Genomic DNA, 115,829 nt, shown 5'->3' with positions numbered 1-115,829 from the left:
AATATCCACATTGTATCAATCAAACAATCTATCTAGCCTGCCAAAAATGCAGTGGAATGTACAAAATCACTAATTTGGTAAACAAGGCATCTGTCAATCAATCTATTCATCTTGCTTGCCAAAAATGCCCTGGAATGTACAAAATCACTAATTTGCCATATTTTGCCTGCCAAAAATGCTCAGGAAATCTCTTGCCTACCAAAAATGCTCTGGAACAACAAAGCCTATCGAATGGTAAACAAGGCAACATACAGTATCTACATACAATGTATCAATCAATCTATCTATCTTGCCTGCCAAAAATGCAGTGGAATATACAAAATCACTAATTTGGTGAACAAGGCATCTCTGTCAATCAATCTATCTATCCTGCCTGCCAAAAATGCCCTAGAATACACAAAGCCACATCTTCATGAAAATGTGCCTTGGCTTTGTTGTCTATACCCTTGATGTCATAACCATGTAAACCTTGCTATGCAACTATAGACCATATTGAATATGATGTCACCATTCTCTTACCAACAGGTGGTAAAAAATGCCCGGGTGTTCAGGCCTTGACCTTAGCTCTTGAAGGAGCACAGCAATTTTCCTATGGTTTGGGGAAATTTAATTTTTGTGCATAAGCAGCTCTATACAAAATTTGGCCCTGGTGTGGGATCTGAGGACATGATCATATACAATTAAGTTATTGTACAAAACAATTTCATCAGACAGATATTGAGGGCCAACCAAGAGTTGTAAGCAACAGAAGTTTCAGGGGTGAGAGTCATTGACAGGAAAAGAGTCTAAAACTAGGATTCAAATTTTAGAAAGGTTATGTTGAAATGTTGGCATCTCCACCTTTTAGTACATGTTACTCCTTGGGTTTATACTTCACACAGCTTAAAGCAACAGTGTCCTAAGCATCAGAGAAAATAGATCAAAGAGTAGGATCTCTCTATCGTGGAAAAAATAACAGCTGATTTTTCTTCCCAAGACTGACTATTGACCTCTTGCAGGCACGTCACACGCGGCGACTGTGCCACGCTCACCATTTTGGTGGTCAATAGGTTTACGTGTAAACGCTCAGCGCCTTAAATGCGCACTTCACTGAATATCACACAGATGACGTTGCCCACCAATATGGCGCATCCAAAATTATTTGATGATGACGTCAGGTGAATTGGGTCAATAAAACGTCTGAATTCAGATAAAAGTCTGAAATTTCTCCTCCCTGCAATATAATGCTCGGAACAACAGAGTTTTAATTTCCAAACACTTCATTTTGTTCGCGCCTGTCTTAAAATAGCTTTGTCATCAAATACATAATTTGGTTCTAATTTTATACAGCCCTCAAGTAAATCAATACATTCAGAATAAGAGTTAATCAAACGTTGGCATATCTCAAGTATACATACAAATTTCAGCTCAAAATAAAATATGTACAAAATAGAAATATAATCAATTTCAGTATTACATTTTTTCAGAATATCAACAGCTTCAGACAATTATCACACAAGATCATGTTCTTTTACAGAGAGAAGTCTCAATTTGTACACATTAAATACGATTTAACTTAATTAAGCAAGAAAGGACGGGGGTACCAGACACACCTACAGTAACTGTATGGTTTTCTGGCTGGAAGCCTATTTTTTCTAAGCAAAAGTTGTTTCTGCTAAGCAAGTTTTTGGACCCAGGTTGGAAAGAACATTTTGTTGCAGTTATTCCTCCATGGCTTCTACAGCATCATTCAACACCTCATGAATGTGATTAAAGTTCCAGATGTTATCGGCTCCCCATGCCTGCCACACCAGGAGCTGGTAATGACAAGGGGTGTCTGACTTGTCTGCATTGCAGGCCGGCTGTATCTCCTGACAACCTACTACATACTCCTCCCCCGCCCTCAACAACTGTTTCACCGGCCCACTCTGCTCTCCCAACTCATCAGAAGGCCCCAGCTGAGCGAGTAACTCCCCAAAGTCGTACCTGCCGCAGTTTGCGGAATCTACAAAGGTGACTAGGGTGTCGCCAGTGTTCATCCCAACCCACAGTGTATCTTTGACCGTTAACAGTGACTGAACTTGTGGAAAAACAACGCCAGAGGTGTGCCTCTCCGAACCGTCCGATGATGGCCGTCGGATATCCGTTGGTGGATGCAGGAATGATCTGGAGCTGAGAGTGGATGCACCAGACAGGGTGGCTGCATGTTGTCCGCCAAAGTGTGAATTCCGAAATGAAATATCATCGCCCTCGTCGTCTTCAGGGGGACTCTCACCCTTGCTTTCTTGCAGAGTCTCGTTCACCTCCAAGGATATTCTTCCCGGGGACACCACTACCTCCTCCTCTTCTTTTTCCTGTGCGGCTTTGCTGTCCTCGGACCATACCAAACAATCGCCGCATTGCAGGGCGACTTTACCGCATTGTAAGACTTGTACAAGTTGGCGGCCCGCCATGCTGTACTGTAACACTCTGGAGGATTGCTCTGTGATGCAGAAAAGATTATCTTGGTGATGAGCTAGACCCAAGATGCCAAGCTGAGCTCGAGCTGTCACGGTGATGGACTGCTTCTCAAGCAGCATCTCCTAAGCCATTTGGTGGGGAGGAACAGAGAGAGAAAAGATTGTGTTAACTGGAAAATAATGTTTTCTGATGTATACTAATGACTTTCATGTTGAAATTTGCAGCCGAAGTTGAAAAGTTCACTACATGAGTCACATATGACTTTCCTCATTTTAACCATAGAATCGTTATAATAATACTTTCTAGCAAATAAAAGTGTTACGTGAGTAACAATACAACTGTAATAATACTATAACTATAATAATTTGTTTTCATTAATAAAACTTCTTATCGACAAGGGTGCATTCGAATTATGATAAAATTACATGGTTTTAAAATAGTGAAAATGACAAATCTAATGCAAAACAAGGGAATTACATTTTACATAATGAACATTACACAAATAAAATAGAAGACATGACAGTTATGTACAGGCCAAATGTAAAAAAATACAAAAATGGAAAATATAGTAAAAAACTTCCCCCCAAAAAGTACAAACCAGTTTCAATTGGAAGATAAACAAACCGTAGGCACAATAAAAAGAAATTCAAAGTACGAAGTATGAAGTTTGTATATACTCAGCGCTTTGAGTACCTTGTTTGGTAGGTACCTGCGCTATTTTTAAAAGACTTCGATATTATTATTATTATAATTTACCCTTGCTTGAAACGGTAAACAGCTTTATGAATTAGAAATTCTGCTAAGGGATGCTCTGTAAGCACAAAACTGTTGCTTACATGCTTTATGAAACTGACCTTTGTGCAGAGGATGCGCAGCCGATTGCCGCACGCTATCCAAACCTCCTCCCGCTCAGGTACCAGCTCCAGGACGTTGCACTGCCTTTTCTCCATCGTCAAGACCTTTGACCTACACCACATCATCCCCGGTCCGTTGTCGCTGCTCCCCGCCGACGACGACAACAATGTGTGGTTGAAGACGATCACATGACCATCGGCCAGACCCGCAAACAGACGCCCATGAATGTCCTGGGAGAGAATGGATTGTGAGTTGATCATAACAGAGAAAAAAGTGGTTTTTTTTCAATTTAAAACAGTTTTACTCTGAACGAATTTTGACAGATGGTGCTGTTTCAGAATGAACAAAATATATAAAAACTTAACCATATGCCTGGAACAGTGCACAAAAACCATCAGTTTGAGATTTTTTGAGAATTTTTTAAGTTTTTAGTTTTTGGTCCAAAATCAAAACAAACTCTGTGTTTCAGATTTTGGGTAAAAAAATGTTGGGTGATTTTATGGTTTCAAATGATACAGAGGGGACTACTAAAGACATGGGTGAATTAAGCACAAAAATGAGATTTATTGACAATTTTGTAAGTTTTAGTTTTTGGTCCAAAATCTAAAAATAAATCTGTAATGCCAGCATCACATAATTTTCAGATTGTGGGTCAAAAAATGTTTGGTGATTTATGGTTTCAAATGAAGACATTTTACCAGTGTAGAAGTGCTAAATAAGCAAAAGTTAGAGATTCATTGAGAATTTTGTAAGTTTGAGTTTTTTGTCCAAAGTCAAATTTTTTAAGCCAAAGTTTGAGATTTACATTAAAATGTGTAAATTGGAGTTGTTTGGAGTTGTTTGATAACAATACCTTATTGTTGACTGGTTGATAGCGGAGACACAGCACCTCAGAATCAACGCGGAAATCTTTCTGATGGCCGATGAGTTGAGGACCAACCGCAGGAAGCTCATACAGCTGGATACAGTTATCCTATTTCAGAGTAAAACAAACTATGTCAAAAAGTCAAATTTCATCTACAATTGACCCCTTGCACGCACATCACAAGCGGCGACTGTGCCATGCTCACCATTTTGGTGGGCAATAAGTTTACGTATAATTGTTGCGTCACCTAAAATGCGCACTTCACTGAATAACACACAGTGACATTGCCCACCAGTATGGCACATCCAATGTTATTCTGTTGATGATGTCAGGTGAATTGGGTCAATACCTGTGGTTGCTTTTGACAGATTCCCTGAACTGACCCAATTCACCTGAAGTCATGATCAAAATATTGACTTTTACCCGGATGTGTGTGAGCACTGTATACTTGGTACTTACCCAAGCTACGTGGAAAAAAAAATCACAGCATATATTATTTGTAACCGGGCTTTATGGGTAGCTATTTTAGATTGTGTAGGAAGGGAGAGATAAGAGAAGCCATTTTACCTTCGTTCCAACAAGTTCCGAGTGTCCAACTTGTACCATACAATTTGCCTGAGACCCATTGAGTTGTTTTTGTAAGAGTTCCCCATCGGAGTAGTACTTGATATGAATTTTTGCTTTTTGACAATTTGCACCGTCACCAGTCCAGAGCCACAGACGACTTGAGTTCTGTCAGAGTCAAAGAAAAAGTGGGATTTGTTAAAAGGTTTGGGTACTTTTTGTAACACATTCTCACATTTAAACTTACACGGTTTGAAGACAATGATTGTAGAAAGCTTCTCTTAAAATATTACTTGATGAGGTGCTGTAGTTTTTGAGAAATGAGTAAAACAATATCACAAAAAATAATGTTCTTCTCTGTTTTATCATTTCAAAAAAACAGATATGGTATCTGTTCTCAAATACTACAGCACCTCAGCAAGTAATGTTTTTAAGAGAAGCTTTCTATCATCATTTTCTTCAAATTGTATAAATTTAATGAACATGTTAACGTGTTTTGTGTCCTAACAAAAGCACCCAAACCCTTGAAATCTGATGAAGAAACAACTGACCAATATAAAAATAATTAATAAACCACAAGGGGAACTGATGCGGTAATTTTTTTTTACAACGATTTGTGAGATTGAACAAAGACAAATTTACTAGAGCGGGATTTGAAGCGCTTTAATCTGGAGTCCGTTGGTTCAAATTCCGCTCTAGTCAATATTTCTTCGTTCAACCCCAAATAAAAAATAGAAATTACATACTATTTATCGATATGTTTTGCCCCCATTCCATACAGTGTACACAAGTGCATAACAATCATAAGATAAAAAAGGGTGAGTGATAACAGGGTGAAAACGGGGAAATTACAATCCACAATAAGAACACAAATAAATTAGTAAAAAGACAGGAAATACCAAAATCCATACAAAAATGGTTAGACAAGACCATTACAGAACTCCCAGTACAAAAAAATATTCTTAAATTTACAATAATATTACAAAACAACTGGTAAAAAAGCATTAACACTAAGACAATAAAAGTATGTTCATAGGAGAGAAATAGCAATAGCAAAACACAAACATCAAACATTTTTAAAAGTCTTCAGCGAAAACACATCAGTGTAAAAAGAAATTTTAAATCAAAAGCCTGACGACAAAAAGGGTGCATGAACATGACTAGAACAATACCATCTTAAAAGAAACTAACATGAAAAAGTATTTTTTAAAGTACACACAAAATATTGAAACCATGCTTGAACCGAAAGATTGATAACTCACTTCAAATCACAAAATCCCGTCCTAAAAAGGAATGTTTGAAAAATATGATTTAAACAAACTTTGTCAGTGCAATTATTGAAATACAACTTGAAAAGGTGAGTTTTTGACGTCACAAATTTGCAACAAATAGTTTGCAACAGTTGACCCATGTTCAACTTCTACGAAAGCATTTTCGGATTCTGAACTGGGCTAAACTGGTCCTCCTTTTCAGTAGTTTATTTCTTTTGTTTTCCCAATGTTCCCTCTTCCTTCTGTTGATTTGTTTCTGTTTTCGTCTTTTCATGCGCTTTGAGCACCTTATTAGGTGGATACATGCGCAATATAAATTGTCATTATTATTATTAATAATATTATTATTATTATTATTTCATTTTATCACAGCATGCAAAAGAAAGATCTCATTTTCCTTTGTGCCGGTAACTCCTCGAGCCGGGCTACGTCCCGTAGCCTTAGATCTCAAGGGTCTTTCTCAGGATCCTCGCTGTTCCCAAAAGCGCTGCCTTCTGTAACAGATCTACCCTCACATTTGTCCCTATTTCATCTAGATGTTTCCCCAGTGCTTAGGGAATGGTGCCAAGTGCTCCAACCACCACGGGGACTACTTTTACCTTTACCTGCCAAATCTTACGAAGTTCCCTGGCCAGGTCCTGGTACTTCTCGTTCTTTTCAATCTCCTTCGAAGCTACCCTTATATCACCTGGCACAGCTAAACGCAAACCCTATCCACCATAATCTCAAACTGGCTTATGGCCATCCTTACCTCGTTTAGTTGACCGTTACCCGTCTGTAGGCAAGTTATCTTCCCTGCAGTGTGCAACGGTATCACGTTATACAGACAGACGAACGATGCGTTCCTGAGCACGGTAGCAATATCATGTCCGCTAGGTCTCGCCAGTGGTTTGTCGTTCCAGCATCTTTGCATCAGTCCCTCCAGGGCCGGGAACATGGGGACCATGGTGTAGTCCCGATACACAAAGGCAGGTTTGATGCCAGTGTCCACGGCGCCGCGGACCTCGATGGCTGATTTGAGGTTCTCGTAGGGCCAGGTACCAGTGATGAGATGGTAGAGGAGCATGCTGAATGAGAACCAATCCACCTGGGCATGGGAACAGGCAGATTTTATATTAAAAAAATATATAAAAACAACATCCATCAGTGTTTGAAAGACTGAACTTATTTGCAACACAGTTTTGGCAAGTCCTGGGGCCAATTTCATAGAACTGCTTTTATAAGCACAAAAAATCAACTTAGCACAGCAAAAGTGTGCTTATTAGAATCAGATTACGAGTCAAAATACCACAACCTATTAACCATTTGTGCCCGTTATCCTTCTCATTTCTGCTAAGCACAAACTTGTTAAGCTGAAGCAGTCACTATGAAATTGGACCCTGGGCCATGAACCTCGGCTAGGGCTCCATCTCCAGCTTGGGTTCCATCATCAATTTTGGAGCAGTGTACATTTTGTACAATGTTTCCAGGAGCAAACTAAGCTCAGAGCCAGAGGAGCCGAGCCACAGTTTTAGAAAAAGACCCCGAACTGGTACCTTTAAATAAATAAATGGCCGACATGAAAGAGAAAAACATGCACCAGCCTCACCGAAAAACACATGGGGTAAACAACGCACAGAAATATACAGCATTGCTACTTCGCAAGCCCCTGGAAGTACATGTACTGACTAATCAATAGAACATGTACCTTCTCTGTGAATGTTTTACCACGTAGAATCTCTGGTGCACAGAAGCCCATGGGACCAGCCATCCCCCTGGCGCCCTGCAGGTCCAAATGCCGAGCTATCCCATAATCTGTAAGTTTAATGTTAACAGAAGCATCCGCAGAAAGTGAATACAGCAACACGTTATCCGTCTTTAAGTCCGAGTAGATGATCTTCTTCCTGTGTAAGTACAAGACACCATGCGCCACCTGAAGAGCGATCTTGTACGTCAGGGTACGGTCTAAGATCGTATGGTAAACCTTCTGGTTCAACTCCTCTCTCTGATTCTCCAGCTCCTTCTTTAAGAAGCTTGCCAGGTCACCAAGAGGGGCAAGCTCCATCGCGAAGCAAAGATGTTGGATCGAGATCCCAATGAGGTGGATAATGCACGGGTGTCTTAGCTTGGCCATCATGGCGACTTCGCTGCGGAGATTCGCAAATCCGTTGATGACTAGCTCCGCAGTGAAATCGGCGTTGCTCCCGGCGCGCTGGCTGGAAATTAAAAAGGGCGTGCCGCGACCCGACTCGCAGCTGCTACCAACACTGGACTTCTGACTACCCCCAGACTGCAAGCCCGAGTCTGTGCTCTGCCGGAGGAAGGTCGATCCGATCAACATCTTCACTGCGACGTTCTCTCCGCGGAATTTTGCGCGGAAGACTTCTCCGAAACCACCGCTTCCGAGGCGGCGGCTCTTCTTTGGGTCGAAGTCGAAGAGAGTTTTATCCAGAGCCCTGATGGGGAGGTCCAACAGGAGGAGATCGGGGATGAGTCTCGTCAACGGCAAGCTCACGCCTGGATTTCTTGGACACTCCACCTCTTCGGACCCTCCCACTGTCGCGGCCATGGAAAGCTGACCGACGGAGAAATAATGAATGTTTTCCTCGCATCCTGTAAGCGGCGACCTCTGCAATTTATCCCTTTTGATCTCTGCTGCTGTGCAATCTGGACAAGGAATCAACCTCTGGATGAGATTTTTCCCACTGAATTCATCAACGTCCAATAAACCTGAAAAACAATACGACAAATAATAATAATAATGAGTATTTAAAAGACTTTTTCAAGCCCGTCAGGCCTTTCAAAGTTCATTACAGTGTTATATTACACATTGCTGTATAAACCTCAGATTTAAACTTATCCTCCGGTTCCGGTTTCTTGTAAACAAATACAAATTTTGCCCAACTAACGTTGATATCATAAAACCTATGTAATGGTTGCACAAAATTAGGGCGTGATTGGCAAATTGGGTTTATAAAAAAAGTAAACACCCTCGTCCAAAGTCTAATTTTGTTTCACAGTTAACCTTAACAAACTATTAATTTGTGAGAAAAAAAAATTGAAAATGCCGTTTAAAAAAAAAATGGCAATGAATTGTTTGATTTTTTTTTATGAAGTTTGTTAAAATAGAATTTAAAAAGAAGCTTAACAACAAAATGAACAAAAATATTTAAAATCTACGTAGATTTGATTTCATACAAAACTATAGTCTGCGCTTCAGTTGTTCTCTTGGTTTTTTTTTTTTTTTATATACGAGCGAGCCTTGCACCAGTCTCTACACACATACAACAAAAAACTTACCCGGATACCACTCTTTTATCAGGTTCTCAATGTGGTCCACCATGAAACCCATAGGTTTGAACACGCCTTCCAGACAGTGGATGCGGACGCAGATCCCCGGCTTAGAGTCTTTGAATGTCAGAGGGGTGAGAAAGATCCGACCCGTCTCGTGAAGAACAAAGATTCCTCGTTGCCAGTACATGATGTTTGTTCGACTCAACGTCACACCAACTCTCATACTCTGGTTCATACTGTCATAATAACAAGTATTCATAAGGATTTTTGTTTTCAAGCAGATTATAGTCCCTCAAAGTGCCTTGCAATATTATAATAATAATAATAATATTGAAGTCTTATATAGCGCACGTATCTACCAAACAAGGTACTCAAGGCGCTGAGTATATAAAAACTTTCAGAAAGATGAATTCTGAGACCCAACTATTTAGCACCTTATAAGGGTTTACAAGATGCTACGGCGCATACAGCAGCCACAGCCAGGAACACCAGGGCGAACCCCTTCTATTATCAACAAGTGCACTGGGTTCTTTTACATGCGTTATACAACACATGGGCCCAACGGCTTTGCGTCCCATCCGAAGGACAAAGCAATGGTTAAGTGTCTTGCTTAAGGACACAAGTGTCACGGCTGGGGATTATTATATTCAGTACACCTATTTAATACTAGGTTCCTATACAGCGCTTTATTATCTTTAGGGTGTATCAAAGTGGTCAGTACTTTTCCCTGCAAGGTATTTTTCATTTCATTTCAAGATATTTATTTCCATTCCAACAGAGAATCGTCATGACAATAACAAGGAACAGTAAGAGGATAATTGAAAATGGGGGGCACAGTCAGAAAAGACAAAGCTTGTGGGAGGTATGGCCCGACAAACAAATAATATATCTATATATTTTTTTAAATATGAAACTTATTCCTGTATATAATAATAATAATAATTTTTTTTATATAGCACATTTCACAATAACCGTTTTAATGCGCTTTACAAAAGTGCCCTGGTCATAGGGCCAATAACATCCCTTTTTAAATAGTTCTCAGCTCTATAAAGCACCGTGTAATGGTTAACAAGGTGCTGTGGCGCAATATGCTGCCAATCAAACCAGGAACACTGGGGCAAACCCCTTCTCTGGGTGCACTGGGTTCTTTTACATGCATTACACAACACACGGGACCAACGGCTTTACCTCCCATCCAAAGAAAAGCAACAAGTGTCTTGCTAAAGGACACATGTGTTACGACTGTCAGACCCACATTCTGCTGAGGAGCACTAGAGCTTGAGTAGAATCAGGGAGAGTTGGCAGCTTTGTACAATAAATAGGAACCACCTACCCTGAGTTCCTTTTGGGTGTCCTCCTGGACCTCCCGCCCTTGGTGGCCGCCGGCCCCCCGGTGTCCAGCATCTTGAGAGAGACGTAGACCCTTGAGACCAATCGACTCCAGAATCCCGGTGGGATGTAAGGAAGCTTGTAGACACGCTCCAGGGTCTGGAGAAACTTCTCGTCTTGGAGAGTCGGTGAAAGATCCTGTCCCGGCTGCTCCTTGGGAAGTCTACTCGGGATCAGGAACCTGAACAAGGAGTCAAGGAGATGGGAAGGTATTTATGAATCAAGTATTCATATTTATATCTATCATTTTCCTGCAGGCCTGAAGTCTTTGAATAATTGAGTGAGACATTCCCTCTTTCTCAAAAGCTATGTTACTTCAGAGGGAGCCGTTTATCATAATGTTTTTTACTATCAACAGCTTTCAATTATTCATGACCAAGTAATTGTTTATACATTAGGCAGCATTCAAGGGTATTAACTCTAAGAATAAACTAATTAAAAGTGAACGCGCAGGTACAACCGTGTAATAAATCTCTTTCAAGGGAGTGTTTGCTCTGAAAAGAGCCAGTTTTGGTCTCAACGTTTTGATGTCTCGCTCGATGTCTCGACACTATACTCTGCTTGTCTTCAGGAGAAAAGATAATGGTTCTCTCCTAAAGGGTGTCTTCTGAAAATGAGCAGAGTATACAATGGTATATAGTGTTTGAAACGTCAAGACCAAACCGGCTCTGAACGTACATATTTACTATTATTTATAGTTTATCCTTATTCTTCACACCATGCAAAGCTTCAAACATCAGGGGTGGATTTCACAAAGAGTTAAGCCTAGTCTTATATTGAGTTAGGATGAGTTACTTGTCCTAACTTAGACTAGCCTTAACTTTTTACTATCTCCTAGGACTAGTCCTAAAAGACTAGTCCTCAAATTAGGACTAGTCCTAACTCTTTGTGAAATCGACCCCAAGTACTTACTCTGTGCGACTGATGGGCAGCAGTATCTCCAGCCGTTGCAGCAGCTGCAGATACTCCTCAAACTGGTTCTCACCGAAGCCACTCTCCACACACAGTGCGGCAAGGCTCGTCTTTTGTATACGCCCTTCCCTTACCAGGGCACTCTTCATGTTGGCGACTTTACTGAGTACGATGTACAGCCAGACCGGGTCCAGGAAGTAGAGGCTGTTGAGTCCTTGAAGATGGTCGTTGAAGTGGACGAGGCTACCGCAGGAGCTTAGGAATTCAGCAGCTAGGAGGGAGAGTCAAAGAGATTGAAACAATTTTGTCTAAAAGCTTTAGTCATTACATTGTATTGTATTAATTTCATTTCGAAAACGGAATAACCTCCATACCCTGAAGAAGTGTTTTAAATATAATCGCGATTTAGGGCAGTGGATTTGGCGCAGTGGCATCTTTCCTAAGACCTAGATTGGAATACCACCAGGGGCACTTTGTGGATTGGATTGTTCAGTTAGTATGCGATTGCCTGGGTTTTCCCTGAAATAATTCTCTGAGGGGTTTTCCTCCCGACATCTTCTTTCCTTGTCTTCTCTCTCCATGAGGGTTCTTGGCTAGTGAAGTGATCGATGTCTGGTTAGCTTAGCTTCTTTTTGCGCTTAAGCTACTTTTCGTGGTTAAGCAACACCATGAAACTGGGCACCCTGGACTTGAGTCCTTCGACAAGACTACAAAGTGATGACGGGGTCCTTCCTCGATTTCCTGACCTTTCTGGTAAGCTTAAGCAGGGCTACTTTTTGCACTTCTTGCTACTTTTTTACCCTTAAGCAACTCCATGAAACTGGGCACCCTGAGCTCAAGTCCTACAAGACTACAAAGTGACAGGGTCTGTACCATAGAGTTATATATAAGAACTAGAGGGCGCACTGGTGATGCTTCGTGCACAAACGCGACGGAACCGCAAGGAGACACGCGTGGCCATTCTGTACGCGCATTGAATATGAAACACACATTGGAGTTTGTGTTTATTGAACGCTACGCGATGCTGTCAACTAACAAAATGGCCGCACAAGCACACGCTGTGCGATGCCTGTTTTGTCAACTTAGAAAATGGCCGCCTGCGCGCATGCTGGGGCACGTATATAGGCCAGTGCGCCCTCTAGTTCTTATATATAACTCTATGGTCTGTACCTTCTTCAATATCCTGAGTGCTCTGTATTTTGTTGTTTGGTATCTTCCTGATGTGGTTCGCTAACTCTGCATCCTTCAGTATCGGAGGGAGTCGAGGACTGCATCTTCGGAGTCGCTCACTTTCATTAGCCATGATGTCTTTTAAGATGAAGAAAGTATGAGGAACCTGAAACCAAAGGTAGGGATGACGGTGAAAGGCTGTTCAAAAAAGAAAAACTGGGATGGATATCACAAAGATTTAAAACTAGTCTTATCTTGAGTTAGGACGAGCTACTCGTCCTAACCTAGACTAGCCTTAAGTTTTTACAACTTCTAGAACTTGTCCTAAGTTAGGACTATCTTTGTGAAATCCACCCTTGATTTGTTTTGAAAGCTTGTGAGTGTGAAACCTTGTGAGCGCGAAGCCTGCTTACATAATTTTGGTTTTAAGACCCTAATTTAAATACTATTTGGTCAATATCTTTGTTTGAGGCAGACTACTGCTAGATAGCTCAGTTAGTGGAGCGCCTGCATGTTACAAATAATAATAACAATTTGGTCTTAATATAGCATTTTACATCTCAAAATGCTTTACATTCAGGAAATTACAGGAAAATCAGAAAATTTCCGGAAGTAGTCCGCAGGTCTTTGGTTCAAATCCCGCTCTAGTAATTTTTTCTTCATTCAATCCAAAATCTTTCCAATGAAGTTACAAAGCAGCTCTGTGAGATGTAAGAGATTGAATAATTCGACCCACCATTCTGCCAATGAACGGAACCTTCGTCGACGAGCCGCCGCTCGTCTTCTTCTTGATCCGCATCCCGACTGCACTTTCATAGATGAACTCCCGTAGCTGTCCGATACCCGTACCGTCCGGACTCGTTGCCGTCACCTCAAGGATGCCAGCGATCTCCGGGAAGCCGTCCTGGCGGTTGTACCGTTTGCAGATTTCCGCTCGGAGAGCTTCCAGGTCTTGAGACTTTCTGAGTTTGTCGATGTGTGTTGTCACGACGATGACGATACTAGATGATGCTCTCGACTGTGATTGATAAGATAGCCGATTATTATTCTTTGCACATTTATTTTGAATATTGTCTCTTGAAAAGGCAAAAACCCACACCTAGTAATTGCAGGTCCTGCCGTTGAGTTCACCAAACTCTTCCTAACCTAGGATCGATCTAAGGGTTTAGGACGAGTTAAGTTCCATATCCATAGACGTCGAGCCCATCCTAAGTTAGGACGAGTTACTTGTCCTAACTCAAGATAGGATTTTGTCAATTTTGTCAGCAAAAAATGTGCAAGGTTTTGAACATCCAGAGAAGAAAATAAAATGCAATGTTTTGAGAGTGACGAAGAACTCACCTGAATACTGAGTAACCAGGGGCAGAGCTTCTCCACTCCTTCCAGATCATCCCTGACGTCCCAGACCAATAGGTAAAGCGCCCTCGGGGTCAGGAAACACTGATGGATGATGCAGTTCATCTCGCCTCCTTTCAGATCCCAGGTGGAGAATTCTATTTCCTTCTGTTGATGACTGGGCGTACCCTAAATCCATAAAAAAAGAGTATAAATCCAACAACCGATCATAAAGTGACAAAAAGAAGTATAAACCGGGCTCGACTGGGTAAATTCATTGTTCCTCAAAAAATACGGGCATGCCCAGACTTAGGTTAATAGTGGTGATTTACCCAATATGTATACAGTCTTTTGATGAAATAGTGCCTTATAAATTGTAATTGTTATGTTATGTTACGTTAAAGGCAGTGGACACTATTGGTAATTACTCAAAATAATTATTAGCATAAAACCTTACTTGGTAACAAGTAATGGGGAGAGGTTGGTAGTATAAACTTTGTGAGAAACGGCTCCTTCTGAAGTGGAGTAGTTTTTGAGAAAGGAGTAATTTTCCACGAATTTGATTTCGAGACCTCAAGTTTAGAATTTGAGGTCTTGAAATCAAGCATCTGAAAGCACACAACTTCATGTGACGAGGGTGTTTTTTCTTTCATAGTTATCTCGCAACTCCGACGACCAATCAAGCTCAAATTTTCACAGGTTTGTTATTTTATGCATATGTTGAGATATAGCAAGTGAAAAGACTGGTCTTTGACATTTACCAATAGTGTCCACTGGCTTTAAATTCTCCTGTTGAGTTTAATGAATTCCTCAAACAAACAAAACAAACAAAACACCATGAACAGTGAACAAAATGAAATTTCACAAAATGCAACTGTTTTCCCAAATGCGAAATTAAACATACTGAAGATTTCCTGGTTGTATGATAGTCAGGGGGCATGACGCCTGGCTATAGGATAGTTTAAGGTTGTGTTACTTCTTACTGCAACCCCCACAAAAAAAAGGATAAAAAATGACGAACTAAGGGAGACTGCCAACGTAGGTCTACATAGCTAAGTTGGTGGAGCACTGGCACATTAATTTGGCGATCATATGCTCATCCGTTTCCTATGTCCACCCAAAAGTAAGATATAAACAATACATAAAAAACTCACTATCATGGTTTTAGATTTGAGTCTCTCCCTGAACGAGGATTTATGCTTGACAGGATCATGTAGAGTCCATGAGCCGATGTTTATCCCGCTGTCGTCATCGTTGGATTCTTCCCCGATGAGACACGCCAGTAAAGACGACTTGCCGCATCTCTGGTCAACAAAATAAAAAAAATAAAAAAATAGTTTTCTATTTAATTTTGTGGGGGGTGGGTGAAAAGAAAAAAAAATTGATCTCCTGTTAAAAAAAGGAAAATCACATTCCTATCTCAAGAGTCAACAAACCCAATCTTTAAAAACAGTAAAAAAAATACAAGTTTTTTGTTCACTGTTTTGTTGTTTAGAGCAATTTTTACCACTGAGCTAGAAACCTGTCACAGGTTTGTTTTTTCATGTGGAATGATGTTGGGTTACATAAAGTCAATGTGTGGATACTGCTCCTAGACAACTGCTTGTTTTAATACACTTCGGCGAGAAAAAACATTGTTGTTTTTGGTTTTTTTTATTTTTATATCAGCCTCCAAAAAGTCATTTTTAAGGAACAAAAATAAAGAGGCAGAATCACGATTACATGTACCTCCGGCCCAATCAGCATGAGCTTCATCCCGTAATACGGTCGACACTTCATCAGTCTCTCGTTGAGTTTATTCAAGATGCTCTTGGTCTGAATCCCTTCTTCTTTCATGACTTCCGCTACCGTCTCAGGCTCCTTGATCTCTAGCCCTTTCAATCCCAAGAAGTAAAGGTTCCTTAACTGTGCTAAATCATCGGGGAGTCTCGTTATACCCTTATTCCTGATGAAAAAATGATCAGCATTTTATAACAATGCTCGAAATTGTGCAAAACAAGAATATAATAATGTTCAGTAAAAACTATTCAGAATTAAATCAATTGGACACTTCGGTACAGAAAAAAAAAAGTTCACAGATTTACAAATAACTTACAGGGTTTACAGAAGATAATGGTGAAAGACTTCTCTTGAAATATTATTCCATGAAATGCTTAACTTTTTGAGAAAACATTAAAACAATATCAACTCTCGATATCGAGATTACGGATTTATTTTAAACACATGTCATGACACGGCGAAACGTGCGGAAACAAGGGTGGGTTTTCCCATTATTTTCTCCCGTCTCCGATGACCGATTGAGCCTAAATTTTCACAGGTTTGTTATTTTATATAGAAGTTGTGATACACGAAGTGTGAGCCTTGGACATCACTGTTTACCGAAAGTGCACAATGGCTTTAAGGAGGGGCTCCAACCTCAAATGATGATAACAATAATACTTGTATAGCGCTTTATACACCAGGGGCCAATTTCATAGAGCTGCTTAAGCAAAAAATTTGCTTAAGCACGAAAATAGCTTGCTTGTTTTACACATGTTACTGGCCAAAATTTCATGCCGTATACATTGCTTGTAACTGGTATTTAGCTGTTGTTTACTTAGCATAACAATTGAGTGGAGTCTTGGCCGGTAATCTGATTTTACTAAGCAAGGATTTTTTGCTTAAGCAAAATTTTGTGCTTAAGCAGCTCTATGAAATTGGGCCCAGGGCCCAATTTCATAGAGCTGCTAAGCACAAAAATTTGCTTAGCATGAAATTTCTTTCTTGATAAAAACAAGATTACCAACAAAATGTCCATTTGTTGCATCTTGCTCGTTACTGGTATTCAGCTGTTGTTTGCTTATCCTGAAAATCAAATGGAAATTTGGTTGGTAATCCTGTTTTTATCGAGGCAAAAATTCCATGCAAAGCAAATTGTTGTGCTTAGCAGGGCCCAATTTCATGGCTATGCTTACCGCCGAATTCTGCGCTTACGATCGCGATTCCCCGCTTACGTGCAAGCGCCGAATTTCTGCGCTAGCCTTGTAAGCGTAGAATGCCTAGTAACGTGGAGTACGCACGCGCAGAAGCCAAAATTCGCCACTAACCCGTGAAATACGCTTGCCGTAAGCACAGAATTCCCTGCTTCCGTAAGCGCTGATTCTGTGCTTACGGTAAGCAGAGCCATGAAATTGGGCCCAGCTCTATAAAATTGGGCCCTGTAGATACATGTATGCTGAGCTACATGTACATTTTGAAGTATGAGACTTATCCCTTTACATAGCGCCCTGTTATGGTTAACAAAGTGCTGTGGTGTACCATGCATCCAATCAAACCAGGGTCATTGAAATTTGATGAAAACAAAATCAAAATCCACAAATGAATGTTTTTTCTTAGAAAATTAAAGTTACTTTTTCCAAACAACTGCTTTGGAGATCCCTCTTGCACAACAAACTCCGTTTACTGGGCTAGCTCAAACTAACGCAAAACCAATTTTATGAAATAAAAAACAAACGCCACCAACGGTTTAAAGCTCTGAGCCAACGGTTTGGTGCAACTTACCCGCTCAGATCCAGCTCATGAAGACTGTACAAGTTGCAGACGCTCGGCGGAACGACCTGCAGTTGGTTATCGCTGAGATCAAGGTTGGTCAGGCTGTCCTCGAAGACCTCAGGAAACGAGAGGAGGAGGGCGTGCTCGCTGAAAGAGCCAGCCGAGTAGAAGGTACTCCCCGGGGAACCTGAAGTTAATGCTTCCATGCTGAGCTTCTTCTTGAACAGTGGGAAGCTGGATGGGTTAGGGAATCGAGCATAATAACAAAATAAAAGTCTGTCCCGTGCCAATATAGCCCATTAGACCGGTATTTAAATATCCGATTTCCTTGGCATTACAAAATATATCAATCCCCCTGGACAGGATGCCAGTCCATCGCAGCTTACTCCCCCCCAGCTCTCACCAGTACCCATTTTTACTCCTGGGTGGAGTGAAGCAATTATGATAAAGTGCCTTGATCGATGACACAAGTATCCCATCTGACCAGGCCCGCCGTCGATTTCACAAACTGCTAAGATTAATCTTATCTCGAGTTAAAATCTTAAGGTTTACATGTTACAGTGCAGGGCTGGGACTCGTCCTATGTCTTAAAATTAATCCTAAGTTAGAAAGAGTTTTGTGAAATCGACAACTGGATTTGAACCTGAGAGAACATTTTTTTATAGAAACAACAGACAATACATGTATATCTGAAATATACACAAAATATACATATGAAGGATGTCACACACAATAGCATTTTATACCATTTTAATGTGAGGTCAGAGACTTGTATGTTTTCTTTCCATTTTCATAAGGACTCTATAGGGAAGTGAGTGGTTCAGAAAACTGAATTTGACCTTAAAGTCTTTCTTTGAACATTGGTCGAGGAGGGGGGGAAATAATGGCGGCAACCAACCTTTTTCTCTTCTGACTGATCCCAGGAGATCCCAGATTCTCTACGTGAAGGAGTCGGTTATCGGCCAGGCACAGCTCCTAATGAGGAACGATCAATCAAAATTACTCTCATTATTTATTTCAGTGTAGTATTGTTCACAAGCTTGGTATTAACCCCTTGCGCATGAGGGCCACCCCAGGGAAGAAGGACCAACCCTTTCACACTTGGATGGCTCTACCCCTGATCTACCCCAGCAAATGGGCATACACCAGTGAATAGGCAGCCCTGCTATGGGGTAGGAATAAGCGGTAAAACTCTGGGGTGTACTTGAAACGTACAACCGGAACCCCATGGAATAAGGACCTACATGTAAGCGGGGAGAATGGGCTGAACAAAATCTCGGGGCATCCCCTGGGCTGGATTCCCAGGAGATAAGATGTACAGTGTGAAAACGGGGCTCAATTGAGTTTATATAATGGTCATTATATTGTGTGGCATGGTTGGCTTGTGCGTAAAGCGCTCGCCTCTCACCAAGGTGACCCCGGTTCGGTTCCCGGCCAGGGCTATATGTGAGTTGAGTTGTGCGTTGGTTTTCTGCTGTGCCACAAGGGTTTTCCAGACTATCCGGAAAAATCAAACACTTTCGATCTTGGCTGTGCTCCGTGGTCATAACGGATTGATGTGGCTGGCAGCCAAAGTCGCCCTTGCATGCCTGCTTCTCGAACACGTTGTAACGGCGTCCTTCGCGATTCAGCTCTTAGCTGCGAGTAAGGATGATTAGCACCCCAAATTATTATTATTACTTTCTTGGAGTATGTACCACTCTGTGACCCTACCTTTAAGCTATAGATACTCCATACCGTAGGAGCTGGGAGCTGGGTGATGAGGTTACTAGACAGGTTCAGATCATGCAGGGCGGTCAGTTGACATATTGTCCAGGGGATCTCCGTCAGGTTGTTACTGCTTAGGTTCAGGATGACCAGGGAACGGCTCCAGTGGCCGTGCATGTCTGGTACCTCTTTGATGGAATTCCCCGAGGCGTTGAGCTTGACCTTTGGGGTCAACATGTTTAACAAAATTATCAGGGAATGAAATTGCTGCGGCAGATAAACTTGTAGGGTAACAAATTTTTATCAGAAATGTATTCTATTTTAGTAGATGGTGTCTATAGACAAACCAACAATCATAATACCCCTCTATTATAATGATGATTGTGGGCTCTGATATAGAGCCTTATCAAACCCTAAGGGCATATCTTAGAGCTCATTATTTGTTTTTAAACAGGAAAATCGGGGGGGGGGGGTAATTATGAGACCATTTTACATACATTGTGTAGCACCGAGTGATGGTTTACAAGAACTGTGGTGCATTCAGTAGCCCTTGTGAGAAACATCAGGGCTAACCCCTTCTCTGAACAATAAGTGTGACTCGGTTCTTTTCTGTGCATTACACATAACCCAAAGGTAGATGCAATCATAGTTAAGTGTCTTGCTTACGGACATAAGTGTCTCAAGACCACCACTCGAACCCGCACTCTGTCGAACAGATACACCAGAGCTCGAGTCCAGTGCACTTGCCTGCTCAGCCACAAACACACCTTAACACAATAGAGCACCAAACACCAAAGCAACTGCATTACAACAGCACAGAAGCTCAGCTCATCACATAGACTTGCACAGTCTATTGGCAAATTGACTTGACTTACCAACGGGCAGTCCCATGCTGATGGAAGCTTGGCCAGTCTATTATTGTTGATGCACAGGTTCTTTAAGCTCTTTGCAGCGGTAATGCTTTCGGGTATTTGTAGGATGTGATTCCCCGAAACGTTCAGTGACGTAAGGTTACTGCACTCCCAAACGATTTTCCCTTTTTCTGCAGCAGAAAAACAAGTATTTTAGATTTTTTTAAAGTAAAATTACATGATTTTTAATAATATTATCAATATTATTTCTTTTTCGGCAAAAAAGGACACAGGTTACAAAGATAATACGCTTCCCCCGAAAAAAGGTACCACAAAAATAGGACACCCACGAAAATAGGCGACCAACGAAAAATAGGTTACCCTTGAAAATAGGAGACCCACGAAAATAGAAGTCTTTTTTAATCTGCTTAGCAGATTTTCAGCAATCTGCTCAGCAGATTTCTAAAAATCTGTTGACTCACAAAAATAGGACACCCTTTTAGAGCAAAAAAATGGATTTGACAAGCTAGGGTGGGTATAAACACCTGGGCCCAACTTCATAGCGCTGCTTAACGGTAAGCAAATTTGCGTGCTTACTATAGCAGAAAAAAATGCTTAAGCCTTAGCGTATTTCACAGGTTAGCAGAAAAATTGGGCGGCCATATTGCGTGTTCACTGTGGATTCGCATTGTGACATCATTTATTTTCGTGCGGTATAAGCAGCGGAAGGTTAGCATGCCTTTTCATGTGCTTAGGGTTAGCAGCGCTGTGAAATAGAAATTGCACAGTAAGCACAAAATTTACCGCTAAGCAGCGCTATGAAATTGGGTCCAGGTTTGACCAGCTAGGGTGGGTCTATAATCACCTGGTTTGACCAGCGTAGACGGGAAGCGTTTATGGTTGAGGCTTGTGATGGCATTGTTGGATAAATCCAGGTGCTCCAGGAGTGGTAACATGAACAGCTCAATCACAGGGAAGTGTAGTTTATTGTTGGAAACCTTCAAATACATCAGTCTGGAAATTTACCATCAAAAGAAGATTATTGAAAAGCTGCACCTTTAATCAATCCAGCATTTATATGGAACCGTGTTCCATTGGTCACTGCTCGCATGGCGTTACCTTGCATTGTTATTTTACACGGCTTCAACGATACAAGACAATACAAAAATACTTCCGGATGGCCTATATGAGAAACAAAATAAAAGTTTTTACTTTGGTCCGTAGACCTGACGCCCCACATGTTTGTTGTTGGAAACCTTCAAATACATCAATCTGAAAATTTACCAGCAAAAGCAGGTTATTGAAAAGCTGCACCTTGAACCATTATTGTTATTAATTATTGAACTAAATCAACGATACTTCCAGTTGGGCTTGGAGAAACAAAAGCAAAGTAATAACTGTGGTCCATAGACATGTAGACCCCATATATCTGGTTGTATTAAACAAGAGTAGACAGTCAAGCCACTCCTAGTTTTATGGTCGATATCCAAATTAATAGTCAACTTCTTTAATATGACAAATTATTTACCTTGAGTCTGTCAGTCTCTCCATGCTTTTCGGTTCCGGTAGCTTTGTGATCAGATTATGAGATAAATCAAGTCTCTCTAAATGGCGCAGTCCCCACAGCAGCATCTCCGGAATCGTCTTGATTGAGTTATGGGATAGATTGATTTTGATCAACGTATGCCAGAGGTCTGTCTTGGACGAATCCAGCCAGTTTCTGTCAAATACGTGAAGACACCTGTTGTTCCATTTGGCTACAAGTTCCTTGTTGAAAAGTGGGTAGAAATTTAAAAGTTATTTTATTTTTTTTCCCCGATAAGTTTTGTAAAATAAAGTGCAAGAATTCTACAACAGAGATTTGAAGAAAGTGGTACCGCAAACCTCAACTAAAAATACTCGCAGCATGCAAAGTTTCAAACCCATTCATAAAGCTGCTTAAGCGCTGAGTATGCCTAACAACTTTCTGCTAAGCAAAAAAGAGCAGTATACCAGTCACAGAGGGTACATAGGAAGCAGTATTGTGGCTGGTAAGCATATTTTTGTTGTGCTTAGCTACTATTTGTCCTTAAGCAACAGTATGAAATTGGGCCCAGGTTTATCAACATGCACGCCGGCCACCGCCCTTATTAACTCTTTCCTTTTTTACTAAGACAACTTCAACTTGGCTGTAATAGTCGGGTACCCTTAACAAAATTAAATATTTAGTGTGAAACGGTACTTCCACACAGGGGAAGCAGACATACCTGAAATTCCCCGGTCTCTTCTTCCTCATATTTACACCAAAGTCTCAAAACTTCACTGAATTTCTGGCCTGTTCTGAGGGCAGTCTCACTCCCTATAGTGACCACTTTTTCTTCCACTAGGAACGAAGCAAGCTCATACTGTTCACCTGCAAGAAAAGCCAGAGTGTTTAAAGGCTTAAAGGCAAAGTATACCTTCGATTTTTGGAACCGTTCGCTTGTTTCAATCTTTTACAAAATGAAGATATAGTTTACAATAAAACTACCACGTGAACATATTATTTCAAAGGTTTTTGAGATATTGCTAAAATCCGGAGCAAATGTGTCCTCCGAGGAAGAATAATCCCTTATAGGAGTACACAGTCTGAGAGTAACACTTCACAGATTCAAATTGTTAGGGGCATAAAAACTTGTATTATTTTCCATAGGATCCACATTACTTCGAAGTGAAGTTGTTCTCAAAATGATTATTATTATCGAAAGCTGCTGTAGGCTTCTTACCAACAGTTTTTATTGTCATTAATTAGAAGAATGATAATCTTCCCTTTAAAGGTACTGGACTCGTTTGTTTTTTTCAAAATATATATTATCATACAAACTTACTTGGTAACGAGCAGCGGAGAGCAGTTGGCAGTATAAAACATTGTGAGAAACGACGTAGTAACGTAGTTTTTGGGAAAGAGATAATTTCTCACTAAAATATTTGAATCTGAGAAAGACTTCAGGCCTGAAGTCTTTTCTTAGGCATCTCAAAACACACATATTTGTGCAACAAGGGTGTTTTTTCTTTCATAAATTTCTGTTCAATAAACTTTGATGACCAATTGAGCTCAGTTGTTCACAGATTTTTTATTTTATGTATATGTCAGGATAAACCAAGTTAAAATACTGGTCTTTGACTATTACCAAAAGCTACCAGTGCCTTTAAGATGTACATGGTGTTGTTGTTATTATTATTTACCAACCTTGGCAAGCGGCAATGAAGTGATCGTTCATAGCAACAAAGTCTTCTGGGCATGGCCGTTCACCCTCCCCCTTCATCTCAGCCAGTTTGTCGAGCCATAATTTAGCCATCTCTAGATGTCCCGCACGACAAGCCTTTGCCAACAGGCCTTTCACGGTTTCTTCATCTTCAATCATACCTTTCGGGAAAAAACAAAAATCGATTTTAATTTTACAAGACAAGTGAGCATCAAATTTTATACTGAGTGTATATGAAGTTGGTGGCATGCCGTGGCCGAGGGGTCTATAGGTCGGTGGACTCAAGTTCTGTAATTTACAGAATGTGGGCTCGAATCCTGGTCTAGTCAGTTATGACACTTGTGACCTTGAACAAGGCACTTTATCATGATTGCTTCTCTCCACTCGGGAGTAAAAATGGGTATCGGCAGGAGCAGGGGAGTAAACTATGATGGACTGGCATCATGTTCGGGGGAATAGAAAATATCCTGTCGTTTAGTGCCAATGGAAACGGATATAAACACCAGACTAGTGAGCACACACTCAGGAGTAAGCACTCAGGAGTAACCTCGGGAGTATTCTGCCATGAACTGGCATCCTGTTCAGGAGGAATAGAAATAGTCTCCATCGTTTAAAGTGCCAATGAAAACAGATATAAACACAAACGGATAGAAACACCAGACTAGCGAGCACACACTCAGGAGTAAGCACTCAGGAGTAACCTCGGGAGTATTCTGCCATGAACTGGCATCCTGTTCAGGAGGAATAGAAATAGTCTCCATCGTTTAAAGTGCCAATGAAAACAGATATAAACACAAACGGATAGAAACACCAGACTAGCGAGCACACACTCAGGAGTAAGCACTCAGGAGTAACCTCGGGAGTATTCTGCCATGAACTGGCATCCTGTTCAGGAGGAATAGAAATAGTCTCCATCGTTTAAAGTGCCAATGAAAACAGATATAAACACAAACGGATAGAAACACCAGACTAGCGAGCACACACTCAGGAGTAAGCACTCAGGAGTAACCTCGGGAGTATTCTGCCATGAACTGGCATCCTGTTCAGGAGGAATAGAAATAGTCTCCATCGTTTAAAGTGCCAATGAAAACAGATATAAACACAAACGGATAGAAACACCAGACTAGCGAGCACACACTCAGGAGTAACCTCGGGAGTATTCTGCCATGAACTGGCATCCTGTTCAGGAGGAATAGAAATAGTCTCCATCGTTTAAAGTGCCAATGGAAACAGATATAAACACAAACGGATAGAAACACCAGACTAGCGAGCACACACTCAGGAGTAACCTCGGGAGTATTCTGCCATGAACTGGCATCCTGTTCAGGAGGAATAGAAATAGTCTCCATCGTTTAAAGTGCCAATGAAAACAAATATAAAGACAGGACTGGTGAGCAGGCACTCACCGTGATTCGCAGAACCTCGACAGTAAGCCACAGCTGAAACGTCTCCCATGGTAAACTGGAATCTCAGATTTACCTCCCATTGAGTCAAATACAATAATGACAAAATGTGGCAGTCTGTTCTTTCTTTTATGCCACATTTTGCAAACCAACAGATCAGTTGTGACACAATAACCACAGCAAAGGGATTTTACAAGGCATGTTTTCCAGGACCTGGTGTTGTGTTTTTTGTCCAGGTTGATACAAAATGTATCACGGTAGGTGCTGCCTGTGCAACTTACAAACTGGAAAGTCCCGGTGGATGCAAATGTTAGCCGCCAGCAAAAAAAAAACAAAATAGGGAAATCCTGAGTTGTTCCGGGCATTTCAAAACTTCCGTCATAAGTCTTTCAAAACAAAATCTGCAGACAGACATGTCATCTTCTGATGCGGAGTGGTTAAAAGTTCACCAGATTTCTTATTAATTTTACACGAACAGGTGCCCAAACCAAGAGACTTGTTCCTACAATTTGTTTACGAACCATACTTACTTGGGTCCCACTCCAAAAGCTTGTCCACAATTTCCAGTCTGCCATGAAAAGTTGCGACATCTAGTGCTGTACCTTCCTGCAGTTGCACAATGTAATCACCATAACAGAGAGAGACAAAAAAAACCTTAATTTGAATATGGAACTAATAACTTCCCATTATTTCTTCTAAGAAAACCACTAAAAATGTTTTTGATTAGCACTTCCTTATACAAGGGGATCCTATACGATGTAACAAAATAGTGTTATTTTACAAAAAGCACGGTGAAGTTTCAAAGCCCTTTCATAACCATGCTAGCATCCTGGGAGACTTTCACTTTGGCATAAATACTATTTTATAGACATCCTGGACGTCATGCTTGCAAGTTAACCCTCCCCCAAGACAGTGCCACTGTGTTTCACTGCCCTTATTTGCATTTTTATGCATAACTTTACTAATAATAATTTTTTTTAAACAGGTTTCTGTGTAATCAAACTTCATACCATCGAAAAACAAACTGCCAAAGTTGAATGGCCATGCTAACCCGGTGGTCATGATGTAGTGATTGATTCCACATGTGGTGGTCATCCAGGGCTGTTCCATTGCTTTGTGTACAAAGCTATAGAGTATTAATGCTACTGCATTAGACCATGATTGGACTTTTTGGTGATGTGTTTTGGAAGGAAATTATTTCAATAATATTTTCAGCAAAGCCTGGTAGAGTGTCCATGGCTGTTCATGGCAGTTGTTTACTCCACCGAACCCCTACTAACAAAAATTCTAAAAAAATCAACAAAAGTGCCGAAAAAAGTGCAAAAGAAGTTAAATCCGAGAATATTTCATGTAGCAAATAATATTTATTTGTTTTTTTGTTGTTGCCAACTTATACCTAGACCCTCTGAAGGTGTAGGGCTTGAAAAATATTGGAAATAGCTTGATTTACCCCTAATTAAGATTTCCCTGAGTGCAGTAGAATACAGTGGGTTTCATGCAGCGAGATGAATTTTTTTTTCAAACGCACGGAAGGGTTAAGTTAATTCTTTTCTACACAGTTCTACGAAAATCATGGAGGCCTTGGTGCCCCTTCAAAAATGTCCAATGGACCTTAAGATTTTCCACTGGAAGTGCCCTTTGCAAAACGAAAATGCCCTTGCCCTCTTCGTAGTTGAAATTCCAGACCTGGGTTCTACACCCACTTTCATACCTCTTCAGTGCAGAGCCTTGTATCCACACCAGAACACAGCAGCAAGCAGACGTCACCCACGTTCCCATATTTGCAGGCTGCATGCAAAAAAGGGTGGGTGAAGTCACGCCACAACGAGCCTGACTTCACCTCCCCAAAGCGCTCCTTGTTTGCCTCTGTGAAGGGGAAGAGGTGATTTTTGACGTCATCTGTGAGGCTTTGAAGAAAGGCCGCGACATGGGATGTGGTTTGGGTTTTAATGTTCTCCAGGAGAGCCAGGGAGGCAACTAAAAAGGGAGAGCAACATTATTGAAAATTGTGAAAATTTGAGCTCAATTGGTCGTCGAAGTTGCGAGATAAAATGAATGAAAAAACACCCTTGTCACACGAAGTTGTGTGCTTTCAGATGCTTGATTTCGAGACCTCAAAAGCTGAGGTCTCGAAATAATATTCGTGGAACATTACTTCTTTCTCGAAAACTACGTCACTTCAGAGGGAGCCATTTCTCACAATGTTTTATCCCATAAACCTCTCCCATTACTCATTACCAAGTAAGGTTTTATGCTAATAATTATTTTGAGTAATTACCAATAGTGTCCAGAGCCTTTAATTACCTTCGATTATTTTGGGCGTGATATCGACAGGGTCTGGCTCGCTCATTGTGCTGGTCTCAGGATAATTGAAGTAATGTCAGAGGTCACCACAGCCAGAAGGGATCTGCTGTCACATAATTTCCACTCAAGTAAACCTAGAGAATCAAACAACATTAATCATCAGAACCACTTTGTTTCACACGTTTGCAAGCATCCTAAAAACAATATTGTTCAGTGTCCTTGCAAGGAGTACAAAGTATTTCCCAATTTTTATGAAGTTTCCAAGTTCACGCAGTTTCCAAATTCATATAGTTCCCACCTCCACGCAGCTTCAAAATTCAAGAAGTTTACGATTGTGCACTTAGTAATTAAGATCTTGCCACACAGGACACTTTTTACAGCTTGAAGATAACAAACTGCACTGCATGCACAAGGAAAACTAATTCAGCAGCACAAGAGGCAATCTTCTAGCTGTAACTCACTCAAGAAAATAACACGAAAACTGAGACGAATTTCTGCCTTGAAGACTGCCTGGAACTGGTTGCCTGTAAATTGCCTCAGGTGACATGGCCTCCGGCCGCGAGGGCGGGGCACTGACGGGAAGTAAGACTTTTGACTTGTAACTCTCTAGAAATCTGTATTCCTCTAAAGCTTGGGGATTGTTCTAGCAGCACCTAAGTGTTGGTTTGGAATGATCTTCCATTCCACGATAGAACAGTGAGGGGAAATAATCCGTTAGTAGATGCTCAATTAAATCAGTCAGGGTGGAAAGGAACTAATTGACTGGACACAGAGAGTTTGGAACTAAACGCCCAGTACCCGGAAGTCGCACACCTAAAAACTAACAACTGTTTTAATCCCCTTATACCATTGTAAATGTACATCACTCTTCCAGAGAAGGCCTACTTGGTTATAATTATATGTCATTCATTGATGTTGAAATTTGAAGCCTTGTAGAAAGCGAAGTATACAAAGTGAAACCACGGCCCAGTTTCATGGAGCTGTTTTTAATCAGACAATGCTTTAAAGGAACACGTTGCATTAAATCGGTCGAGTTGGTCACTGAGAAGCGTTTGTAACCGTTTGCATATTAGGTAGAAAGATATTATAAAAGTAGAATACAATGATCCACACAAACATGCCTCGAAATTGCACGGTTTTCCTTTTACATCGTCGACTAACAGGGTCGGCCATTTATGGGAGTCAAAATTTTGACTCCCATAAATGGCCGACCCTGTTAGTTCCCAAAGTAAAAGGAAAACCACGCAATTTCGAGGCTAATTTGTGTGGATCATTGTATTCTACTTTTAAAACATCTTTCCAACCATATGCTTTTTATAATAAACGATTACAAACGCTTTTTGTAGACCAACTCGTCCGATCCAGGGCAACGTGTTCCTTTAAGAAGTTGCTGCTTAGCAGAAATAAGCAGGATACCTGCCACAAATTGCACCTGGACATAGTAGCATATTGGCTGGTTACCTAAATTCTAGTAAGCACAAAATTGTGCTTTGTAACTTTTTGTGCTTAAAGGCACTGGACACTATTTGTAATTACTCAAAATAGTTTTTAGCATAAAAACTTACTTAGTAACAAGCAATGGAGAGCTGTTGATATGGCACAAAATATTGTGAGAAACGGCTCCCTCTGAAGTAGCCCAGTTTTTAAGAAAGAAGTAATTTCTCACTTAAGTGTATTAATCAAATTCGACACCTCAGCTGAGGTCTCGAATTAAAGCATCTGAAAGCACACAACTTGTGCGACAAGGGTGTTTTTTCTTCAATTTTTCTCTCATAACTTCGACGACCAATTGAGTTCAAATTTTCACAGGTTTGTTGTTTTAAAATGCATATGTTGAGACAAACCAAGTGAGAAGACTGGTCTTTGACAATTACCAAACATGTCCAGTGCCCGTGAAATTTGGACCAGGATACTCCCTGGGAGTCCCATCCGATGACAGTTCCCCCCCCCCCCATATCATTACTAATCAGCGGGGGAGTGCGTAAGCTATAGGGCATTGTCTATGGGTATGCTGTATTCAATGTGCCTACTAGTACTAGCACTTCCTTTCAGTGGGGAGGGGGGGGGGGGGGGGCGGGGGGGATATGAAACCTAGACTTTGCTATACAGTTTCATTGGATCACTTGTTGCTTTGGCTATGACATTGTCATACAGCGGGTCAATGATGTACAATGGTAATGCCTAGGAAAGTCAGAAAACTTGCCTCTACATATACAACTCTTGGAACACCCCCTCCCCTAACCTCATTCCCAGGGGTTATCGATCTCACCGCGCAATTTTTTTCCCAGCATGCCTTGCTCGATCATTACCCCTGGAATTGGCAGATTGAAATGTGCTATATGCTAGCACATATTTAAATGAGCCATTGATGAGCGTATATATTCATTATTCACTATTTTCTACAAGCGCCTGCATGTCTTTCGTCTTAAAAGAATGCTTTTGTTTTTTGTTTTAAAAAAACGTGTTTGTGTCATAAAAAACGCGGGCGTGATCAACATACAAATAATCTTAAAAGTACGCGCAGGCACTTGACATCTATCGCATAACCATTTTCCTGAGCCAATCAGCGTTGTTTCCCAACATCCCTCACAGGGGTTAATGACGAGAGGTACCGATACGGCGCGCTGCCCATGGTAGCGAGCTGCCCCCTCCCCCATTACAGTCAATAAAGTCCCAGTTGCGTGCCAAACTGGCTTCCAGACACCTTCCACAAATAAAAGCAGAAATTGCTGCCCCTTTGACATCACATTTGTTCAACTTACTTAGCCTCTGTTGTGTATTCTGTTTGTCTAGTCTGTCTTGTGTTTTCTGTCTTCTGTATAGTATTTTATGTTGTTTGTCTGGTTAAGGTACAAAAGCCTCTGCTTCACCCTAACCTAATTGTTGTCCTACTTTAAAAGCTTCCTATGTGATATATAACTATCTAAATCATTGTAAACTTTCATATCCTAAGATACTAAGTAATACTGTAAACTACTCATAATTTGAATATAATTATAACACTTTGTAAAGTGTGTAAGTGTACATGTAGGCCAGCAATGAAATAAATGTGTGCAAATACAAATACAAATACAACTGAAACATGTTAGATTATACTACAAAAATTACTTACAACAGATGTCGTTATTCCGGTTCGCTTCTTTTGAGTCGAGCAACATATTTACTAAAACTAACTGTACATTAGGCGTGGTTGCAAAGCAAAAGAGGAAGAGGTCAAGTATATTACTCCTATCCCGATCCAAACCTAGTATGATTACATTGTGTGTAAACAGCAGTCAGCCAAAGTCTCCATCATACACACATGATAACAATAATGTTTATTAATGGTTACTAAAACTAACTGTACATTAGGCGTGGTTGCAAAGCAAAAGAGGAAGAGTTTAAGTATACTACTCCTAGCCCGATCCAAACCTAGTATGATTACATTGTGTGTAAATAGCAGACAGCCAAAGTCTCCATCATACACACATGATAATAAATAATGTTTGTTTGGTTTGTGCATGTGTAGGCCTATTCTTGCAACTGGTTAGACATGTTGTTTTGAGAACTTGTCTTGCTAATATACATATTCTACTACCGCGAAGTGTATTCTTTCGGAATTCGATCGGGTGACTTCTCAGTGAGTCAGTGCGAAAAAGAACTGTCCTGCTAATTAACATACAGCTTAAATCTCAAATATGATGATAATAATAATAATAGGCCTAGTACGTGTACATGAAGCTCAACTACAAAAAACTCAGCCGCCTCACAATCAACAACAGAATTTTGAACAAAAAGGAAAGGAAGAATAGAACAAAAAAAGATCACAGGCTGGAAAATAGGTGAGTTTTTGAATGTCTCTGTAGATGCCGCTTCCCTGATAGCGCAAACAACCAGAAGCTTGTTCCAACAAGGGGCAACAACAAAGAATGAGCTGTCTGTTCCCAGTCAACAGGTACTCGTGTCAATTATTTTGAGTCTCCAAGAAATACTCTACTATAGGGTACAAACTGAAGTGATCATAAGATGGGTGCGATGTACAGCTTGTATAAAGTAGTATTACAACAGAAACGCCAGGCCATTTAATATTTTGTGCACTTGTCATTATTACTATTAGATAATTACATATTGTTGTTTAAAGGCAGTGGACACTATTGGTAATTACTCAAAATAATTATTAGCATAAAACCTTACTTGGTAACGAGTAATGGGGAGAGGTTGGTAAGTATAAAACATTGTGAGAAACTTCCTCTGAAGTGGAGTAGTTTTCGAGAAAGAAGTAATTTTCCACGAATTTGATTTCGAGACCTCAAGTTTAGAATTTGAGGTCCCGAAATCAAGCATCTGAAAGCACACAACTTCGTGTGACAAGGGTGTTTTTTTCTTTCAAAGTTATCTCGCAACTCCGACGACCAATCAAGCTCAAATTTTCACAGGTTTTTAATTTTATGCATATGTTGAGATACACCAAGTGAGAAAACTGGTCTTTGACAATTACCAATAGTGTCCACTGGCTTTAACTTCATGCCACTTCACTTTAGTAAATTTAGCAATTTACAATATTCCTTTAACAATTTTATCAAATACAACAACTTGATGTTGATTTTATCACTCTGCTTGATACGAATCTGAAATGTAGGGGTTTTATTTTTTTATTTGTTTTGGGGGGGGACTCATCAGTGAACAAATCGGCCATTAACCACAGTACCACAACTTTTTTTTTTAAGGCAGAAGGAAGTCTCAGTTGATACAAAAACATCAGGACTTTTCCCTAATTTGAAGTCTTTCAGTTTCTGTGACTATAAGATATAAACCCCATTTACTTCAACACAGCAAGATACTGTACTCTCTGAACCTGAAACTACAGATCAGTATCCAAAGTTTATACAGAGTGGTGCTTAAAGGCACTGGACATGCTTGGTAATTGTCAAGACCAGAATCCTCACTTGGTGTATTACCAACAATGCATAAAATAAACAAATCTCTGAAAATGTGGACTCAATTCGGGTAATCAAAGTTGCAAGAGAATAATGAATAAAAAAACAAACACCCTTGTTGCACAAATTTGAGTGCTTTTACCTGAAAAATAAAAGCCTTCAGACCTGAAGTCTTTTAATATTTGATTGAGAAAATACCTCTTTCTCAAACACTGTGTTACTACAGATTCAGAGGAAGCTGTTTCTCATAATGTGATCAACAGCTCTCAATTGCTAATTACCAAGTAAGTTTTTATACTTGAAGCAATTATTTAGAGTAGTTACCAATTAGTACCTTTAATTTGCATACAAGGTAGATTCAAGTCTGGGTAGATACAAGAATTAATACCAACAAAACTCCAATAATAAACCACTAGGGAAACTGCCAGGGTAATACTGTAAATTTTAAATGATTTGCTTTGGGGGGGGGGGGGGTAATACCATTTATTTCTTTTCTTGTTTTCTTCTTTGGTATGCAGGAAATATGCAAACTCAACCAGGGAGTCACAAAGGGTATTGGTTCATTGTCATTACACATGACTTGTGGCACACTCACAAAGAACAGAGCAAGGGCCATGTATGAAGTACAAAGGTCTCTTTTGCAAAGAAGACAATGCAAGTTGTGCAGGGACCGATAAAAATGTGAGAATAGTACATAAACACAGTATAAAGTTACAGTTTGCATAATTTGCTATGGGTGTTTCACACCACTTTATATGTTTGGCTAGACTGCTAGTTGAGTGGCAGTCAACATTAGGCCTATTAAATATAAAAGTACTTCCGACAAGGAATAGCAATAAATTAAAGCCATTAATAATAATAATTATAATAGTACCATTTATATCAGCGCCTTTCCCAAAGGTTACAAAGTACTCAAAGCCTGCGACACTTAACCAAGAAAGTCCCGGTCTCTCTTTGACTAGAACTACAGGCCAAGCAAGACGAGATTTACCGATTGAAAAAGAATGTTTTCAGAGACCTTTTGAACATGGTAACAGAGCTAGAACTTTTGGTTGAGTTTGGAAGGGAATTCCACATCCTAGGGCCACAGACTGAAAATGCTCGGTCTCCTGATTTTCTGGTGGTACGAGAAATATACAAGTTGCCCTGTGAACGTAAGTTGCCCTTCGTAGCCCTGGAAATGTATGCGGGAAAAGTACCGGACATACACTTTCTGACAAACAAAAATCTAAAGTTCACAGATTTACAAATAACTTACAGGGTTTACAGAAGGTAATAGCGAAAAGAATTCCCTTGAAATCTTATTCCATGAAATGCTTTATTACTTAAAAAAAAGAATGTCAGGTGAACATTTCTGCGGATTGAAATAATTAGGTTTAGTCTTCAAGGACTGTACTATCTTGGATTTTCTGGGCTCAATTTGTAATGTAGTGTTTTTAAAATACACAACTTGACATTTTTATTTTTTTTTGGGGGGGGGGATTTTAGAGCTAGTATCTACTTCAAGATTTGGTGATGAATGTCTGTGTCGGGCTATGGCCCCTACTACAACAACTATCTTACAATATTACATTGTATTGAACAGTTTCAGTGCTGTAAAATGAGAGCTTTGAAAAGTGCGTTTTTGTTTCAGGTGGTGAAGAAGAAAAAACAACATTAGAACGAAAAAACAGAGGTGCATCAAGCAAACCATGTAGAAAGTTTAACAATTAAATTATTTTATAAACGCTTTGTAAAATTCCTTGATGCATATCCATGAAGATCAACATGTTTTTGTTTTTAAGTATTTTTTACAATGGTTCTGTATTGGCCAATCATGCTGCTCGTACCCACCAGCTCCGATTATGAACACGGCACTATTTTGTTGTGCTTATTTTTTCATGAAATCTTTTTATTGAGCCCAGAAAATCCACTTCACAATCACTATCAAAAGGTAATTGTGTATTTACATGTAAATATTGCTACAATACAAACTATGGCTATCTGTTTTTGCATAATAGCTCTCCATATTTTTTCATCATCACCTGAACTATTTTTTTATTAAGCAAAAGTTATAATTGTATCGATTTCAACTGTGTAAATCAATAATATACACCATCAAATTTAAAGAGAAACTTGTTGGTTGTTTCTTCTCTAATAATGGCACTGATGTAGTTAAAAATTAAATCATATTAATTCAATGGATTATTGAATGATGCCTCCCAATTAAATTTTGTGCTATTCCATCACAATTTCTACAAAATAATTTCAATAGAAAGTTATTTAATTGCAAATATTTATAAACACAAAAGAGCAATGACAAATTGAAAACAATTATCACATACAAGAATTATAATAATAAAATGTTCTTTTGCGCGTCAACGCAGTGAGAAACTAAAAAGAAGAAAAACTGCAGCTCAAATCAAATGGTTTTTGCACATAAGTTTAAATCACAGTCAAACCAGAGGTATTGCAAAATAATAACCACAAACAGTTCCCTTATTCTACCTCCATGTTCTATTAACATAACAAAACTACATTGCATACACTGGAGGAAGAATAAAACACAGTTTGTTGCGTTTACATTGTCCATAATTTTAACGATAGTTAATTTTGCTAATTAGTATTTTTTTTTTAATGCATTTTTTAAGCTGTACACTAAAAAACTAATATATTATTATAATGGGAATCCTTAAATAAATAGCTTAAATAAATAGCTTAAATAAATGATTTAATAAATATTATTCTAAATTAGTAATTAATGCCACGCTTGCCTTTCATCATTGATGAACACACAAATAATGACAATACGGCTTTCAAACTTCCGGAAAACGACAACAAGTCGGTTGGGGTTGAACAGCTCTGAGCTGGGATTTCCTACCGGGCATTGAAAAGCGGAATTTCCATTACGGTGCCCGCCGGAGTTACCAGGCGTTGGTTTCATCACTCAGCTAGCTCCCCGCTCGCCTCAGAAATGGTGGAACAAATTCAGTTTGATAGAATGACATGCAATGATACATGCTACGAAGTAAAAGGGCCCAAAAGGTGAACTGAGCTAGCTCAGCAGACTTACCTTGTTATAAATTAAGCTTGGTTGTCGGTCTTCATGTTGGCTTACAACTTTGAAATTATTGTATCCGCCCATCGTCTGCGACGATGAATTGAATCGAATTGAATTGAATTGAAAGCGCTACACATCTACTACAACAGCAAGTTTCACTACTAGCTACCACTTGCTCCCCCCAAAATGAATACGAAGTCTGTTGTTTGTTTGAGTCTGACATAAAAATGACATGCTCCACCGACCGCACGAAAAGTTTAATGTTATCGATCGCGCAAGTTCGTCGATTGAGGGCGCTCTACTACACGTGCACAAATTCACAGTTTTAACATCACAGTCGACTCTCGACGACATACGATCAACACTCGGTATTAATTTCTGCGTAGACACAGACAGGGATGGAGCAACCATGGAGCAACTACCGGTAATTAATATATTGAGCAGCAAGAATCAAGAACAAGATGTAATGTAAGTATGTTGAAATAGCGGCGTGGGGCGTTATTTGTATAAAGATAAAATTAAGTGGATTAATGAAATAATATATCAATAGTAATATCCCTTTTTGTAAAAATGAGTGCAAAAGTGGTGGCGCCATACGGAAAGTGGATAACTTTCCGTACGGCGCCACCACTTGTTCACTCATTTTTACAAAAAGGGATATCTCATTGAGGTAAATAAGATACTATATTATTTCATATCGAATGAAAAAGTGGTGGCGCCATACGGAAACTTTTCCATAGCTCCCGTGATTGGAGAGTCGAAGAGTTAGTAGAAGTATACTATTTTAACGGAGAGTGGGTTCAAAATCAAATGTATAGCCCCACTTCTGTGTGTCTCGTAGCCCTGGTGATAGTACGTCAGTCACGTGCCACTCTGTCGCGTTGCATGCAGCGGAGGAGTCCAACCTGGTTTATGTATCCAGGATTCTCGGCATTGGCCACAAAATTTTAGGGCTATGTTCAACCTTTAATCATCATGTTAATCTGTCGTATTTCAATCAGTCAGCATGGTCAGTTGTCGGTCATAAACATACTACAATACAATACAAAGAATACTAAAATACAATGTCTCAAAAGAAGCCGAAAATATCCAGTTAAAATACACCATGATTTTATGAACGAGATTAATATCTCCCAGTGCAAAAGATACACTACAGTATCACTAGTGTCATTAGATCTACTCTTAGAACTATGGTCCAATAGCGGAGTGAACATCATACACCAAACCATGTGTATCTCTAGTTGCGATAACGTAACCCTGGGAGGAGGGTTACGTTATCGCAACTAGTGTACTTCAGTTTAAACAATCGTTTTATACTGTTCATCTTTTTCAAAATTGTTGTTTTATTCAGGAAGGTGTGAGTGTCTACTACAGAATAAGTTTTCACCATCGTACAAAACTTCCAAGACTCTTTGCAAGGAACCTCTAGACGTGACAATTAAATATCATCATTAATCATGACTCGCTGGGCCCGTGGGAATAAAGGGAACAACAAGAGACCCCATGAGGCATCTTCCTGGGATGAACTCAAGGAGAAGACGAACAAAGCAAAGAAACATCCGAGGACTTCAATCAAAGACGAGGATAACCCAGTCAAGCGAAGAAGTAAGAAGAAAAGGAAACAAAGACAGGACGAGGGATTTGTCGAAGATGAACCAAGTACCTCAAAGGGTCACGTGATCTCTGATTCACGCATAGAGGAACGTGATAGCAGACTTAGTTCAAGCTTGAGTGAGAGACTAACAGCGATGGCTGAGAGTACAGACCCGTCTGAGGACGACAAAACAACACTCCGCCAGAAGGACAGGAAGAGAGAGGAGAGGCGGGTGAAGAGGATTAAGAACAAAGCAAATAATATGGTTGGTAATTTTTATTTATTTAAAATCGTAGTTCTTTGTTTGCTGTGTCCAGGGTAAGGCAAAAATTAAAACAAAAACACGCTCAAAGCCATTTGCCCCTTTTGGATACTTGAAAAGTGAAATGGAGTTTAAAGCTGTCGGCAATTTAAATTCTTAATTAGGGCTCTTAATTAATCCCCTTGTGTAATGCCTCCAAAGTTTCAATATGTCAGACTGAATGCCATCAAAAGAAAGAAAAAAATTCAGATAGATTTATTTTTGTTAATTATAGGTGTGTTTCAACTGTCGTGAGGCTGGCCATGGTGTGGCCGACTGCCCTAAGATTCTACTCGACGTGGAGCAGGGCACGGGAATCTGTTTCCGCTGTGGTTCGACTGAGCATGAAGCGCACAAGTGCACTGCCAGAGTTGACCCTGGACAAGGTTAGGCATGAAAATTTGTATCTAAACCCAGACTTTTTGAAGTGTGCCTGGTAAAGGAAAGAAATTGCTGCACCTTTCTCCAAACTTAATAAGTCTGGCTCTTTGATTTACTTTTCTAGCACTTAGGATACTGCTCCCGGAAGCTCCTGGAATTGATAATTCCAGGGGGTTATCAAAATGTGGAAACGCCATTATTTCAATTTACCTCCTAAAATCTGGATCCCAGTTCTCAGACATTTTTTGTCAGCAGTGTCTAAGAAAAAAGAAAGAAAAAAAACTGCAACATTAGCTCTTGGAATATATTCACTAAGAACATTCCTTACTCAAAACCCCCAGTGGCGTAACCAGGGCCAAGGGGCTTGAGGAGCCGAGTAACGGGCAACTGCGAGCTTACCAATAATGACATCTACGATTAAGGCTTGGATTGGGGGAATGCTTAACATTGTCTGTACTAACCCCTTATATTATGTACCCTTGCAGGAGAATTCCCTTTCGCCAAGTGTTACATATGCCAAGAGACTGGGCATTTGTCAAAGAGCTGCCCCGACAATCCACGTGGCCTTTATCCGATGGGCGGAGGATGTAAACGATGTGGTTCGGTGGAGCACAAGAGCCTCAACTGTCCTGACCTCAGGGTGGAAATCGGTATGGACACATTTTTGTTTGTTAAATCAGGGCTCAAATTTTACACTAGCCCACCGGTTCGAGGCCAGTGATTTCCTCGTCTGGCCAGTAAGCTCAAGACAGAAAAAGTCCAGTTCTTTCAATTCATCATCTTCGTTCAACTGTTGACTTTGAGTCTCACAAATATCTGTTAATCCTACTGAGTATCACCCATTAAACAGAAGAGATAAATCTTCTTTTTTTTTAAAGGGGTTTTTAGGTGAGCAAAGCACAAAACACGACGTCCACGGATTTACATTAAACCTACACTGTTTGAAGATAATGGTGGTAGAAAGCTTCCCTTAAAATTTCATTTGCTGAGGTGCTGTAGTTTTTGAGAAATGAGTAAAACAATGTCCCCCAAAAAAAGATCTTTTCAATCTAGCATGTTAAATGTGTTTACCAGTTAACACGTTTTACATTGCTGAAATAATTTTCGTCTCACTGAGACAAAAATTTTTTCTGTGACTTGTTTTACTCATTTCTCAAAAAAAACTACAGCCCCTCAGCAAGTACTATTTTAAGGGAAGCTTTCTACCACCATTATCTTTAAACCATGCAAGTTCAACGTAAATCTGTGGACAGTGTGTTTTGTATTACAGTGAGTACCCAAAGCCTTTTAACTACCCAGGGCCCAATTTCATAGAGCTGCTAAGCACAAAAATTTGCATAGCATGAAATTTCTGCCTCGATAAAAAAAAAAAATTACCAACTAAATTTTCACATGGTTTTCGGGATGAGTAAACATCAGCTGAATACCAGTAACAAGCAATATGCAACAAATGGAAATTTGGTTGGTAAACCTGTTTTTATCAAGGAAGAAATTTCATGCTAATCAAATTTTTGTGCTTAAGCAGCTCTATGAAGTTGGGCTCAGATTTAAAGTTAAATTTAAACCCCCCAAAAAAACTCCTGATTTCTTGTTGTTCTCTTGTACAGACCCAGAAGAGACTACCATCCCAACGCTAGCCAGCACAGCGGGCTGGAGTGCCGATGCAGAGTACGATGATATGATACGTAAGCCGACAGTGCAGAAACCTCCAACCAAGAAAAAGCCAAAATTTGTCAAGTTTTGACCAACTGATTGTGACATTCTACCAGCCAGTTACGGAAAATTACTCATGTCTACTGTTGACAGTCAGGGGAAAAACTCCGTCGGACAATTTTGCTATGAAGTGGGGTTTATAAAGACAAATTTAACAGCAGGATTTAAACGTGCATCCTCTGGATTAAGGTGCAGGTACTCTACCAACTGAACTATGTAGCCCTAATGTTGGTGGTCTCTTTCGATGTTGTCAATACCTTTGTTCTGGGTGACTGTCAGAAGCCATACAACATGAAACTGCTGTATCACACCCAAGTTTACGATACAACCTGTGCCTTTAAAGGGGTTGCAACTTTGTTTTGTTTCAAATATCATGTGATAAACCACAACGGAAACTGGGTACATTTTAATGAATTTAATTTATTTAATCAATTTTGATTAAAATGGTGATGTTTGAGTAGCAAGGATGCTAAAGGAGCTCTACAAAATGATTAGCCCTGTTCGTCGGGCGTACTTAGACCATTCCTTTAACAACCCCAAGCTACTTAAAGACACTGGACAATCTTGGTAATTGTAAAAGACCAGTCTTCTCACCGGGTGTATCTCAACATATGCATCAAATAACAAACCTGTGAACATTTGAGCTCAATTGGTTGTCAAAGTTGCGAGTGAATATTGTATGGAAGTAAAAACACCCTTGTCACACAAGTTGTGTGCTTTCAGATGCTCGAATACAATTCAAATATTTTAATGAAAAAATGCTTCTTTCCTCAAAAAGTATGTTACTTCACAGGGAGCCGGCTCTCACAATGTTTTTTACTATCAACAGCTCTCTATTGCTCATTACCAAGTAAGTTTTTATGCTAACAATTATTTTGAGTAATTACCAATAGTGTCCAGTGCCTTTAAATTGGCCCTTAGGGGTAAATCCAATGCAATACAGCTTGGTTCTTATACCATAGGCCAGACATCGTACCAGCTAGATCAAGACACTTTACAACATTATTATCCGTGCTTATCGGACATACCTGGACCATATCTCTAAAGTTTTCCAACTCTCTGCGAAGCATACAACCTCAAAATACTTGAATTTACCCTGGGGGGCAATTGCAACACAGCACACTGTCTCGTCCCTTTGAGTTCCCCATTTATACACCTGGGTTGAGAGGAGCAACTATGGTTAGGAGCCCTGCTCAAGGACACAAAAGTCATGACGGGGAATCGAACCCACACTCTAATGATTCAGCCATATGCAGTAGACTGCTCTGCCACGATACACCATAAAAGGTGAAATTCCAGGCCTGCAATCAGCATCTTAGACATTACAGGCATGTTGTAATAGGGTTATTTCTTTAACCTTTGAAGACCGTAGCGACCGCAAGCTTCTTGTACCAAAAATGCCCAAAAACTGCAACAAGATTAAGTTGACAACTTCTACTCAACCAACTTCTAAAAGTAATGGTCATGTCCCGAATTGACATTTTCTAATGATTCTTATGTCGACTCTCCACAGTTCTACATTTCTTCATTTCAAAAACAAAATCATAAAGTTTCTTTTCTTGTTTTGTTTTTTTCCTGACAAACCAAACTATATTCACATGTTTACATTTTATTTTATTTTTTTTCCAAGAAAAAACGTTGGTGTTTTTCTTGTGCCAGCTTTAACTTTGCTTCAACTTGGAACCAGTGTAGGAATCAGACTGGGAACCAGTTTTGTTGTGTTACCATGACAATAAAATACTCACCTTTAAAATGAGTAATTCTGATAAACTCTTTCCTCTAGCTGTGATGAGTGCAAGGCTAGAAGCTGACCTCTCCTAAAATAACGAGAGTCTTGGCAGTAGTTAAAACAAGTCAAAGAGCAGTTGTCAAACTTTAAAATTCAAAGGTTGGCTAACTCTGATCCCGTACGTTGCGCTACATCCGCCTTTGGGAAACGATCGCGCACAAACAAACTCCCAGCAACCCGGAACAAAGTATTAAATACAGAAATAAAGGTCACCTGAACATAAATGTAAATAAAACAACCTATTGCCTTTATAGGTCAACGAGGTCGTGCAGCATAATCTTGAGCGATATGAGGCGGGTACAAAGAACAAATTGATACGAACTTAGACTAATAGTTTGAAAATATGATCAGCTGATGCAAAGTGCTTTCCAAACCAAAGAACCCTTGGTATAAATGACTAAAATTAAATAAAACACCAGATAACGTACGTCCCGATATTTAATTTCTAGCTTTGAAGGATAAAACATAATAATTTGGGGGGCTAATCATCCTTACTCCAAGCTAAGAGCTGAACTAAGAAGGACACAGCTACATTGTTGTTCGAGAAGCAGGCATGCAAGGACACCTGTTGGCAGCTAGCAACATCAACCCTTTATGACCATGGAGTGCAGCCACTACCGAAAGTGTTTGATTTTTTCTCGAGGGAGGAAAACTGGATGGTCTGGAAACCCTTGTGGCACATCAGCAGAGAACCAAACCAGGGTCACCTTAGTGAGAGGCAAGCGCTTTCACGCAAGCCAACTTTGCCCCCAAAAACATCCATAAGCAAGTAGTGAAATAATGATAGCAGTCAATTGGAAGGAATAGAGAAAGAGGCAGAAAAACCAGTGCAACCCTTTCTTTCAGCCATAAGTAGGCCAAAACAAGTTCTTTTGCAAGCTTAAGTACATGACACACGGGACCAACAGCTATATGCCCCATGTGAAGGACAAACCAATTACGGTGAAATGGCAAGTTGAGTACCATGGCCTAAAACCCGCACTCTTAGCTAATCAGAAACACCAGAGCTTGAGTCCGCATGTACTATTGCTTGGCAGCAAATTTCACATCACCAAGTTTCTGTTTCAAAGCGAATGATCAGTACCTTGCAGCTTGTCACCAATTTTGCATATTTTTTTCCAGACGAAACGGGACAAGTTTTTTACAATGTTGCCAAGCTATATAAACCTTATCAGTAAGCGTTATTTACACAAAATTATCAACTGCAATTGAGTTTAGTTTCCAAGAACGATATCAATATTTTGTTGGACTTTACCCGGTGTCTAGATGCTTGTTTGTAGCACAACCTACTTGTGAAAAACAAAGAGCTGAGAACAATTCATTTGTTTTTGTAGAAGCCATAAAACTCTGATAAGAAGTCTTAGCCGATCAGGTGATCTTGAGTTTTGTTTGGTCATACAATCTTTCTAAGCCACCCCGTGGAAGATTATACGCAACAGCTTTAACGAACATGGATTTGTGCTGCATTAGGACCAAAAATGGCATAGAGTAACCACCTGACCAAAGAAAACTTGTCCTTCACTGTCTGTCGCAACTCTCTCGATAGACCTTTATAACGGTGTGGTCATCTTGATTTTACTCCATTCCAAACTCAGTGAACCAAACTTAGGCTGGACCAAATAATAGTCTGGTGCCATGTTTGCGTAATGAATGTTAGCATTCATTACTGTTATTCGAAATGGGAAACATGACCAAAATGGTGACAGCGCGATAAAGGTCATTACTTACTGACAATACAAATTCTCTGAGTAGACAACAACTTAAACTTTCAAAATTAACAAAAAATACACTTTTCTATTGATTGGTAAAGTATTTACATTTATTGACATTTTGATAAATGCTTTACAGTACAAAAAACACAGTGAAAATACAAATAAGCTTTTTAATTTACAGGTAGTAGGAGTAAACTTTAAACAACTTCCTTTAGGTCTTCAACTTATCAAATAATGTACAACATTTCTTTTTTGTAATAGATAAGGTACTCTGTTCCATCTGAAAATTGCCTGCAGTCACTTGATCAACCCAGGTCCAAAACCTTCAAAGAATGTAAGCGTCTGCCTTGAAACTGATCACCTTTTACAATCCCTTAGTATCCTTACCAGAAAGATATTACAACAAAAAGATTCAACCTAGAAGAAAAATGTTGATTAGTGGCTTTTTTCATAATTTTATAAAATATACAAACCAGACACTCCGAACCTGATTAATAATTTTAATTACATGGCAACATCACTCTTTAAACCTTTTTTTTTACTGTTTTATAATTTGTCCAGAAGAAAAACAAATTCATAATAACGGGATGGTTCTACCTAGTACCATCTGACTCTATGGTAGTACGTAAAATGGCAGGAAAAATCACAAACATGTCAAATTCTTGGTATCCAACCATTATATGTGACCAGCTCTGTAAAAATGAGTCACATGTAGGCAACTTCATGAATTGAGTTATATGCATGGCTGGAAAGAACACATCAGCAGCAGTAATTTGGTATGTGTCTAAGCTTTGGGGTGTATCACGTTGCTGAGTTACTCCCGTTTGAAATTATTAGCCATGACACAATTTTTTGTGAAAAACGATTTACAAGTAAAATGATATTTTAAACTACCATTTCGTGCAAAAGGATACAAATTAGACATAAGTATGACCACAAAACTGAAGACCTATCATTTTGACCTATCAAAAGAAAACCTATCATTGGCTGAGAGCTACACAGGATTCTAAAGACAAGCGCAATTTTCCATTGGGTTGAACACGGCATTAGCAGTATACACAAGAGGTCTGTTTGCCCATGTCACAGAGCTGTGTATTGAAAGAGGTGTGACAGACAGTGAGGGACCAGTTTTCTTTGGTCACATGGTTGCTCTATGGCAATTTCTGTCCAAATGCAGCACAAACCAATGTGCAGTCTTGCCTGGCATCCCACATGAGGGTTTTTTTGTACCGAAAATGGCTTACAATCGCAAGTTGGATTTCACAAAGAGTTAAGACTAGTCTTGTCTCAAGTTAGGACGAGTTACTCGTTCTAACTTGGGACTAGCCTCAAGCTGTCAATATCTCCTAGGACTAATTCTAAGTAAGGACTAGTCCCAAGTTCTGTGTGAAATCCAGCCCTGATCATTCAACATATTCTAAGTCTGGTCACTTGACTTCTTATAGTTACAGTAAAAATCAATCTGTGTGAAAAGGCACCAGTCTCTTATTGGCACCAGTCTCTTATTGTGAGAGAAATTTTGGTGTGCCATAATTAACACACCCCCTTGTCGATAAAGATAACACAGTTAGGTTTTTTTTAAGCTCCCATGTTGATTTGAGTTGCATAATTTACAAGCAATCTTTTACTTATACTATAAACTTTGCATAAATTATTGATCTTAAAATATACCACATTCAATTATTTCATATTTTACACAATATTATACACACTCAGGAAGAAAATAGATTTACGTATTTTTATAGTGAAAAGAGATAACAGGGCCCCAGTTTCACAGAGCTGCTTAAGCAGAAAATATTGCTTAACAATTTTTTGGTAAGCAGAAATGAGCAGGATACCAGTCACAAATTGTACATGAGGCATAGTATTTTGGCTGGTAACTGTATTCTGGTAAGCATTTGCTGCTTAGCCACTTTTTGTGTTTGAGCAGCTCTATGAAATTGGGCCCAGATTTGTATCTCCAATGCTAAGTACAAGTCTGCTGAGAGAGCCAGTTTACTCTCAACTCCAGCTACATTCTACACTGCTGCAACATCCGGGCACAAATTTATAGAACCACTTAGTAGGAAACTTCTCAAAATCCATTCCAAATATTTTGTTTTCAGCTTTTCAATGTTATAGAGTATAACGCAACAACAAAAATAGGCACAATTTGTTCAGCATTACTGTTCTCCTACTTGCCGAATGCAAACATTGGCATTATGTCTTCAAAACTAAACCAAAAAGAACACTTGATACTTTAATTCATGTAACAAAAATTCTGTTACTGATATATAGCTTGTATAGCATGTTGTGTATTTTTCACAAGTTTTTTTTTCCCAGAATCAACCCTAACTAACGAACTCTGAGAACATTGCAATTACAAAACCGAAAACCTTTTGCAGATAATTTAAAGACAAAATTTAAACAACCTCTTAGTTCTGTTAACATTTTATCGCTATAATATCTGGATTAATCTTTACGGGATTACTTAATGGAAGATATTAAATTTTTTACAAATCTGCCGAATGTACAATGTGGTATAAAAGTAAAAAAAACAAAAGCAGAGACGTTGTATATGAATTTGAATCTTGGGTCAGAGTTCACAAAGAGCAAATAAGGGTGCTCGTCAACTCGAGATTTGAGTCATACATGTGTGGTCAGTTTTTTGTTCACTTAAAACAAGCCCAGTTGAACAAATAGTCAAATCTATTCAAAGATAAACTATTGTCATAATGCACCAAACCTACCATTTATCCTTAAAGGATTTGAGTACCTTTTCAAAATGTCCATAGATTTACATTAAACTTACCGGGTTTGAAGATAATGATAGTGGAAAGCTTCCCTTCAAATTTTACTTACTGAGGTGCTGTAGTTTTTGAGAAATGAGTAAAACAATGTTATGAAAATACGTTTGTAAATGATTAAAATAATTTTCATGACATTGTTTTACTCATTCCCCAAAAACTACAGCACCTCAGCAAGTAATATTTCCAGGGAAGCTTTCTACTTTCATTATCTTCAAACTGTGTAAGTTTAGTGTAAATCTGTGGACATTTTGTTTTTTGTCCTACAAAAGTTACATAGACCAGAGTGCCTGTCAGAAATCAACGACACAGCCTTATGCAATAAACAGATGGATGTATGGCTTTACTTTATCAGAAGGTTGGATTTGTGTTGGCTGTGTTGACCTTGATGCTAAGACATGTAGCAGATTTTGTACACTGGGTATTGTCTGTTTTTCCCCCAGCCCATAAAAGAAGATGTACAAAAAAAACTCATCCCTGGGAACTGACTCCCCCCTTAGATATGTGGAATCACCCATTCTAGGATATCAAGGACAATCAATTTGCAAAGGGCGTTTTAATTGGGAAAATCAATGAAATACATGTACATAACTTGTGAATCTTGTTTGTAGGAGGAGACTGAGCTCAAAAAAGGCTAAAATCCTTGCAAGAAGTTGTAAATTCATGAAAAGAAAACTAGTACAAAGTCTTTTTTGTGTGTGAAAGTACATGAATGTTGTAAACCTTTTGGTCTTCTTATTTGGAAAATATAACTTTCAAATATAATAACAACAAAAATAATATAAGGTCCTGCCTGACTTTTAAAGTGACCCAGTGGCAAGGGTTCATTTCATCACAAAAACAAATTTCCTCCTAAAACTTAATCCATCTGACTATTTCTCCCAGTGATCCACCAAGAAAAGAAGTTAATCTTAAGAGATGTCTGGTGGTCCTATTTTGAGTTTACTCTGAAAAGACCAAGTGGAGATGCACTTCAAAGTGGTGATCAGGACAGACCGTGCAATTGTTGCACGTATTCCAAAACATTGGGACCTTTTTAAAGTGCACGAATTGGTCCCAAAAATTTTCCAATGCAGGTGAGACATGCACGTCCTATAGCACTCCAAACCCTTGAAGTCGATCAGTGGTGTACCTTGCCGTAGTACGCCAATATGATGTGTTTGGTTATGCCTTTCTTGTTTACTCAGTTCAAAAGATTCCAGGAAAAAAAAATTGGTTTCTTTGTTTACAAACTGTAAGCTGATTAAATATATTGATCCATTCTGCAGTTTGCGTTCAAATTTTGGAGCAGCAGCATAAATAAAAAATACCTCATTTTTTAAAAGTTTTTTTTTTTTTTTTTTTTTTTTTTTTTTTTGCGAAATGTTTTTCTAGTTGTAATGCTGACCGGCAGCCTGGGCATTCAAGACGGGGTGTTGTAGATACACGGCACTCCCTCCTGATATGATGGGAAGGTTGTTATTACGATGGTAGTCGATAAGGTGACTTACACTCTCAAACTCCTTATCTTTCGTTCGCACCTGAAAATAGAAGAAACAAAACCATTGATGAGATGAATAAAAAAGTGCATTCTGAATCTTTGCACTGAAGAGTGTCATAGTCGAGCGGTTAAGAGTGAAAATTCAAGTTCTGGTGGTTAAGTCACCGGAGTGTGGGTTTGAATCCCAGTTGTGTGTCCTTGCGCAGATGCTTTACTATAATTGCTTCTGCCCACCCAGTATATAAATGGGTACCTGCGAGGGTAGAGGTTGATAGTGTTTAACAAAAATTTAAAAATCTGAGCACACAGCAGACATGGGTCTGAAATCAGATAAAAGGTCTGACATTTCTCATCCCTGGCAGTAAACACACCGTACCCCCATGGCCTCCCTGAAATTCCAGGCCTGTCACGTCAACTGAAATACTGTCAACGATAACCCCTTTTCAAGGCTCTTTTTTATCTGAAGAATAAAACGAAGCATTCTACACAAGAGACTTACCCTCCCCTGAGGATCAACCAAGAGAAGATGCTTCGGCTGTCCGTTCAACATCCCGCTGAGTACGTACTGGCCGGGCGTCGTCGTGCTCTCCCTCACTAAGAACTCCCCATCCTCCTCCAACAGTGCCTCCCCGATCTTCCTCGTCATCGGTCCATGAAACCACTCCTCATCTCGGATCGTCTTCTTCACCGGAGGCTGGGCTGCTGACGAGGGCGGCGGGACCTTTGAGGGTTGGCCGTTACGCGGAGGCGGGTCTCTGGGGCTGGTTGTGGGATTCGCTCCGGGAGGAGGAGGTGGTTTGTGAGTCGGGGGCGGGGGTACGACTGTCTTGGACTGGAATTGGGGTGGGGGAGGGGGCGTGGCTTGTTGGACGGGCGGGGACACCCTGGCGTTGACTGGAGGAGCGGAGCTGTTTACAAATTGAGAAGGCGGAGAAATGGCTCCTTGGTCTTTCTGTGATGGGGCTACTGGATTGAAGGGTTCTATAAAATAAAATTAAAACAGAAGAAATAGAGGCAATTTGTTAAAGCTTCCTCTGTTAAGCCCTGTTCGTACTTCCTGCAAATGCGAAGAATGCGATATGAATTTTGGCGTTAACAAAGCCGCAACGATTATAAATTCACATCAGTTGACTTGTGCTCAACTCCAGCGAAAGATGTACCCCTAGTTTATTCCCATTAAAGATGAAGTAAATCAAATGACAACAATAAACACCGACCCAACAAAATATGGAACCGTTCTTACCCATATCGAAGGCATCCACCGTGGGAGAAGGGTGTGGCTGACCGTTTTGAGACATGCCCATGTTGAGAGGCTGACTGTGCGCAGGGATGTTGTATATTCCTTCTTGGAAGTCCTTATCCGGTGAAACCAAAGGCATCTTGGGATTGTCGTAGTTGGCCCCATCGAACTTTGGCTCGTCGTAAATTGAGGTGTCAGCTGCAGGGAGAAAGGATTAGGAGTTAAGAGTTTGGAATATTTAATTTTGGCTTTGTTTCCTGCATACATGTAGGTTAAAGCCATTATACACTTAAACTTAAATTACAAAAAGAACATGATCAGATGATTTAATTTGTTTACGTTTTTGAAATGTATAGAACCCTTGCACAATGCAGAACACACCTCTGAACAATGCGTGTCTACCATTTCTGCCTTCTTGGGAGTGAATTCCTTTGTGCACGTTTGACTCCAAAATTGACTCCCAAAGTGGCAGACAGGATGGGCGCGTGAAGGTGCATTGCACATTGTGCGAGGGGTGTCTATAAATGGATCTTTTGTTGAATTTGTTCAACAATTTTTATTTTGTTTAATCTTTTCTTTATTTGCCCACCTTAACAAGCTACGACTGATAGTCATCAAATTAATGATTTCCTAGTTTTGTTTAAATAAGTCTCAATAAATCGCCCTAAACCAACAGAAAACTTAAGACAGCTTTTTTTTTACACGCCCACTGGTTAGAACAAGAAGTTGACTTCAAATAAATTGCTACGATTGTTATGTTTAAAGCTTCAAAGATCAATGTGTTAATATTAAAGATGCAGTGGGACACGTGGGACTACAGTCAGCAAGGGGGGATGCAATCCTGAGACATGACGCGTGAGCCCAATTTCATATCTGCTAAGCCAAAAGGAGCAGGACCAACTGATCAGGACCAGTCACAAATGTTGTATTGAATTTTAATGGGGGACTTTTGAACACTAGGTGGCAGCAGACTTACCATGTAAATTTTCATTGTTTACGTAGTTCTGACATGCGCACATTACCGAGAACAATGGATTTTACCTGGTAAGTCTGCTGCCACCTAGCGTTCCGAAGTCTCCCATTGCATAATGAAAGAAAACGAATAAATTCCAATCAACTGGCAGCGCGCACAAATATTTCTTAGAGCAGATACAGCATTCTTAAGCTTCTCGTTTTTCTTTCTATGGTTCTGTTTGAAAGAGGAAGTAAGATGGCCGCAGTCTAGGTTAAAGGTTAGTACAGGCAAACAGGCACACTAAGTAGTCCATGCACAAGCAATCCTGCGAACTGAAACCATGACATTGTTAGTTCTCAAAAGCCTCGGAGAGTCGTCTGAATTAATAGACCCCTTGCGTAACACGCAGCGCTACTGATACACTGAGGTCACGGCAAGTACATCACATCATCGAATGGTTAAAACATGGAACTGTAGTGTAGCCACAATCGGAGGAGTAAAGAATGTTAAGCTACATGAATGGGGGCCTCATTTACATATCATGCATATATGCAAACGAGTGTCAATGATGAGGCCAATCAGCAAAGAGAAAGATTCCATAAACTGCATTCATATGTCATGCATTTGTAAAACGAGGCCAATCAGGAGACAGGAGAGGGGAAGGGATGGTGTTGAACCTTGCTGGATCTCATGCATATGCAAATGTTGCCAATCGAGTCAAGACACATACGCCTCTCATTCATGCATGACGTCACCATTATCTAACCCGAAAACATGGCCATCGGCGCAGCCATTGCACCTAGGATAGGGTTGCTGGTACTGTTAGGCGTAACGTGAGCCGATGGCCTCCCTTTTGGTTAGAGTGGTAACGTCATGCATGAATATTAAAAGAGGCGTATAGAGACAGAGAGAATGACGACCTTTGTGGGAAGATTTGGTTTTGCTGCTCTTTCGGCTCCGATTCCAAGGTATCCTCAGGTTGTCGTATCCCGCCTCGAGGATCCCTCGCCAATCCTGGCTACTATTACTCTTGTTCCTGGTCAACTCATTGATCTTCTTGTCGCCAATGACGACGACGCTCTGAGGGGGGTTGTCGTACAACAACGGGGTGCAACGTTTGAATTGTTTACTGGGGGACGTTGTTTTTTTTTCGCAGGGTGGCGGCGGTTTGAACGTAAATAATTCCAAGCTGGTTTCTGAGCTGCTACTACTCTGGTGGCTGTGTACCCTGCGGACTACTTAGGGGGGAGGAGGAGGGATGTAGGAGGAGGGGAAGGGGGGAAAGAGAGAAAAGGAACGAAGGGACAAAAGGAGTGGAGGACAGAGAAAGATATATAGAGAAGAATGCGTTTTGGATGGATGCAAGCAATTAATCAAACCAAATATGCTGATTGAGCAGAGAGAGATGTTGTGTGTGATGTCATGAGAGGCTGTCAATTCCAACTGCTGGCTTGTGGGACAGTAACCATTACAGTAGTATAGCTAGGGTCATTGTTTTTTGCCAGTGTAATGCAAATTATCAAGAGAGATACAAGTAACCTGTGAAACATTTTCTGGCACTACCTAAATTGAGGTTTGTGGGTGTCCTTTTTGTGGGTCACCTTCACAAAAATTATGACGGAGACTCGAACCCACACTCTGATCAGAAAACACCAGAGCTTCAGTTTGCCAAACTAATCTGCCACGCCACGCCATGTAGAGAAGAAGTAAATGACTGAAGTAGATCCTGTTCCCAGGTAGTTCTGAACTTTACGTCCCCAGTTCTGACCCCCATCCAGCAACCTTACTAATCACAACAGTTAACGTATGTACCGGGTACATCAAATATTTACACTGGACAACTTCCTTATTGGGTTAAGAGTGTTTAACTTTTGCAAACTACTTTCGTGTTGACTTTGCCATTCCTTAATATGTGAAACTAGCTTTTGTTAGTTCCTGGTATTTCCAATTCTCAGGCCTGATACTTCACAGAAGCAATGAAGGCGATTGCCTCCATGCCCCCTGGTCACTGCCTTGGTGCCCTTGAAATGCCTTAGTAGAAATTTACAATAACCTCATAGGGTGCACTGTTTCCCATATCTTGCCCTTTTCAAAAACGAAGCATACAGGCCTGTATTCTTCTTGTGGACAGTTCTTCCTTGATGACTTCTAAATCAAATCTCCTACTCAAGGACACAAGAGCCATGACTTTGAAATAAAATCTGACTAGTGGTAGAGAGCAGGCCCCCAAATATACGGCTCTGCTTACCGCAGAATTCTGTACTTACGGCACCCTGTGAAGCACATAATCCATCGGCCGCTAGTCAACCACTCAACATTCCACCAACATCAATAAATCAACTATGGTCAAGTCTAGTCGACTCCAACCGAACTTACTCCTAAATTTTATTCACAAAGGATTATGAATGTAAATGGTGACGAGACCCCCCCAAACCATCGACCAATGGCTTCAAATATTAACAGAGACACCCGAATTGAAAAATAAAACCAATCTGTTTCTACTCACGTTGGTTACTGAGGGGGTTGTCCAACGCTGGTGCGTGCGGTGTATCGTCTATATCGAGGAGTTTACCAACAGCTGGCTGTCGCTGATTGTTATTCACAAGATGTTGGTCTCTGCTCTCGAAGAGGGCGCCCTCTCTGTTGTCGTAGACTGGTGGTGCGGTGGGTTTAATCGCCAGCGGCTGGTACGCATGGTCATCCTGAACACCACAAACAAGGAAAATAACATGATTTATATTTTGTCCTTTTGGTAAAATGGTTCAAGATTATGAATTTACCTGAAGAAATAAAATTCTCCAGAGTTTTGAGAATTATTGAAAAAAAGGTATTCAACTGGTGGCAGCGGGATTGACCAATAACGTCATAATCGAGTGATGGCACAAAACAATCAACTAATAAAGCAGCACAATCGCCCGATTAAGCAGATCGACCGATTGAGCCCAACAATGTTATCTTCAATAGGCTATTGCCAGTTAAAACACCCATGAACAAACTTCTATCGGAGTGGTCTGGCTGGCTATTTCAGCTTTACAAAGCAAGTCTGTTAAATTTTAAGTATGGACTGTAGATATGCCTATAGATTTTTTTCCTAGAACTCGGGGAAGACCTTAGTATACGGTGCTTAATACACAATGGTGTAAGGGTAATACAAACTGTATAGTCAAATTAGTTTCAGCAATTTTGTTCAAGTTGATCTTTAACAAATTGTGGGCAGGGTGTGACAAAAGATAAGGGGCTTACCGGTATGTTTTGACAGCCCATGTATTGTCCAGGAGGCGGCGGTGGAGGGTACGACTCTTGGGGTATGTTAGTGAATTTGTGGATGTCGTTGTAATACTCGGGGTCATCGCCCCATGCGGATTCCTCCTCACCAAAAATGGGTTCTGCTAACCTAGACCAACCAAAAGGAAGAGAAGGTTCAAGCATTTGGGCCTCGAAAATAACCCACAGCACCCACGGCGATTGCTGTGGTGTCCTGTGCTTTTGCTGTGGTGCCGGTCGCAAAGTTCCAACACAAACTTACATTTTCCTCAGTCATTTTTCACACTATCGTCTTTTGACCGGTGTCAAAACAGTAACATTTTGAAAATGGACACAAAACAGTGTCACTTTCACGAAATCAGCTTTTTGGGTTACAGGAAAGTGATTACAATAGGACTTAAGTCATGGTTTCAACAAACCTCACCTCCCTCACAAGTGTTTCACAAATCAGGCACATAAGCCTTTTCGCAATTGCAGCTGCGCATGTCCGTTACTGCCGACAACACAATTTGTTTATCTCTCGTGACCTTCAGACAATACCCGCTGGTAATTGTCAAAAGGTCACGGAAGAGAAACAAATTGCATTGTCAGCAGCAGTAACGGACATGCGCAGCTGCAATTGCGAATAGGCTTAATCTATGCGCTGAAGAACATTCCCAAAGCACACGCCTACAATCCTTTACTGCGCATTACTGCTTTGAACGTTTTGAATGTACCATTCTGACAGTCAACGTGCATGGGCTGATCCGCTCCAATAAGAACGTGTCTACCGTTCAGACTTTCAAGACGCTCCCTTACATCCCCCACCCCCCCCACCCCCCCTTTCTCATCCAACCCCTCCCCAACCCAATATTTTGTAGCCCTTTACCTAGAGTGGCTTTTAGCCTTGTTTTGGGCGAACATGCATAACAAAAAAAATTTAAAAATAAAAAAATCTTTGTCCCTACTCACCTATCAGGTGCGCTGACGGCTTGTGGGGGGTTCTTCAGGTAGTCCTTGAAGCGTATCTCAAATGCCTGACCGATGGTGGTAATGGTGTCCTGAGCTAGACCCCCTATGCACTCCAGAATGTGGCAGGCTGGGGGAAAGGAGAATGCAAGGTCACACACATGGTCATTGTTACTTATATTTAACAGTACAGTTCATTGACATCTAGTCAGACCTTGCATTCACAGTTTAGATTTTTGGTGAGGGTAGGGCTGGGGGGGTCAGAGTTAGATGATTGGGGCAGGGACGGAGGTTGGGGTGTGGGCAGGGGGTGCAGGTCACAGAAGTACAGTTTAACAGGGGGTGGAGCTGAGCGATTTGAGTTAGATGATTGGACGAGGGGCGTGGTGAAGGCTAGTGATGTGGGCAGGGGCTGGGGGCAAAGGTTGGGGTATAATTTAACAGGATATTTAAAAGGAATGTTCACAAGTTCTCTTAGTCAGACATGCAACTTTGGGATCCAGGGGTGAGAGTCGTTTCCGACAACAAAACCTGAAACTAGGATCTCAATTTTAGGTGATGACATTTCTACCTTTTGGTAAACCCTTTGTCTTTAGTTTATCACACAAAGCATGAATACAATGTGTGGCTATTATGTCAGCTCTAACTATCATGAATAATACCTTTAAAGGGAAGGTACACGTTTGGTAATTACTCAAAACAAATATTAACTTAAAAACTTGCTTGGTAACGATCATTGGGGAGCTGTTGGTAGTATAAATCATTGTGGTAAACAACTCCCTCTGAAGTAACGTAGTTCTTGAGAAAGACGCAATTTCTCACTAAAAATAATAAAAGACTTCTAGTTCTAAGTCTTTTATTCCTATCTGAAAGCACACAAACTCGTCCAACAAGGGTGTTTTTTCTTTCATCATTTTCTCGCAACTTCGATAACCGATTGAGCCCAAGTTTTCACAGGTTTGTTACTTTATGCATATGTTGAGATACACCAAGCGAGAACACTGGTCTTTGAAGATTACCAAACGTGTACAGTGCCTTTAACCTTACACATTTGATACAAATATAATTTAAACTCAACAAGGATGTTTGAATAAAACCCATCTCACAATTTTTTTTCTCTTTCGTTCATAGTCAGAGGCTAAGGGAAGTCGATGCACAAAATATAAACAAGGAAAGGGTGTTCAGAAATCACGGAATCTTGGGGTCAACTTCAGAGCCCTGCAAAGCTCCCAAATGTGCTAAGCATAGACAAATCTTGCTTAGCAGAAACACATTACCAAAATACTACGTAATATATATTGATAATGGCTGGCTCCCCACAACATTTTTGCTGAGCAGATTTATCTGCTGAGCAGTTTTTTCTGTATGATACTGATCTCTGCTGATTTTTGTTTTGCTATTTCTAGAATGTGACGTAGTATTTACCTCTGCCATTTACGGGATCCTTCCCAACGTAAGCAACATAGTCCGTCGTTTCCTGTGGGTAAATAAGGAAGAACATTTCAACTGAAATCAAATTTGTATAACATGTACACGTTATGTATTTAGGTTTTGAGGCAGTGCATAGTGAGGAATCAATGGTCTTAGTGAAATCAGCCCATGGGCGTTCACCTCAGACAACATTCTGAGTTTTTATCAAAAAAATCAAAATGTCTTCTACTTACTGCATCGCCTCCTGAAGCGAACGATATGCCTTGCATCTGATGGCCGGCAATAATCTACACACACAAAAATTGTTTACAATAAAATTTGTAAGCAATCTCGCCACGGTGCTATACCATGTACATGTAGTAATTGAGAAACCACCTGTGTTTCTTGCTATGCACTGTACGATAACTCATGCGTACATATTGCTTCCTTTAAACAAAATAAAAAAGAGGGGGCCTTTCAGCCAGAGCCGCCCAACCGAAACGCATGTAGGTTCGTTACAACACAAGGACAAGCAGCACATGTGCAATGGAATACTTTATATGTATTAAAGGCAGTGGACACTATTGGTAATTATCAAAGACTAGCCTTCATAGTTGGTGTATCTCAACATATGCATAACATAACGAACCTGTGAAAAGTTGAGCTCAATCGGTCATCAAAGTTGCGAGTTAGTAAAGAATGAAGAAAATACCCTTGTCATACGAGTTGTGTGCGTTTAGATGGTTGATTTCGAGACCTCAAGTTCTAAATCTGAGGTCTCGGAATCAAATTCGTGGAAAATTACTTCTTTCTCGAAAACTATGGCACTTCAGAGGGAGCCGTTTCTCACAATATTTAATACCACCAACCTCTGCCCATTACTTGTTACCAAGTTAGGTTTTATGCTAATAATTATTTTTAGTCGTTACCAATAGTGTCCACTGCCTTTAAAAAAACAAGATTAAAAACCACACAAATATCAAGTATAGGTTTTCTCCGCCAGTTTCACCATTTAAAAACCCGATCGTTCGATTTTGTTTCAATTGAAAATGAATGAATGAGTGATTCAATTTCACCAGTTTAGCATACGTGCGTTCGCGTCCTCATTCCTCGAGTCTGACTTGGAGTCATACAAAATGTGACTAGAGTTGGATAAAATCTACTCCGTTAGTTTAAAAACTACACATCAAGAAACAATACAAAGGTCTAACGCAGCATAATTATACTGTTAAATAGTTGGAAATTTACACAAATTGTACGTATGTACTTCAGTATACTTTTTCAAATTTTTCCAGTATGGGTATTTTTATTTTATTTTTCAGCATGAGTCATGAATTACCTACACTACATCAGAGGAACATTCTACATGAACATGTGCTTTCATGAAAAAAGTGCTGCACAGTATAACTTTATTAACTGAAATCGAAACTAGCCAATTTCATCCCCTTTTTTTGGGGGGGGGGAGTGAAATTTACCTGCCCAGTCTCCATGATTGTGAGGGTGATACTTGATGTTGAGATGGTCAAGTTGACGTTAGCTCCTCCAAACTGGATGTTTGGCGTCTCCCCAAGGATCTTATTGATGCTCTTACTTCCCTGGAATGAAACAACGATTTATTATTGGTTTATAATAAACTAACATTCATAATACCTCAGACAGTTTCTCTACTCCTGTTGGTGGAGAGCGTGCACCCGGGGGGTGTTTAAACCTTTGATGATGACCAGTAAAAAGTGTTGAAACATGGGCGTGACGCGAGAGTTTGCACCTGTGCTTTTAAGACAGTTTCTTTATTCCTATTGGTCGAGAGCAAATACGCGTGACGCACACAGCAATCTCCTTATAAGGAGTCGTTTACCCCGAGGGCCTTACCATTTCATAGCTGGAGGGGTGTTGTGTTGAAAGAAATCATTGAACAATTATAATTGCTGCATTTATTTTCCTTTTTGACCAAAAAGTGTTTCCAAGATGTTTTTTGACCGAAAAGATATTTATGAATGGGAATCAAAGTGTGTTGAAAAGGTTTTCAACTATTGGTTTAAACCTGCCGAGGCCTGGTTCTTGACATTTACCACAACTTCGTCTCGGTAAAATTATCAAGAACGAGGCCTCGTTGGGATTAAACCACCACTAGTTGAAAACCTCTTCACCACACATTGATTCCCTTATTGCCAACCTCAAGCATTTGTAATTTCACTTTGCATGGAACTTCTATTTAGATTTGTTCTCCCAGTTTTAATTCCTGACACTACATGTACATGTAATGTCCACTTCAACACTGAAAAAATCTGTCACTATGGGTTCTTTTTTTACTTTTCTATTTGGTTTTTCTTTTTCCAAATTTGATTCCTGATACTACATAATTATGTAATCTACACTTCATACCGCTCTCCCAAATTCCACTCCCGACACTACATACATGATGTACACTTCTAACATTGAACAAATCTGTCACTATGGGTTATTTTAGCTTTCTATTTTGTCTTTTTTTCTCCCAAATTTGATTCCTGATACTACATACATCCATGTAATGTACACTTCCAACATTGAACAAATCCGTCACCATGGGTTCGTTTTTTTACTTTTCTATATTTTAGTCTTTTTTTCTCCCAAATTTGATTCCTGACACTACATTACATATATGTTAAGTACACTTCCAACATTGAACAAATCCATCACCATTGGATTTATTTTTACAGCAGGATCTTATTACATGTAAGCGAGATAATTGTTATCACCTTCTTCTTCCTGTTGTACCTGAAGCCCGCTGCATCGCAGACTCGAAATATCGCCTCTCTGGGGAAGGAAAGAAAGTGACAGAACATGTTCTGTAAAGGCAGTGTACACTATTGGTAATTGTCGAAGACTAGCCTTCACAGTTGGTGTATCTCAACATAATGCATAAAATAACAAACCTGTGAAAATTTGAGCTCAATTGGTCATCAAACTTGCAAGATAGTAATGAAAGAAAAAAACACCCCTGTCACACGAAGTTGTGTGCATTTAGATGGTTGATTTCGAGACCTCAAGTTCTAAATCTGAGGTCTCGAAATCAAATTTGTAGAAAATTACTTCTTTCTCAAAAACTAAGGCACTTCAGAGGAAGCCGTTTCCCACAATGTTTTATACTATCAACCTCTCCCCATTACTCGTCACCAAGAAAGGTTTGATGCTAATAATTATTTTGAGTAATTACCAATAGTGTCCACTGCCTTTAAATTATGACCCAAGTTTAAAAGCTAATATTAAAGGGAGGGTACAGGAATATAAAAGTTATGATTATTGTCAAGGAAACTGGAACAGTACGTAAAGATAAACTAGCTATACCTATTTTGCTGCCATGTTCTAACTTTGTCATGTCCCCAATGTGCAAAGGTAGTAATCAACTGTTATTTTTCATAAGAACAGAACAAGCCCCGACTATTTTGCCCTCTAGCCTCTTTTTAGGTACAGCACATTGAATTGAGTGGAAATTAAAAAAGAAGGCCTGGAATTACATGTACATGTAGGCCGTGGCTTATGTTGCCCCTGGTCTTGGCCTTGGTGCCCCTTCAAAAAAAAAATTTCAAGGGTTTCCCATAGACTATGAGATTTTCCAATGGAAGTGCCCTTTGCCATGTTTGCAAAGTGAAAATGGCCTTGCCCCTCTCAAAGATGAAATTCTAGACCTGGCATTGCTTTTTGGAGTTAGTTTGTTTACACCATTGGCTTGGTTGAGATCCTCATTTCGAGTTGTATGGATTTTTGTTTGATATTTTACAGCTCCTGGTAAATGGAGTTTATTGATCACAAGTGGTCTCAAAGTACAAAATGGACTAGCAGAAAGATTCAATTTGTAGATAAATTTGTTTCGCTATGATATATAATACATGTAATAATGATACTAAAACTATAGTGCACGTATTTACACTGTACATCCCAATATAAGGTACAGGTACTTAAAGCCATTGGACCCTTTCGGTAAACAGTATTGTCCAAGTCCCACACTTCGTGTATCACAACTTTTATATAAAATTACAAACCTGTGAAAATTTAGGCTCAATCAGTCATCGGAGTCGGGAGAAAATAACGGGAAAACCCACTCTTGTTTCCGCGCGTTTCGCCGTGTCATGACATGTATTTACTATAAATCCGTAATTCTCGCTATCGAGAATTGATATTGTTTTATTGTTTTCTCAAAAAGTAAAGCATTTCATGGAGTAATATTTCAAGTGAAGTCTTTCACCATTACTTTCTGTAAACCCTGTAAATTATTTGTAAATATGTGATTTTTTTTTTTTTTTCTGTACCGAAAGAATGGCTTTAAGGTGCTTGAATTTTTGAATTATTATAGTAGCAATTTGCAGAGCCCCTATCAGGAAGTGAATTCCACAGAGCCCACATTGGAGAAAGCTCAGTATCCTACTTTTTTTGTTTGTCCGATGCTCAAAGAGAAGATTACGTGAGGAAAGATTCGACCTTGGGGCCCCTCTTTAAGCCATCTTAATGTCTGAACTCTGACCTCTACATAAGTGGGATTACATATTTGAGGAGTTAAACAGATTACATCGTCATACACTCTAGTGATGAAGTGGGGGGGGGGGGTGTTCTCACACATGCATGACATGATGTGATACAGGATGATATCAGGCATATCAAAGCTTCTTGAGATTAGAAAAGGGAAGAAAAAAAAACATCTCAGGGAGTGAAACTAATAATTAATATTGGTTTCTTATATTATTGTCTCTGCTTATTGTGTTTGTATTACCGGTATGTCTCTGGGGCTATTAGATGTTAAAGATGGCTGTTCCTGTGGAAGTGTCGTGGCCGAGCGGTTAAGAGCACCGAATTCAAACTCTGGTGTTTCTGATCAGCAGAGTGTGGGTTCGAATCCCCAGCCGTGACACTTGTGTCCTTAAGCAAGACACTTAACCATTGCTTCGTCCTTTGAATGGGACGTTAAGCCGTTGGTCCCATGTGTTGTGTAACGCATGTTAAAGAACCCAGTGCACTTATCGAAAAGAGAAGGGGTTCACCCCGGTGTTCCTGGTTGTGGCTGCTGTATGCGCTGTAGCACCTTGTAAAGGTGCTAAATAATTGGGTCTCAAAATTCATCACTGCTATAACCTATCTTTCTGAAAGTTTGTATAATCTCAGCGACTTGAGTACCTTGTTTGGTAGATACGTGCGCTATATAAGACTTCGATATTATTATTATTATTATTATTCCTCAAAAGCCTTGCAGGTTATTTGAATACCCTCCTCCAATATTGTTACTTTTTGACAGTATCATTATCATTGGTCATGTCTATTCTTTGCCTGAACTGTACTACTATAATATCCTTAATGATATAAATGATTCTGTCTTATGTGAGTTGAAAATAATTGTTTCATTGAATTGAATATAAGTGAGATAAATTGAATTGAATATAGCACTCATTATCGTCACTCTGTGCCCAGGTCGAAATTCAAGTTGAACCTAGTTAAACTGGGTTTAACTGGAACTAGTTGAAACCAGTTGATAAACTAGTTAAACACAGTTAAAACCAGTTGGTTTAATATGGAAAATGGACAGAAACCAACTGGTTTATAATTTCAACCTAGTTGAACACAGTTAAACCTAGTCCAAACCAGTTGGTTAATATGGAAAATGGACGAGTTTGGTCACTTTCCAGTTGAACCAGTTGACCCCAGTTAACTAGGTTCAACTGGAATTTTGACCTGGGTGACACTCAAGGCGCTTCAACACTCAGTATTTTCTTGCAAATTGTTGTGGAGCTACATTTTTGAGATGCACGTATCAGACCAATTGCTTTGCATTAACACAATGTAATGGTTTAGAAGGTGACGTGGCGCAATATGCAGCCAATCAAACCCAAGAAAACGGGGGAAAACCCTTTCTCTTCACAATAAGTGTGCTGGGTTCTTATATGTGCATTACAGTAGTAACTAACAAAAGGGACCAATGGCTGTACATCCCATCTGAAGGCCACATCATTTAAATGGTAATAGTATTTTGATAAAGGGCACAAGTGCCATCATCACGGCTCAAACCCACACTCTGCTGATCAGCATAAACACCAGAGCTTGCATCCAGAGCTCTTAACCGCTCGGCCACGACACAAACATAACATGATTGGCAATTTGCAAGATGCATATCAGAGATAAGTCCAGGAAATTTACAAAGCTCTTGTCTTTCCTGTCCTTGCTAAAAAAAAGGACCAGGCGAGTGACATATCAGAGGGATTCACGCTGGTATCCATTTACTTGCGCAAGTGATAATGTCTATACCAATAAGGGTGTGAATTAAATGCGCAACTTTAAAGCCGAAACACTGAGGGAGTAAAATTTCATTTAGGCTGCGAAGGAAGGAAGTTCTCAACTCTGGGAAATGGAGTCCCTGACCCCTCCTAAAAAGATGGGGGCTCCACCCGAAGGGGGAAATCGTGTATGAATTGAGTAAAATTAAATATGAGTAAAATGTCAAACCATCGGACCGTCACTTTTCTTCTCCTGTTAGTAATTAAGCAATAATGTTACTGACCACAACTTTTTTTAGACCATGAAGTAAGGGACTAGCAAAACAAAATAAAAACCCAGCAGGACAGAACCTACTTTGTTTTTCCTTTAAACTCGTCAAAATGTTTTATTTCTCATTTTAAAAATGTAAAGGCAAATATTTTAGGGGGGTCAAATAAGATTAAGATTAAATTCTGGAAAACGGTAACTATGGTTCAACTTACTTTGTGACTTGACCCCTCATTTCAAATGGAAGTGTCCGCATGGACTGCTTGACCTCTATGCAACCTACATACTGAGATAAAGAAAGACATACAAAGTGTGTCAAATTATACACTGTATAAAAAAAGTGATAAATACACTCAACGCTCTTTCAAATGTCACATATAAATTTGTACTGATGTCCTTATTGTTGATTTTTCTTACACGTATGTAGCCTATTATTAGTAATTAAGCACTACATGTCCAACCGCACAAAGTGTAGAAACTTGAACACTCACAGCCAAACGAAGGAAACCCAAATCCACATGCAAGGCTCCTGTCGGAGGAGGGATTCGAACAGGGGTCCATTAAGGTGAAAAACCCATGGTAAAAAAACACTCAAGCCAACCTAATTCAAAAATCAGAGTCACTAACTGAAACTTTCAGCTCTAAGGATTTTTCTTTGATTAGAATTTTACAAGCCGGCAAATTCTTCAAGGAGTTGCAACCAGTGATTTACAAAAACTTTCTTGTTCTTTTTCTAATGTATATTTTAACTGGGATGGGGAATACGTCTACCCTATAGCAACAGAACAAGCTACATATCTGAATCTTTCCCTTACCCATAAAGATTCAACCATGATTAAATTTTCCCATGATTTTTTTCTTGATACCCGATTTAAAGATTTTCATGACTCTTCCAAAACCACTATTTCACCTGTCTCCTTTCTGTTTTTCCAATGCCTGAAGTTCTTCACATACCAATACTCTGACAGTGACACTGTTTTAAGGGTATCCCACAGTGATCGGTCACAATGGGTCATAAAACTCTGATGAGGTCACGGTCATCTCTATGCCAACTGAACTTGTCAAAATGTAGCCATGGCTAAGAAATAGCACACTGCTATGCTTCATTGAAATGACCAATGCAGTCCGTAGCCAGACACTTTTGTAGTTCATGCATAGAGGAATGGTTCATGTACATGTACTGCGTATTGTGCACATGTGTGCAGGGCTCAAATTTGTTATACTTGACAACAGGCCAGAGGCCAGTAGTTTTGGTGTTCTGGCCAGTGAACTTTTGACCGGACAAGTGACAACACTTAAATTAACACTTGTATGCATTCCATGCAATAGCCAGACACCAGTTACTACATTGTATTGTGTACACGTGTGCAGGGCAATTTGGTTGCTAAACCTGTTTTTATCAAGGGAGAAATTTCATGCTAAGCAAATTTGTGTGCTTAGCAGCTTTATGAAATTTAGCACAGTAGTTTTGGTGGTCTGGCCAGTAAACTTTTGACTGGACGAGTCCAGCGGTCTATTTTTTTGTTTTAATGTGTAACATCTTGAACCAAAAAAATACGTATTCAAATAATAACTTCGAGTACCTTTCAATTCTACTGAGTAAGTTTTGATTTAATCCTTTTTTGAGAATCAGAAAACCACACATATTGGCCTGCTACACTAGTTTGTGCATGGGGTATACCCTGCTGGTGAAAAATCTTCCTCAAGGTAAAACACATCACCAAAGCGATTTCATGACAACTAAGAGAAATTTTATTTCACACACATACTGCACACATTTGCAGGCATGAATGTGTCTGATGAATTTGATCAATGTCATGTGTACATTATAATAATTGTAATCTGTAAACCATGTGTGTGTGGGGGGGGGGCATGAAATACATGTCCGACTGCAACAGTTATTATCGTTAGCAAGGGTTCTACTACTTGATCACTGCCCAAATACCAACATACATGTAGGGCACAGCAGGTCATTGTATTGTAGCTTTTCAAACATTCAACAGACTTACATGTACGACGAGAATTAAAGTAAACAAATTCTTTCTACACAGTTTAAAGCCAGTGGACACTAGTGGTAATATCAATGGGATTCAATGGGATTGGTGTGGAATTTGGGATATATTCAATGGGATCCAATGGGATTCATTGGGATTGGTGTGGAATTTGGGATATATTCAATGGGATCCAATGGGATTCATTGGGATTGGTGTGGAATTTGGGATATATTCAATGGGATCCAATGGGATTCATTGGGATTGGTGTGGAATTTGGGATATATTCAATGGGATCCAATGGGATTCATTGGGATTGGTGTGGAATTTGGGATATATTCAATGGGATCCAATGGGATTCAATGGGATTGGTGTGGAATTTGGGATATATTCAATGGGATCCAATGGGATCCCATCCCATTGAATCCCATCAACTCCCCCCAGAAAAATCCGCCAGTCTGACTCAATCATGACGTTAAAAAAACTATTGAAGACCGAACTGTTCAGAGCCCATTAATTTGTTTATTGTTTATTCTCTTTCTGTTCAGCGCCTTGATCTAGTGTCTAGGATATGTGCGCTTTATAAGAACTTTGTATTATTATTATTATTCAAAATACCAATGGGACTCAATGGGATTCAATGGGAACTAAATTTTGACAAAAATTACACTTGAATAGTTTCAAACACAGTGGCATTTAAGTGAGGTTAGAGACTTGTAAGTTTTTCTGACATTTTCATGGACTCTCTTTATAACCTTTTTTTGAGGTACGGTGGAGACTTTACTTGTAGAAGTGCTTCATTTGGTTTGGGTGCATACAGACAAATTTACCCAAACCTATAAAATGTAGTGTCATAGTAGTGTCCACCATACATGTATCCCAAACTGGCCTACTTGAAACTGAGCGGACCACAAAACTGAAACAGACCTTGGAGCCCCTCTCGAAAATGTACAAGAATGAGACGGCAGAGTGAGAGAGTGCCTTACCTTGACTCCGTAGCACACTCCTCCTTTCTTCACCATCTCCTCTGAGTGGAGCCACCCCTTGTTGGGTTTATTGACAAATGTTCCCGTTCTCGTCCACAGTTCCTCGTTTGGTCTCTGGCCGACCGTATTTGGCCCTTTGTTCTTCTTGAAATGATTCATGACCGCGTTGGTGGTTGTTGTTGCTCCAGCGACGTCCCCCAGCAAAGCGCGATGTATTTACAGCGTCGCTGGCGGGGCAAATCGGAATCGGAATCGTGTCCTGAAAAAGGAAACAAACGTTACAATTTTACAACTGATGTTTAATGTACCTGATGTGGGAAACTTTAGACTTCAACTTGCTTTTGATGCTTGAACTAAAGTAGAGAAGCTTTGGTAATCTCACCAAAAATATAAATAAAAAAAGAAAGCATTCGTTCCAAGAATACAAATTATGATTTCAGAATCGAAAATTAACTCTGAACTTTACCAAACAGTCATACAGAACAGAAGCACTACCGTGTAGCTGTATTCAGTGTTCGCACTAAGCACATCGGACCCTTTTTAATACCGATAACAAAAGGAAGTTGACGAGTACAAAACAACGGTGTCATATAGGGAGAGACAACCCCTCCTAGCGTGTATTTCAGGAAATAATCGGTCTTCCTCAGTGACTCTACACGGACTGGTTTTCAAGGAGCGTACATCCATTTTAACAATTGTTGTAAACCTTGACCTTCTTTTTCCGATTTTCATTCAGTTGATACACCCTTTTTTTTTTTTTTTAACGCCCTGTTTTCATGTAATTTTATGTAAAAGTGATACAATTAGGACACAGTTTTTAAATTTGGACAACCTTCTACCAAATTGTGGCTAATACTTAGCGTTGGTGTACATGTACAGAGTGGTCATAGCAGCTGTCAAATGGAATGAGTGAAACAGCTTCAACAGTTCATTTGTGGGGTTTTTATATTGGATAATAATAATTTGTTTCACAATTTTTGTATAATTTTCTTTAGACCACAGCAAAAACTTTTCCTTTATGTTACAACTAGTTAGGTTGAAAAGTGAATTATTGATCTGCTCAAGGATGACTAGTTGAAAAATTATGAAAGTTTTTTGGCTGGGTTTGGTTTTGTTTTTGATTTTAATTGAAAATTTACTGATAATAATATTACAGTTTGTCTTTAAAAAAGGGGGACAGTGATCATGCTACAGCATGCCTGTGGCTGTATCATGAACTCCAACCCAGTTACTGCATACCGCCAGCACACTCCCAAGCAGTAACTGGGTTAGGGTTTATAAAATTGCCAAGTACAGCCACAGGCCTGTTACAGCATGATCATGATGACAGACCCCTTTTACTTTTGTATTAAATCTGATTTAAGCACAACATTTTCCCATCTGCCAAGCGTCCTAATTGCTCCAATCTTTGAGATAATTCAGAATATTGTTTACCATAAATTTATGATACGTATGCACCTTCACTGCTGTGATACTATCGCCCACATTGACAGAAATAAATAAAGCCAGTAGGCCTACTTTCTTCATTTCGAGGAATTTTTGTAACCATTATTGCTCCATCATGTAGCCAAAGTGAGCAACACGACTATTTATAATCCAAGATTTTACCATTATATCCAAACCTTATATGGAATCCAAAATTACATGAACCTTTTATGCAAGAAGCCTATTTAATGATAAATATCAAAGACTATACCATATTATACCCAAACCATATATGGAAGTCAAAACTACGTGAACCCTTTTTAAACGTAACACTATGAAAACTACAATCTACAACATGTAGGCTATTCACAAAGGCACAATAGAACCCTAGAATTGTAATGACGTCAACCACACTCCAGCTATTCCAGTCATTTCACAAAGGAAACACTAAACCATGTCACAGCACATTGTGTTCAACTCCCGAGGCCACCCGCACCTTGAGTCTGGGACACCTAAATATGGGTTTCAAAACATCCCAAATAATAATCATACAATTTGTATGATTATTATTAGGGCTGCCCTCTAATGAATTAAGTGTTTTTTCTCCTTAAAGGCAGTGGACACTATTGGTAATTACTCTAAATAATTATATTAGCATAAAACTTTACTTGGTATTGAGTAATAGGGAGAGGTTGATGGTATAAAACATTGTGAGAAACGGCTCCCTCTGAAGTGACATAGTTTTCAAGAAAGAAGTATTTTTCCACGAATTTGATTTCGAGACCTCAAGTTTAGAATTTGAGGTCTCGAAATCAACCATCTAAAAGCACACACCTTCGTGTGACTAGGGTGTTTTTCTTTCATTATTATCTCTTAACTTCGACCACCGATTGAGCTCAAATTTTCACAGGTTTGTTATTTTATGTATATGTTGGGATACACCAAGTGAGAAGACTGGTCTTTGACAATTACCAATAGTGTCCACTGTCTTTAACATTTAATATTTATTGTGCTTTGGGTAGGGTGTAGGCCTATAGTATGATTTTGATGCACAGCAGCACTACACAAAATATACAGGCCTGCATGCTTCGTTTTTGAAAGGGCAAAGCCACCAAGGCATGTTTTCCTTGGTAAAGGGCACCCTATATTTATGAGGAAATTGTAAATTTCTTTGGGAGAATTTCAAGGGCACCAAGGTAATGACAAGGGGGCATGGAGGCAATCGCCTTTGTTGCCTCCTTGAAGTATCAGGCGGCTTTGAGGCCTGTACTATTGTTGATCTTTAGGAACCCTAATTTAAAAAAGATTATTTATAAAGGGGAAGGGTCCCTTCACAAAGACAGAAACAGGTATGGTCTTTTGATTAGTGGGTTCCTTCAATGCCCGAATTTGTGTTAGTATTTCAAGTCACTGACTCTACAAAGATGGTCAAGTGCAAACAATAGTTTTTTCTCCTGAACATTTTATATTAATTTAGACCCAGTAACTGTACTCCTTTTTTCGAAGTTTCGGTCATACCGATTATGACAAAATTTCGAAAAAAGGAGTACAGCGCCCCAGCAGTTACTGGGTCTAATATTTATTGTGCTTTGGGGTTTAGGCCTATGTCTTTGATGGGATAACTTTCCATATAGCGCCACCATTCTTTCACTCATTTTTATAAAAAAGGATATCTCATTGAGGTAAATTAGATACTATATTATTATTATTTCATATCGAATGAATAAGTGGTGGCGCCATGCAAAAACTTTTACCTATGATTCGCAGCAGCTGCACTTATATTTATAAATAAAAATATTGTTATTGTTATTGTTATTAATTAGTAGCATCAATCATTCACTTGGAAAAGTTTCCGTATGGCGCCACCACTTTTTCATTTGATATGAAATAATATAGTATCTTATTTACCTCAATGAGATATCCCTTTTTGTAAAAATTAGTGAAAAAGTGGTGGCGCCATACGGAAAGTTATCCATTCACTTTACTAGACTAGAGCAATATCATTTAGATTCTGAGAGAGAAAAAAATATATATAGAATTGAAACACAAACTGTGGTCTTGTGTTTTTATCATGGAGGTACAATTAATCCCCTAGAAACAAAACACACAACATTTTGTATATGGACCATGCACTACATCATCTCAATCTCATCCTCACTACACAAATCAGATTGGTGTAATAATAAAACCAGTATCCCAGTAAAAACGCCGACGTGAAAACGTCAAAAACCGCCCTTCATCAGCCATGTCATAAAATCAATCATATTCCATACTGAAACAACTGAATAATAAAAGCAAATGACTTACCACTCAATGTATGACAGTAGGATATTCACACGACAACATCAAGAACAAATTCCACTCAGAAAATGGAGTACAAGATTTAGAATTAGCAACCAACCGCAATGTCCTCGGTGCATGTGTGTGTGTACTGTGAAAAGTGGTAGTGTAGAACATTCCTGATCCTACCGTGTACATGAGGAGGGCTACGCATGCTATGGCAAACCCATGTACATTTTCACATAGACCAACGCAACGTAAAAAAAAAACAGGAAGTAAGTTCAGCTTTCGGTTATCTCCAACAACGTGTAGTTGGAGTCAATGAACTGACACACAAAGAAACACCCACTATCAAAAAGGGAGACACCCCCCATAAACATTCCCGATGGTTGACCAGTTTTCGCTGAGAAAATAATGTCCAGTAAACGATGAGTCTTGATATTTAAGTCGATAGTGTTACCTTTTCTTTTTTCTAATTGGTGGGGCCAACATAACCCGTGCATTTTACATGATTATTATGTTGTGCATAAGAGAAAACAAACACGTTGCCTTGGATCATTGGATCGGACGAGTTGGTCTATAAAAAGCGTTTGTAACCGTTTTTTATAAAATGCATATGGTTGGAAAGATGTTTTAGAAGTATAATACAATGATCCACACAAGTTTGCCTCGAAATTGCGTGGTTTTCATTTTACTGTGCGAACTAACACGGTCGGCCATTTATGGGAGTCAAATTTTTGACTCCCATAAATGGCCGACCGTGTTAGTCGACGAGGTATAAGGAAAACCGTGCAATTTCGCATGTTTGTGCGGATCATTGTATTCTACTTTTACAACATCTTTCTACCCATATGCATATTATAAAAAAACTGTTACAAACGCTTTTCAAAGACCAACTCGTCCGATCCAAGGCAACGTGTTCCTTTAAAAGAGTTTCGCCGCCGTTATGACGAGATCAAGAATGTGTAAAATTGAAACTTCAAACGAAACACTGTGAAAAGTCATCTCTCGTGCAATAAGCTTTAAGTTGTCATCTTTAAATTATCGACATCATAAATATGCATGGAGACTTATTTTTCAGATTTGATGTATTATTTTGAGGACTGATGGACGCCAATATTTTTTGACGGTAGTTTAATCAAATGCGTGGGTTGATTAGCCAATTTGCCGGCTTTGTTATGTGTGTATTGGAAAAGTAGCCCTAATACTACTAAAACTTCCTAAGAAGTCAGCCACTGCATGCACTGCCATTGGTGACATCACATTGGTTCTTTATCTCAGCTCAGTAGGCAGGGAATACTACTACTAGCTAGTAAAAAAAAACAGTTTCAATAAGCGGGTTTTTTTCACATAAGTTTGTGGATGGAACGAATAAACAGCTTTCCTGTAGGCTTGATTTGTATGTAATAAGTGGTCCCTTGACAACAGAGGGCGTTTGCTATGTCAGATTTTTGGCCGATTTTACCCAACAATTTTGATTTAAAATTCAATAGGTATTTTGATGGGGGGTCGAGAAAGTTACAAGCTGTCATTTGGGCCATTGCTCGAAAAGGTCCTAGCAGTGAAATAAAGTGCTAAAAATTAGTCATCTTTTGTCGGGATCCCGACAATATATCACGTGACCAATTCTTATGTGTTTAATAAAAAACGTTTTAAATTTTTGTCATGGTTCCTGACCATTAAAAGTAAAAGTTAAACTTTTTTTCGTTAGAGCGGGTGATACTCTTTTAAATACCATTCACTCAAAAAAAAAAATATGTTTTAATGTTTTGGGCCAAAAATCTGACATAGCATCTTTAATCCTCCCCCTGACGACGACGAGCGAGGATGGAGCCGGGATTTTATTTTGCGATTCTGGCACCGTCATCAGAAGAGGCGGGTGGATGGAGTGTTTATACAGATCCCCTTGCTCAACGCGCGATGCACTTTTACACACGCGCACGTGTGTCTTGCTTTTTGGGAGTAACAAAAAGTAACTTTATTCCCAAAATGATAATGATTTGAAATGGTAGACGCGCATTGTGCAAGAGGTCTGTCTGTGTTTTTTTTATATCGTATTGGTAAAATAAATTAAATTGTTCAACTTTGTATTAGGTCATTATTGTAAAAAAAAAAATCTATTGGTGCCAAAAAAAAATATAAAATAATATATGAAATTTTGAGAAGAAAGGCAAGCAGAGTTAATAAGCCACAGAAAAGGGACGAAAGTGTCAACGCAATCGGGTCAAAATATGACACAATATTATTCACATCCATAGGCCAAAATTCTTCCCATGAGTTGGTATTTTTTGCTAGGAGCGGCCGCAACACTCCAAAACTCTCAGTCTTTTTATTGACGAGCGAGATTCTGTTATGGACTCGAGCTACCTGGTTCGTACGATCCCGCTGGGACTTAGGTGTTTAGGCCGACCCTGAAAACTTGTTTAAAATGTTTTTTTGTTTTTTTTTAACTCTACAAAATGTTTGTAATTTTTTAACATGAAGGGTTTGAGATAATTTTAAAGTGGGACTTGGGACTTGGATCCCAGGTAAATTCTGAACTAGTAGAAGCACCTGCCTATTGCTGCCACACAAACAATGTGCACGATAAGTTACCTTACAAGTCCAAACGTATTGTGTACGTACAGATTAGCTAATGTGTACGTACATCAATGCAACGTGTACGTGCACCAAAGGTTATCGATAGGAGAGATTTTTTTTCTGTGCAAAAACAAAACCTGGAATAATTTATTGACTTCTCAATGGCTACCATACGTGATGGTGTGCTTGTTCGGCATGTAGTAGCACTTTCATTGACTTTTTAGTGCAAAAATAACGAGAAGCCGATCTTTATGTGTGCTGCTGCAGCATGGTCTGTCTGCTGGATTTGTTGAAAGAATTTTACGCATGCGCTCTAACAATAACACATCTCAAAATGGCGACTGTGCCTTGATGCCGTGTGCTCGTGTGCAACTTAACTAGTTTTTTTCAAACTACAGCAAGTTGCATTCAGGTTTGATCAAATATGCCGGCAAAATCACACCCCCAGTAGCCTTAGGAAATAACAAATGTAGAAACTAGCCTACCAAGAGCTCGTTGGTTGTATAAAATCGCGTCTGAACGTTTGTATTTATAATATTTTGTGGAACGCACGAACACAGCGTGCATGCAGTCAAGTAGTAAAGTGAGCCGGCGCAGGGGAAGTGCCCCCGCGGACGGCAAGATGGCGAGCTTGAACGTGGAGAGTTTGAAACGAAAGTTCCAGGCTCTGAACAACACGCAGGACAGTATTCAAACTTTGTCTCTGTGGATTATCCATCACAAGAATCACTACAGGAATATCATCGAGATGTGGATGGAGCGTGTGAGAGAAGGTAAAAATAAAAATAGATGAAAATATTTGTTTTTGATTTTTTTAATATAAACAAAATAATAATATTATTGGAGGGGGGGATGGTAAATTGGGAAAAATGTCCGTATCCTGTCATCTCTTTAGTCTTTGTCGATTGTTATGAAATAAAATTGTACCTAATGAGATGAGATATTCCTTTTGTTTGGTATAAAAAGATGAGTGAAAAAGTGGTAGGGCCTACTATATGGTATGGTAGCAAGACATGGAAGTCATTCTGTAAAATGTTATTAAAAAAATTTAAAACAGCCTTTTTTGGTGTTTTTGTTTTGTTTTGGGAGCCAAGGTTTACCTCCATGGTTTACCATCACCAAAATACCGTGATCCTATTCGGTATCACTGAAAACATTTTGGAGGGGCTAAATTTCTATTAAAAAAACAACAAACGGACGCGGTCTGGCTCTCACTTTTTATTAAGTTAAGTGGTGGAATTGAGGTCCTACAACAGTCGTGGTTATATAACATCAGACAGACAGATAGACGTGACAGAGCCTAGAGATGAGCTTGGGACAACAAATGGATTGACTTGTTTTCAACATATTAATAAAACTTGCCAAAAATTAGTACTGTTCACGAATCAACGCTAAGAAATCGTCTTTGTCGATACTTGGTGAAAATACCACAACAACACTCTTCGCTTGTACAACAAAGTGGGTTTCTTTGTATCTACCTGCACACCCAGTTGTACATTACTGATATGCTGCTTACAAACAAATATTTTATTTTTATGAGTGAAAAGTAATGGTCCGGAGGCTCCAGTTGAACCATCTTTTCCTAAATCCAGGCCAGATATTTCACTGAGGCAACGTAGGCGATTGCCTCCATGCTCCCTGGTCATGGTCTTGGTGCCCTTAAAATGCTCCAGTAGAAATTTGTAAAATTTCCTCATCCTCCTAGGGTGCTCTTTACCAAGAAGAAAATGCTTTGGTGCCCACACAAAATTGAAACAATTTAAAATGTACATGTCCATATTTTAAATTGTTTCAAACTGATGGTACACAAAATTATTCTTTGTTGTTTTTCTAGGCCTACCTACATAATCCCCAAATCAAGCACTTCCTGCCAAACTTCAACACTGGGTTTATTATTAGGCTCATCAAATAGATGAGCTACAATGTGGGTATGATCATGGAGAAGGAAAATTGTCTTCCTCAGTGAGTTGTATGATGTTGAAAAAGTACACCTGCTTTTAGTGAAAAAGAAAGAAATAGTACCAAAAAACAATCAAAAAGACCCATAATAATAAATTATGTAAACAACAAATGGTGTTAACCTTACATTTCGACCCTAGCTCTATCTTACTCAAAGGCTAAAGAGTAAAATTAGAAGTTGTTGAAACCTACTTTTGTTTGTAGTTATTTTTCATATGAACTAAATGTTGTGTTTTCCTTTCAGTTAAACCGCCCATGTGTCTGACGCTGTTCTACTTAGCTAACGACATCATACAAAACAGTAAGAGAAAAGGGGCGACCGTATTCTTAGACTGCTTTGCTGAGGTGTTGGAAGAAGCTGCGACATTCTGCAGGTAAGGCCGATACGCCATGCAGAAACAGCATGTCTGATACTTCTCCATGCCCCCTTTGTCATTGCCCTGGTGCCCTTAAAATGCTCCAGTGGAAATTTACAATTACAATTACCAAGGAGAAATTTCCTTGGTGCCCTTGCCCTTTAAAAATGAACCATACAGGCCTGAAACAAGGTCAATTGTATTCATTTAGGCAAAGACTAAAAATAGCCCCCTTGCATTGGTCACATTGTCCATTGTTGTATTACTCAAATACTCGATACTATTTTTAGACTTCTCAGTTCTGTAAAGAACTTTCCCGCGGAAGGAATAGAAAACTGGGCAGAAGGAATAGAAAATTGGCTGGGACTGCTACTTTAGGTTATAGGATCGTTATTAATTGCACTACCGCGGAGTGAGTTGTTGAATTGGTCTCAACGTTTCGACTTGCTTGCTCTATCTTGTTATCATCATTGATCATCTTAATTTCTTGCTTTCACAACAGGGAGGAAGCCATCCGGAAGAATGTGCTGAGAATCTTCAAGATCTGGGGAGAAAGGAGCGTCTACTCGGAGGAGTTTTGTGACAAGTTACAGGGTGCAACAGGTAGGAAACTAATCAATTGAATTCAGTTTGTTGAAATTAGTCTATCCTGAACATCTGACGTCTCACTTTGTGGCTTGTGAATTATGCCTGATACCTGCATTGATCACCTGGCGGCATCCTGCCAGTTGTACCTTGGCCTAGCATCCCATTCACACATTACATTTTGTACACTTGATTATACACAAACATTATGCATACGCAGCAGCAGGCGATCAAAAGTACAGCAAACTGCTGGTGTATGTAGCTGACACACAGCGATGCCACAGAGATTCTCTTTTTGTTGCTGAATATATTATTTAGTTATGTACATTTCCATCTTGTTTTTGCTCTTTGTATCGTATAATTTTGCTTTACAACTTTCCATTTGTTAAAGGATTCGGGTACTTTTTCAAAATGTCCACCGATTCACATTAAACTTACAGGGTTTGAAGATAATGATATTTGAAAGCTTCCCTTCAAATATTACTAACTGAGGTTGTGTAGTTTTTGAGAAATGAGTAAAACAAGTCACAAAATAATTTTCGTCTCAGGAAGACGAAAATTATTTTAGCATGTAAAATCCCATTAAGCAGTTATGATATTATACCAAAACCACAGAATAACTGATTAATACGTTTTAACATGCTAAAACTGAGACAAAAATTATTTGTTTTACTCATTTCTCAAAAACTACAGCACCTCAGTAAGTAGAATTTCAAGGGAAGCTTTCTACTATCATAATCTTCAAACGGTGTAAGTTTAATGTAAATTTGTGGACATTGTGTTTTGTGTTAGGAAAAAGTACATAGACCCTTTAAGCTCGGAATATTTAACACAGAGATCATCTTATTTATGTGTGTTTTCATCCTTAGTTGCCAAGAAGCCAACAAAGCCGCCAAAGCCACGACCCGATCCCAAGCTTCTGGCAGAGTTCAATGTAAGTCTTCACCTCAAATATTTTTCTCTTGCTGTTAGTGTTGGCCTTCAGGCCTTGTGTGTCTGTCGACTTGCATAAAAAAGTATATAAAAAAATAACCAAAGTAAGGTACACACATTTGGATTTGGAGTATCGTGGATGATCGATCTAGTGTACTGGACTTAAGTTCTGGTGTTGTCAAGAGTGTGGGTTCGGGTCACAGCCGGTGAACTTGTTTCCCGGAGCAAGACACTTTACCAATATTGCTTCAGCCTTCTGATGGGATATAAAGCTGGTGGTCCCTTTGTCTTTTGTAATGAATGTAAAAGAACCCAATACACTGACCATTACAAGAAGGAGGGGTTTGTCATCAATTAGCACAAGTAATTGAATACCTGTTTATATTCGTTTACATTTAATTTCCACAGCATGAGGAAGTACCAGAAGTCATTGAGCAACTTGCCAGATTCGAGGGAGAGGTTGAACTGAAGTTTAGACAGCTTGGGATGTTTAGCGTGGATGTCGCCAGCACAGAGACCATTATGCAACTTAAAGGTATGTTTATCAACAAAAATATTTTGTTTAGCAATGAAAATGGGGACTTGTTTGTAGTGTCAATGCCAGAACTGCTTGTTATTTACTAAGCCAATTTGATAGTTCTAAGCGTAGGCCCTGCCAAGGACCATACAACAGACGTGTTGTTTATTCAGTAACAGGTTTTCTCAAAACCCTCTTGAGCCTTCAAAGCAGTCACTAAATGGAGTGAGAAATAGGCCACATTGTGTCAAACCTGTAGTTTTGTATTTCTGGTGATGCACAGTCTATGAACCTTCTGAACTGCATTATTTTAGAGAACACTGACCTTTCTGAATGGCCCCTAAGTAAAATATAGTTTTGATAAGAGCTTGTCCTGCAACTTTTGCCGGGGAATGGATGTGTGGATCAGGATGACTTTTCATATTTATTTTCACTATTTCCTGACTGAGATAAGATCCCATCGTAGAAATAGAACCTGGAGAATGCTGAGCTCGACCGCCCTCTGTGTCGTTTATGGACGCGGCGTATCGATACTGTGCAATACGCAAGTATGGCAAAATGATCATTGCTTGACACGCGTGTATGCAGAAAATGAGCATCACGTGACATGCGTGTATGGAAAGATGGCATTGCACATAAACCGTTTGTAGTGTTTTCATTGGTCAATGTGACATCTACTGTATGGCAAAATATTTTACCAAACACACGAAGAAAAAAAAGACGTACGAGCGTCCATAAAAATGGTCTCACAACGAAACCACACTCATAATGACTCTCTCAACGTTGTCCATGTTCTATTTCTATCTATGGCTCCAACCTATCTTTAATGCATTGGTTCTACACTATCCATTCATTGACATTCCTTGACGGTTTTTCTTTAGATCGTGCAGGAGGGAAGCGTTTCTCCCAGCAGTTTGAAGACTCTGCCGTCAAGCTTGAGGGTTACGTCGCCTCCCTCACCAAGGAAGTAGAGCTTCGGCGGAAACTCTTTGACCTCTTACAGAAGAGCGAGATCTTCTACGAGGCCCAGTATGGAGAGGCCAAGATTGTTGCAAACGTAAGTTGCAAACTGTATTTATTTATATAGGATTTGAGGCATTGCATGGTGAGGTATCAATGACTATTGTCTCCTGATGATGACTAGAGCAAGCTAGTCGAAACGTTGAGACCAATTCAAGAACTGACTCCGCGGTAGTGCAGTTAATTAGGATCCTATAAGCTAAAGTAGAAGTCCCAGCCAATTTTCTATACCTTCAGCCCAGGTAGTAGAATAAAGAAAGACAGTTCTCTAAGAACAAACTCAACCTTGCAAGTAGATACACACATGGTGTATTTATATAGCACCTAACATCTTCAGAAGAAAGTCTCTAAGTGCTTCAGAAGAAAGTCTCTAAGCACTGTCTGAAGAAAGTCTCTATGCACTCGGAAGAACGTCTCTAAGCACTCAGAAGAACAAAAGGAAAATTACATATACAATGAATTGAACAGAAGTGTTTTGAGAAGAGTGTTGAAATGTGAGATGGTAGTAGCTTGTTTGGTATGAATAGGGAGAGTGTTCCATAAATGAGGTCAAACAAACTAAAAACTAGGTTCACCACATTTTGTTGGTGCCATTAGTTGGGGGCTGGGTTTATACTGTCAGACTACTACATTTATTTTCCACCAATAGAAAATAGCAAAGTAATCAATGCTTGATTGTCTTTTTATGTTGTCTTTCCAAATCTGAGATTTTCTTTAAAATTTAAGATTTTCTTTAAAATCCAAGATTTTCTTCCCCTTTGAGACTTGACCCCTTTGAGACTTAGACAACTTTTATTTGCAGGCTTACACAAACTTTGGAATGCGAGTGGCAAGCCTTAAGAAGCGTCTCGAGGAACATAAGCTGTTGCTGCCAGATTCGTATAGTCCCATGCCATCACCAACAATGGACGCTCCATCACCAGGTAAGTTATGTTGTCTTGCATCAATGCAACATGTTTGTAATAATAATAATAATAATAATATCGAAGTCTTATATAGGGCCTGTTTCTACCAAACAAGGTACTCGAGGCGCTTAGTATATATATTATACAGAAATATTGGTTATTGAAGTGATGAATTGTGAGACCCAATTAAGTAGCACCTAACAAGGGTTTACAAGGTGCTACGGCGCATACAGCAGCCACAGCCAGGAACATCGGGGCGAACCCCTTTTCGATAAGTGCACTGGGTAATCTTTTACATGCGTTACACAGCACATGGGACCAACGGCTTAACGTCCCATCCAAAGGACGAAGCAATGGTAAAGTGTCTTGCTTCAGGACACCGAGTGTCACGGCTGGGGATTTTAACCCACACTCTGCTGATCAGAAACACCAGAGTTTGAATTTGGTGCTCTTAATTGGTCGGCCACAACACTTCCACAGTGTAGCTTCAATTTGGGAAAGGGTCTTGCCTTCTTGAAAACATGCACTTTGCTTTCTGTTGCAAGGTTGGCCTTAAAGTACGTGCATATGCTAATGGAGTGTTGAACTGGGTGGCCTAGGCCACCGGTCTCAAGCTCTGGTGTTTTCAAGAGTGCGGGTTTATGCAATGCCTAAAATACCATGTAGTAAATGTAATTATGTTAATAATGAAAACTTGATTTTTGCAGGAGCCACTCCACCGAGAGATCCCAATTTAGATACCGTTGAAGTCGAAGACATGGAGCTGTCTGATGAAGGTGAAGACAGGCATCGTGGCACCATCGTAGGTGAGTATTTACATCTGTGCCACTGACATCACGCACAGTTATGTTGTGCTTAGCTACTTTTTTGTGCTTAAGCAGCTCTGTGAAATTGGACCCTGCTTTTAGCCAGCTGTTCTGGGAGTCAAATTGCACGGTTGTTAACTTTGTGGCTGAAGGTGTTCGTGAGGTAAAATAAAAGTTTAAAAATGGCAAATGTGAAAAGCTAAATCAATGAGGGGAAACATTATGGGTAATTTTACTTACATTCTCAATCTGACTTTTGACCTATCCACTCTTTCTCCTACAGCCGCACCATCACTTTCCAGAAGTTCCAGAGCATCTCGTTCAGCAGCCATGAGAAGTAGGAATGCTGCATCGTCGTCTGCCTCGTCTGCACCAGTCATCAGTCACATCAGTACCATTACAGGTAAGAAGCAATGTCAGGAGTGCTTAAAAGCAATGGCCACTATTAGTAATTACTCAAAACAATTGTTAGAATAAAACCTTACTTGGTAACGAGTAATGGGGAGAGGTTGATAGTATTAAACATTGTGAAAAACGGCTCCCTCTGAAGTAATGTAGTTTTTGAGAAAGAAGTAATTTCCACAAAATGTGTTTTTCGAGACCTCACAATGTGATTTTGAGGTCTCAAAATCAAGCATCTGAAAGCACACAACTTCGTGTGACAAGGGAGTTTTTTTCTTTCCCTATTATCTCACAACTTCGACGACCGATTGAGCTCAAATTCTCACAGGTTTGTTATTTTGTGCATATGTTGAAATACACCAAGTGACAAGACTGGACTTTAACATTTACCAATATTGTCCAGTGTCTTTAACCCTTTTCTTATCAAATTGTTTTGCATTGTTTTACCATTCAAAGGGTGAAGCATACATTCTTAAACAACGAGAAACTTTTATTCGAAGGCAATTTTGACAAATTCCATTTTTTTCCCAGCAATGTTGATCACCTCAAATGGAACTACACATACCTTACCAGACCTCGAAATAACCCATGGTACCCCCAGCAATTGTCTCGGTGCCCTGCGCTTTTGCTGTGGTTGCCCTTTGCAAAGTTCCAATGCAAATTAAAATGTTCCTCGTAGAAGTGCCCCTTACCAGAGGAAAATTGGTGTGCCCCATAAAGAACTAAATTCTAAGCATGCCTTATCTTTCTATTCCTCTTTCATTAGGCGATTAAAAACATTTAGATCTTCAACTGAATAAGTTGGAGTGAGTCTGAAACAAATCTGAGGTGCTTCGATTAAGAGTTTAAATTCTACTTTATTTATTTATTTATTTCCAGGCAAATAGAACATACAAAGAATAGGCAATTAAAAAAAAGACTACACAGAGAACAAGCCTGCGGATAACCAAAAAGCGGAAATGATCACTATCTAAAGGCGATCCAGACAATAAAAATAACAAAGGCACAAAAGGGCACATCACATCACAAGCCTTGGCTTTTAGGATGCGGCATCCGTTGGGAAATAAATGTTGTAATGAAATGTTCTATTGACTTGCAAATGAAACCCTTTTCTATTGTTTGTTCTCAATCGCAGGTGCGGGATCTCGTAACACATTCAGTCAACCTACAGCGAGTTACTCCCCCTTCTCCAATCAATCGCCTCCCGGCGCGAGCTACTCCCCCTCGGCAGACTACGACCCGATACCAACTCCCCCTCAGAACTCCACCAAGAATTCTACAACAGATGACGGACAGGAGGAGTACGGCAGCATCAAGGATCGCCTGCTTCAGGTCATGCACGACGCTCCAAAGCTTCCCGTACAACTATTTGATTCGCCAAAGCCCATATCCAAGAGCTCGTCTGAGCTACCCCCTGTGACCATCCCATCTTATGCGCCAAATTCGGACGCCTTTCAGCAACAGGTGAGCCCGATAATAACGGTTCCCCCCGCTGTTCCGGCGCCAATACCTCCTCAAAATACCGCCTCAGAAGAGTATAACCCCTTCGAGGATCCGTACACTTTGCAAGATGAAATGCTACCGCAGTCGAGTCAACCAGCGACGATTAATTATTATACCCCGACTCAAACCAAGGTAATGGCACCGGTACCTGTGGTCCAGCAACCACCCGTACCTTTGGACGAGGATGATTTATACGATCCGGAAATGGTAGACTACCTCCTGGAGATGCCTCTGGAGCAGAAGAAGAAGCCGCCGCAGTCGTCGTGTATCATCCCCCTGGCTGGAGGCTTCCAATCCTCGACAATATCCAGCGACCACTCCAGCGCCTCGGGAAACCAGAATCAGATTTCAAATGCTCCTACAAGCAAGGGTAGCACAGAAGCATCTTTGGCCAAGAGTAAATCAAACCTCCAACCTAGCAACAGCAATAAACCGGGGGGAACCCCTCTCCGGGATGAGTGCAGCACGCCTCCGACCCAGGAAGACAGCCCCATGTTAAAGGAAGCAAAAAGCAACCCGATCGAGTTCTTAACAAAAATCATCACGAGCTCTAGGCAGACGACCGGCAGTAAAGCTCCTTCCTCCTCGTTCCTCAGTAGTCTGAGTATGTTAACGCAAACTGTACAGAGCACTGCTAAGACAGAGCAAGCTCCCCAAACACATAGCGTAAATCAACAGCATTCAGACATCAAGCAGAACCACAACAACCCCAGTGTACCATTCGCTGTCGGTTCTCTCATCAGCAGCTTTCAAGCAGAAGGTGCACCCCCTCCTCCCATCAGGAAAACCACACCCTCAACGGCAACAGTTTATCAGAAATCAAAGAAGGTACCACTGTGCCAGCTGATAAACACCCCTTCCTCCAACTCAGCTGCTGCACCAGTCGAACCGGATGAGAGCCCGCCTGCAATATCTCCGACACCTAGCGATGATTCAGCCAGTTCCCATTCCCTCATGGCACGGCTCATGCAGCATAAGACGTACACCAAACCAACATTCCCTGCAGCGCCTACCCCAACAAGTATCTACATGAATCAAGTGGACGCCCCGCAACCCCCAGCTACAAGTCTTGCGTCCATTATCTTGGAGCCACCCCCACCGCCCCCCTTGCCACCAGAGAAAGCTGAAGATGTCGATGGTGGCATACCCCCTCCTCCACCGGAGGAACAATATCATGACGTTCCGCCACCTCCACTAGCAGAAGAACCCCCAAGGAGGCCATCACCTCCAGGAGGCCCTCCGCCCCCAAGTGGTCCACCCACGCCTCCAGTTGACCTGCCTCCTCCTCCAAGTGGGCCCCCTCCACTACCACCCCCACCAAGTGGTCCCCCTCCTCGTGGTCCTCCCCCTTCCCCAAGTGGTCCACACTTTCCGGAAAGTGGTCCATCCCAGCCCTCGAGGGGCCTACCCCCCTTTCAAAGTGGCCACCCTCAACCTCTGCCTCCTCCCCATCCCCAAATGCCAGTTGGCCATCCTCATCAATTCTCGATCAGGCCACTTATTTTCTCTGTCAACAACACTCCAGCAACCTCTGCTGGTCCGCCGATTTTAAACAGCATCCCATCCCCTGTGCCTGCTCTGTCTCCTACCATAAGAAACACAACGCTGAGAATGCCTGTACGTATTCCACCGCCTCCCCCAGGTCCACCACCCCCAAATGCTAAGCGTGCGGGAGCTCTAGGACTGAGGATGCCTACACCAAGTGATTTACCTTCACCCGAGGTGGAAAACTGCCCATCTGTGTCGCCGCTAGAACCAATGCCAGATAACCCTGTGTTTGCGTTAACCGCACAGCAGACCTCTATACCAATGTCTCCCGTGGAGACTGTTATGCGTGAAACTGAAGACTTGACCCCTTCTAATGAGACTGAACAACATGAACAATCACTCTCTTATGAAGACGGGGACCACCAGCACGTCCCGCAACCCACTTCACCCATATCCGTGCTTGGGGCAAGTTCTGAGCGTAGCATCCCCGTTCTCGGCCAAGCACCAACAGCCAAAGACATGTGGGAAAGACCTTTCTCTCAGCGTTCGCCGCGATCCCCAGCTGTATCCGGCCGCTACAACGACTTTTCCTCGCCTCACGTCGAGAAATTTGATTATGCTCACAACAGGCCGATAGAAACACTGGATCGTAATCGTACCCCTTATCAAGATAGGTTTCCACCAAATCGTAGTCCGACCGACGTACCTGCGTTTCGGAGTTCCGAGCCCCGATACGGAGGCGGTGGTCATGAGAGGTACCCACCTCCTCCCAGGATGGAATCCAACCGGCATGAAACATATCAAACTGATGGGGATAGAGGATTCGGGCATCGAGGGCGTGGGTACAGTCACAGCAGCTTCGAACGGGACTATGAGGTGAAGCCTCCTGGACGTCCTCACCTCGACCCCGACTACAGGAGCACCCAGCAGCTGATAGAGAAGGAACTTCTTAGTGAATTAGGAGGAACTCCACAACCAAGAGGTGCTCCTATCTCAACGCTAGGAGGCAGGCTGGACAGAGAGAGACATTCAGGTGCTTACAGTCCTCCGAGAAGGGAGGAGCCCCAGTTCTGGCGAGGAGGATCTCACAAACGGCCTGGACCGCCACAGAGAGGGCGACCTCCACCTTACTACAGATACTGAGTTACTTATCATGGTTTGGGGTTTGTTTTGGGAGTTTTTGTATCACGATTTTTACTTTGATCAAAAGAAAACTGCTCAAAGCCACTTATTATAAGCTGCTCGGGTTCCTGAATTGTAGAGGTTTATTCTTTTGGGTTTATGCTGTGGTAAACATTGGGGGCCCAAGGCAGAGAGAGAAAAACTGTTACTCATTCTCGGAGATCTCCAAATTAATAACTGCCGTTTTCAAAATGAGAAACGAGGAACCCTTTTGTTATAACTGGAATGACTTGTCAAACAGGCATTATTTTGCAGGCAACTGAAAAGCAACCAACTGGAGATGGGGGTGTTCAATACAATTGCGAATCCTATACTGGTGTCTTTAAAAATCGTAAATGAAAAAAAGTATGTAATTATTCCCTATCATTATTAGAATTATAATTAATTCAGCATTTTAAACATTTTTAACACCTATTTCTCTTAGGGAACTGTCAAGAAACCAAGTGTCATATTTCAAATGCTATTAAAAGCTTTCCCTTGTAGCTAAATTTCATTCACGTTTTCTGTTTTAACAATTTTCAACTCATCCTGTTGTTTAACACAGCTTAAACCAAATGAAAAACCCTTATCAGTAAATTTTACATAAGTTTCTAGGTACTTTTATTCGTCCTAATTTTCACAGTCAATCAAGACACTTTGGGCATTTTTATTTGCAGCAGATATTCACATTTTGGTTTTCCAAGTCATGGGGCGTTTTCTCAAACCTGGGCTCTGGCTCCATACACTGTCTGATGTTCGAACCACCATCGCGCGCAAAATAAACGCTGCTCCAAAAAAGTAAAGGCCCAAAGGCCAAGCTGCGTTTCCACTATGCATGCAGCGTGCGTAGCCCAAGCCGGAGACGAACCCAAGCCAGGGTTTCGAGAAGACCCCGTGTTGATTTGTTGTTCTATGTAGCTTGTAATTTTAGTTTGGGTGGGGTGGTAACAGCTTTACGGACACATTGGAACTTGATGGTACATTGGATAAGCTTTCCTAACTCCATCCTGGGTCTCTCGGTTAAAGGCAGTGGACACTGTTGGTAATTACTCAAAATAATTATTAGCATAAAACCTGACTTGGTAACGAGTAATGGGGAGAGGAAGATGGTATTATGGAGTAATGGGGAGAGGAAGATGGTATTAAACATTGTGAGAAACGGCTCCCTCTGAAGTGACGTAGTTTTCGAGAAAGAAGTAATTTTCCACGATTTTGATCTCAAGCATCTGAAAGCACACAATTTCGTGTGACGGGTGTTTTTTCTTTTATTATTTACTCGCAACATCGACGACCGATTGAGCTCAAATTTTCACAGGTTGGTTATTTTATGTATATGTTGAGATACACCAAGTGAGAAGAGTGGTCTTTGACAATTACCAATAGTGTCCACTGTCTTTAAGTTTGAGCAACTCATGCTGTCATGTTGTTGAAGCCCAGAGTTGGCCCCAACTATCTTACTTGAGGAGCACGGCAGTGGAGGTAGACATTGGGTTAGTGAAATCACAAAAGATGGTGCATGCAACAATTTTAAATTGTTTATCGCAAAATAATACTAAAACTGTGTTTGAAAATTGGACTTGAAGTAGAGCAGTCACTCAAAACAGTTGGCACCTAGTTATGAGGGGAAAAAATTACCAGGGCCCAATTTAATAAAACTGTTAAGCAGGAAATACTGCATAGCAGAGTTCTTTGCTAAAGCAAGAAATGAGTGGGCACCAGTTGCAACAATGTAAACTTTAAGGAATGTTTACTGGTAACCAGTTTCTGTTAAGCAAATTTGGGTTACAGATAAATTGTTTTTAATCCCAAAGCGAACTGGTTAAGTAGGTATGAGAGGTTAAAGGGAATATTCATTCAAATTAAAAGTTCTTATACTGTATTTCATGAGAACAGATTAGAAGTTCAGTCCAGCATTTGTTTCAAAAAATTACCTGACTTATATGTGAACATTCGCTTTATTCTTTGTGAACAGTTTTGAAGAAAACTTAAAATGCTTTTAAGTTGGGGGTGTCTTTTATCATTTCTAAAGACAGGCACAGTTGTGATAATGTCAACCAATTAGAAAAATTATTGAATAATAGTTAATAAAATCTTTACGATTTTGTTGCAAGATTATCAATTACGTGCAGTCATCCAGATGTTCATTTTTTTAAATAGGAAAACATGTACAATAATGCTCTCTTTATACTCTAGAATCTTATGAGAAAATCATGCTCAAATGCTTTCGACTTGGCAAAAAAATTGCAGGATACCAGTCACAAATGGTACATGTGACAGGTCGGCTGGTAAGCATCATTTTGTTGTGCTTAGCTACTTTTTGTGCCATTGCAGCTCTATTTATTTGTGCCCTTGTCATGCCATAGTTGATTGGGCATGGGGTGATGTTAGTTTAAAGCAAGCTGTCCAACATTTCTTGTTTGAAAGATAACCTTGCTGCCAAACAAAAAGCTTGCCACAGAAAGAGGACATTGTCTGTGTCAGCTATATAGCGCCCTCTATGTCTGATGTGAACATTAAAGTGTAGCAATTCCACTTGACATCTTCTTTAACAGATGTAACCAGGGGCAAATTCCATAAAGCTGTTTAGTAGAAAATACTGCTCAGCCAGGTTCCTTGCTAAGCAAAAAATGAGTGGGGCACCAGATGACATTTTGGTAGGTAACCAAGTTTCTGTTAGCAAGCATTGTTTTGTGCTAAGCAAGTTTTATGCTCGCAGGCTTTGGGAAAAATCTTAAAGTTAATGGGAAACTTTGGAAGGGGTACCAAGGCCGAGCCCAGAGACAACATAGGCTGTTGAGGGCAGCACAGGTATAGGTATAGCAAGTTTATCTTTGCATACCTTTTAAGTATCCTTGAAAAAATCATAATTACACACAAATTTGTTTCATGTATAATCATTGCCACTAAATGCAAATTAAAGTTTTTTTTTGTTTTTTTCCATTTTTATTTGTTTGTGGTACAGCTCAGCAAAACAACTTTATATTTGAGAGTCCAGGGGTCGATTTCACAAAGAGTTAGGACTCGTTTTATCTCGAGTTAGGACGAGTAACTCTTCCTAACTTAGGATTAATATTAAGGTCTTCATGCTACAGTGCAGGGTTGGGACTCGTCCCAAGTCCTAGGATTAGTCTTAAGTTAGGAAGAGTTTTGTGAAATCGACGGCAGTATTTGGATCTTGAGTTATTACCATGTGGGGACTGTGGTTTCGAGATAGGCTTCAAAATAACCCTGGTGTTGGGGTGAAGTGAACAGAAGCTTAGCAACTGTAAAATAAAATAAAAAACACTTTTAGATGATTCTTTCTGAAATTGTTGAAGGGTTCTGGAGATTTTTATTTTAAATCCAGTTGTTGCAAGAGGATTAATTCATGCACAAGTGTTTTTGTATGAATTACACTGAACTTAAAAAGCTCAAAATGTCCTGTGTGTTTTGTGTGTTAATTTTTTAAATATTAAAAATATTATAAAAAATTTTTAAACATTAAAAACAGTAAACCACAGGGAAACTGACTGGTTGGGCAAATTTTAAAGGCAGTGGACACTATTGGTTATTACTCAAAATAATTATTAGCATAAAACCTTTCTTGGTAACGAGTAATGGTGAGAGGTTGATAGTATAAAACATTGTGAGAAACGGCTCCCTCTGAAGTAATGTAGGTTTCGAGAAAGAAGTAATTTTCCACGAATTTGATTTCGAGACCTCAGATTTAGAATTTGAGGTCTCGAAATCGAGCATCTGAAAGCGCACAACTTCGTGTGACAAGGTGTTATTATCTCGCAACATCGACGACCGATTGGGCTCAAATTTTCACAGGTTTGTTATTTTATGCATGTGGAGATACACCAACTGTGAAGACTAGTCTTTGACAATTACCAAAAGTGTCCAGGTGTTTTTTAAGACTTGGGGTGGAAAAGAGAAAGGTTTATTAGAGCAGGATTGGAACCAATAATGACCTCCAGATTAACATGATAACGTGCTTAGCATAGGAAAGTATTGCTAAGCAAAAAAATAGGTAACCATTCAAAACTACTTTAGCTTGTTGCAATTTTTGTAACTGGTAACCCCCACTCAATTTGCGCTTAGCAAATATAATTGTCAAGCAGAATTCTTTGAGTACAGTTATTTAAATGAGGTTTTCAATCAATAGGAAAAATTAATTCACAAGCTGATTCAACAGGTTCCCGCTCGAGTCGACTGTCTTTACCCCTATTTATTTCATAGGGCATCATACCCAGTCAGTTTCCGTGGTTTATTGGTTATTGTGGAAATCCCGAAAGGCTACATTATATTTAATGAGAAGGGGCGGGGGGAACAGACTCCTCCTCCCGTCGTGCCATAGGCTAATCATATTAATAAAACTATAAAAAGGAAGCTGTAGGCCTACAAAAATCACTTTTGGTGAATTCCTAGTGAATTCCTAGTGAAATAGAGGGCAGCATACAGCCCCACACTCGGCAGTGCCACGCGTAAATTAGTCAGGTGACCTGCCGTAAAATGTGTCTAAAGGCATGGAACATTCACAGGGTTGTTTTCTTCTGATAAACTTTCACACGGGGCAACCGCAGGATATGGATGTAATGTGTACATACGTAGGCATGTGTAGGATGTTATGGGCATGTTGTACGCGGTGGGTTGGCTGAGCAATTTGAATGGAAGTCAGCGCAGGCCGGCCCACTGAAAGAGTAGCGGCCTGTGTAAAGAGATCGTCCACACTTTTGTAGGGGAAAACGGCGATAGTTTATGACGGGAAAGGACAATAGTTCGGATGACAGTGGTGGCACTACGATTCTGTTTGATATCAGCGACACAGGTAGGGGATTTAACGCGATGTTTCTTGTTTACGAACGCTGCAAACCGTACGTAAAAATACTACAAACTTTTGCAAACTAAAACTTCAAGTATTGGAACTTGGAAGTGCACGAGTACCGTAGTGTAGCGACGACGTGCAGTGTGTATTGGGTGATTGTACACGATTACTGCAGCGGCGGACGTGGTTGTTGATAACGTTAAACCCCGGAAAACTATTTGTAGCGTGGACTTTCAATATTGTCTTCTGCCTTGATTTATTTTAGTTTAAAAACCATGTTGGTTCTCAACACGTATGTGCTGTCTAGTTGACGACGAAGCTACTGGGCTTGAAAACTGAGTGTGTTAGTGTGTGAATGTTGCTGTTTTGGGACTGTGTGTGGTGGACTTCGTCGTCGTGGTGGTGAACCCAGTGAACTTTGCCGACGTGGAGAGGCGGTGTTTTGAATCCTCTGCCCAGGCGAGAGGTTTAACCAGCCATGTCCCTTCGTCGTGTAGTGGGCCGAATAATAGGAAAACAGGAACTGGGTACAGTTTTCCTGAGCCTGATTCTTGGTTTTATGTTAGCGACATGGCTGCGTGTTCGCCAGGGAATGGACCTGGAGTCCGATGCCATGGATAGAATAGCAATGGCGAATAAAAGATGCAATGCAGCTGTGAATCCGAGGGCGGCACCCCAGGACTCTACGGTGCCGCCTTCGCCTCCAAAGAATTTAATTTATGTTGGTGTTATAACGGCAGAGAAATATCTCTCGACGCGGGCAGTCGCTGTTAATCGGACTTGGGCAAAGACAATCCCGGGCAAAGTGGGTTTTTATTCAAGCGCTACGTCGTTCATGGAGCCTGGACTCAACCTCCCCCTCGTGAGACTTCAAGGGGTCGATGACTCTTACCCTCCTCAGAAAAAGTCTTTTCTCTTGCTTAAACACATGCACGATCATTACATTGATAAGTTTGAATGGTTCATGCGTGCTGACGACGATGTCTACGTGCGAGGCGACAAGTTGGAAACTTTTCTTCGCTCCATCAACAGCAGCCAGCGTCTGTTCATCGGCCAGGCGGGACTTGGGAAGCAAGAAGAACTCGGTCTATTGAACTTGGAAACGGGGGACAATTTTTGTATGGGCGGGCCTGGAATGATTTTTAGCAGGGAAACTCTACGCCTTGTTGTGCCGCATATAAGCTACTGCCTCAAGAATATGTGGAGCATTCACGAAGATGTGGAAGTTGGAAGGTGCATCAAGAAATTTGCTGAGATCGATTGCACGTGGGCTTATGAGGTTTGTATAAATCATTTATTTCTTCTTCAAATAGATAAAACTGAAACTTAAATTTGTAAAGTTTGTTGTTTTAACCGTATTTAGTCTTTGCAGGATTTCCTGAGTTATTTTGGTATTAGCCTACTTAACAGGAAATAAAATATGTCAAAGATATCCCTTTCTGATGACATCCAACCTCAAAATAGCGAAGTCAGATGAAAAATTAAAATAATAAAATAATAAAAATGCAAAAACTTAAGAACTAAGAACTTAACCATTTAGCCACTGTACCGCCCAGCCGCATATAGCGATACACTGTATGCGGTACGAGGAAACCTCGCTAGCTTGTGTTTGTAGAAAAAAAGAAAACTCGATAGTCATTAGTAGGTCTACGCATTTGTTAATATATCTAGTTGTTATAGATCGTTATTAATTCTCCCTTCACAGTTGACTTGTCGAAGCTAATGATGATGAAATAATTTAGCTCAATTACGAAAAATAAAACGCTCATTAGTAAACAGGAAACTGTTCATCATTAATGATGATATTGTCGAAAATTAACGCCTTCGCATTTAATCAGTATGAGCATTGAGCCAGACAAAAGCTATTGTGTTCATTTTATCCGTGCACACAAATATTCGCCATAACAATTACCGTAGCCGTTTAACGAGACGCATTTATTGTTCCCATGAGAACTTGTACTTTTATACAAATATTACCGAAAGGGTAAAAAATTGTGCATACACATTAAGCCATGGCTATCTTTTAAAATTTGAACTACGATTCCAGCAATTTACTGCAAGAATCTTGAGAAATTGGATTTCAGCAAACTCGGGCGGTGCAGGGACTAAAGGGTTAAAGCAAATTATTCCAAAATGTATTGTATATATGTACTATGGCTTGAAAAAAACCCAAACCATGACAAAGTTGTTTGTTTTCTTATTTGTGACCAACTTATGTAGATATTGTCATATGCGGAGATGCGGTTTGAAGTTCATACCAATATCTTCCAAAATGGGTCAGTGACCAACAAATCAAAGGTTTGTGGTTGCAAACCTTGCGCCCCTTCTTATCATTTGAACCCTGCATCTCAGCTCCGAAACCCCAAACCATCACAAAGTTAAAATTAGTCCAACAATAAAATACATGACGTTTGTGATCTTATTTGTGACCATCTTAATGTAGACATTTTTTAATTTATGGTGAGGTTTTTAATTTTTAAGTTCATACCAAATATTCCAAAATGGGTCAGTGTATCTCAGCCCCAAAGCCATTACAACGTTAAAATTAGTCCAACAATAAAATGCATGTTTGTTTCCTCTGTTGTGACTATGTAACTCAATGTAGAAATTTTTATAAGAGGTTTTGAATACTGATGTCTTCCAAATGGGTCAGTGACCTACAAATTAAAGGTGTGTGGTTGCAAACCTTGTGCCCTCTCTTAACTTTTGAACCCTGCATCCCTAAAAAGTCTTCAAGTTCAATTAATATCAAATTGCAGGTCAAACACAACATTCTTTGTGTATGTCAGCTTGAACACAAAGAACACTGACATCATGTGGTTAGCTTTTACCTCATTGTACTTGTCATAGTGTTGGAATGTAGTTTGGTTTCAGAAAGGGTAAAGCCGTAAAACAAAAAAAAAAACGCCAGGGGGGGGGGTAAAGGTTAAGATCACACCTTGGTTACCTTCAGTGTTACCTTGCCCTTTCAAAAATGAAGCATCATGCCTGCAGAGGATCACTTAAAGACACTGGACTCTTTGGTAATTACTCAAAATAATTATTAGCATAAAAACCTTTCTTGGTAACGAGTAATGGGAAAAGGTTGATAGTATAAAACATTGTGAGAAGCTGCATCCTCTGAAGTAATGTAGTTTTCGAGAAAGAAGTAATTTTCCATGAATTTGATTTTGAGACCTCAGATTTAGAATTTGAGGTCTCAAAATCAAGCATCTGAAAGCACACAACTTTGTGTGACAATGGCATTTTTTTCTTTCATTATTATCTCGCAACTTCGACGACCGATAGAGCTCAACTTTCACAGGTTGGTTATTTTTGCATTTATGTTGAGATACACCAACTGTGAAGCCTAGTCTTTAACAATTACCAATAGTGTCCAGTGACTTTAAAGACACTGGACTCTTTTGGTAATTGTCAAAGACCAGTCTTCTCACTTGGTGTATCTCAACATAATAATGCACAAACTAACAAACCTGTGAAAATTTTGAGCTCAATTGGTCGTCGATGTTGCGAGATAATAATGGAAGAAAAAACACCCTTGTCACACAAAGTTGTGTGCTTTCAGATGCTTGATTTCGGGACCTCAAATTCTAATTCTGAGGTTTTGAAATCAAATTCGTGGAAAATTACTTCTTTCTTGAAACCTACGTTACTTCAGAGGGAGCTGTTTCTCACAATCAACTATCAACAGCTCTCCATTGCTTGTTACCAAGTATGTTTTAACAATTATTTTGAGTAATTACCAATAGTGTCCACTGCCTTTAAGACACCATAATTCAAAAGTGAAAATTTAGTCTTTCCTCCCTAAGGCACCTACATAGCTACATGTATGTATATTATTCATGTAAATTGTATAATGAGGAAATTGTATATTTCTGTTGAAACATTTCAAGGGGCACCAAGACAATGACCTTTGTTGCCCCCGTCCAGGCCTGCCTCTGTTTGTCTACAAGTACAAATGGTGAACATTTATGGGATAGGTCAAGATTTGTTACTTTTAAAGAGGAGTTTTAGGAACTTATCAATGTATCATGCTTTTCCAAACGTCAAGCAAGTGTTAAAAGGAGGTGAAAGCTACCATACAAATAAGAGACTTGCTGTCATTGCACCAGTAATAACAGCTTATTTTTCCCACAAGGGATTTTAAAGGGATAAACAAAATTTCATCCCTATTCCTGTTCCAGTTATCAATGGTTTCCAGCCCGTGGAAAACGCATTCAAAATGGAGCATTATGATGTTGAGAGAGCACTATTATTATCCTTTTTACAGCAATACCATGCGCTTGTTTCCCCTTTCTTAACTGTAAGCATCTTGTTGGATTAGAAATTAGTTTTGAGCCGTTATTTTTGGAGAGATTTACTGAAGCTCTGTGAGCGGCATGAGAGCTTAGTAATGTACCAACACTTGCAATGTAAATCACATGAATTGCTGCAATAGACAGGATATCCTATAGAAAACACACCTATTTTTTAAGTGTACTTTCTTTTTTAAATAATGAATAAATCAGTTTAGGGGAAACGATAGTTGGGACTACTGAATCTATGCAGTTTGCAAGAAAGCGTTCATTCATGTGCAAGATTGCCCCCGGCTCTTCCCAGTTGCAGCAAACTTGAATGTGTTCATTTTGTGTAAGGGCACGTACTATAATCGGCAATTCCGGTGAACATATTTGAAGGGGGTAGAATAACATGAGGAGAACTTTTTAAATGGTACCAAATATTCCAGGATTTTAATTCCGCTTGACTTGTTATCTTTCATGGAGTAACTGAAAGGGAACTGTTTTTGAAGCGAAACTAAATTTTTCAGAGAAATTTGTTTTGTTCTGTTAATAAGTAGTCCACTCAATGGACCATATCTGTGCAAGGACAACTACTCTCCCCTGAAAAAAACCTTCAGAAAAAAACCCACACTTAACTTGGTGAATTGTGCAGGTGTGAGCTGTATTGTCCGTGGCTAATTTCTTTGTTCAACCAAAAACCATATTGACATAAACGCAGACTGAAAGTTCTGGCCTCCGATTTCAATTTTGAACCTGCACAGGATGAAACAAGTTGGGCTATTCTAAATGTGCGGTAGTATCGAGCAGTGTGCAAATTTTTGGTTACATTTATAACAATGTATGCCCCAAGGATTCAAGGCCAAGAATGTGATCCTGTATGTTCAGCTCAAAGTCAACTGTACTTTATGTAAACACATTTTATTGGTTACTGTACGGGAGAGTAAACATTACGTCTGCTCCCCAATGCCCAAGTCTCACTTGTTATTATTATAACACTGAGTACAAGTGCAGCTATTGTCACGCCTCACGGCTCAATGCTCTTCTATTGTTGTGTAGTTTGTTCGCTAACTGCTTGATTCAAAGTTACAATTTACGAACGTGACAGTTTTTTTTTTTCAACTCTAGTTTTTTTTTTGTCAGTGAAGGCCGTAAGGTACGACTTTGTTAGAACCTTTGGCCCTTGTTATTATATAAATTGGTCCATTTATGAGTTGTTGTAAAAAAAAGGGGTATGCTACTGAGTAATACTACAAATAAAATTGCGTATTGGACTAAAAAAGGACAAAACTACATTGTTCTTGTAAAACAATAAATGTGACCGCCGATTTTACAAACTGAATCGTGAAGATTTGGTTTTCATAGAGACTGTTAGTCAAACATTACATTACATTACATTAGAGTTATACTGTACAGCTATCCTCTCTTTTGTGAAGGTTATGCCTACACAGTACTGGAAGAAAAAAGTTCTAAATCAAGTGCACTTACTCTTATATAGGATTCGAGGCATTGCATGGTGAGGTATCAATGTATATTTGGTTTGCGGTAACACCATGTGTGTATCTACTTGCCCGGAAAATTTTTTCTTAGGGAGCTGTCTTGCTTTATTCTACTGCCGCGGAGTAGATAATCGGAGGTTCGGGAGACTTCTTAGTTCTGAAAAGAACTGTCCTGCTTTTTAACTATTACCAGGGCGGATGGTATAGAAAGTAGACTGGACTACTACTTTAGCTTATAGGATCGTAATTAACTGTACTGCCGCGGAGTTAGTTCTGAAATTGGTCTCAACGTTTGGACTAGCTTGCTCTAGTCATCGTCGGGGGGGGGGGGGGGGGGTACTTACTCTTGTACCCCCTTTAATACTGTATACAATTGATTTGGCCTTTTTGAATTTTGCACCCTGAATTCAGCAACACCAAATTATCAAGAGAAAACCATATATGAATGCTGAAGATTGCACAAAGTTTGGTCTAGATGGCCCACAGTTTTGAAAAAACCTGGCGGGAACCCCCGCAGATTTATGATCGTAACTCTCCCCTTCTTTCCTTTTTTTCATGTATGTTTTTTGAAAGAAAAGAAAGGTTTTTTTTTAAGGCTAAATAAAACAAAAACATGTTGAGTGCTTCCCTTTTTGAAAAAAGGGAATGATGAGGTTTTTTTTCTTTTCTTTTCTTAACTATATCATTTTTTCTTAAAATAAAAAAAATCATTAACAAAATAAAAATAAAATAAAAAGGCGTCTTCTAAAAAGGTAGCAGGCGGGACGCTTAACATGTTTTTATTTTATTTGGCCTGTAAAGCCAAACCATGGCCAAACCAAACGCATTCCAGAAAATCCCCTTTGTATCAAAAGCTTCCCGTCAATCATCAGCATAATTTTCAGCCTTGTCATATATCAGGTGACACAATGTCTACTGATAGGAAGGTCAGCTGTAATGGGCTGTCAGTCCATAGTTCCCCAGGGTCCATCCACTGTCTCTAGTAAAAGTTACATAACATACATGTATCTCTAGATATTGTGTTTCCTCTGCTTGATGGACATAGCAATTGTAACCCTGACTTGTTTTTCTAGAATCTTTCAACATGAAGTGATAACTGGTCCAGCCCAAATCTGCAGGCATCCTCAAAAACTTTGTTGTATTTTTCTTTGGAACTTTATAAAAGAGTTTTATCCTCACTACACAAAGGGCAGCTTGTGTTAATATTAGTAAGTGGACCATTGCTAGTAGTAAGTACATGATACAAGCCAGAGTGGAATCCTTTGTTACATAAGCATCCTGGACATAATAATTTCTACAATCTGGGTGTCATCTCCAGGTCAGGAAATGACCAATTGCATTTGCAGATAGTTGTGTGTAAAGAATAAGGGTACCGCTAGACACCTTGTGGACCATCAATAGGTGACCAGGTGCTTACATGCCTTATCCTGATGCTGTCCCAATGTACCCAGTCCACCCTGGTCCCCAACAATCACCCAATGTCCCCTAACAACCACACACCCTGCCCCAAGAAACCATCCTGTTATCATGTTACTGTTGTTAACAGGGATCAAACACCCTTCCCCCCCCCCCCCACCAATCCCCCACCCTAGTAACTACATGTAGGCACCACTCTAGTTTTTAATATAGCTACATGTGTACCACCATCAATGATAATACTGTCCCTTGCCTCAACCTTGTCCCCCACTCATCACCCTGGTCCCCATCTACCACCCTCTTACCACCTTGTTAGTGTTACTCAAGCTACTGTCCTTTCTAAAACTTCAGTCCATTCCACGGTACCAGCTTGCCCCAACTCACCACCTGCCCTAGCAAGATGCCAGGATGTGTACCCTAGTATCCTAGCTATTGCCTTGTTACGAAGAAAATTCTGACCATAAGATTTAAGATCTGACTGAGAACCAACAGTCCCTACGCTTTGACCTTGCACCCTCCTGTGGGTATCCAACCTGTGCTTTTAAGTCTCAAATATCATATCAACTTTTGTCTTGTCATTGAGGCATAATTTTTGTCCTTGTTTTCCAAAAAGAGACACAACAATATAATAAGCTGCACCCATCCCACAACAGCTTGTAATCTTAAATCCGCGACGCCCCTACCATTTTTGTGAAGTACAAAAAGTCCTGCAGATAAAAATCTTGAACTGTTGTACCACAACATGACGTGCCACCAGACTAGAGAACTCTGGCCTGACAGGAATCACATCCCTAGAGAATGACTTTTATTCCAGACACCTTCAGGGGAAGTAACTTGTATACTTTTCAGGTCTGGTTTTATTACTGGGTTTTTGATGTTATCTTTTGGCTGTTTTTCTTGTTAACACTGATATGAAACTACCATTCAGCCCTCCCTCCAGTGACCTACTTTTTAGACTCCTTTTTTCTTAAAGCCATTGGACACGTTCGGTAAACAGTATTGTCCAAGGCCCACACTTCGTGTATCACAAATTATATAAAATAACAAACCTGTGAAAATTTAGGCTCAATCAGTCATCGGAGTCGGGAGAAAATAACGGGAAAAACCACCCTTGTTTCCACACGTTTCGCCGTGTCATGACATGTGTTTAAAATAGATCTGTAAATCTCGATATCGAGAATTGATATTGTTTTAATGTTTTCTCAAAAAGTAAAACATTTCATGGATTAATATTTCAAGAGAAGTCTTTCAGCATTATCTTCTGTAAACCCTGTAAGTTATTTGTAAATCTGTGAACTTTTAATTTTTGTTTCTGTTCCGAAAGTGTCCAATCGCTTTAAACACAACTTTTGCCGCATATTTTTCTTATAAGTTGCAACTTGTCGGCTGTCATATTTTATCACCACACAACATACAACTAAAGGGAGGCACCCTGACCCGCTTGACCCATTGTCCTTTTCCTCCCTCCCCCACACAGGACGCACAAATTATCGTTCTACTAAAACAATAGAACAAATGCACACACTGAATAAATAAACAACTTTGATCCTCAGTTGTTTTCTACTGAGAGAAGTAGACAAAAAAAGATGTAGAAAAACATTTTAAGTTTGGTGGATAATTCATCGAAGACTGGTTTGGTTGCAACAACAGAACTGGAATTTTACCTTGAAAAAGCAAGGCAGGTTTAAGTTTTGTGAGGGGCATTTCCATCGGAAGAACTTTCAAGTCTTTCGTGAGCTTTTGAAGGGACACCAAGGCCATTAGACTAGGGGCAACTTAGGCCAGGGCCTTGTAACTCCAGGCTAGGACTGGGCCCAATTTCATAAGCACAGAATAGCATTGCTTAGAAGAAACAGGTTACCAGGAACAAGAAAAAGGTTGGGTGCACTGTTGTGGCTTGTGCCCAACTCAATGTTTGCTTAGCAAAGAAACTTGTCAAGCTCTGTATTTTCTGCCAGCTTTATGAAATTGGGTCCTGTTATATGCCGTCTTTAATAATAATAATAATAATAACAACATCGAAGTCTTATATATAGCGCACTTGATGTCCCATCCGGCAGAACTCTACAGTTAGGTCAATGGGAGACTTTCTGGGACGATAGAGGGCAGCAGACTTACCGGGTAAATCCATTGTTCTCAGAATTATGCGCATGTTCAGAACTACGTAAACAATGGAAATTTACGCGGTATGTCTGCTGCCGCCTAGCGTTGGAAAGTCTCCTATTATTGAAATGTATGCCCTACATGTACGTATCTTGATTCTTGATCGCAAGGAATGGCTGCTTACACGCATAGAAACAGTTAAAGTTTATATTGCCAACGTTCATTTCCTGTTCATGTAAATAGACTTTTAAAACACATGTCGACCCGGCACAGTGTTGGTGCATAACACGCTAACATATTTTCCTCTCAAAAAATCAGTGACTCCAAGAAAATTTTCTTCTTTGGTGGCTATTACCTTTAATGACATACTTAGCATTGCCCCTTGGTCATTGCCTTGGTGCCCCTTGAAACGTTCCGTGACATCACATTTCTTTTACAAAGCCTGTTTCCTTTCAAAAATCAGTGACTCCCATAAAAGTTGTGGCTATTATCTTTGATGCCATACTTTATGTAGCATTGCCCCTGTCAATGCTGTAGCATTGCCCCTGGTCAATGCTGTAGCATTGCCCCTGGTCAATGCCTCAGTGCCCTTTGAAATGTTTGAGAAGCAATACTTCCTTCACAGATCCTGTACCCTTCAAAGTAAAGTAAAAAACACCTTGCCAGTCCAAGCTGAGAGGAGTACACATCAGAGCTGTATGTAAGGAAGCAATCCTTAGAAGCCATCACCTTCCAAACTTTGATTTACATAAAAGTTACAAAACTACGTACAAATTATTCAGGCGGTCTGGCGTGCATTTTTCTCACTATTAATAGTGTGTTGCACCTTGTTTAACAGGCACAAGCAGTCAGGTCGGCTCAGAAACTGCAAATACTAGTACAACATGTACGTGTAGACATACTTTGACTTTTGAGTCAACTGGAGGCAATCTGATCTTGCTCCTTCTGGCACACAGGACGTGGGCAACTTCCCTGTTTCCACTTTTGACCTCTTCTCAGCGGGGACCGTTTCACCTTTAATACCTTTCAAAATTGTTGCTCTCTGTACTAAAAGGACCAACAATTTGGCGATCCGCCTTAAACTAGATTATTGTGTATACCACCAGGGAGGGATGATGATGATAAGTTTTGCCAGCCGGTACATGCAGATACAGATGTCTTTTTCACTTTTTGTCTTTTTAGATTTGAAACATTGAAAGAGTGAACATGTTTCTTTAGAATCAAGAGTACTGCTTCTTGAATCATGTGAATTACTATTTTAAAATGTATTTTTTTCTCACACTTTTTTGTTTCAATTGAATAATTTGGTCTATACCTCACTGTCTCTTGTAAAAATAATCTGGTCCAGTAAAATTTTTGAGAAGCTAAATTCCTTTGTAGATGACAAAGATAAGTCTGTAACACTATAATAATAATGGGCAATGTTGTCTGGCTGGCAGCTGCGTGGTTAATTTACACCTTCATGTTCCTCTGTGTCCGATGTTCAATTATACAGTGTTAAGGTCACTGTCTGTCTAGTGTAGGGAGAAAGAAGAGACAAGCCTTCTTTCCCGCCTCCCCCATCCTCCCAAAGCACACCTTGATTTCCCGGCCGAGTTTATTATAAGGTGACGCTTCATTGGGAAGTGATTAAAAAAATGTACAGAAGGGGAAAAGCCCTTTTGTGCGCACCTCAATGGTCACACTACCACCAAGATTACAAGGCAACTCGCTCACTGTTGTGATTTCATTAGCTTCTCAGTGCATTCTTGTCTCTTGTGTAAATATCCTTATCTTGGGTTGAGATGGTTTCCTCAAGCAGGCTCAGCGTTGATGGAGAACCTGTGGGGGGGGGGGGGGGGGGGTTATGAGATTTGTTTAGTGGTTGCTACAGGAGGTGTTAGTATATGGAAACATGGTTACTGGCTCTAAGGGCATACTTGACAAAACATACAGGGTTTAAGTATCTAAGGGGGTGATGGCAAGGGGAGTTCATGGAGTTTGGAGGCAGTCATTTAAACAGCAAGACGGTTCATTAGACATAGGGGTGCGGGGTGTCTTCCGGCCACCCTGTTTTGAATTTGGACACTTTATTTCTATTCTGTCATTTACATGTAAATTTATGGTATAAATGTAAGCAAACAATTTGGACAGCCAGTTTATACGTTTTGAATTTGGACACTTTATTTCTATTCTGTCATTTACATGTAAATTCATGGTATAAATGTAAGCAAACAATTTGGACAGCCAGTTTTCAGCAAATGTTGATACTCTTTTCACCAAATCCTGTCTAAAACCTTGAGCCTTGCATGTACTATGCAGCTTTCAATTAGACTGGTTGGTGACAAAAGAGTTCACTTGGGAAATACTATGTAATTTTAGCATGAGAGCAAATAATAACTGTGATTTTATCAAGTTCCCCACTTCCCAACCTTGGGAGTATTTCTTGACGTTATTATCAGGGTCTGCCCTTAAATTCTTTAGTGACTGGCCAGCAGGACAAATAGCTTGTTGTCAATTTCAGCTTTTTACCAGTCAAAATTTCAAATGATATGATTGAGATGCTTTTCGACACTGAACTAGCCAGCTGGTCCACAATACAGTGTAGAGTGGTTATTGACTGGCCCTCGGGTGTTGTAGCTGGCAATGTGGTGTTTGACCAGTGGACCACTCTTAATAATAATAATAATAATAATAAGACTTGTAATGCGCACATATCGTTAAATCGGCCCTACGCGCTGAGATAGTGGTCTCGCGAGATCACTGCTCTCGCGCGAAATCACTGCTCTCGCGCGAACTGATGGCTCCCCGATTTCGACTCATCGGGGAGCCATCAGTTCGCGCGAGAGCAGTGATCTCGCGAGACCACTATCTCAGCGCGTGGGGCCGATTTAACGACTTGTCCACAAGTCTAGGAGAACGCTGGTTATATGAATGCAGTTTATGAATTCACTGAGTGAAATTTATGTACTGGTTACACATTGGGAAGGCCATCAAGAATTACTATAACTACATTTGTAAAGTTACCTTCAATGAGGCTCTAAAAAAAAGGCTTTAAAGGCAGTGGACACTATTGGTAATTACTTTACTATCAGCATAAAACCTAACTTGGTAATGAGTAATGGGGAGAGTTTGATAGTATAAAACGTTGTGTGAAACAGCTCCCTCTGAAGTAACATAGTTTTCGAGAGAGAGATAATTTTCCACAAATTTGATTTTTTAAGCTCAGATTTAGAATTTGAGGTTTCGAATAACGCATCTGAAAACACACAACTTCGTGTGACAAGAGTGCTTTTTCTTTCATTATTATCTCAAAACTTTGACGGACCAATTGAGCGCAAATTTTCACAGGTTTGTTACCTTATGCATATTGTTGAGATACACGAAGTGAGAAGACTGGTCTTTGACAATTACCAATAGTGTCCAGTGTCTTTAAGGCAGCCAGGAGGTACAGCATGTGTTACTGGACTGTCCCAGACAGGTGAAGGATACAGGAGCATCTGCAGCTGTAGCTTCTAATCATGGCTTTAATAAAAGATGGAAGCTCAGGAACATGTGTACACTGCATTCCCATCACAATTGGGTCCAATAAAACCAATATTTTTGTTTCTTCTTCTTGAAATGGCTGCAGTGCCTAAACCTGTCCTTGGGATAGGTGGGTGGATGGGTGGGGCTTGATTGTAAGAGCAGGGGGTAGGAAGCCCAGGATTGGAACTCCCATGGGTGGAAAGCCCAGGGTAAGAGGGTACAATTCCAGTTGGTGGTGATGGTATGTCAGTCCATATGGAGCAAGGTGAGACCAATAAGGACCCCTGGACATTACTCAATTGCTAATGCTAGTGTAATATTTTTTCCACCATATTCTCACAATCTTCAATGTGTGGTAGACTGCACATTGAAAGCAGAGGAAAGGAAAATATCCTCTTGACCCTCTGTGAATGCTAAACAAATATTGCTTTGACCAAAGTCTGGTCCCTGCTCTCTGCTCTGTGCTTTGGCCAATATTTGGCCACCAACTTGTTAGTTGTCAGACATACAGCGTTTTTCCTTTTCAGTAGTTAGCTGGCCAAACTCAAGTTTTAAAACACCAGGGGACCAGTCAAAACTCCCTCCAAATGGTGCGGCTGGCTAGTTCAGTGTAGACTTGGTTCCAAGTCTTTGATTGTGGTTTTTTTCCCGTCCTGATAGCCGCTACAAACATTGCCTCTTGTGATCAACCTCCGTCTTTCAGCCTACTTAGATTGCGAGTTAGGGCGTGTGATAGCTAATAATGTGGGGGCGTTTTTCATGTCTGAGATGCAGAAGAATAGTTCAGTGTTGAAAAGTGATCCTTAGTTCATTTGAAATACGTATCAGTGAAAAAGGTGATGGACCAATGAAATGACCAGCTTACTAGTCGCTTGCCAGCAGGCAAACACTGACTGATCCTAGGCCTACTTACCTGTAAAAAATCACTGCAAAAAATGGTGCTGACATGCTCCTTTGTGTCTCAATATCCGCTGTACAGCGATACTGCTTGTGGTAAATCTTAAAATAACCAATTTCCTGACACTCGGGAATGAAATTTCCTTTTGTTGTTTTTCTGGTAAAATGGTTCCACTGTGACCTGTTCACCTTTACATGTGCTGCCAAACAGATGAACAAATACTATTAGTATTACAATAATTATGCATGGTTTATAATCCCTTTGTAAACGTTTAACAAGTTGTTTTTGTTTCCCCATTCAACTGTGACAATGGGTTCTAACCGTTCTATTTCTGTTAGGCTAGAGCTTTGTCAAGCAGAAAATATTTTGTATAAAACTCCGAGGGAAACTGACGTGTTAAATTTGATATAGGGCCTACTTGTAATTTCAAAAATATTGTCTGATAACTTACAAACAATTTAAAAGTAAGAAGGAACTATAAATAAATATAAATATAAATCTCCTGAAGACGAGCAGAGTATACTGTTTGAAACGTCAAGACCAAACCGGCTCTTTTCAGAGCCAACACTCACTCATAAGAGATTTACACATGGTTGTACCTGCTACATGTAGTTTACTATTTGTTTATAGTCCCTTCTTATTTCTCAACACCATGCAAAGCTTCAAACAATACTAACAAATTAAGTTGTGAAAAGATGAGCAGTTGCTAATGCTAATTAGTTACGGTTGTTGAGTATGTAGTCATGGTTATGTGCTTGTAGTGTTTTGGAAACAGTTTAGAGCTTGATTCTTTCCAAGTACGCAATGTTTCTTCGTGCTTCGAAACTTACAATCAGGATTACTCAAAACATCTCCAAAAACACCCTGTTTATTGTTAGGATCAACATTGTCCTTTATTAAAGGAGACAGCAACGGTTGCTTCCAAGCTGGCAAAATAATGGACTATTGTGACTAAGGAAATGTAAAGATAAATCCTTCTAAGTTTCTGAGTTATTGTTTTTTTTTAATAAAACATGGCGCAGATCCTGCCGCACAATTCAGCACATGTTTTTCTTATTTGCACTCAGATATCCTTCATTTATAAAGCGTGATTCACTGGAACTGTGTGTTTTACTATAAGAAGCCACATTAATCCAACGGAAGAGTTGTCCTGAAGACACACACACTATCATCATTTACTCAAGGGGGGGGGGGGTTCAACAGGGAGAGACACCTGTTGAACAGCTCAAACGACAGTCTAGGAAGTTTGATCGTCTTATCACTAAGGCAACAAATGTTGGTCAACATCATTGCATGGAGTTTATGTGTACAGTTGCTATTCATGTAGACTTTCTACAGTATGTGCAATTAGAGAACTTGTAGTATGCTTTTTGCACACATGAGGAGATGGATAGATAGCCTACTTGTCTATAAAATTGTTTCTTGATAAGTGATTCTCCAGGTGTGTGGCATTTAAAGCTTTTTTGTAAAGTAGCCAACTGGGCTAGTCAATTGTGCATTGCACTTTGCCCAGGTGAAGTTTTAGTAACCCAGAAATGTTTTTAAGCATGTATTGTCATAAATGTTTCTTTCTGACTAGTGGCTTGCGATTGCAATACAGTGTGTAGTTTATTGAATAGACTTGTTTGCAATAAATCATTGGGTAAATCATTTTACAGTCACAGACTTGAAGATCATTTAGCACTTTTTGAAAAGTGGTTCCTTAGGTGCATCTGTAAAGGGAAGAAATGTTGAGTGTTATAAATAAAGTTGATTTCACAGGTTTTTTAGTATCCCGCAGGGCAACATTGAGGGGTTGTGTTTACAAGGTCATTGCAGTTTCTACTAGACACTACTGTGAGCCAGGCCTAGTGTTATAGGGAGCCATGTCCTTGCCTCTCAACATAGGACACACTTGGGGGTCTAACAGATACACGTAGCTCTATATTATGGTTGGCACAGTTGGCTTGGGCGTAAAGCGCTCGCCTCTCACCAAGGTGACTCTGGTTCGATTCCCGGTCAGGGCCATATGTGAGTTGAGTTGTGCGTTGGTTCTCTGCTGTGCCGCGAGGGTTTTCCAGACTATCTGGTTTTCCTCCCTCAGGAAAAAATCAAAAACTTTTGATCTTGGCTGTGTTTCGTGGTCATAATGGGTTGATGTGGCTGGCAGCTGAATGCGCCCTTGCATGCCTGCTTCTCGAACACGTTGTAGCCGCGTCCTTCACAATTCAGCTCTAGCTGCGAGTAAGAACGATTAGCCCCCAAATTATTATTATACGTTTTAGATGCGGCAATCAGGGGTTGAAAAAAGACAAATTTAGTTTAACTCCAAACAACACGTTAATCTGGAGGTCGTTGGTTCAAATCCCACCCTAGCCAGTTTGGCCTTGTTCATTACAAATTTAAAAAAATGCACCTAGTCGGTTTCCGTTGATATTTCTAAAGTTATGTTTAAATGGTCAAGCAAGGTTGTTTATGTCAAAAACAACTTTGGTAGTTAGGGACGGGTTAAAACTGCCCACTTGTTTGCTGAAGAGTATTTGACATTTTGTCGACAAATATTCTCCAATGGCTGATTCTTTTTGGGTTTGTTCTGTCCATTGTCAACTTTCCAAACCCATTTCATTCTGTTTGTTTACCCTTCTTGGAGGCTTCAGTAGGTACAATGTACAGTACACGGTAGTCTGTTCTTAAGCTCTCGTTACACAAATGGTTTAAATAGACATAGGGACTTTTCATTTGCCAGAATACGGATTTACATTTTCCATGAATTGTAGTGTTCGAAATTGCGGCTCCATACTTCACTGCCCAATAGGACTGTTTAAAAGGAACAGAAAACATCGGCCAAACACCTCCCTTGCAAGAGGCACTCTTCATCTTTGTTCAAGGAATTCAAAGAATTCTATTGTTTTTTGTTCAAGAAGGTAGAAATATATCTACCTCCGTGGTTTGTTTGCTCATTTGAAAGGCAGTGGACACTATTGGTAACTACTCAAAATAAGGTACACATTTTTATAACAATGTGTGGTAGTGCCAGGAAGAGTGGTACTAACCGATAAATGCTTTTGAAAAATGCTGTTGGGCTTGTCTGTCGTTCTCATAATGTAGAACAATGTGACCTGTTGGAACCAAACCTAGACAAAGTAGGATATGATCAATTTTGTGTTTTGGACTTCTGCAAATTCCCCTGGTCTTCAAAATGTTGATCGCCGTGGGGAAACACAAGCTGTGATGAGATTTGCTGTAAAAATTATCACTCTAATAAAGTAGTCAAGAAACTAGCAAACCCTTGAAGGGCACTGGACACTATTGGTAATTACTCAAAGTAATTATTAGCATAAAACCTGACTTGGTGACGAGTAAATGGGGAGAGGTTGGTGGTATAAAACATTGTGAGAAACAGCTCCCTCTGAGGTGACATAGTTTTCAAGAAAGAAGTAATTTTCCACGAATTTGATTTCGAGACCTAAGATTTAGAATTTGAAAATCAACCATCTACATGTATACACACACAACTTTGTGTGGCAATGTTTTTTTTCTTTCATTATTATCTTGCAACTTCCATGACCAATTGAGCTCAAATTTTCACAGTTATTTAAACTAAAAAGATTTTCTTAAACTAAAAAGAAAATTCAGGTTAAACAAGAATATATTGATATGATCAAAGTATATTTTCTTTCATCTTGTTAAGATGTTTTTTTTTCCCCGAGAAGGTCAAGTTATTTTTAGAGACAAGAATGCGTCACCCTATCAAAGAAAAATCTTCCGAAAAATATGACATCGCTAAGTACAATCATACATGACATTTTGATGAATTCACTGACTCAGACTGAAGTGAAGTGCATGTTCACTTCTTGTAATCTGTATAAATGAGAGAATTAATTTTTGGAGGAGCTTGCCAGTGAATATAATTACCTGAGTGAACAGGGAATGTGATATATTTCTTATTCAGTTATAACAAATTACAAGTTACGACTATTTTTCACAAGTTTCTTGTATCTGTTATGGAAATTTAAAAATCAAATTCAGATTTTGTGGGTTTTTTTTTTTTAAAGAAGAAGCTGTATTTCCTCCATGTTGACTCCTTGTTGACTAGCCAGTAGGACAAGTTAACTTTCATTGTCCCTTAATATCAGGTGTCTGCTGAGCAAATCTTATTTAAAACTCTAGAGGACCAGAGTCAGACTTCACTCAAAGTGCTCTGGCTAGTTCAGTGTTGAAAGACATCCATATTTAATATTAAGTATGGGCTAGTGTAAAAACTGAAGGACCAGTGAAAGGACACACTAAACTGTTCCTGCTGGCTTGTTACTAAAATTTTTAAGGACAAACCCCTTCACCAGTCGGCCAGTTTGTTTTTCGATCCATATTTCATAAAATAAAATAACAATTTGGATCTGAACTATTGAATAGAATTGGTGTGCTTAACCATGGCTTAACCTGGCATTTTGCAAGCAGACCACTGTTAAGGAAGACCACTGTTATAAGGAAGAACACTGATTGTACACAGTGTGTACCAAATAAAAAGACTCTCAAAAGGTAAAGTGCAGTACACTTACTAACCCTCATCTGAACTTTCAACCTTTCTGTAGTTGCCCATAACCTTTGTAATAAGACATTCTTGTGCACGCACCAAAAGACCCTTTTCCCCCCACACTATGCACAGGCAGTGTTCTTAGTTGTGCCGCAAAGGTGACCATTATTATTATTTTGTTATTATTATTTTGTCCTTGTTCGGTTCAGTAACACAATTTTTCCACGGGTAGACATGTGGGCCAGATCTCCGCGGGGTGCCCTGACTCATTGCCACAAACAGCCACAGTGGCAATTGAGCCTGGTGCTCGACAAAAAACAAAAGTCTTGAAATTATTTGTTTAGTCGTGCATTTCAGACAGTGCTTTGTATAAAGTGTTTGTGGATGATTTTGTTTTTCTTTTTTTCTTTTAAACAGAAATAGGATTGTCCAGATGTGTTTTTAATCGAATGTTTGGCAGTCAAAACAAATTCCAACAAGTGTTTTAAATCTCTGCTTGGTGGAGTATCTATTGTTATATATATTCAAAAGTGCAAAACTTGATACCCTCTGAAAGACCTCAAAACACTCATTCAGGAGGAAACACACGTCAAGCACTCATGTTTGTACATTATTAAGCACATACAGTGTATTATTGTGTTTGCAGTAAGTTTGTATCTTCTCCAGTGTTTGCAGTTACATCCATGATAGTCTTCTTACTGCTGAAGTCTGATGTCTGATTTCCTGTGGACAAATCAGCAACAGTATGATTAAACGGCCAGAATCCTGTACCATACATTTAGGTCAGCCCTTGTGCTCAATTATCCTACTTTTTTTCCCCAAGGACTGCAGTAAAATTTTCTTAAATGGAGTATCCGAGCAAAGAGTGAATCTTTTGGTAATGGATTTGAATGTTGTTTGTCGTTATGTGATAGAAATGGATGACCAGCTGATGATCCATTTTCATGTTGTCGAAGCTCCGTTCACATGCAGAAGAAAATCAAGGACGCGTGTCATTTATGGAGGGACAGTGTGAAAGTGCCATGGGTTGTCGGTGGGGTGAAAAAAGTCCTGGGGCCTCCCCGGGCTGGGTACAGGTACCACAGTCGTGTTAGATGTCAGTGTGTGGAAATTGTCATCATTATTTTGACTGGGAACATGTTAAGGGGCACCAATGCAATAACTAGGTGCACTTCAATTGCCTCTGTTCCTCTATGCATAGAGTGGTCCTTGCTCTATGCATGTTTCTACCTCCATGCTATGCATGCTCCATGTTTGTACACATGGTACTCAGCAATTCTTCACATTCCATCCATACAACACCCAAACTCACAAATCCTGGCTGATGAGTGGTTGAAAACATAAAAATGTCTGTAGGTCTTTTTCAAAGTCTAGATTTCGCAAGCTTTCTCAGTCTCAAGATGGCCAACAACAAATATGTACGGCTTACAAGGCTGGATTTCAACAAAGCGCTAAGCTTCATCTTAAGATGACATGTTGACAGTATTACCATAGTGATTTGTATTGCGACATCTCACTTTGCTTAGCAGCTTAAAGAGTGCTTTGCGGATCAATCTTGGCTCTTTGGAATGAGGAAGGTTGTGGAAGCACTTAACTAATTAAATAAATAAACTTCTTAAGCTTTCGTAGTAACAACCACTTGTTAATATAGAATGCCTAGTAACGTGGGAGTAGGCACGCCCACAGGCCCAAATTTTCTGCGTTTTTGTGAAACACACAGATTTTTTGCTTACAGTAAGCAGAGCCATGAAGTTGGGCCCTTGCCTGCCTGCACTTAACAAATGAGATTGCACTTGTTTAAACTGCTTCACTTCTGTTGCTACACTACTGTTGCTACTGTGTACCCTCGGAACTTGAGCAAGTCCCAACAAACAAACTGGGCCCAATTTCATAGAGCTGCTAAGCACGTAAATTTGCTTAGCATGAAATTTCTTCCTTGATAACAACGGAATTACCAACCAAATTTCCATGTGATTTTCAGGATAAGCAAGCAACAGCTGATTACCAGTAACAAGCAATATGCAATAAATAGCAATTTTGTTGGTAATCCTGTTTTTATCAAGAAAAAAAGTACATGCTAAGCAAATTTCTGTGCTTAGCAGCTCTATGAAATTGGGCCCTGGTGACAAACTGGTGATGACTAAGCAGTTTCCTTTACTGGCCTCCATGCTTATGTAACATGGCTTCCGGTACACATCCATCATCTGAAACGCAGAGACACTTCAGTCAAAAGGGTCTCAAGATCCTTCTGTCCTCAAACCTGTAGCTGTTTGTCCAGAGTGATTACTGTTATTTTGTCCTCCCCCTGAAGCACCTTGTAGTCCTTGCGCTATTTGAATTTTCATTTTACATAAATCCAGTCATTAGTTACAAGCCAGAGACAGTGATTTGTGAATTTTTATGAAGGTATGACTGATTAATGGGTATGTAAATGTTATGTTGGCCAGCCTGGGGGTGGATTTGGCTAAGAGTGATAGGAAGAGTTATTCGTCTTACCAGGGTCGTACATTTAAACTGAGGACAAGCCTTACATTTTTAATAACTCCTAAAGATTCCTACATGTTGGACTGGTCCTAAGTTAGGACTACGTGTATCTTTGTGGTGAAATCGACCTCTTGAAATCTCAGGGGAAGACTTGCATCAAGCCTATAGTATAAGTAACTGCCCAGTTTTTACTCGCACAGTTTTTACTCGCACTTCGCTAGTTCCCCACACCATGAGTTACAGTTGTCTTGTTTCAGCACTTTCACAAGTTTCCGTTCTCAAAGTTTGGATGGTTTATGATAGCATTTTTTTGTCCGATTCGCACTCCACCAACAATCAAGCACCCTTGGCAAACGTCCTGTCTTAAGGAATCCTGCCGAGTTATCAACAAAAACGGAAAACAATGTTGTTGTTTTTTTAACTGCACTAAAAAAAACTTAATTATTATTTGATGTTGAGAGTGCAATCACATTAGCCTGATTTAGAATGGAGAGCTTTCTGCATGATAATAGGACTACATGACCACAACAATGGCCAACAGTCTGGCTGTGGTCTCTTCACCCCGGGTCTCCTTTATGCTAGTGACCCTGCAGGGGTAACCCATCAAGAGCCTTTGCTTGTACGTGTTATATGTACATACATGTACAACAGTCCGGCCACCTTCTCTTCCATCTGAGCCAACTGGGCAGAAATCCTCTCTTTGTTCGCCCGCCCAAGAGTCTGTGATTTTCTTTTAAGTAACATGTAGCTATTTTTACTTTACATGTGTTAGCGGTTTTTCTTTATTGAGATATTGGGTGGGGGATGTTCAATAGGTTGTTTAATCCCCAGTTAGTTACACTATTGAACAGGTAAGAGTGGATAGTTATATTCCACTTGGATGAACTACAGCAGGACCAGTTTTTATGTACTGGATTACGCAGAGCTACATTCGCATAGCAGCAGTCAGCAGTCTGCCTTAATAGTGTTCCGCTGGCCAAATGCTGCTTAAAACACATGAGGACCAGTAAAAAATTCACTTAAAAGTGGTCGGGTTGACTAGTTCAGTTTGAAAAAGCATCTCCATTTCATTTGAATAACTCTTGAAAAAGGTGATAGACTGTTGTAAAGATGAACTAACTGGCAAGTCACTAATAAGGTAAACACACATAGTAAATAAAACAATTACTGGCTTTTCCCGGCTACAAGTGTTTGTTCAAAAAGCACTACCTATTAGTGACATCTTGAGCCAAGACTACAAGTAATAAAGGCATTCAACCTCTCAGCGGATCAGTAGAACAATTTCCCTCCCTCTTTCTCTGGTTTCACAGCTGTGCTGTTGATAATTGATCAAAAATGCAGTTGCCAACTCTCGCTGTGCCTGCCATCCTTATAATTTGCAGTGGCATACTTGAATAATGTGTGCCTACAAAGTTATGGGGATCCATGGCACTTCTTTGTAGGTTATTATATCACTATTCCTGCCACATTGCAACACCATTAAAACACCCCCCTCTGTGATGTCTTCAAGGTTTTGTCTGGCCTGCAGTCTGGTAGCAGACCTTCCACTGAGCTCCCCCATGCCCCAAATCAGGGTTTGGTTGAGTTTGTGGTCTGTCCACAGACTCTATCGCCACCACCCCCAGACATACTCTGTCTCAGGTGAGACAGAGTTCGTCTGGGGGTGGTGGCGATAGGGAACTCTCTCTTGTCTTGAGCTGCAGTGTGGGTTGATTTATGCCTTTTGGGCGATTAGCTACAGGAAAGCAGTCTACTTTTGACTTTTCTCATAACACACTGTCAAACGCTCCATTCTGAACATCACAAAACCCTAGTGAAAACACAGCATGGTAGAAACATTGCTCATACATGTAAGTGGGTATCAGTGGGTTCTTTCACCTCTATGGACCTTGGTTGGAATCCCACCTCAAACTCAGAGCCTTGCATTGATACAAGAAAGCAGTCTCCTTTTGCCTCTTCTCATAACACACAGTCAAAAGCTCTGTGCTGAACGTTAAAAAAATCCTAGTGAAAGCACAGCATGTAGAAACATATGTGGGGATCAGGTCCGCTCATTGGCTTCTTTCAACTCGATGGACCCTGGTTCAAAACCCACCCATAGGGGGAATAGTAGAAATGTTTAATCTCGGAGGTCCAGATTTTAAATTCAAATGGGGGGGGGGGGCAGACATAAAAGATTCCCGCTTTATCCAGCTTGGAAAGAAGACTTGAATAATTTCTTTGAAATGCTTGTTTGTTCTTTCTCATGGTCGGAGGATGTCAATTACTCTTTACTCTTTGCATTTCTACTGAAGGTACATGTATGCTTTTACTGCTCATTTGCCTAATCACCAAATGGGGTACACGCCCTAAATGATTGTCTGCTTCATAACTTTGCCTCTGGGGATGCAACTTGACAACACAAGGCTGTCTTGAAAAATGGATTTGTATCTGTCCCTGTTGTTGCCAAGAGGCTGTGTCATGCTGACTGGCACTGTTATATAATCACGGAGATTCATCTCGAGGCATAAAGACCCCGTGGGTAATTAAACAAGATATAATATTAAGCATAACAACTTATAGGCCTACCTTGCAACGAGCAACTGAGAGCTGTTGATGGTAGAAAAGATTGTGAAAAGTGGCCCCCGCTGAAGTAACATGATTATGAGAAAGAGGTTATTTTTTATATGTGAATCTGAAAAAATGCCCCTTTTTCAGACGTCTGAAAGCACACACAATTGAGCGATGAGGTTTTTTCCCCACATTATTTTCTTGCGATTTTAATGACCAATTGAGCCAAAACTTATTATTTTATGCATGTCATGTTGAGATACACCAAGAGAGAATACTGGTCTTTGACAATTACCCTTCAGGTGAGCCCCAGATGTGATTCATACCCTAAACCAATCTGTGAAATTCAAAATCAAGAGACAATCCGGTCGCTGGACCGAGGGGAAATCTTGTATTGCCTTTTCATATTCGTGAGTGCTCAGAAATTAGATTAGTCCAAATATCCATATGTTTTGAGCTCACTAAACAAATAAGTTATTCCTCAATTTGCACGAAGGCCAGATGAAGTCAGCTGTGTTTAGAGTTGATTATGCCATTGAAGTGCAGATAGCCATTTGTCCTGAAACGGTAATGGTCAAAAGAGGCAGTCATGCTTAATGACAGGAGGGCAGAGCTTCGAACAACCCATGGCACAGGCGGCAGCATTGGGAGACTTTGGGACACTAGGTGGCAGCAGACTTACTAGGTAAAGTCCATTGTTTATATAGTTCTGAGCATGCACACAGTACCGAGAACAATGGATTTTACCAAGTCTGTTGCCACCTAGCGTCCCTAGCATAAAGACCCCCCTTAGGGCACCCATGTACTTTTACGTAAGCTTGACAAAATTGAGATAAAAATCTATATCATCACGAAAAGTTGTAAGATTGGACATGTAAGTCTGCATACTGTGATCCCCACCCTTGTATTTGAAGATTAATAAAGATTCAAGAAACTTGTACCCACTGATGATGAATTGGTGGACAGTGAGTCTTATCAGAATGTAGTGGGTAACTGGTGGTGACACAATATCCTGTATCGTCCAACATGTCAACAAAATCCTCTCGTCAAGATGTATTTTTTAGAACACTTTCTTTTCTCATGGAAGGCGTAAGATTTAAATGAAAAAGTACCGGTCCAGGAAAGGTTGTGCTGATAGATCCGTCCTTGTCTGTCACATGTGATGAGTCGAATAAGATCGGCTCTTTTTGCTTGTACAGTGTGGGCGTGTGATGACTGTTGTGCAATGAAGATGTTTTGGGTTTAAATCACTGGAGATATGAATCAATTCGGGGAACATTTCACTTTGCGTGTTTCAAACTTTCTTCTTCTCTCTCTTTCTGACGAGACAAACGGAACTCACTGTCAGAAATGTCAAAACCACTTGGATTTTGGAACTGTCACAAAACTGATCACTGCGGTTTCCTTTTACTTTTCCACACTGTGCAAAGCTTAGAGTCTCACTTCATTTTTTTGATTGCTAATAGGAGAGAAAAAATTGCCACTTCCGTGTAGTGGAAAGAACTAGAAAAAAAATCATGTGTAACTGAAATTATGTCATGGTCACTTGCAAAGGAACTTGAGTTTGGCTCTAGCTGCGGCTTAGGCTCCGCCATTTTGTTTTTTTGAAATGTGGGCTTCAAAGGTGTATTTGTGTTTAGGGCATAGAAATAGAACCCGGAGAACGCTGAGTGTCTCATTGTGCCTGCAGTTTCGTTGTGAGACCATTTTTATGGCTGCGCAGACGCTATTTTTGTAACGCGTGTATGGCAAAGTATTTTGCCATACAATTTTGCCATACAGTGACATCATTGACCAATGAACACACTAGAAACGGTCTTTGTGCGCTGACATCTTGCCATTTTGCCATACATGCGTATCACGCGATGATAATTTTGCCATACCAGCTCAGCGTTCTCCGGATTCTATTTCTATGGTTTAGGGTCATAGATTGGTAAACACACCAAAGATTCATAAACTTACTTTGTGAGAAAGACTTCCCTACCAAGTGACATAATTTGAGTAAGAGAAATAATTCATGCCTGAATCATTTCTTAGATTTCTGATGGTTGGTGTTCGTTTGTTGAATGCTGCAGCCAGAGGTGCGATTGGTACCCTCTTTCATCTCGCTAGGACATGTGCGGGGCCGATGTGTAAATAGCCATGTACTGAGGGATACTGCTTCAGTATGTATTTGGTTTGTTTTTGGTTTGTGTTTCTACTTGCCAGGTAGATTTTCTTGCTTTATATTCTACTACCGCGGAGTAGATGTTCGGAATCTGGGAGACTTCTCAGTTTTGAAAAGAACTGTCCTGCTTTTTAAAACTACTACCTGTGCGGAAGGTAGAAAATCGCCTGGTTGGGACTACTACTTTAATTTATAGAGGATCGTTAACTTCACAACCGCGGAGTGAGTTCTTGATTGAGGTCTCAAAGTTTCGAATAGCTTGCTCTAGTCTTCGTCAGGATACTGTTTCATGTTCATGTACTTTTTTATGTGTACTAAAAAAAATAAAAAATAAACCCAAAAATATATCGCTAGTAATTCCAGCTGCCAATCTGACAGCACAACATTTACTCGGCAACAGGTGGGGGAGGGGGGGGGGAAGGGGTTTACAAACTCATATCCACACTGGCTGACAGTGCAGAATGTCACAACGAGCTTGTGATGATGTCAATTATGTTCAGTTTGTAATATTGGGTCATTGCTTGATGGCTGACAGCATGAGGCTCCATATGAGTCTTACTTTTGTATAAGAGAGCCTGGACTTATATGATGTAGTTCATTGGAAGAAAATATCAAATCTCACATTTTATGGAGATTGCACTGTCCGATTTTATCAACTTTTGATAGGAAGAAGGGGACATAATCTTAAAACTTATACAGCTGTTAATTTTATAATGCATCTTTGGAGTATATATGGGAAATATATGGCCCAAATTGTCATGACCAGTGTAGCATCTCGCCTGCCTGAAAGGAACTGCTGTGGTTGCCATGGGTCATTTCAAGGCCTGCATTGTAGATTTAGAGAAAGGTATTTTTCCACTTTTAAATATGAGTCCGAGAAAGGTTTCAGTCGTGAAGCCTTTCTTAGGCATCTGTAAACACAGTTCTATGCAACGAAGGTGATGTTTTTCCTTGTTGTTATTTTCTAGCAACTTCTAGGACCAACTGAGCCGGGCAACTCTCTCTGGTTTGTTATTTCATGCATATGTATGGATTCACCAAGTTGGGATACATGGTCTTTGACAATTACCTTAAAGTAAACCCTGCCTTTAAGTACAGTACCAAACCACGTAGGCGTAAATGGGAGATGGGAACATGTTTACCCCTCAAGCAGGATTAAAATAAATGGGTTGAAGTCAGTCAGTAACAAACTTTTTTTTGTGTTTGTGTGTTTCGCCCACAGCATCTGCAGTTGGAGTGATTTGTTTGGGCTACGCTAATTATAGACCAGGCATTCTCAAAAATGCATGCTGCCTTGAGCATTCTTTTTGTTCTTTCCATGCCTGCACTTAACAGTTATCCCGTTGGCTATGTACACCAATTTTCTCGTGGAGTAACTGTTTCTTTAGAATTCCCTTATGGAGTCCTTTTGTTTTCACCTTTTTTTTTGTGTCCTTGGTCTCCTTAAGTTACCAAAAACCAGTGCCTCACCATGCTGCCACCATCTTGGGCATGGACCTTGTATCCAATGCCAACAATGAATAATAACATTCACTTTACCAAAAGGAGCCATATGGTGTTATTTGGACGGCAATTTTTGTTTTCAGAAAGTGTGAACTTTCTGAGTTTAGCACACTTGTGTCTTCAACTATATGTCACAGCATCGACTGCTTCTATGATGGGGGTGAACGTGTTTATGTAGTGTTTGCTATGAAGTTTCCAGTCATGGGCCAGTGGGACCCAAAAAGGGCGTTCAACGTATTTTATTATTGGTATTACCACATGAGGTACCAATGTAACACATTGTGTCGTTTCTATACCATATGAAAGTTGTGGAATCCATCATTCACGCCTCATTGAGGAACTTACGGGTCCCTAGCTTGCTTTGCAAAAAAGAAAATATGAAGCATTTTTGTCGTCACTAACTGTCTGTTTTCTCCCCAGTGGTGCAATTAATGAATTCCGGTTGTGTTATGACTGATGAGGTTGGTGTATTTGGGTGATGTGTGGCGTAAACACGTCGTTGAAATGTGTTTTGTATCTATCAGGGGCTGGGGTTTCCCATTATTATTATTTTTTTTCATGAGTGAAGCAAATTTGTTTTACCATGTCCACATCGATGTTAAGATTTTTGTGTATGATGTTCAGGCCTGGAATTTCATCTTTGAAAGGGCAAGGCCATTTTCATTTTGCTAAGGGCACTTCCATGGTCTTTGGGAAAGTTTTGGAGGGCATCAAGGTCAAGCCTTGGGGCAATGCAGGCCAAAGCCTCAATGTAAATCCAGACCTGCTTTTTAGTTTTTTTTAATAGACCAATCCGACGCGCACCGGGCGCACACCAGGCGCGCAAGTGTTGAGCACCGCGTGCCATTTGCTGCGGTGTCTTCAATGCTTAGATTGTGCACAAAAAGACACTGCAGTTGGTAATTTTCAATAGAGGGCGCTTCCAATTTTGTTTCGTCGGATTGGTCTTTAGAGTCTTAGCAGTGATATGCGTTATAATATAAGTGCGGTTTAATATTTTTGCTCTTATTACCATAATAAGTGTATGTTTTAGAGGAAGCTCACACAGAGTGTGATACATCAGGCTCGATGGGAGGTAACGTAGCCTCCTACAATGTCCTATTAAGATGAAACCGAAAACCCACTTTGAAATTAGAGTTTGTTTAGTTATTTCCTGATTGAACCCAATACATGTGTGTAGGTTTTAGTGTCATATTCAATAGTAGTGTTGTGTTTTGGATGACTTCTACAGTATGTGCCTCTGCACATGGCATGTAATGTACGTGCACAGTCTTTGTAATCATCTGAAATTTGCAAGGAACTCATTAAAGTAGACAGAGGGTGGACCATCATGGAAAAAAACCTTTGCTTGGATAAAAATAGATAAAGTTTCTAAGCATTTGAAGGGAGTACCTGTTTGGTAATCACTCTTAAAATGAATGCCAATAAAAAAAACCATTGGGTTTTAGAAGAAGAAGCATACTGCAGCTTTCAAAAGTATAAAGCATTTTGAGAAACATTTCACTTCAAATTAATGTAGCAATGTGAAAATCTAGGATTTTATGGCTCATAAACGCTTCTGTAGAGTGTCATGGCCGAGTGGTTAAGAGCATCAAATTCAAGTTCTGGTGCTGATTCACCGGAGTGTGGGTTCGAATCCCGGTCGTGACACTTGTGTCCTTAAGCAAGATACTTTACTATAATTGCTTCTCTTCACCCAGGGGTATAAATGGGTACCTGCGAGGGTAGAGGTTGATATTGTGTATGAAAAAGCCACAAGCGCCTTACAGGCAGCTCAGGGCTGTATACTCCCAAGGGAGCTGAGAAACATTACGGGGATGTTATTGGCCCCATGACTAGGGCACTAATGTAAAGCGCATTGATACGGTTATTGTGAAATGCACTGTATAAGAATTTGTTGTTATTATTATTATTATTATTATTATTCTCGGAATGTGTCAACACTTCTACCTTTGAAGTGAAATTTTCACAGGTTAGTGTCATTGGATTTTCGTTCATATAATAGGATTACAACAATCTCTCAGTTCTAAAAGCCAAAGACATAATGTACATGAGGTACGCCCATCATGAAAAAAAACAACT

The 115,829-nt window shown here is 40.0% G+C and overlaps 5 protein-coding genes across 8 annotated transcripts; 3 read left to right on the top strand and 2 right to left on the bottom strand.

The window, feature by feature from the left end:
• Positions 1-1,136: 1,136 nt before the first annotated feature.
• On the bottom strand, positions 1,137-27,223 carry LOC117295446 (leucine-rich repeat serine/threonine-protein kinase 1-like). Of its 3 annotated transcripts, none has more exons than XM_033778107.1 (25): positions 27,094-27,223; positions 26,501-26,766; positions 25,320-25,398; positions 23,371-23,547; positions 22,409-22,554; positions 21,691-21,929; positions 21,028-21,176; positions 20,187-20,353; positions 19,318-19,533; positions 18,503-18,579; positions 17,614-17,838; positions 15,802-16,018; positions 15,228-15,377; positions 14,080-14,262; positions 13,475-13,756; positions 12,739-12,904; positions 11,569-11,839; positions 10,601-10,837; positions 9,274-9,503; positions 7,682-8,703; positions 6,746-7,081; positions 4,727-4,891; positions 4,148-4,267; positions 3,294-3,524; positions 1,137-2,561 (listed from the first exon to the last, which is right to left on the bottom strand). In XM_033778107.1, exons 1-25 carry the CDS (start codon positions 27,137-27,139, stop codon positions 1,701-1,703), a joined length of 6,258 nt encoding a protein of 2,085 aa, XP_033633998.1. In that variant the 5' UTR covers positions 27,140-27,223; the 3' UTR covers positions 1,137-1,700. The 3 variants fall into 3 exon arrangements, with proteins under 3 accessions (XP_033633998.1, XP_033633999.1, XP_033634000.1); XM_033778108.1 differs by having other exon boundaries at positions 25,320-25,395; XM_033778109.1 differs by lacking the exons at positions 25,320-25,398; positions 26,501-26,766; positions 27,094-27,223 and adding an exon at positions 24,793-24,859.
• An 8,061-nt stretch (positions 27,224-35,284) lies between these two features.
• LOC117295444 (zinc finger CCHC domain-containing protein 9-like) lies at positions 35,285-39,311 on the top strand. 2 transcript variants are annotated; one of them, XM_033778106.1, is made up of 5 exons: positions 35,285-35,517; positions 36,405-36,908; positions 37,180-37,330; positions 37,811-37,975; positions 38,933-39,311. In XM_033778106.1, the coding sequence occupies exons 2-5, from the start codon at positions 36,507-36,509 to the stop codon at positions 39,067-39,069; spliced, it is 855 nt and encodes a 284-aa protein (XP_033633997.1). In that variant the 5' UTR covers positions 35,285-35,517; positions 36,405-36,506; the 3' UTR covers positions 39,070-39,311. The 2 variants fall into 2 exon arrangements, with proteins under 2 accessions (XP_033633997.1, XP_033633996.1); XM_033778105.1 differs by having other exon boundaries at positions 36,401-36,908.
• A 6,225-nt stretch (positions 39,312-45,536) lies between these two features.
• On the bottom strand, positions 45,537-68,005 carry LOC117295791 (SHC-transforming protein 1-like). The gene is made up of 13 exons (XM_033778548.1): positions 67,836-68,005; positions 64,104-64,362; positions 61,342-61,412; positions 57,358-57,415; positions 56,098-56,217; positions 54,877-54,930; positions 54,638-54,689; positions 53,216-53,342; positions 52,244-52,394; positions 51,507-51,702; positions 48,049-48,243; positions 47,305-47,786; positions 45,537-46,845 (listed from the first exon to the last, which is right to left on the bottom strand). The coding sequence occupies exons 2-13, from the start codon at positions 64,260-64,262 to the stop codon at positions 46,696-46,698; spliced, it is 1,815 nt and encodes a 604-aa protein (XP_033634439.1). The 5' UTR covers positions 64,263-64,362; positions 67,836-68,005; the 3' UTR covers positions 45,537-46,695.
• A 2,727-nt stretch (positions 68,006-70,732) lies between these two features.
• On the top strand, positions 70,733-83,117 carry LOC117295512 (formin-like protein 20). Its single transcript, XM_033778203.1, has 10 exons — positions 70,733-71,161; positions 72,592-72,721; positions 73,206-73,306; positions 74,158-74,222; positions 74,630-74,756; positions 75,620-75,795; positions 76,561-76,681; positions 77,371-77,469; positions 77,753-77,872; positions 79,007-83,117. The coding sequence occupies exons 1-10, from the start codon at positions 70,954-70,956 to the stop codon at positions 82,003-82,005; spliced, it is 4,146 nt and encodes a 1,381-aa protein (XP_033634094.1). The 5' UTR covers positions 70,733-70,953; the 3' UTR covers positions 82,006-83,117.
• Positions 83,118-86,689: 3,572 nt separating this feature from the next.
• On the top strand, positions 86,690-109,172 carry LOC117295541 (chondroitin sulfate synthase 1-like). The gene is made up of 2 exons (XM_033778239.1): positions 86,690-88,109; positions 109,038-109,172. The coding sequence occupies exons 1-2, from the start codon at positions 87,309-87,311 to the stop codon at positions 109,170-109,172; spliced, it is 936 nt and encodes a 311-aa protein (XP_033634130.1). The 5' UTR covers positions 86,690-87,308.
• The last annotated feature ends 6,657 nt before the right edge of the window (positions 109,173-115,829 follow it).

This window comes from Asterias rubens, chromosome 10 (genome assembly GCF_902459465.1).
Source record: "Asterias rubens chromosome 10, eAstRub1.3, whole genome shotgun sequence".
Lineage (NCBI taxonomy): Eukaryota > Metazoa > Echinodermata > Asteroidea > Forcipulatida > Asteriidae > Asterias > Asterias rubens.
This window is presented reverse-complemented; position numbering and strand designations above follow the sequence as displayed.

Bases quoted from the DNA above. Each gene is read 5' to 3' on its own strand.
- LOC117295446 (XM_033778107.1), bottom strand. From the start codon at position 27,139: ATGAGCGAGCCAGACCCTGTCGATATCACGCCCAAAATAATCGAAG. The intron at 15,378-15,801 runs GTACATGTAATC...TTTGTTGACCAG, and splicing joins TCATGCTGATTGGGCCGGAG to AGATGCGGCAAGTCGTCTTT. The intron at 9,504-10,600 runs GTAGGTGGTTCC...TTATTATGACAG, and splicing joins ACACCCAAAAGGAACTCAGG to TATGAACCAGAGTATGAGAG.
- LOC117295444 (XM_033778106.1), top strand. From the start codon at position 36,507: ATGACTCGCTGGGCCCGTGGGAATAAAGGGAACAACAAGAGACCCCAT. The intron at 36,909-37,179 runs GTTGGTAATTTT...TGTTAATTATAG, and splicing joins AGAACAAAGCAAATAATATG to GTGTGTTTCAACTGTCGTGA. The intron at 37,331-37,810 runs GTTAGGCATGAA...GTACCCTTGCAG, and splicing joins CAGAGTTGACCCTGGACAAG to GAGAATTCCCTTTCGCCAAG.
- LOC117295791 (XM_033778548.1), bottom strand. From the start codon at position 64,262: ATGAATCATTTCAAGAAGAACAAAGGGCCAAATACGGTCGGCCAGAGA. The intron at 52,395-53,215 runs GTGAGTAGGGAC...TGGTTGGTCTAG, and splicing joins GCCGTCAGCGCACCTGATAG to GTTAGCAGAACCCATTTTTG. The intron at 47,787-48,048 runs GTAAGAACGGTT...TTTATTTTATAG, and splicing joins GGTGGATGCCTTCGATATGG to AACCCTTCAATCCAGTAGCC.
- LOC117295512 (XM_033778203.1), top strand. From the start codon at position 70,954: ATGCAGTCAAGTAGTAAAGTGAGCCGGCGCAGGGGAAGTGCCCCCGCG. The intron at 71,162-72,591 runs GTAAAAATAAAA...TTTTCCTTTCAG, and splicing joins GATGGAGCGTGTGAGAGAAG to TTAAACCGCCCATGTGTCTG. The intron at 77,470-77,752 runs GTGAGTATTTAC...TTTCTCCTACAG, and splicing joins GCATCGTGGCACCATCGTAG to CCGCACCATCACTTTCCAGA.
- LOC117295541 (XM_033778239.1), top strand. From the start codon at position 87,309: ATGTCCCTTCGTCGTGTAGTGGGCCGAATAATAGGAAAACAGGAACTG. The intron at 88,110-109,037 runs GTTTGTATAAAT...GATGTCTTCAAG, and splicing joins ATTGCACGTGGGCTTATGAG to GTTTTGTCTGGCCTGCAGTC.